At 45.5% G+C, this 144179-nt stretch overlaps 1 long non-coding RNA gene across 1 annotated transcript; it reads right to left on the minus strand.

The window, feature by feature from the left end:
• Positions 1–26594: 26594 nt before the first annotated feature.
• On the minus strand, positions 26595–109711 carry LOC147725315 (uncharacterized). The gene is made up of 3 exons (XR_015309814.1): positions 109571–109711; positions 35852–35910; positions 26595–26951 (listed from the first exon to the last, which is right to left on the minus strand). It is a non-coding gene; the product is annotated as an uncharacterized LOC147725315 (long non-coding RNA).
• Between the last annotated feature and the right edge of the window lie 34468 nt (positions 109712–144179).

Consider the following 144179-nt stretch of genomic DNA (forward strand, 5'->3'; position numbering starts at 1 on the left):
TACTAGACATTATCTTGGCTGATCGAGGAGGAGCATGCCATGTGATCAGCAGTTCCTGTTGTGTATACTTTCCTGACTCCGCCCCATCTGTTCATTTGGCTATTCAACAGCTACATCGCTTAGCATCCGAAGTACATGCAGACACAGGGACCTGGTGTTTGTCTGGTTGGTTCTGGGGCCTGTTATCCAATCGGGGATGGAAGATTTTGATGATATTGGCGGGCATAGCCGGCGTCATATTTACTTGCTGTTTATTTATGCATTGTGGGCCGGCTTGTCGTTCTTATTGTGCTACTAAACTTGCCTCTTCCATAACCACTCCTTCCCCAGTGGCCGTAAATGCACAATTAGTGCAACAAGAGATAAAAGATCTAATGCAGATCGATGAAGGGATATTTGAGGACTGACTTACTGTTAAGATTAGCTACATCATGCGAAAAGGGCGGTTCTGAGGGATAAAAAGCTGATTTCCCTTATGTTAGTGGTATGGGCCGTATATATATATATATATATATATATATATATATATATATATATATATATATATATATATATATATATATATATATATATATATATATATATATATATATATATATAGTAAAAGACCAATGGAATTGTATAAACATAACAACATGCTCGTTTCCAAGGTAGAAAAATGTTTAAACAATAATGTTTTTCTGTTTGAGAACCGGGTATACAAACAATTGAGGGGGGTGGCCATGGGGGCATGTTTCTCCCCCAGCAACGCGGGGCTCCACGTCGGCTGGTGGGAGGAACATGTCCTCAAGGTTACACACTCCACATTTTGGCTCAACAACATTGTCAAATACTGGAGATACATCGATGATGTATTCATCACCTGGACAGGTTCGAGTGAACTGGCACAATAATTTGTTGAGAAGATAAACACCAACAATTTAAACCTAACCTTCACTGCTGATATCAGTGCTAAGGAAGCAAGCTTTTTAGATGTGCAAGTGCAGATAAGAGACAATATTGTGACCACCAGTCTATTTAGGAAAAAGACCGCAGGCAATTCAATATTGCATGCGCAAAGCTTCCACCCACAGCACACTATTCGAGCAATCCCTTATGGTGAAATTCTGAGGATACATAGGCCTGTAGTTCCACTGAACTCCGTGATCATCATCAGCTAGAAGCAAAAGCTAGACTGATAGCGAGGGGTTACAATTCTCACACCCTCGATGTGGCAAGGCAGAAGGCCAACCGCCTTAATCGGCTTGAACTACTAGACCCCCTTAGAGTATCCAATTCACAAACTAGTGAGGGCTAGGAGAGCAAAAACATCAGACTAATTACTGGTTTTAGTCGCCAAGCTCGACAGATTGCCTCCATGGTTAAAACACAATGGCCTGTCATCCTTACCGACCCTGTACTTAGAGACATTCTGCCCAATACTCCAACCATCACCTATAGGCGAGCTTTTGGGATGCGCAATGAATTAGTCACCAACAGTCCAGAGTTGTCTAAGAGTGACAATTGGTTATCCCCAAGAATGGGCTTTTTCCGATGCAGCTCTTGCAGGGCCTGCAATTTCGGAATGAATACCAAGTCATACACAACCTTCTTCAGCATAAAACCGTTTTTTCTGAATGCACATTATACTTGTAGGACAGAACTGGCAGTATATGTGCTTACTTGCAGTTGCAATTTGAGATACGTTGGGAGCACCAAACTACCTGTGTACCAACGCATATTACAACATCTAAGGGCCATTGTGAACGCTGACCAAAGCTACCCCGTAGCGAGACATTTTCAGCAATTTCACAATAAGAACCTGGCACAATTGAAATCTTTTGTGATCGATGCTGTGACCACCTCTAAAAAAGGTGGAGATTATGAATCAAAACCTAGGCAGCTCGAATCACGATACATTGTGCAACTCAATAGCAAAACACCGGGGGGTCTAAACATGGGGGAAGATTTAAGCAATTTTTGGTGAGAATATTATGACCGTTTGTCTAGTGATATAATAAGGCTATTAACATCATTCCTACAAACTTGCATTGCTTACCTTCGTTTCAGTAATCTAAGAATTCCCATATGTGAAGGTTTCTCTCTGTTCAAGTCCATTATAAATCAACAGATACCCATCTGGAGATAAAACATTGCTGTATGTACCTCTTGTTTCTATTTAGAGCACATTTGTGATTATATTTTCTCTTTTTTATTTCCCCTTGCAATGATATTGGGTTCAATTCATTCATTTTTTTGTATGATTGACCTTGTACATTATTTTTCAGATGTCACGTTCTTCTCCTCACGCACTTATTGTTTGACTCAAGTTGATCAAATACAGACCACCATTTTAATAGCATTAGCATTTAGAGATACTTTATTTAGTATGTGCTCCGACAAACCATTAGGATGTCATTGAATTCGCACTACTTTTCATGTATTGAATATGGTGTGCACCACAGGGAAATTATTTTCCAAAAATGGGAATAAATTATCATAGATGGCCATTATGAACTTTATATGATTATATTATTATGTTGAGACAAGTTAATATTATAGGTGGACATTTATGCGTATTTGCACATCAAGATAAAGAAGCACCTTTGCACTTTATTATGCAGAATTTTGCACATATAAATATTTACATATTGCACTAGGCACTTTATTATATAATGTCACCTATTTCTTAGATCAAAAAATCAACTTTGATATATAATTTAATGTGTAGTATTGTTCCAATTTATTATGTACAATTCCCTATCTTTAATTCAACCCAAATATTGTAAGGGTAGATTTATTTATAATCCCTGACACACATTTCTGTGAAGAATTGATTTACATGTATTAGTACGGTCATTGTTTTTATCAATTGATATTTGTATCGTATTTTGCGCGATCAGATCCGACAAGCACAATTTTACAATTGTCCGAGCAAGTACAATTAGTATTCAGCTGTGCAATAATTATATGCAATGATATTTTGTGTATTGACAGCGTTTTACAAGTACCATTCCAAAATGGCGCCCATTTTCGTTTCAATATAGGCTTAGGCAATATGTGAGCCCCATTTCTATTTCCACATACATGTTTTCAAATTTGGGCGCGTTTACGTTAAATGTATGCTATATATATGAACTGTGGTCCACATTCCCGCCAACAGTGAGCAAGGACGCTTTGTCCGAAACGCGTCTGTTCGGCATCTTTTCACCCTGCACTTTACGATTTAATAAAAGCAGCAAACATCTAAAGACTGGCTTTGGCGTATTTCTGTGTCCACGCGCTGGATTCTGCGCTTGGAATGTTGGTGCGACCACCGGCTGGATTGTAATATATATATATATATATATATATATATATATATATATATATATATATTCACTGAAAAAACCATAGGTTATAGACCATATATAGTTAGGAATTAGCATTTACTAAACCTTTTTTTACTCACACAAAACCATTGAAATTTCATATATAGTTAGTTGCACTAACTATATATCGCGCACCCGCAATCCACTGCTGATCATGTCACATATTACATCATTCATGACATGATCAGTGACATCACTGATGACATCACTGATGACATCACTGATGACATCTCAAATGACATCACTGATGACATCACTGATGACAACATCCAGTGACTGTATGTTTCTGAAAAGTCAAAATATGTCTTACATATTGAAGAATGAGTGGATGTATAAGTGTCTGGATGAAGGATTTAGTAGGTGCATGACTGACTGTATGAGTGAGTGATTAAATGTGTCTCACTGAGTGCATGGGTTAGTGACTAAACTGTCTTAATTTGTGCATCATTATATCTGTTGTTCTGTAAACTGCTGCATGTGTTGATCAGTAGCTTTGATTAAGTATATGGGTTATTGATTGGTTGCCCAAGTATTTGTATGGGAGAGTGAGTGTGTGTGTGGGTGGCTGTGAGGTGTGTGACTATCTGCATAGATGTGTGAGCAGTTGATTCACTCGATGTATGGGTTCAAAAGTGCATGTGGAAACAGCTGTATGGGCGGTTGACTGTCTGCATTAGTGTATTGGTGAGTGAATGGATATCTCAGTGCTACATGTCAAAGTAAGTACATATGTAAAACACAGTACATGTGAGAGTTGACATATATAAATAACTGTGCATAAGAGCCAGTGAATGTGTGAGTGGCTGTATGGATCATTGTGAACTTGTATCAGGGATTGTATAACAGAGTAAATATGTGTTAGTATATGTTTGAATAAGTAAGGTGTGTATAACTGTATAGTTGAGGAAATGGAAGTGTGATTGATTCTTTGCATGACTGACTAGGTGTGTGAGTAACTCCATGGATGAGTGACAGTCTGTGAGCGTCTATTTACTCTGAGTGTATCTAAGATTATATTAGAGTCTGAAGAGGTTCACCGTATTATCACATGAATGATGTCATCAGTGATGTGATCAGTAATGGCAAATGAGATGTCATCAGTGATGTCATCAGTGATGTCATTTGAGGTGTCATCAGTGATGTCATCAGTGATGTCACTGATCATGTCATGAATGATGTAATATGTGACATGATCAGCAGTGGATTGCGGGTGCGCGATATATAGTTAGTGCAACTAACTATATATGAAATTTCAATGGTTTTGTGTGAGTAAAAAAAGGTTTAGTAAATGCTAATTCCTAACTATATATGGTCTATAACCTATGGTTTTTTCAGAGAATTTTCAAGGTTTTGTAAATGCTAATTCCTAACTATATATGGTCTATAACCTATGGTTTTTTCAGTGAATTTCATTGGTTTTTTAAAATCTAATATCTGTAGCTGTTTAATGTATTTTTCTTTAAATCCAAAAATATATTTTATATGTTTATTAATAATTTTTTTTAAATATTTTTTTTTGTTCGCTCCCGGTTCGCGAACCGGGAAGCTTTCCGTTAGCTCAATTTGATGCCGCGACCCGGTCCGCTAACCGGTAAACATTCCGTTTGCGCAACTGCCGCGTTAGAAATCAACATCGTGACGCGTCGCGGAAGCGCGACATATCACGTTGTCGCGTAATGCGTCTTATGACGCGCTGCGTTAGCGCTCCCGGAAGTGCTCCGGTACGCGATCTAAGACGCGAAGCGCAGCTCCCCGGAAGCGATCCAGGGCGCGGCGCGCAGCGTGTAACATAAGCGTAACATGTCATGTGATTTGTTAATACAACTTTTCATTGGTTCATTTCACTTTTGGTTTCCTAATGATGTAAGGCTAGGTCAGGTGACCTAAAAATAACACTTTTCATTGGTTTAGAACTATTTTTTTCCCAAATGATGAAAGCCCCCACCTTTTTTCTCACTCTGACTTTCAACTTTGTGAAAGGAAGACCTATTTTGCTCAGTGGAAAATGGCTTCACTAGTAGCTTCAGCTGGTGGACCCCCACCACCACCACCACCTCCTCATAGGAAGAGAGGACCACCTCCACAGTTCCTTGCCAACACAGAGGAGGAAGAGGATCAAGAAGAGGAAGAGGAAGAACAGGCACCACAGTTTTTACAAGAGGAGCCCCGGGTATCTCATCATAAAAATAGTTTCATTTGGCAGTTTTTTTCATTTCCTGAAGGACAGAAAAAAGTTAATGCTCAGTATGTGACGTGCCTAATATGCAAGGAGGACTTATCTAGAAGCACAATTAAGAAGTGTAGTTACGGCAACTATACTATGCACCGTCACATGCAGAGGTGGCATCCTCTAAATTACAGCCGGGCAGAGATGCGTGACCTGCAGGACAACCCACCAACTCCTGTGGCCAGGACATCAACACAGATATCTCTGTCGGGGCCAGAGGCACGGGAAACAGTGCCAAACATACAGGAAAACTTTGTCCACATGAAGATTGTCTGTCTATATTGCGGTACCTTACTTTCATGTGCCAATATGAGCATTAACTTAGTAAACAGAGCATTTGAAAATCACAAGTGCTCTAAACGCCCCAAAAAATAATTTTTTTTTTGCTCCTGTTGAGCCCTTTCCAATGCCTGTTTTTTGTTCTTTCCCCTCCAAAAAAACAAAAAAAACCATAAAATTGTTCAAAAAAAAAAAAAAAAAAAATGTTCAGAAAATTAAAAAAATATATAAAACAACAAAAACATTAAAAAAAAGTTCTTTTCAGAACTACCTCCCCTTTATAAAAGAATTGCTAGAATTTTTAGCACTCTGGCAAGCTCTATTCCTTTTGGTTCGCTTTCCGGTTCGCTCGCCGGTACGCGAACCGGGAGCTTCCCACGCAAAAAAAAAAAAAAAAATTTTTTTTACCCCGCGGGGCCCTTTTAAAACCTCCACATCAAACCTAGGGGGTCAGGGAGGATCTACTATGCCCCCTTATGGTCATTTGCCCCTTTGTTTTGGCCTCCTCTTGTCTCTCGATCCTACCGACAGACAAGATGGCGGCCGCTCCGGACTGTTTAGAATGTTGACAGATACCGGAGAGCCAATCAGCTTCGCTTCGCGAAATTCCGTTACGCGTCAAGTACGCGAACCGGAGCGCTGCCCGGAGCGCTGTTACAGATATATATCTTTTTTTGAACGTTAATTTCTCAAAATCCACTGGAGCACATATATTGAGACCTAGCAAAGGCACATAGGGCTAACAGTCCCTACAATTTTGCCAAGTTTCGCGCAAATCCATTCAGCCGTTCGGGCTAAAAGTGAGGCCAACCGCCCTATGGAAATTAACACGGGAAAAACGCGTTTTGGGACCCCCCTTTTTTCTCGGCCCCCGCTTAACGAACCCCCCCCCCAAATTTTCAGGGGCTGCTCAGAAACAAAATGTGCCATTATCCTGAAAATTTCAGCCAATTCCGTCCACAAACGCTAAAGTTATTAGACATAGAATTTTCAAAAATCCCATAGAGAAAAAATCCTAACTATATATACCTACTGGCGACCGCCAGTAGGTAATATATATATATATATATATATATATATTACCTACTGGCGATAGCCAGTAGGTATATATAGTTAGGATTATTTCTCTATGGAACTTTTGAAAATTCTATGTCTAATAACTTTGCCGTTTGTGGACGGAATCGGCTGGAATTTTCAGGAAAATGGCACATTTTGTTTCTGAGCAGCCCCTGAAAATTTGGGGGGGGGTTCGTCAAGGGGGGGCCGAGAAAAAAGGGGGGTTCCAAAACGCTTTTTTCCCATGTTAATTTCCATAGGGCGTTTGGCCTCCCTTTTAGCTCGAACGGCTGAATGGATTTGCACGAAACTTGGCAAAATTGTAGGGACTGTTAGCCCGATGTGCCTTTGCTGGGTCTCAATATATGTGCTCCAGTGGATTTTGAGAAATTAATGTTTTAAAAAATTTATATATCTGTGACAGCGTCCCAGATAGCGCTCCAGATCGCGTACTTTTCGCGTCACGGAGCTTTGCGAAGCGATGCTGATTGGCTCTCCGGTGTCTGTCAACATTCTAAACAGTCCGGAGCGGCCGCCATCTTGTCTCTCGGTAGGATCGAGAGACAAGAAGAGGTGAAAAACGAAGGGGGAATTTAATGAAAGGGGGCAAGGTAGACCCCTCTTGACCCCCTAGGAATGATGTTGGGGTTATTAAAGGGTCCCGTGGGGAAAATAAAAAAAAAATGATTTTTCACGGTAGAAGCGCTTCTCGGTTCGCGAACCGGGTCGCAAATTAACGGCTGAATGGATTTGCACGAAACTTGGCAAAATTGTAGGGACTGTTAGCCCGATGTGCCTTTGCTGGGTCTCAATATATGTGCTCCAGTGGATTTTGAGAAATTAACGTTTAAAAAACAGGTATATCTGTGACAGCGTCCCAGATAGCGCTCCAGATCGCGTACTTTTCGCGTAACGGAGCTTTGCGTAGCGAAGCTGATTGGCTCTCCGGTGTCTGTCAACATTCTAAACAGTCCGGTGCGGCCGCCATCTTGTCTGTCGGTAGGATCGAGAGACAAGAGGAGGAGAAAAACGAAGGGGGAATTTAATGAAAGGGGGCTAGGTAGACCCCTCTTGACCCCCTAGGAATGATGTTGGGGTTATTAAAGGGTCCCGTGGGGCAAATAATAAAAATTTGATTTTTCGCGGTAGAATCGCTTCTCGGTTCGCGAACCGGGTCGCAAACTGGTAGCGAAACGTGAATTCGCCATTTTGTGTTTCGATTTCATTAAATTACTAGGTATAAGGGGGTACGGGAGACGTATCCTGACCCCTTTTGTTTTCTGAGGGTGGCTGAGGAGGCTCATATACGTTGATACATGTCTTCCAGCGGCTGTGCGTGAGCGTTTTTTTTTTTTGTTGCGTGACGTCTGTTAACGTTCGATTCGATGGAAATCAGGAACTGTTGACCGCCATTTTGTCACTGCGAGTAAATATTTTGTTTTAAATAATTGTTATAAATTAATCCTTATTGATAAACATTGTCTGCGCCATCTTGTCTTTTTTGCAATGCCACACTTTTGTTGAGCACAGCAGCCATTTTAGATGCCTTGACCAGACCCACTCTCTGCACGCCGCCGATCCTCAGCATGGCTCCCCACCCTCGCAAGCATCTCCCCCACGCACTGGTCACCCCCGCTCTCTCTCTCATGCATGGGCCAGAAATCTCCTCCCATGTGCGCTGCTCTTCCCTGAGAATCACACCCTGTGCCCGCCCGACACCACCCTTTCACCCTATTCACTACCGCACCCTCTGACACTCATCTTCCTCTGTGTCCGATTGTTCAGGCCGGTCCCAGGCTATCACCTAGCCCTGCAGATGTAGTTTATGGCCCCAGCTGTAGAGAATCACCCCTCTTCAAAGGAGTTACAGTAGATCAAGGCCCCCACCCGATGAGATCCGTCACACCACACGCGTTCCTACTATCTGATAACCATCCTGTATTGTGCTTGGGGAGGGGATTCTCACTGTGAGGGTGTGTGGGACCGAGCCTGAAGCTGAAGATTCCAGGGATGCCTCTTTGTACATCAAAGTTTTTACAATTATGTGTCACATTATAAATATATAGCACTCCAACAAAGTAGGATTATAACACTTTAATACCTTTTAAATATATAGAACGCAACAAAAACAGTAAATACATTTAAAAAAAAAATTGAAAAAAGAAGCAACAATGGTCAGTAGCTGTGTTTTGTGCGAATAGTCCCAAGGCAGCACAACGTGCTGAGTTCTGGACGGCACCCAGGTGATGTTACCTCGGTGCCGCACTGGTTTTTGGTATCCTACAATGCAGCTCCGAAAAACGGTGTGGGGCGTCCCGAGGGGTGCGCGGGGAGGCCTCGTCAGTAGCGGTCTGTTGTGCGAATAGTCCCAAGGCAGCAGAACGCGCTGAGATGTGGATGGCACCCAGGTGATGTCCAGTAAGTTGTCGCACTGGTTTTGGCATCCTACAATGCTGCTCCGAAAAACGGCGTGGGGCGCCCCGGGGGGGGGGTGGGGGGAGGCGGCGTGAACGGGTCTCCCCAGGTGGAGGCTCGTCGGCTGTACTGGGGCGCCCCTTTACCATTTCAGTTGCCATTCCGCCCGCTTTTGCTACACTGTGCCTCTTCCGCCATTCAGCTGTTTATCGCCCGCTGTTGCGGCTACAGCGTCTCGCTCACCATGTAGTTGAGTTGCGCCCACTCTTGCGGTGCAGCGATAGGCGGCTGCCACAGGACTCTTAAAATGGCGGACGGCTCTTCGGATTTGGGCCTGGTCCACTAAAATGGCCCTGGGACACCTTGGAACTCGGACGTCCCCTGAGCCTTGAAGATTTTACAAAAGTCTTGGGGGCTCCCGACTCCTGCAGGCTTCCGGTGGGGAGCGGCTGCCATGATTGCTCGCGGAATGACCACGACGGAGCCACGAGATGGTGGTGCTCTCACGCTGACGCCAGCTTCAGTCTGAAACATCTAGAAACAAGGTGGGGCTTTCATCGTTTGGGAAAAAAAAATGTTTTAATCCAATGAAAGGTGTTATTTTTAGGTCATATGATCAAGCCTTCCATCATTAGGAAACCAAAAGTAAAATGAACCAATGAAAAGTTTTATAAAGAAGTCACATGACCTGTTATGCTTACGTTACGCGCTGCTATAAAAAGCGTAGAAAATCCGTTGGCACGTGAGGCGGCGTCAGTAGCGGACCGATGTGCGAATAGGCCGAAGGCAGCACAACGCGCCGAGATCCGAAAGGCACCGAGGTGGTGTCCAGCAAGTTGCACTGGTGTGGCCAACCTGCAATGCTGCGCCGAAAGTCGGCGTGGGGTGCCTGGGGGGGGAGGTGGCGCAAACTGGCCTCTCTCACCTCCCCAGGTGGAGGCACCTGATGTGCAGTGCGGCGCCCCTTATCTTTTCACTCGCCGTCCAGCAGAGTTGCGCCCGCACTTGCTGCTACAGTAGGCCGAAGGCAGCACAACGCGCCAAGATCCGGATGGCACCGAGGTGGTGTCCAGCAAGTTGCCGAACTGGTGTGGCCATCCTACAATGCTGCGCCGAAAGTCGGCGTGGGGCGCCCCGTTGGCCTGTGAGGTCGCGTCAGTCAGTGGGGGCTGCTTGAGAAAGCAATGTGATGCTGTGCGTCGCCCCCAAGATGGAGGCTCCTCGGCTGCAGTGGGGCGCCCCTTGGTGTTTCACTCGCTATCCAGCTGAGTTGCGTCCGTACTTGCGGCTACAGTAGGCCGAAGGAAGCACAACGCGCCGAGATCTGGATGGCACCGAGGTGGTGTCTAGCAAGTTGCCGCACTGGTGTGGCCATCCTACAATGCTGCGCCGAAAGTCCCATGGTCCGGCGGAACTTTTTTCCTTTCCCTTTCTGCATCTTGTCCCACAATTCGTTTGACCTTTAGACACGACCAGGTCCCTGAATGTGTGCAGGGGGACGCTATTGATTGAATCAAAATGGCGGCTTCACACAAAGCTGACTCAAGCGTTGCTGGTGATGCTATACAGACAAAAAATGGTTTTCAGTTTGTACATTCTTCAGGATTTTTCCATCCAAGTCTGCTTGAGAGTTTGTAGAACAATGGCTTTAGATCTTGCCCTCCCCTCTTTTGACTGTTGGTCTTGTTGCCTATCTCTTCTGTTGTCATTTAACTGAACCTTTTTTGACTGCCGAAAGGGGTTCTGGTCCGACCGCTGGTTGGTGGAGACATTTTGACTATATCCTGGACCTGCCCGGCCTCGCCCAAAATGGCGCCGGTATAAATGGGACTCGTAACTTCTTGTTGTGTACTGGTTGCACAACCTTGCTATCACGAGATACGTATGCAGTTTTGAAGCACATGGCGGGCGGGAATGAGAATTGATTGAATATTTCGACATCCCTATTGATATTAAGTTCTGATGTGTTATTGATTACTGTACTATTGAAAGTTCGAATTAACGTCACCCATGGTACTTGCCCGCAAATGTATATCTAGATAATTTTATTGTAAGTGGCCCTGTCGTATTTTAATTACAAAATGTACGTCCACCGATTCCGCAACTGTTAGACACCTTAGTTCTTGCAACCTAATGGCCCGCTCGTTGCGTTCCTCTCCAGTGTAAATGTCTCCTCATCATATACGATTCCAGTTTGCTCCGTGACCGGCCCACGTGGTTATAGGCCCGTATTTGTATACTGACATTTTCACAATAAAGGTTTTTAAAACAAAACATGGTAGTAGTATTTACATTGGTAAAGTTTTTAATTTTAGTCACTGTTTTCGAATCAGTAAAAGGCAAGTGAAATAAAGCAGTCCAATTACATGACGGATAAAAGGTATAATATGCAGGAACGCAGTAAAGATAAATGGTCAAGGGCTGTTGTGTTTTTTACTCCTGCAACATAAAGTGATCGATAAGAATCTGATATTCAGGCGTATCGGCGACTAAGACAGCAGGCCGAGCATCTTTTGCTCAACGGCTCCGTCATGGGACGAAGAAACGCCCTTTTTCTAGAAAAAGGAATATCTTTTACTTGCAGGACAGTTGTAAATTTTCCGGGAAAATACATTAGCCTGGAACATTATAATATATATGTTTAAGAAAAAATAATGTTAAAAAGCAATAAAAAGCGTAATTTTTAGGTCATATGACCAAGCCTTTCATCATTAGAATAACAAAAGTAAAATGAACCAATGAAAAGTTTTATTAACAAGTCACATGACCTGTTATGCTTACGTTACGTGCTGCGCGCCGCGCCCCGGATCCCTTCTGGGAAGCTGCGCTTCACGCACTGGAGTACTTCCGGGTGCGCTAACGCGGCGTGTCATATAACGCATTACGCGACAACGTAGGTCCAGAATATAGTCAAAATGTCTCCACCAACCAGCGGTCGGAACACAACCCCTTTCAGCAGTCTAAAAAGTTCTGTTAAATGACAACAGAAGGGACAGGCAACAAGAACCATCAGTCAAAGAGGGGAGGGCAAGTTCTTCCCTACCGGGACACGTTGGGGCGCTACCGGAACTGATCGAATTGGTAGTCTACAGTGTTTCTGGATGTTTCAGACTGAAGCTGGCGTTAGCATGAGAGCACCACCATCTCGTATCTCAGTCGTGGCCATTCCACGAGCAATCATGGCAGCCGCTCCCCACCAGAAGCCTGCGGGAGTCGGGGGCCCCCAAGACTTTTGTAGAATCTTCAAGGCTCAGTGGACGCTTTCGAGAATGGGGCCCAAGCCCTAGCAGACAAGCGTCCGAGTTCCAAGGTGTCCCATGGCCATTTTAGTGGACCACGCCCAAATCTGAAGAGGCGGCCGCCATTTTGAGAGTCCTGTGGCAGCCGCCTATAGTTGCATCGCAAGAGCGGGAGCAACTCAACTACATGGTGAGCGAGACGCTGTAGTCGCAAGAGCGGGCGGTAAACAACTGAATGGCGGAAGAGGCACAGTGTAGCAAAAGCGGGCGGAATCGCAACTGAAACGGTAAAGGGGCGCCCCACTACAGCGTGTCTTCAGGTCAAACGGATTGTGGGATAAGGTCCAGAATGGAAGAGTCATCAAAAGGCAAAAAGTTCCGCCGGACCCCGGGAGCCGGCCGCCTATGTCGGGGGCCATCTTAGGCCACGCCAGGGCAACACGACTTGGGGAGGGGGCAGAAGTCAAGCGCACCCTCCCAGTCCGCGCCACCACACCGTATGTAGAAAATCTGAAGCCATCGTTCTACAAACTCTCAACCAGCCTTGGATGAAAAATCTTGAAGAATGTACAAACTGAAAACCAGTTTTTGTTTGCATAGCATCAGCAGCAACGCTTGCTATCAGAGTGCATGAGTTTCATGCTCGATCGATTGAGCTAGCCGGATCAGGCAACAAAAAGTATAAAATAGTTATGTAAATAGTTATTTAATAAAATGTTTTACCCTGTTACTTTGCTGGTGTGTTGCATATATTTATAATATTTGCATAGAGTTTATCGTTATTTTGGGCGGGGTGGGTGGCGGAGCCGAGCTGTCTTGCAGCCATCATGGTGTGGAGCTCAGTTCATCTCACTAGTTTCGTATTTCTCATGAAGGGTTGTTCCTAATGTTTCTATTTTAGCGAGGTCAAAAAGAGATCCCATTAGTGACCTACTGATTTTGCTCGATTATTTTTTTTTTTTACACGATTTTTCACTATCTGCAAAGACTAAACAGAGTATTGGGGCTTTGTGCTTGTTAGTAAATAGAGAATGAACCAAAGAGAATAAATTCTAAAATAGTAAATGCTTGGATAACAATCAATCAAATGGAGAGACAAGCAGGCACGACAGATTACAACGGGGGCAAAGGCCTGCGTTAACTACCCTTCACTATCTGCAGAGAGAGAGTACTTCTAAGAGAAAAGAGGGGGGGGCAGCGTTTAAAGCACATCAGCGTGCATAAACACGAAAATGTTTTTACCTATCACGTACTTGACATTTGACAGCTTTTGATATTTGTTATTAAAAAAACATTGAAATTCAATGAAAAAACCATAGGTTTTAGCCCATATATAGTTAGGGATTAGCATTTACAAAACCTTATTTTACTCGCATAAAACCATTGAAATTCGCATATATAGTTAGTTGCGCTAACTATATATCGCGCACCCGCAATCCACTGCTGATGATGTCACATATTACATCATTCATGACATGGTCAGGTTATCAACACATGCAACAGTTTACAGAACAACAGACATAATGATGCACAAATTAAGACAGTTTAGTCACTAACCCATGCACTCAGTGAGACACATTTAATCACTCACTCATACAGTCAGTCATGCACCTACTAAATCCTTCATCCAGACACTTATACATCCACTCATTCTTCAATATGTAAGACATATTTTAACTTTACAGAAACATACAGTCACTGGATGTTGTCATCAGTGATGTCATCAGTGATGTCATTTGAGATGTCATCAGTGATGTCATCAGTGATGTCACTGACCATGTCATGAATGATGTAATATGTGACATCATCAGCAGTGGATTGTGGGTGCGCGATATATAGTTAGTGCAACTAACTATATATGGAATTTCAATGGTTTTGTGTGAGTAAAATAAGGTTTTGTAAATGCGAATTCCTAACTATATATGGTCTATAACCTATGGTTTTTTCAGTGAATTTTCAAGGATTTGTAAATGCTAATTCCTAACTATATATGGTCTATAACCTATGGTTTTTTCAGTGAATTTTCAAGGTTTTGTAAATGCTAATTCCTAACTATATATGGTCTATAACCTATGGTTTTTTTTCAGTGAATATATATATATACATACATATATAAACATATATCATCTGTATATCTATATAAATACAAACATAAATGCATGCATACATATACTTATATGCATACAGATGCATGTTATTTACATGAAAGTTGAAAAAACACTAATAAAAGCAAAGCTAAAAAGCCACCTCATTACAAACAGAATGGCTTTAACTTAAACGAGGGCGAGATCTATTGCATTTTCAATGCTTGTTTACTTTGGTTCCATCAAGAAGGCATTCAGATGTGTCACACATTTGCCATAAATTCTGAATGTTAGCACTCTAGTTGCACATTAGATCACTGTAGTAAAGCTACTGCTCACCAGGGACGTCTGCTGCTGGTATTCAAAGTGCATGTTTCAGTCTGCATGTCAGAATTTTTTTAATGAAATAGAAGAGGATTTGAGAAGTCACTCAAAATGATCCCTAATTTTTCTTTCTGAAGCACTAATCATACTTTCTATGGCAAAATTAACCCCCTCATGTTGTTCCTTTTTAAATTGAGTGTTTTCAGACTTACCACTTCATTCCAATCAAGATGGCTTCTGGTGTGCCATACTTTTGTCATAATAAGACTGTTTGCGCTCTAGTTGTTCTTTAGAACACTCTGGGACATTCTGTCATTGGGCTATACTTGGGGTACATCTGGGTGATATTTGGGCTACATTTAGGCTCTTTTGTCTCTGGTGGCCATCTTGGGAGACTGTATGTCTGAATTTTTTAATGAAATTGAAGAGGGTTTGAGAAGTCACTCAAAATGTGCCCTAATTTTTCTTTCTGCAGCACTAATCATAATTCATATGGCAAAATATACCCCCTCATTTTGTTCCTTTTTAAATTAAATGTTTTAAGAGTTACCACTTTATTCCAATCAAGATGGCTTCAGGTGTGCCATACCTTTGTAATAAGTAGGACTGTTAGCGCTCTAGTTGTTCTTTAGAACACTCTGGGACATTCTGTCATTGGGCTATACTTGGGCTACATCTGGGTGATATTTGGGCTACATTTGGGCTCTTTTGTCTCTGGTGGCCATTTACGGAGACTGCATGTCAGAATTTTATAATGAAATAGAAGAGGATTTGAAAAGTCACTCAAAATGTGCCCTAATTTTTCTTTCTGCAGCACTAATAATACCTTCTATTGCATAATATACCCCCTCATTTTGTTCCTTTTTAAATTAAATGTTTTAAGAGTTACCACTTTATTCCCATCACGATGGCTCCAGGTGTGCTATACCTTTGTAATACGTAGGACTGTTAGCGCTCTAGTTGTTCTTTAGAACACTTTAGGAGGCTGCAGTAGAGCACAAAGGAATCAACTGACAGTCTCTGTCCTTGTTGGATGTACATGTTTTACTGAGAATGTCAGACTTCATTTTCACATGACTGAGAAAGATAATGTGAATTTACAGAAAATATGCTTTCAGTTTAGCTTATAGATCCCCTTCCAAACCACTGTGGGAAAATCATGAGATATTAGTTTTCTTTCAAACAATATTCATGATATCACAGCAGAAGGCTTTTTCACATGGTAAAATCACCTTAGAACCCACCACAATTCCTAAAACGAGTATTGTACCATCAACAAATGATTTATAATGTAACTAAAGTCCTAAAACCCTCTATTAACTACAATGCTTTTTAATGAGGTGCTATCATGTATATTGGTCCCAAGATGGCTGCCAACACTTCTTGGATGTGCACTTTTAAATACGTTCCAATACCAACACTTGTGGGCGTGGCCGTTCGCACGCCATTCTGGTATTGAAACGCGTCAGGCGGAACAACACGGACAAGCTGCGCACTTTGTGTAAACCAACTGCAAGCCTTCATTAAAATTACGAGCAGAATTCTTTCCTGTTTGGGCCCCTTCCTTTTGTTGTGGCAAATGAGTTTTGGATTTATTACGGCCAGCCAAGGCCGTGGATGGAGCCCTGCTGCAAAGACAGACCCAAGGTAACGCAGGCAGCATTACTTCACGAAGGGACAGGAATTGCCTAATGAAATCAGCAACGAGACTTTTGTTTTGCACAGAATGTTGACAGCCCCCCACTTGGGTATTATGAACTTTATTTCGGCAATACTTGCACAACAACTCACTGTAGGAAGAGCGAGTACACTACCAATACCAGAATGCCGTGCGAACAGCCACGTCCACAAGTGTTGGTATTGGAACGTATTTAAAAGTGCACCGCAACAGGTTTGTGCACGTTTGCTGTTCCAGGCCTCTGATGAAGTATGAAAATATGAAACGCGTCAGGCGGAACAACACGGACAAGCTGCGCACTTTGTGTAAACCAACTGCAAGCCTTCATTAAAATTACGAGCAGAATTCTTTCCTGTTTGGGCCCCTTCCTTTTGTTGTGGCAAATGAGTTTTGGATTTATTACGGCCAGCCAAGGCCGTGGATGGAGCCCTGCTGCAAAGACAGACCCAAGGTAACGCAGGCAGCATTACTTCACGAAGGGACAGGAATTGCCTAATGAAAGCAGCAACAAGACTTTTGTTTTGCGCAGAATGTTGACAGCCCCCCCACTTGGGTATTATGAACTTTCTTTCGGCAATACTTGCACAACAACTCACTGTAGGAAGAGCGAGTACACTACCAATACCAGAATGCCGTGCGAACGGCCACGCCCACAAGTGTTGGTATTGGAACGTATTTAAAAGTGCACCGCAACAGGTTTGTGCACGTTTGCTGTTCCAGGCCTCTGATGAAGTATGAAAATATGAAACGCGTCAGGCGGAACAACACGGACAAGCTGCGCACTTTGTGTAAACCAACTGCAAGCCTTCATTAAAATTACGAGCAGAATTCTTTCCTGTTTGGGCCCCTTCCTTTTGTTGTGGCAAAGAAGTTTTGGATTTATTACGGCCAGCCAAGGCCGTGGATGGAGCCCTGCTGCAAACACCCACCCGAGGTAACGCAGGCAGCATTACTTCACGAAGGGACAGGAATTGTAATGAAAGCAGCAATGAGACTTTTGTTTTGGGCAGAATGTTGACAGCCCCCCCACTTGGGTATTATGAACTTTATTTCGGCAATACTTGCACAACAACTCACTCTAGGAAGAGCGAGTACACTACCAATACCAGAATGCCGTGCGAATGGCCACGCCCACAAGTGTTGGTATTGGAACGTATTTAAAAGTGCACCGCAACAGGTTTGTGCACGTTTGCTGTTCCAGGCCTCTGATGAAGTATGAAAATATGAAACGCGTCAGGCGGAAAAACACGGACAAGCTGCGCACTTTGTGTAAACCAACTGAATCCTTCATTAAAATTACGAGCAGAATTCTTTCCTGTTTGGGCCCCTTCCTTTTGTTGTGGCAAAGGAGTTTTGGATTTATTACGGCCAGCCAAGGCCGTGGATGGAGCCCTGCTGCAAAGACAGACCCGAGGTAACGCAGGCAGCATTACTTCACGAAGGGACAAGGACTGCCTAATGAAAGCAGCAATGAGACTTTTGTTTTGCGCAGAATGTTGACAGCCCCCACTTGGGTATTATGAACTTTATTTCGGCAATACTTGCACAACAACTCACTGTAGGAAGAGCGAGTACACTACCAATACCAGAATGCCGTGCGAACGGCCACGCCCACAAGTGTTGGTATTAGAACGTATTTAAAAGTGCACCGCAACAGGTTTGTGCACGTTTGCTGTTCCAGGCCTCTGATGAAGTATGAAAATATGAAACGCGTCAGGCGGAACAACACGGACAAGCTGCGCACTTTGTGTAAACCAACTGCAAGCCTTCATTAAAATTACGAGCAGAATTCTTTCCTGTTTGGGCCCCTTCCTTTTGTTGTGGCAAAGGAGTTTTGGATTTATTACGGCCAGCCAAGGCCTTGGATGGAGCCCTGCTGAAAAGACATACCCGAGGTAACGCAGGCAACATTACTTCACGAAGGGACAGGAATTGCCTAATGAGAACAGCAACGAGACTTTTGTTTTGCGCAGAATGTTGACAGCCCCCCCACTTGGGTATTATGAACTTTATTTCGGCAATACTTGCACAACAACTCACTGTAGGAAGAGCGAGTACACTACCAATACCAGAATGCCGTGCAAACGGCCAAGCCCACAAGTGTTGGTATTGGAACGTATTTAAAAGTGCACCGCAACAGGTTTGTGCACGTTTGCTGTTCCAGGCCTCTGATGAAGTATGAAAATATGAAACGCGTCAGGCGGAACAACACGGACAAGCTGCGCACTTTGTGTAAACCAACTGCCTGCCTTCATTAAAATTACGAGCAGAATTCTTTCCTGTTTGGGCCCCTTCCTTTTGTTGTGGCAAAGGAGTTTTGGATATATATATATATATATATATATATATATATCACTGCAGCGTGAACACTTGTGCTCGAAATGCGTCGCTGAAAATTGGCTTTGTGAACTGACATAAAAGTAAATTTGCTTGCTGAATTGGTGGTCCGTTTTTCCTTCCTGTGGATGGCGTGGAGGCTTTGACCGCGTACGCAGATCTGGAGAGAGGGAACTTGTGCTCTCATATATATATATATATATATATATATATATATATATATATATATATATATATATATATTCTGTTAGCATGATGTATCTATATGTTCCCAGTATAGAGGTATGCATAGTGCTTAACCTATAATTTATTTTGTTAGTTAGAAAGGGTATATGCTGTTTGTGTGTTTTGCTTGTATCGAATAGGCCGAACACTGTACAGATGCCATCTTTTCTTGTCTGCGTTAGACACAAACAGTGATCACGTGTTACCTTCCAATGGTTGTCAGGCCTTAGCTTATTTGATTTGCTGGAGACAGCTGAATACACGCTATTCTCTCCCTGTGCTCGAACTCAAGGTCGCATCTGGCAGTAGGTGCGATAAGCGCATTCCTGAAGCCACCGTGCCTGCACTCCTAGGCGCCAAGACGAAAGGGAGTCACCCCTCCTGACCTTCCCAGTAATAACTAAAGCAGAGCTTTGTACTAATCATGTGTGCAATATATGGTCCTTTACGAGGGCCAAGAGCCAAGTAGTGTTTTTCCATGTACAGTGATTTCATGTACCAGTCTAAAGTATATATGTGTTGTTTTGAGTGTCAGCCAGCAGTCTTCTCCATGCACCGTGAGGGGTGAGGATGGGAGAGGCTCCTCTATAGAGTATTTTGTATGATAAACAATTGAACTTTCTACACTGCCAACTGGCTGGTTATTTGGTAATTGGTATTGGGCTATTGGTAAGTATAGCCTTTATGTTATTTTATGGTACGTCACTTCAGTCTTCCAGCTTTCTCCTTGACAGAGGCTTCTTATTGATTCCAGGATGATCTAATTTTCTGTAGTCTGGGGTCCTGTACTTATACCCCTACAAGTCTTTGTTCCCTTTGTGCTGGAGGGCTCGGAGCCTGGTCTGAACCAGTTCTGGGTGTTCCTATAGCACTTTGTTTTCCTGGCCTCTCCTTCCTTTCAGAGGGGCAGGGTCGTCAGCCGCCCAGCAGGAGGTGGAAACAGTATTGTGGAAGGCAAACACAGCCCTATCCAAGCCCAGGTGCTATATCCTCCCACCACTCAAGATGCAGATACAATCATTCATTCCTAGGGCTGACTCATCCAGCCTCCTGGGGGCTCCCTAACCACTGTCACTCTCGAACCAGACAGTCAATTCACAAACAGGCCAAGGCACATAGAAATGTCAAGACAAGAAGAAAGACACTTTCTAAAAGTGCTGTTCGAAAACATTGGATTTAAAAACTACCTTTCCTCACAGATGTGTTATTAAATTCTGAGTACAGGGATACCAGACAATTATCTCCTACCTTGCTCCTATGGGAAGATATGCTGGTAGCCGCTGTAGCCAGCATTCCCCATAATAGCCTATGGGCAAGGTAGCCTTACAATAGTGAAAAACGAAAATGGCTGTCATTCACTACCAGAGCATGTTACCTGCACTAGTACATGCTCTACCTTTCGCATCCACTGCACCCTGCCCAAGGGGGTACCTTAGGCCTTCCATAGGTGTAACCAATGTACACAGAAAGGTAAGGGTTAGGCCTGGTCAGTGGGGACACTGACCAGGTGGACATGGCAGTTCACCGACTGCACACAGGCACTGCGGTGGCAGGCCTGAGACACCATGTTAGGGCTACTCATGTGGGTGGCACAATCAGTGCTGCAGGCTCACTTGTAGCATTTGTATCACCAGCCCTGGCACACTCAGTGTACTTTACTAGGGACTTCTTGGTGATACAAATATGTCAATCATGGAGAACCAATTACAATCACAATTTACACTGGGAGCACTTGCACTTTGACACTGATCAGGAGTGGCAAAGTGCCCAAAATATCTAAACCAGCAAAAACAAAAACCAGCACAGCATCAGAAAATACAGGAGGTAGAGGCAAAAAGACAGGGGAAACCTCGCCAAAGACGCCAGGTCTAACAATACTATTATGTCAATAACAGCATCTCAACAACAAAGGGAGTTTTAAGGCCTTCTGAATCAGTTTCGATCTGGCTGTGCTCAGGCCTCTCTGATTCAACTATTAAAATTCAAAGTCTTTTAAAAAAGGCCATATTTCTTCTGAAGTGGGAAATGCACAGAAACATCTGTCAATGATTCCAATTTCAGATGATGCAGTCCACCAGGGGGGAAATGTCAGTATAACATACATTTTGATTGCCTTTGCCTACTAAGATTGAGACTTACACTAGAATTATGATAATAGGCGGGTCTAGACATACATACGCGTATCATGTCATAATAATTAAAGGATAATTAAGCACTTATATAGCGCACGACTACCCATAGGCATCTCGGCGCTTGTACGAATACCGCTGAGGAACCCTTCCTGGCCTTTCCCTGTGAGGAGCCCACTCCTGGGCACCCCCAAGGTGAAGTCAGGCATCCTCAGCGTTGTAGGGGCCCTTGTAGAGATTAAGCAAGCTATTGCCCAGAGGTGCAGAGTGGGGCTCATGATCAGAATAGGCACCGAGGCGAGAATTATCAGGTCCGAGGAAATTGAGCCCGAGACCCGCCGAGGAAGGAATTGAACCCTGGTCCCGGCCAGACTCCTGCATCAGGGTCTGCCGCTCCAACCATTGAGCCATACTTCTCTACAACCATTGAGCCATACTTCTCTACTTTGAAGTGAGGGGTGCAGAGTGTTGATAACCTTACGTAACATGGCGAAAGGTTGGAAGCAGCCAAGGCACATAAACAAGTCATGAACAAGTAACAAGTCGCCACTTGGGATATTGGGGATTCAAAGGGCACAGCGGTATTTTTTCTTTTTGGTAGAGGTTTACAAGGAAAGGAGGGTGAGTGATGGGTTGGTGGGTGAAGGGTTTGTGCAAGGTGTTTATTAGGGAGAAAAGAACATCAGGCCATGTATGGGATGCAGCACGATGAGGCAAGGTTGGGTTGAAGCAACCATCTTTCTATCAATAAGAATTGTTTTGAACAAAGTTTATGGTGTTATGGTAATAGGTACAAAAGACTTACATAGGGGTTTTGCTTGATGACTCAAATGATTAGGATTGTTGCATGTAAAGCTAATGGGATACTTAATAAGCAGACATTTCGGTTGATTAAGAACTGGTTGTCCTCTCTGAGAGATGATGTGAATATTTTATAGGAGACTCACTGAAGAACCAATAATCCTAAATTAAGGATCCCCAGAAAATTTTTGTTATGCATTCTTTACATCTTTGCGTACAGCAAAAAGGGGGGTTGTGATTAAGCATGGGCTGACAATTCGTTCCGCTCGCGGAATTTGCGGATTTTCCGCGATTTTGCGATCCATGAATCTCGCGAAATCGCGGTAAAATCCGCGAATCAGCGGGGACGAATTTTCAGCCAAGCACTTACAGGGTTACAGCAGCAGGTGCAAAAGTTTAAGCTAATTTTTTGTAACCTTTTACAAAAGGGTTACAAAGAAATTAACTTCAACTTGGGCACCTGCTGCTGTAAGCTTGTAAGTGCTTCCTGGCGCCTCGTTGCCTACTTGCAACTATTCTCTGACCCTGCACTGACAGATATAAAAACAAGCATTTGCAATGCAATAGGTCTCGCATTAGGAAAGTTTGAGCTATTGGTCTTGTAAATTACATTTTTTTTAATTTATGTGTTGGTTTTGAAAATAGCTAAATTAATAGCTTTGTCATTTACATTGCCAATAGTTATAACTTTCGCAAATGTGACACCTATAGCATTTGTAATGCAACATGTTTTGTTTTCACGTGACTTGGATATATTGATATTACAAATTCCAATGGCTTTTCATTTTTTTTTAATAATTAATACTTAAATAAAAGTGATTTTAATTTACAATGGCAATAGCTTAAACATTTGTAAATAACTTTTGTGAAGATTATGTTCAGTGTATTTTATTGTGACGAAAATCCAAGAACAGAAGTGAAATATTAACATCTTTTTGTGACATTTGTAATAAAGCTTGAAACATTGAGAGAACATATGTGAACCAGTTGTTGTTAAATGGTTGCGCAGATTGATGCTGGGGTGGCGCCGAGTGGTGCTGTGGTGGTGCTGAGTGGTGCTGTGGTGATGCTGAGTGGTGCTGTGGTGGTGCTGAGTGATACTGGGATGGTGCAGAGTGTTGCTGGGGTGGTGGTGAGTGGTGCTGTGGTGGTGCTGAGTGATGCTGTGCTAGTGCTGAGTGATGCTGTGGTGGTGCTGAGTGATGCTGTGGTGGTGCTGAGTGGTGCTATGATGGTGCTGAGTGATAATGTGGTGGTGCTGAGTGATGCTGTGGTGGTGCTGAGTGGTGCTGTGGTGGCGCTGAGTAGTGCTGTGGTGGTGCTGATTGGTGCTGTGGTGGTGCTGAGTGATGCTGTGGTGGTGCTGAGTGGTGCTATGGTGGTGCTGAGTGATAATGTGGTGGTGCTGAGTGATGCTGTAGTGGTGCTGAGTGGTGCTGTGGTGGTGCTGAGTGATGCTGTGGTGGTGCTGAGTGATGCTGTGGTGGTGCTGAGTGATGCTGTGGTGGTGCTGAGTGGTGCTGTGGTGTTGCTGAGTGATAATGTGGCGGTGCTGAGTGATGCTGTGGTGGTGCTGAGTGATTCTGTGGTGGTGCTGAGTGATGCTGTTGTGGTGCTGAGTGATGCTGTGGTGGCACTGAGTGGTGCTGTGGTGGTGCTGAGTGGTGCTGTGGTGGTGCTGAGTGATGCTGTGGTGGTGCCGAGTGATGCTGTGGTGGTGCTGAGTGGTGCTGTGGTGGTGCTGAGTGATAATGTGGTGGTGCTGAGTGATAATGTGGTGGTGCTGAGTGATGCTGGGGTAGCGCTGAGTGATGATGTGGTGATGCAGAGGGCAGAAAGGCACAAAAAGGAGTCTGACAAAGGGCAGAAGGGCAGAAAAACAAGGGAAAAAAGAGTCTAACAGAGGGCAGAAGGGCACAAAAAACGAGTCTAACAGGGGACAGAAAGGCACAAAAACGAGTTTAACAGAGGACAGAAGGGCACAAAAAAAGAGTCTAACAGAGGGCAGAAGGGCAGAAAAACAAGGGAATAACAGAGGGCAGAAGGGCACAATAAACGAGTCTACCAGAGGGCAGAAGGGCAGAAAAACAAGGGAAAAATGAGTCTAACGGCGGGCAGAAGGGCACTAAAAACGAGTCTAACAGGGGGCAGAAGGGCAGACAAACAAGGGAAAAACGAGTCTAACAGAGGGCAGAAGGGCAGAAAAACAAGGGAAAAATGAGTCTAACAGAGGGCAGAAGGGCACAAAAAACGAGTCTAACAGGGGGCAGAATGAATCCCGCCCTGCGTGTTTGTCCACAAAAATGCCACCTTTTTGTGCAATAACTCTACTCAACTGGAGTACTTTCTACTGTCTAATCAGTAACTGCTCCCTCGTTGGCTAAATGTATAGGGGCAGATTTACAATAACTGGCGCATCCCTAGGGATGCGCCAGTTATTGTGCGCCGCCGCCTTGCCACCCATGGTGCGCCGCATTTACAATGCGATTCAGAAAAGGGGGTGGTGATGACCACCCCCTTTTCTGAATCGTTTTTGGCCACTATAGGTGTGGCAGGGTATACTCACACATGAGTTCCTTGCTCACTGCACCATCAGGATTCAAGCAAGCCGGGCCGATGACGGCTGAAATGCCAGAAACCGGTCCCCGGAAGCTTGTTTCCTTCCCAGTATAAGAATTGGCTTGGTAGTTTGGTTTGCCTTGTTCCCATCATGCACTGGGACAAGAACAGACTAATTTGCATGCAGCCAGGTTCTGAGCTGGGATGGTGCAGTGAGCTAAAAAACGGTAATGGATCAAGCCCTGATCTTTGGACTGGGTAAGAGTGGTCTGCTTAATTCAGACACTCTGTTCATCACCACCCCCTTTTCTGAATCGTTTTTGGCCACTATAGGTGTGGCAGGGTATACTCAGACATGAGTCCCTTGCTCACTGCACCATCAGGATTCAAGCAAGCCGGGGCGACGACGGCTGAAATGCTTAGCGCGAATATCTCCAAAAGTTGGTAATAGGAGATAGCGATGTTAGCGACTGTTTCCAGTCGCTAACATCTTGGCACGCCCACTTTGCATGTCATTAGTGATAAATATCACTGACATGCAAAGTGGGGCCCACTTTGACAAGCTGTCGCTAACTGGTGTTAGCGACAGCTAGGAAATAGGGAGATAATTTTATCTCCGCTTTCTTGGCTTTTAAAGCCAAAAAAGCGGAGATAAACCCCCTTGATAATATGCCCCACAATTTCCTATAGGAGCTGGTCATGCAAGGCTTCTACTATAACTTGCAGTCGGTTATACCAAAAGCACTAAGAAAGAAGCAAATGCTGAATTGAAAGGGAACTCACAATCACGTTTCTGTATCTCTATTGTTTTTTTTCACTGGTACAATCTCATTTAAGTGGCATTTCTTTAACGATTGTGAGAGTTGGGTGAGATTTTGTTTGCTCTTTCTACAGTGAATATATTTAATTCAGAAATTCTCCAAGTCAGTGCATCAGCTGCAGACATCACGACTTGGAAACATGAAAAACCAAACACTGCTGTTTGTGAGGACTTGGAAGTGGTCACATGTCTTAAGGCACTTACCCAACAGATCAGATCTTGCCCTCGTGGTGTTCACTAAAAATATGTCAGCCACGCACTAGAGGCCCCATAAACCCTTTCAGCAATGAAACTGCAATTTTCTTTTAACCGTACTCCCTTGCAGAGAACAACCGCTAGACGAGACAATTGTAGGTGGCTAGCAATCGGGGATGAAGTCATAGATCTACCTTTCCTTTTTTGGGGTGAGAGAGATGGCCAATGGCCACCCGAAGACTTTTTCAGTAAGGCCCATCCCCTGTAGTTTTTGCCCTTATCACAACTACCTATAATGTATGTCAATTTAAAATCCAGTAGTAAAACATTTTACAAATGATAGGGTTATTCTACATCTATTTTGTATATATATTTCCACGGTTGTCTCCTTTTCTAAATTACATCGCTTACTGGACAAAAAAAAGTGAGAGCCTACAATGACAAATGTCAGTACTTTTTAACAGAAACTCTGACAAATGGAAAACTGCTTCCATCTATAATTGCAATCCTTATTTATCAGACAATGCATAGCAAATGAATCATGTTAGTTTATGCCATTCCCACCCTGCTTACATTCTAATAACTAATTAAATGAAGTTTATTTGAGCACTAATAGTTCTGGGTAGAATATGGTACAACGGTAATTATTTGTAAATTAGACGCAAAGCAACATTGAAGCCTTTCGAATAACAATGAATGTATGCGGGAACACAAGTTGCAGGGCAATCATTTTTCGTCAAATTGCATCAAGAAAGGTTAGTGCCTTACAACCTGAAGAAACATCATGCACTTAGTAAGACTGTTTACAAGGGAAATAGCATACCACTGAGAATACCATGGTGCACTGATCATCTTTTCCTAATTGTGAGAAAGAGATTCAAAATGAAGCTTATTCTGGCTATTTTGAATACACTTTGCCATGAGAACGGCATGAGGTTAAAGCAATCTCAAAAGGTTTCTAGAAACAGCATACCTGATTTAATGTTTAATTGCATCCACATAAGCACCGGCCTCTTACTCTCTGATCATAAGCTCCAGCATAGTGACCTTTAAGCGGTGGGACACACAACTCACATTTCCATATTACCCACACATCAAAGAACTACACCAGAGGTCAGTGATTTGCAAATGTACTTTCTTATAGGAAATGTCACGCCTCGTGATAAATTATCTCCTTGAACCATGCCTGAATGGTGGCATTCTGTTCTGTTCAATCAAGCGACATTTAGAAATCTGAAAAAGAAAACACATTTTAAAGGTTCTTTAGTTTATAGGTCAGTTATTGCTCCAATTATCAGACAAACACGTGCAAAATAATGTGTAAGGGCATGTAGGAAACAACAAATATTTTCCGAACACAGCGTATGCACATAAGCTGCTTGTCGACAAGACTGTTGGCTAGTCTAACCATTGATTAAACCGACCGTACAAGGCATAATTACCATACAATAAATGGTAAACAAAAAGGTATGTATAGGGTTAGGTCCTACCAAGTGTTTGGATTTAGTTTACAGAAGCAGTTAAAAGGCATAAGCAATGGGACTGGGTAAAACTTTAATCTACCCTGGCAAACTCTGAATCTTTGCCCTTCAAAAATGTCAGTAAAGGTTTCTGACTTCACGGGTCTTATTTCGAGGCAATGTTTACAGCTATTGGCTAACAACAGGTGATGATTTCCTGCAGGCATCTTTCTCGCTCTTCCTGGGCAAGGCGTACTACTGCAGATTGCCTTTCGGGGTACAGGTGAACACTGTGTGGATAACATTGATTGCTGGGAGGGAGCAATTGGACTACAAACGCCGATGGCTTCCTTCAGTCAAATGTGGTAGAGGATAAATAGAAGGTGCCTGGCAGCATTTCGCGGGTAAAGTTCTGCTACTTATAGAGCTGTACTTCCGGCAATACCGAATGGTAGCACATGGCTACTGAGTGGCAGGAAGCCGTACACTGTTGCTTTTAGCTAGGCTGAGGCATCCTTTTCCGGCACAGCCACAGCCGGTGAAGCTTTTTAAAAAGACAACGTGAAGTGTTCTTCACAATTTCAATACCCCTGCTGATGTCTGTCCAAGCAACCATAATACACAAATGTTAAAAAAAATTGCTTTTTGTCCTGTCACCCCATCTACCCAAACACAGATAATCCATGCCTGCCTTCTTATACCTTCCTATGTCTGTACGCATTCTCTCCCATTACACTTCATCTCCTTACAAGCAAATCCATACCTGATGTCGAGCCAGCCTCCCCACCATCCACTCCCCTCCCCACATCCGCTCCCCTCGCACTTGCTATTCACTACAAATGACTTGGTTACTTACCGGTAATCTTCATTACTTCGAGTCATAGTCTTCCTTGTCACAGTCACCCAGGAGCACCCCGTCTTCCAGGCACAGCTTTCACCCTTAGAAAAGTCCCCATCCAATATGGAGGTCTGACAGGAAGTAACTGTCACCTGACCTATAAGGGTAGGGCAAACACAGGAAATTTCCTGAAATACACAAGCAGAGAAAAAACCCAAAGAAGCAACATTTTGTTCGTCCGCCAACAACAGAGGACGACCGGGAGGGAACATGACTGTGATGAGGAAGACTGTGCCTCAGAGTAATGAAGATTACCGGTAAGTAACCGAGTAATTACCTTCCTCCTACGTCTTCCTCGTCACAGTCACCCAGGAGCATATACCCAAGCACCAGACAAGCAAAAAGAAACAGATGCCAAGCAATATTTATTGCAGACAAATAAACACAATCAGTGAACAGCCGCAAGGACAGCGGAACCCAAATCCCCAGTATGTGGGGATTTTGGTCCTGGATTTTGGTGGGGATTTTGGTATGTGGATTTTGGTCCTCCCCACATACTTTGTATGTGGGGAGGACCAAGCCCCCGCAGCACAAAGATCCTTCAAGGAAGCCCCCTTAAAAGAAGCCCAGGAGGAAAACATACCCCGGGTAGAACAACCCTGAATGACCGGGGAAAGCGAGACCCCGAATGTAGGTAGGCCAAGGAGACATTGGACTGATCCCAACGTGAAAGAGTAGCCATGTTAGCCCGATGACCCTGGTGTGCAACCCCAAAGGTGACAAACAAAAATCCACCTTGAGAAGGGAGGCTGTACGCTCAAGGTAGATCACAAGAGCTCTACTCAAATCTAGGGAATGGAGATGGATCTCCTGGTCCATAGAGGGGACTGGAACAAAGGCCGGAAGGAAAATATCCTGGGGCAAATGAAAAGCAGAGGATACCTTGGGAAGAAATGCCGGGTCAGGATGAAGGACTACTTTGTCAGGGAAGAAACGCAAGAAGGGAGGACCACCAGAAAACAAACCTTCAGGGTGAGAAACTCCAGAGACACAGAAGGCAGAAGCTCAAGGACCAAAGGAAGATCCCAGGGGGGGACAGAAGAAGCAACGACAGGCTGTGGAAGAAAGAAACTGCGCAGAAGGCGAGAAGCAAAGGACTCTAAGGAGACGATACATCCCGGAGGAACTCAAGGACAGAACCACCCTCACAGGAAGCAAGGAGAAACCCCCATGAAGAAAACCAAGCAGAGAAATTCCGCCAGTGACGCTCGTAGACCTTAAGGCTACTTCCCTTAAGAGAATTATGAATAGACAGGGCCACAGCAGAGGAACAACCCAAAGACACTAGCCTTCGCCTTTCAATTTTCAAACCACCAATGCCATCTGGCTGAGAGCCTGGAAAGACAGGTGAGGAAAGCGGAGTGGAGAAGGAGACAGCGGGTACTTCCACGTAGGAACAACCATCAAGTGAAGAAGGAGGGGATGCGAGGACTGGCGAGACCGAAAGGGGACCACCACCAGCATCACCACCCGTTCCGAACTGAACTTCGCAAAAGCCCTGCTGAGAAGGGGAAAGGGAGGAAAAGCGTAGAGAAGACCCGGGGGCCCTAGGGAAATTCAGGGCTTGCACACCCATGCCTCCCCGCAAGGAAGAAGGGAGCAAAGCCTAGACATAAGAGCATCCTGAGGGTACACAAAGAGATCCAACCAGGGCCTCCCAAACCCCCCCAACAGCTCTTAAAAGACCAGAGGAGACAGGGACAGAGAAACCGAAGAAGGAAGAAGGTGACTCAAATGATCTGCACGCCCATTCTCCCTCCCGGGCAGAAAGATAGCCGCCAGACCCAGCAGATTGGCCTCCGCCCATGACGCAATCTGAACTGCCAGGAGAGCCAACAGAGGAGAGCAAGTGCCCCTCAAATGATTCAAGTAGGCACGGGCCACCAGATTGTCCATCCGGACCTGAACCAGCATGTCCCTCAGGTGAGGGGAAAAACACAGGAGAGCCTTGAACACAGCAGCCAGCTCATTCCAATTGGAGGACATCCAGCTCTCCATGGGGACCAAGGACCCTGAGCAGAAAGAGCCCTGAGGGTGGCACCCCAACCCCAAGGGCTGGCATTGGTAGCCAGGGTACAGGGAAGGGGAGGGTCCAGGGGCACCCCCGCGCCTGGTTGTCTGGAACCAGCCACCACTGCAGTAGGAGAGAAATGGCAGGAGTCTCTGGAACTGAGACATCGTCGTCCTGGGACACCATATCCCAGTGAGCCAGAAGGTGATACACCTGATTGTTGAGATGTCTGTGAGCCCAAGAAACCAGAAAGAGAGAAGTAGACATGTCCCCCTGAACCCGCAACCAGTCCCGTGTGAAGGCCGATGAGGCCAGACGAGACCGGAGTCGTAGCTGGCGAGCCAGCGGCAGGAACACCATCCCCACCCAGGTATTGAAGAGAGCGTCAATGAACTGGTGTTCCTGAGACGGGATGAGGTGGGACTTGCTGTGATTTACAAGGAACTCATGGGGCTCCAGGAAAAGCTGCAACAAAGCCACATCCTCCAGGGCCTTAAGGAAAGACGAGGAAGAAATTAACCAGTCGTCAGGGTAGGGAAACAAAAACACCCCTTGAGAATGCAACAGACCCACCAGGGGAGCCAGGACCTTGGTAAGCACCTGAGAGGCAGAGGCAACCCCAAAGGGGAAGACACAAAACTGGAAGTGCTGACCTAGGTCAAAGAACCGCAAATACCGTTGGAAGAGAGGATGCACAGGAATATGGAAATAAGTAACTGAAAATTCCATGGATGACATAAAGACCCCAGAGGAAACCAGAGGCAGGATCCGCTGCAAACTCACTATCTTGAACCTTCAGTAAGGCACATAGGTTTTCATGGTTTTGCGATTCAGGATTGAGCGGAAATCACCTGACGGCTTCCCCACCAGGAACATCAGCGAGTAGCAACCCTGACCCAAATCAACCCCGGGAACAGGAACAATGGCACCCTTCTGGTGAAGATCCAGGATCCCCCTCTGCAACCCCACCAGCCTCAGAGGCTTCGGAGGAGTGGTAGCTGGAACAAAAAATCTGGGGGATGAGAAGAGACCACCAGACAAAGAACCCAGGAATCGGTGATGTTGTGAGCCCAAGTGGAGGAAAACTGGCCAAGCCGGCAGCCCAACCTGAGATAGTCAGGACTTTGGACAGGCATCGGTAAGGGCAGCACTTGCCGCCTGTTACTTGGTTTTGCAGAGAAGGGGGTGCCACGGCCACGACCCCTCCCCCAAAAGGGCTGGTAGGAGCCCTGACCAGTCAACAGGGGGTCCCCAAAGGCATGCCTATAACCAAACCCTGACCCATCTAAGTCAGCCGCAGAGGCGTTAGGAGATTACAATCCTCTATGGACTTCTTCAGGAGATCTTCAAGCCAAGATCCAATCAACTTAGCACCATCAAAGGGCAAGCAAGAAAGAAGGGATTTCTCAGAGGCCTCTGCCTTCTAGGACCTCATCCAGATGTTACTTCGAGTGGAGATAATGGAACCAGAAATTGCAGTAGCAGCAGCAGACAGAGAGTCAAAAGTAATGTCCAACAAAAAGCGAACCTGCAGTTCCATAATGGAAAAATGAGAATTAATGTCCTACCCCTGCTAGAGGGCCTCAGACAACACCTGGAAATCATGTAGAAGAGACTGGACCACATACGAGGCATAAGCCCCCGCTCTGATGGAAAAGTTAGCAGCAGAGTAAGCTCATTTAACAGTACTGTCCACTCGTTTATCCACAAGAGAGGGGTCCTCAAAAATAATGGAACCACTGGAGGCCAGACCCACCATGAGAGAATCCACTTTCACCTGAGGGGGAAACTCAGTCTGAAAGCCCTGAAGAGGGTACTTCTTAGCAAGGAATCGCGGGAACCCAGCGTTCTCAACATCAGCCCTTTCCCTGGACAGGAGGTCCTGAATGGCCTTATGAATGGGAAGGGCCTCAGGCTCCTTCCGATGGTACTGGGAGAAGGAATCCTCCACCTCCTCCAGAGCAACAACAGCTGGAAAGGCCAAATTGTCCTTAAAGTGCGTCAAGACCTCCCTCAATTCGGCACCCGTAACAAAGCCCCCACATTGCTCCTCATCAGAACCGTCAGGGTCAGGCTTAGAAAAACCTCCATCCAGAGCCCCAAAGGCAGAATCCACCGCCTTATTAATCATAGCCGGCAGGACGTCAAGATCCATTCCCCCAGGCTGCAGGGAGGAAGCAGGATCAGAGTCAGACCCAAAAGACTGGCGAAGAAACTTCTCTGAGTATTTACCCTCCATGCTGGAAAGCACAACTACAGCGAGGAGGAGGAAAGCTTAAAAAGGGGGTGAGATACACAGCTGCCAAGCAACCGGCCCCAACCTCTAACGCAGCACGCTGACGAAGGCCCTGAGAGACCAGGAACCGCCACACGTAGCCTTGGCACAGTCACTCATCCGGAATCATGATGGAGACCAAGGGGTAAGCCGGGCACCCTGCTTGGGAGGCAGGGATACCCAACCATCTGGCCGCCAAGTGCAGGATGCGGAAATGCCTCACCCATATAGGTCAGGTGACAGGTACTTCCTGTCAGACCACCAAATTGGGTGGGGACTTTTTTATTTATGGGTGAATGCTGTGCCTGGAACACGGGGTGCTTCTGGGTGACTGTGACGAGGAAGACAGAGGAGGAGGGTAATAGGCCCTACCTAGTATTTTGCCTCTCTCTCCATTCTAATACAAACAAAATCCCTGTCTGGTGTCATACCATATTCCAACACAACTCTGCAGATTCACTCCTCACCTCCGACGCAAAGCAACTCTCACCGCTGTAACACTGACCGTGAAGAGTCAGTGCCACCTTGATAGTGGGCCTAGGACAGTCAGTCATCATGTTTTCCGTGTCAGCGCAGGCCGGCGGACTTAGAATATAGCTCTTTGAGTTGGAGTTAGAGGAAGCACACCACTGCCCATGTTTTCCACATCCTTCAGATCTGTGAAGACGGAGGATAAGGGCACGGGAACTCCAGCCACAGTTCTGCTGCTTCACTCAGGTCTCTCTCTGCTGACCTGGTGAGATGGGGTCAGAGGTGACGAGAACACTTCCTTTTATAACGTAGCAGCAATGGGACTGTTTATACATCATAGTAGTGACTACATTGATGTAGATTCTGGTATTTTCATGCTGTTGGTTGCCTATGACAATCATGCATAGCATAATGGATTATACATGGAAATATAACGTGTTTCAGAACGTGGATTTCTGCATTCCAGACTACTGTTTATCATCACATTTAAAACGTTCTCTAGAAAATCTTTCAGTCCATTCGAATGCATCTGTAACTTGTTGATTCTACGCTGAATAATGGGCCCTATTCACTTAAGGGATATTTGAGTATATGCAGTAAAGTCGTTTTATGAGGCTCCATCCCCGTATTTAGGGGTTTAGTCTTGTGAGTCTACACCTAGGTGTAAATATACAGATGAAAATGATGGACAGCACCAAGTGGCTATTTACACCTAGGAGATGGAATGTGTAGATCAACACATGGAAAGAGTTTTCCATTGATAGCTAGCTGCTTAACTCTCTTCTAGCTTGGCGCAAAAGGAGTCAAACTTAATTTAAAGGCAAAAGTATTGATGCAACGCCTCAAACAGTAATTAAGTGAAAACACAACACATGAAAAGTCCACCACCAGTTTAGAAAAATAGAATAAAATGTAACAAAATATTGTACACTAAAACAAGAAAAATCCAAGCTGTAGAACCAGAGTATACAATGTTAAAGATTTAAGTGATAATAGTGCCTCCGGTTGTACTGGACTGAGACAAAGTCACAAGGTCAGGCTGACCGCAATGGAGCACAGGTGGATTTAAGGACCAGGTTAGGCTCACTAAACAAAGTTCCTTAAAGCCTAGTTGAGGAACTTTGCGAGGACCCGCATAAAGGATGAGTCAGGCAGAGTCATTTCTGAGAAACTGCGGTCTGCAATGTGAGGTCCTACATTGGAGATGTATCACGCAGTGGTGGTTCCAATGAAGCCATCAACAGGGCTTGCAATGCGAGGAGCTGCATAGTTATTGAGGATGCTGCCAACCAAGGCTTACAATACAAAGTCCTGCATCAGGGATGCATCATGCAGTGGTGGTTACGATGAGGAGCTGCATGGAGCTGCAGCACAGTGCATGTGTTCTGCCCAAGAGACCACTGCTAGTTTGGCAGAGTTCCTTCAGGTCTACTTCCAAGTGTCCAGGATGGTACCACTTGGGGGGGAAAGACTCACAGTACAGAGAGTGCAGGTGTTGGGAACAAAGTATTTGGAGCCTCTCCTATCCCTGAGGCTCTGGTCAGGAGGTCAGCCAGCTAGCCCTTAGAGTCAATCTTGTGGTCCTGGGTTCAAGATGCAGGTCCAGTCCTTTGCACTCAGGCAGCAGGGAAGTAGGTATCACTGCATCAGAGTAGCAGCGTAGCAGAGTAGCAGTCATTCATGCAGGTGAGCAACACAGCAGTCCTTCTGAGTCTTCCACAGGTTCAGGGATGTACTGAAGAGCTAGGTCTGAGGGTCAAATATTTATACTTGGTGACAGCTTTCAAGTAGGAGAAGATTCTGGAGGCTTCCATCTCCAGAGGTATTTGGAATTTTTGGCTTCCCTGCCCTGGCCCCAGTATATCTGGGGGCATAAAAACTAGTGTGAAACCCTTTGTTAGTGTGATGAGACAGAACTTTTGCGATGTGTAAGTGTGGTAAGTGGCAGTTCTTCACTCCTATCAAGTCAGTGATGGCCCATTCTGCCAACACCTATTTCCCCTTTGTCTCACTGCCTGGGAGCAATAAACGAAAGCCAACTGCCAGTTACACCTAGTCATTTGACCCAGGATACAAGCTGCAGGCATCAAATGGTAACTTTCTTAAAGTGGTGTTTTCAGAAGTGTGACAAAAAAGTAATTTTACCATTAAAGTGGGTTTTAAATTACAATTCTACATATGGGTGACTTATATGTATTACAAAGGAAGATTTAGGCCTGGCAAAAGGTTTATTTTGCCAGGTCAAATTGGCAAGTAAATGGCATGCCTGAGATAAGTTTAAAAGGCCACTTAAGTGGGTGGCACAACCGGCGCTTCAGGCCCACTAGTATCATTTAGATTTCGGGCCTTAGGCACATGCAGTACCACTTTATTCGAAACTCACCACTTCACAAGTAAGTTAAATGAGCCAATTTAGTTTAGGCCAATTTTACCATGCTTAAAGGAGAGAGCACACAGTACTAGTTAGCAGTGGTAAAGCATGAAGAGCTCTAAAGTCAACAAAAATGAATTCAGGAAAAACAGGAAAAGTACGTCATACGTTTTGGGTTCGACTCTGACAAAAGGGCCAAGTTCAATACTTTAGTAAATCTCTCCATTGTACTCATGTATATGGAATACAACATTTTCTTAATAGTCTTCTTTCAAAAAATACAGTCGTTATTCTCTCAAACCATTCCACTGACATTTACAACATTATTAAAATAAGACATAGAATAATGAAGAACTTTGAGGAAAAGGCTATATGCAGCCAATCTTGGTTCGGAACTAGCTAGTTCCCTTTGGAATCCCAGAATCCCTTGTCAGCCACATGGTCCAATCATACACAAATGGTTCTGTTCAAGTCTCCAAAATAAAACCTGTATGTTGAGGTGAGGGAAATATTTTATAGCTGTCTGCAAAAGATCTTAACTGCAACAAATTCACACAAACAAACACTGTCATGACGATGGCTACACATTTCCCAGGTTCACACCACAAGATTCTCAGCCAATGTCACTCAAATTTGCAATAACTTACCAGGAGAAGTACAGCTGTCATCATACTTGATATTACTTATCTGCTTGCTGAAAGATGACCTGTTGGAACAAACACTTTTTTAATATTGGTTTGGGACTATTCAGGATCCACTGGCTAGTGAGTCCTACAAAAGTGAGATGCATTCTGAACTTGTTGATGAATGTAGGAGGATTGGGCCTGCTTTCTGTGGCCTTTGTGGAGACTTGAATGACCAGGACGGCTTCTGTTTGTGTCCATGACTGAGAAGTGGACTACAAGGGTCAGTTGGCTGACCTCCTGTGTGGTTACAGGGACACAGCAAACTACAAGTGGCCTTTTCTCTGGGATGTCCAGATGATTAGTAGCAAGTGGACTTGGATTGATCCAAGGTGGTGCTCTCTACAGGAGTTAGTCAATTTCCCTTAATGCTGTCTCTTGGGGCATGGGAGCCTTAGCAGAGACCATTTGGCACTTAGAATTTTTTTTCCAATTTCCAATACCACTGGAGCTTCAGCAGGACCTCACAGCAAAGGTGTCCGAGGGTTTTAAGCTCCATAAAATTGCCCACGAGTAGAACTCTTGATCTTGCAAAGGTGTGCAAAGTATCTACCTGACAAGAGAGCTAATAGGAATTTGATTTCTTCCACACAGATTTTCCATCAAAACCAATGGCTTCAAGGCAATTTCGCCCAATGGCTTTCACATTTCAAGAGAACTATGTTGGATACACATTTCCAATTTTTCCCACTTGGAGGATTTCAATTTCGATTTCAGAGACAAAGTCACAAGGTAAAGTGTTTGTCAGGGGTGATCTGCATGGTGTTTCAGATATCCACTCCAAAGCGGTCCAAATTGAAAATGTTGATGTATGGTTGACTGACACCAACAACTATGCATAGACCACCCATCCAAGTTCCCTTGCTTAACAAGCACCTAGGATCACCTTTAACAGTTAAAATCATAGGGCTCCATGGACAATCTTGAATTACTCAATGCTTTACAATTCCATCTCTGTATAGTGAATGAGAGATCAATTATATGTACACTATTGCTTCATCCACTGATTGATTGTCGATGCACTATGAATAGAACCTATTCACTCACTGTAAAGGTTAATGTGATGACCTCTCAGTGAAGATGTTAAGTGGATTCAAAAAAGAGTTATAGAATACCTTTCAGAAATGAACAAAAACCCTTATTGTGTGGCAGCCTCCTCTCATCTGGCAAGAAGCCACAATTTTGGCTATCCTTAAGCCAGTTAATAGTCCCTAATTGTGAGGACGGATATCATATTTCCATATTTTATGTGGACATTACCTTTTTGTCAAATACTGTCATTCAGACTAAACAAGATGCTACTAACCACTAACCACTGCAAAAAGCAGACATTTAGCCCTAGCTCTTGTCTTTACAAGTTAATCCATGCCGTCACAGAGCAATTTTCATAGATATTTCATTCGATTCCCACATGCTGTGGTTACAAACGATAGTACAATATGGTTTACCAGTGGCAAAGGTAATCATTGATGGTCTCCATTTTGCAAAACTCAGAATAACGGAAAGTACAAAGCAGGTGTGCCTTGTACTTTGGTGTGTTTTTATATTTATACACAGAGATGTTAGCACAAACAACATTATTATCTTCATTTCAGACCCAGTTTCTTCACCTTCCGTTTAAAAGGATGTGGTGTGGAAATGTGAAAACTTTTCAAGATTCTCTTACAAATGAAGACAAAAAAGAAGCAATATCCTTGAGTATCCTACAGCTCTCGCCTCTGTTAAAAGCTCAGACCAGATAGAAACCTAGGCTTATGTTTTGTGTTAGATTCAGAGACAAAAGTGGAGTTGAAATATGTTATTGTTTTGAAAGATACCAGGGATTACTAACTGAAAGTGCCTGAGCTTATCTACCATTGTGAGAACAAATGTCATTGAGAGTGCAATATTACCAAAAGTAAATGTTGTTTGCCTGAATCCCCTTATGTGTGGGTAAGGGCATAATTCCAACTTTTTTTTGACATGAGCAGGGGTATGCAAGTTGCATAACCTCCTATCTATAGCAAGCCCAAAGTTGAAATATTAGAGTGGGTACTTACAACATCTGCTCAAACCCTGCTTAATAGTTGTCAGTTCAGTTATTCAGTTGTCAGTCTGAATGTGTAAGAAATAACTGAAAGAATTTAGCACTGACATTAATGGTTAACTTCAAACATGGTATCACAGTATGCACACTCTTGCAGCTTAACTTCGGGCAAGCACACTTGATGGCATAAGGTTTACTGATTATATCTGCCATCTACCAGAGAATTGCCAACATTAAAAAGGGCAATGTATAGTAAAGGTAAAGATGGTTGATCATATGATTTGTTCATAAGTTTCAAAGTTCCTTTCAACTGTGTGAAGTTATGAGGGTTTTGGAACTTTGCAAACCTTTGCCTTTAAGACTAAAGTACATCTAAATCAAAGTGAGCACATAATTGTCATTTTCAGAGACTCAAAGCAGTTACTGACAGAGAATAGATTATAATGTTATGGTATTTAATATTAATTATTAGACAACATATTGTATGCACTGAAAAATACTCTGAATCCAGTATAGGATGATTGGTGTATTTGATCAGTACAGTAGCACATTTCGTGATAAGGGAGATATACGAAGGAGGATGTGATGACAACACGTATGTTAATACTTTCTCAATTGATGTCTTTAGATGCTTTGATCCAATTTCCACTTTATGGATCTAACAAGTTCTCAGTCTTTAAATACTCGTAGAGAGACTGGCGCCAATGTTTTTCCTATCATTATAAAATGATAGTTATAAAATCACTAAAATGGTGTGCAACCAAGTCAGCAGCAAGGCAGAAGAGTATTGATTTTCTTTGGTGTATGGCGTGAGCCACCAGATAGTATCATAGATAATCTTCTACAACCCAATAGTGAGGACTGCTATGAGTGTATTTATAGATCACAGCCACTGGCCGTTGAAAATAGTATCCCAACCCTCCCCCACAGTTAGTGGTAACTTCATCATCAGTTGTGCAGCCCAATATTGTTTCTGTCAGAATGGGCTCAACCACTCAAATCGAAGCACTTTTATTTTGCGTTAAGGATCTAAACTTGCTCTGTTAATCAAAAAAAAAGTTTAAAAAGTCAATATTTTATTGCTTTTGGTTTTTATTGAAAAAAATACTGATGGGTGAAAGGAAAGTAATATCCCATGCAACGAAGTCTTAGTCAGCCTTTTTAGTTGACAAATGGAAAGGGGCGACCATTCGGTCCCCCCGAACGTATGGTGGAGTACCACGATCCCCCCGGGAAGCCATCTTGGGCGGGAGGCGTGCCTCGGCTGGTATGCCCGAAGCGGCGTAGCCGGGGCGTGACTTTTCCCGCCCTGGAGTGGGCTGGCCTAGACACTGACGCGGCCGGCCACGCCCGGGAGGCAGGCCGGGGCGGGTTTACGCCCGCCCTGAAGACGGATAAAAGGAGCAACAAGCCAGGAAAGCATCCTCTTGTTCCTGTGCTCTGAAGCTGCACCCCCTCGCTGCGCGTGAGCTCGAGACGGAACGAAGAGCCAATTTTGAGCGTTGTAATCTTTTTGTTTGTTTGCAGATACTCGGTTTGGAGAATGCCCAAGAAGGCGGGAAAGCGAATGACTACCGAACAGATGCTGCGTGTTCTTATGAAAGAGGTGACCGACCTAAAGAGGCGAATGGCGGATAAAGATGAGGAAGGGGGACCGAAACGCCCTTTGGCAGGAGCAGCTCCGGGAGGAAAAGGCAAGAGACCCAGAAGGGGAGCAGCGGGGGGAGACATCCCGGTTCCCTCTGCCCCACTCGAGAAACCAACTCCGTTGCCGGAAGAGGGGAATCCGATTCCCGTAGTGGTCACCCCCGTGTCCGGGGAGGATATGCCGCCCGAGCTGGCAGCACAAGTAGCAGCATGGTTGGGTAAAGGTAGCAAGGGCGCCACGGCTGACGACGCGCAGGTATTGATGAAGCAACTGCGTGAAACAAGGGAAGCGGCTGCGGCAGTAGTGAAGCCACCTGGGGCAGGTCCAGTCGCAGATACAGCTTCCGGTTCAGGTAAGCGACCATTGCCGATTGCAAGGGATGAGTCTGCACCCTCTCGAAGGGAAAAGTTGGGTCAGCATGTCCCTCTGGCTATTAAAGAGAAGATATGGGCAGATGAGTATATAAACATCTTCTCGTTGCTCACCGATCATTATGAGATGGAGCATGTTAAGAGCCAGAAGGAGCTCATGCATCCGAGTGTTTGGCGCGCAAAGATGGCCGCCTTTAAGGTAAACGAAAACATTGGCACTTGGGGCAGAGCATGGGGGATTTTTACATCCATCATGGGTGAACGTAGGCCCGAATTGCTGTCCGAATTGCCGATTTATCAGACACGGATCATGGGGTACTCTGTTTCACACGAAGGCAATCAATGGTTTTGTTACGATAATATTTTCAGAAAAGCGAAGGAACATGATAAAAACTTAACTTGGGATTGTTATGATTCTGTGTCTTGGTCCAAAATGGAAGATAATGGTATGTTGAAGTTGCCGTTGGTGGGGGGTAGCGTGGGTGAATCCTCCCGCCAATATGCTGGGACGCCCTTTCGATCAGGTACGAGTTACGACAACCACTCGAGGCCGAGCGGCAACACAGGTAAAAGGGGGATTTGTTGGAACTTTAACAGGGGTAAATGTACGAGGCCCCAAGGGTCTTGCAAATTTAGGCACGAATGTGGTGGGTGTGGGCAAGCATCTCATCCGGAGTCCATGTGCAGAGCCAAAACGGGTGATAACGGGGGCAGAGGAGGCGCCAAACAGGTCTGAGATAGTCCGAGGGGCGCCTTTACCTACTCCGATTGATACCATGGCAATGATTCCTTGGCTCAGCGAATACCCGGATCACGCTTCCGCTGGGGTGTTGCGGAACGGGTTTTCATATGGTTTCCGCATTCCTGTGGGGGAGTTTCAGGGTATAGCGAAATGTAAAAACCAAATTTCGGTATTGGAACATACGTCCGTGGTACAAGAAAAGATCGGGAAAGAGGTTACTCGAGGTCGAGTTGCCGGTCCATTTAATGTGCCACCAGTTGCTAACTTTGTTTGTTCACCTTTAGGGGTGGTCCCCAAGAAGGACCCGGGTGAGTTTAGGTTGATACATAATCTATCAGCCCCACGTGGTCGTTCCGTAAATGATGCGATAGACCCGGAAGTATGTTCGGTGCGGTACGCATCCTTCGATGAGGCCGTAGCCATATTGAATCGCCTGGGGCCGGGCGCGCTGATGGCAAAATCTGATATCGAGTCAGCGTTCCGGTTGCTCCCGGTACATCCAGATGACCAGCGTCTTCTTGGTTTCATGTTTCAGGGTCACTATTACATGGATCGGTGTATGCCGATGGGGTGCTCTATATCTTGTGCCTATTTTGAAAAGTTCAGTTGTTTTCTGCAATGGGTCTTCACAAAGAAGACGGGGTTTCGACATGTTATGCATTATCTCGATGACTTTTTGTTTATGGGGGCAGCCGGGGATCCGGCATGTGGACAGGCCTTGACTGAATTTCGTGTCTTGATGAAACAGTTTGGCGTGCCATTGGCACCAGGTAAGACAGTGGGTCCCTCGACTTGCCTCGAGTTTCTGGGGATCGAGCTCGACTCTGAGGAAGGTTGTTTTCGTTTACCAGCTGATAAAGTGTTAAAGTTCAGGGCATGCCTGCAAACGTGTATAAGTGAGTCTAAGGTTAAGCTACATCAATTACAACAATTGGTGGGACAGTTGAATTTTGCCCTAAGAGTAATACCGATGGCCCGCCCCTTCTCCCGTTCGATCGCTCAAGCCATGGTCGGCCTGAAGGAGGGTCATCATCGCACGAGGCTCTCGGCTGAGGTTCGCCAGGACATGCGCATTTGGTTGGCATTTCTGGCGGAGTTCAATGGTCGAATTGTCTGGAATAAACCAGCGGTGTCCTCCGAAGAGCTGGGGCTGTGGACAGATTCGGCTGGGAGCATTGGTTTTGGTGCCATATTCGGCACACAATGGTCGGCCCAAAAATGGCCGTTAGGGTGGCATGAGTGTGGGCTGACCAGTAACATTGCCTTTCTTGAACTTTTTCCCATTTTGGTGGCCCTGAAAACTTGGCCTGAGGGATTCAGAGATCACTCTGTGGTGTTTTGGTCCGATAACATGACCGTGGTTGAGTGTATCAATAGCCAGGCAGCACGATGCAAATGGATGCTGAGATTGCTCAAAGAAATTGTGTTATTGTGTTTACAATTAAACGTGTTATTTAGGGCGAGACATGTGCCGGGGGTGATGAATCAGGCGGCTGATGCACTTTCTCGTTTTCGTATGCAGGCCTTCTGGGGTTTTCTGCCCACAGCGGACCCGGTGGCGGCACCCTTTCCCGAAGCTCTCTGGTCTCTCGGTGCCCCGAACTACAGAACCTCGTGGGAGAGAGTTTAGCACCCCGGACAAGGAAGGCATATGAAGGGGCGTTCCGAGCCTATTGGGCCTTTTTGGGGACTGCTAGGGGAGAGCTTTGGGGACAGGAAGAGCTAGTAGTAACATATCTGCTGTCTTTACATCAGGCAGGCAAATCAGTGGCTACGGCCCAGAGGCATCGAGCCGCCATTTCCTTCATGGCAAGGGCTCATGGGATCCAGGACCCGACTGCGTCTTTTGTTGTGCAGAAAGCGCTACGTGGGTGGCAACGCCTTGAGGGTCGCAGAGTAGATGAAAGGCGCCCGATAGGTCTGGAGAGGTTGGCCCTGTTATTATCCATACTCCCTGCAACGTGTTCATCCCGATATGAAACAGTGTTATTCCGAGCCGCTTTTACGCTGGCATTCCATGGGGCTATGCGGGTAAGCGAACTAGTGGCAAGGAACAAGCAGGATGTGATGGGGGGACTGTGCCGAGAGCACGTTCAGGTCAGAGGGGGGACAATGACTGTCTCGTTCGTCAGGTCCAAGTCCGATCAGGGTGCGATGGGTGACTGCATAATTATACAAGGGATTCCCGGGTCCTCCATGTGCCCGGTGAGTTGTGTGTAGGAGTATTTAGCACAAAGGGTGGCATCATGGGGGGGGACTTTGTTGAGACACGCTGACGCCACCCCACTGACGAGGTTTCAGTTTCAGCGGGTGCTTGCGATGTCGATTGCCGCTGCGGGCTTGAACCCGGGCGAGTTTGGGACCCATTCCTTTCGGATAGGGGCTGCTACAGAGGCTACAGCCAGGGGTCTGAATGTCGAACAAGTTAAACGTGTGGGGCGCTGGTCCTCCAACTGTTATAAAAGGTATGTGCGGTTGCACATGTTGTGAAGCTGTAATGATGTACTCACGCTTCTTGTGTTTGTTTGGTTTCAGTTGCGCAAGCCTACGAGGCGGGGCGGACTATGCAGTCGACCCAACACCGGGCCAGCGGTCAGACATCACCGGCTGTGAAAGAGGAGGTGTGGGTCGTGGGCCACTCATACGTGAGGCGTGCTGCGGACGTATTCAAAGCAGGTGATATGATTCACGTGGCTGGGGAATACGGGTACAGGGTGTCCTTCTACGGAAGGGGCGGACTCTGTATTGACCAGTTTCGATCATTTTTTGAGGGTTTGCTAGGGCGGACGAGGTCACCGCCGTCTATTGTTATAGTACATCTTGGGGGCAATGATTTGGTCACCACTGGTAGACGACTTCTTCTTGAGGCGATGCTTTCCACTGTAAGTTGGCTAGCGAGGAGAGTTCCAGGGTGCACGATTGCATGGTCTCATATGATCCCACGAAAAGTTTGGCGGGGGGCTATTTCTGTTTCTGCTCTGAATCATTCAGTGAGGAAAATCAATAACAAAGTGAGTAGATTGTTCCGTTCCAATACATTGCATTCGATTTCGCATGGTTGTATTACTAGTGACAGTATGTATTTGGGGGATGGTGTTCACTTGTCCCGGGTGGGGAACGAGTTACTCATAGGAGACTTGATGGCTTGGCTGAAGACTTTAAGACATGACCTTTAGGTAGGAGTTTTGTGGGGGGTCCGGATAGCCGGTCAACTATCCGGCCTGTGGCGGTAAGGTCATGATCGGTGAGCACTAATTGGAAGATCCCTATGAGTGGGCGTCACCCATTACGGATGGGAGCGCTCGAGGGAGGTGGCCATTGGCCCCTCAACGGGGAGGCGGTCCCTTCTAAGGATGGGCCGCCGCAAGGAAAGGAAAGGCGGTCAAGGCCCCTTCCTGGGTAGGAGGGGCTACAGCCCTCTCCTGGGGAATTTCCCGGGGCCAGGACATCTGCGACGGCAGATGTGGTAAGTTGTGTGGGGTTTGGGGAGGGGTCTACGCTACCTTCTAGATACCTCACACGAGTCCTCGGACGACCTTTAAGTGGCGTCGAGTTTAGTGGGGCCCCCGTCAAGTCAAGGGAAATTGGTAGTTGCACTTGAGGTACACCTCTGTGCGGTCGCCCCTCACAAGTGAGGGGGATATTTCTGGTTTAGGGATCTTGACACCGGTTACGACCTTGCCGTTGGCCCTTAAACGTTAGGATGTACAATTTCAAATTGCAAGTTAATATTTTGTAGGATGTTAGTTCGGCTACGAGAACCTTTGTATTAGAGAGTATGTTAAGGTTAGCCAAACATCGCAATGTGGTAATGAAATTGTACATAATATGAAACTGTTATTTTAATGTTTTAATTTTGTTTCATATTTTAATAAATACGGCCGGGAGGGTCACTCCCTCCCGTCTTCCAAAAGTTCAGAACTGATTCCGGTTTCCCATCCTTGGGGATTGTGTTGAGAGGGGGTGGCGGGTATCTCAGCCATATGGAAAGGGGCGACCATTCGGTCCCCCCGAACGTATGGTGGAGTACCACGATCCCCCCGGGAAGCCATCTTGGGCGGGAGGCGTGCCTCGGCTGGTATGCCCGAAGCGGCGTAGCCGGGGCGTGACTTTTCCCGCCCTGGAGTGGGCTGGCCTAGACACTGACGCGGCCGGCCACGCCCGGGAGGCAGGCCGGGGCGGGTTTACGCCCGCCCTGAAGACGGATAAAAGGAGCAACAAGCCAGGAAAGCATCCTCTTGTTCCTGTGCTCTGAAGCTGCACCCCCTCGCTGCACGTGAGCTCGAGACGGAGCGAAGAGCCAATTTTGACCCACCCACCAGCCCCTGAGGACAGCAAGTGGTTTTTGAATAAAGTTTTGATGTGGTAACTCTAATTTTTGTTTGTAGATTGGGATTATTGTCATGATAATTTTGAAGATGCAATAAAGAATGGTCGTTTTGTGGTATGTTTTGTGAATAAAGTAATCCTGCTTTAGTGTTGATCAGTAAGCATGCTTTAATAAAGTGATCGTTGTTACTGTTCTTCTTTTTCTTTTTTAGGTAATTTAGTCATTTAGTTTAGAATTGTCGTATTTATTTTGGTCGGGCAGTAAGGTCATGATCGGTGAGCACTAATTGGAAGATCCCTATGAGTGGGCGTCACCCATTACGGATGGGAGCGCTCGAGGGAGGTGGCCATTGGCCCCTCAACGGGGAGGCGGTCCCTTCTAAGGATGGGCCGCCGCAAGGAAAGGAAAGGCGGTCAAGGCCCCTTCCTGGGTAGGAGGGGCTACAGCCCTCTCCTGGGGAATTTCCCGGGGCCAGGACATCTGCGACGGCAGATGTGGTAAGTTGTGTGGGGTTTGGGGAGGGGTCTACGCTACCTTCTAGATACCTCACACGAGTCCTCGGACGACCTTTAAGTGGCGTCGAGTTTAGTGGGGCCCCCGTCAAGTCAAGGGAAATTGGTAGTTGCACTTGAGGTACACCTCTGTGCGGTCGCCCCTCACAAGTGAGGGGGATATTTCTGGTTTAGGGATCTTGACACCGGTTACGACCTTGCCGTTGGCCCTTAAACGTTAGGATGTACAATTTCAAATTGCAAGTTAATATTTTGTAGGATGTTAGTTCGGCTACGAGAACCTTTGTATTAGAGAGTATGTTAAGGTTAGCCAAACATCGCAATGTGGTAATGAAATTGTACATAATATGAAACTGTTATTTTAATGTTTTAATTTTGTTTCATATTTTAATAAATACGGCCGGGAGGGTCACTCCCTCCCGTCTTCCAAAAGTTCAGAACTGATTCCGGTTTCCCATCCTTGGGGATTGTGTTGAGAGGGGGTGGCGGGTATCTCAGCCATATAGGTCAGGAGGCTTTGATGACGACTGTTTCCTATGTGTCTCGTGTTTCAATGTTCTTTACTTGTGGTCTGCACATAAAGAGACAAACAAACCCAAACAAAACATTTGGAAAGATGCTTTTTCAGTATCTCATATCAGTGTTTGCCCTATATTGAAGAGCAACAGTCTTCTTATGTAAGAAATAGAACATTTCCCTATAGTCAAACAGCCGTCAAATGACTAATGTCTCGGTCATTTGTATCTCCCTTCCTCTCTATGGTATCTGAATCACCTACAGGAATCGAGAGTGAACTAAACTTGAATTTGTCCAAAAAGCAAATTCGGTTTAGTGTAAGCCAAATCCACCATTTTGCCTTATCTGCACCTCCCACTTCCGAGGTAAGGCATATCCATTGTATCGTCCCATGCATTGTACACCCTGCTCCATACCATTGTCATGGTTACTCCAATAAGGAATGGCATCAGTTGCTGTTATGCATATGAAGAGTTGGAATCGTGGTGCCTAGAATTTTTGAAAAATAATTCTTAGTATTTGATCCATCAAGATATCGCGCTGTGATAATGTAATTGATTAAGGAAGATTTTAGTGACCGAGTTGATTTTGTTGATAGCAGAATAAGTTCCTATTAATTGATATATAGGCACAATGATCATATGACATCCAAATCTGAGTCCCGGTAATCATGATTATAAGTAATACAAGTTCTTAATAGCTCGAAAACAGCTAACTTATTTTGCCCCCTCAATGCCTTCGGAATTAGTGGGGCCTTTTCAAGGCTGCAAAAATGGTATTGTCATCAATAATACGATATTTAATATTAGTAAAAAACCAACTGCGAACAAATGTGAAATTGTGCCACATCAGTTGGTATCAAGGAACACACTACAAATCTAGGAAGATTGTGTTTAACAGAGTAATGTGTCTAAATATGCGAAAAGCTTGAGTAAGATACTGTGAATTAATTTAAGGGTAGGAGAGGAAAGAGTTTTTGTTTAATGTGCCAAAAATAAGTGCTCTAGCCCGATGTTTTTCTCAGAAGCCCATGACTAGCGCTTCCGAACGTTGGAGGTACCAAATACCAAGGCTCTCTAGTTTTGTATCCACATCTTCTCTTTCATATATCACCATGTACCCTCTACCTTTTATTTTTATTGTCAGTCATGCAGGCTCTTTTTAATAGCTGCTTCCTCCCTTTACATTTCTCTGACTGTCTTTCTCTCCCTTCTTCTTTCTCCTATACTGCCTTTCTCTCTTGTGTTCTGGGTCAAAAAAATATCATTAGAAATTACCCCATGTCCCCAAAATGAGTGCTGTTGGCACTACCTCTAATTACTGATTGACGTTAGGCACTTCTTGTGGTGAAAAACGGTCCTACCACAACAGATGTTACAACATCCAATTCAAATAAAAACTCAGAACCATTCAGGAGGTTGAGCATGCTGGGAGCTGGCTCATTATAGTGAAAATACAAGATAAATCCCATCGTAAGTGGAATTCCAAGATCCTCCTTAGAGTAGGTCTCAAAAGCAGGTTCTACAAGTGTAAAACTAGACCCACTATATAATAATGAAAACATTGATGACATTCTGAATAGCTGATTTGCACCCACAGATACCTTTGATGTACTATAACTTTCTGATTTTCGCAACAATGCTCAGTCTCATTGCCAGACATATTACAGTAGACACAAAATAGACACCTTAACAAAATACAAGCTCTTACTCTGGCCTTCCAGAGAGCATTGAAGATGTGTAATTTTAAGTAACTCCTCATGACCCAGTTTACTATTATTCACTAGGAGGAAATTTGATTAGCAATGTGTTACTTACTGGCATTCACTATGTGTACGTTATTGGATGATTATTTGGAGTAGGTGACTGCCCTTCTTAAGGAGAAATTACAGTTCATGTCAGAGTGAAGGAACCCTTAAAGACATTAAACTAACCTGAGCTCAAATACCAGGTAGCTATGGCACAGAGCAAACAAGATTAACTTAGGGCAGTGTGTAAAGTACTTATACAGTAGCAAAACAGTCATAAACTCAAAATGCAAGCCGGTAGGATACCCAAAGTGAAGTAGAAAAATAAAGCAGAAATATAATAAAACAAAAATGACACCAACATGACAAATGGGCAATATGGGGAATCGGAGATATGATTTTTTAAGTAGAATTTGCGACAAAAAAATGTAAAGACTTATTGATAGCCAATACTTACAGTAGGGATCAGCATGGTACTTGCAGGAAAATGTCTCTTGCAGCTTATTATCTTCCTCTAGTTACACGGAGGACAGCCAACTCCACTTCCTTGTGCTGGGTACAAGAGGGGAGCAGGCTCAACCATTCATGGCTCCTCTCAGGTCACAGACAGCAGGTCCAGTCTTCTTCTCATCTTCCACAGGTTCAAAAAGTGTTCTGAAGTGGGTGCCAACAGGTGCCATACTTATGGCTGTCACTTGCTCAGCAGCGGCCGGTGCAGGTAAGCGCGGTGGGGTGGGACGGGGCATGGAGGTTGTCAACAGATGATGGAATGGGATTTATTTAATTTGACCTATTCTGTCATTTGTCTAACGATTTATTTTACATAGTTCAGCTAGGATTGCCATTGTTAAAATACCATTTTGGAACTTTTTACTGTAGGTGTAGGGTAACATTAATATCCTCCAAGTCTCACTTTTAAATACCATGGACCCTACCTTCCATTAGCAAGTGTTGATTTTTTAAAGGGGACTTTTCACCTTTCGAGAAGAGTTATTTTAACAAGTCATACTGCAATTTATATACTGCACCAGTTAGGCTACAATGTTAGGCCTGAAGCTATGTTTTCTTTTGTAACACTGGTGTATGGCATAATATATGTTGCAGTCCACAGGTTTCAGTTAACTGTTCATGCCATGGGTTTATTTCAGCACCATATACTTTGGCCTTACACCGAAGTTAGATATGCCAATCAAGGGATTAGCCAATTTATCGATGTTTTTGGGGTCAAGCACATAAATTGGGCACCCAACAATAGTGCCTCAGTGTGAAGAGTTTAAAAACTACCAACAAAATAGGATCCACCAATAGATGAAAAATTATTGGTGACCATGCAGAAATGGCTGATTTTCTACAGTATGTATACACGTATGCAAAAATAAAAACACGTTTAGTAATACAAAATATGGTGACAACATTTTAAATATTGAGACAATAGGTAAAATGGGGCAAATGTTCAAAGAATACATGGAATTCCAAGACAGCAACTAAATTTGCTTCTATGTATTGCAGGAAGGCATTAAAGAAGAACAGCACCCAATCTACAATGAAATGGCACAGCTTTGTCTGCATCCCTGAGCTGGTAAACGTAGGACTGCCTTGCCCCAATGCACACACTCCTGCACTCTGGAGCAAGGGTGTATGCATGATGTCAAACATAGGATTTATAGTTGAATGGGACTCCTCAGGTAGAAAACACTATACAGCATACATGCAAAATTAGAAAAGTTTGAGAAAATATTGTTTCTCTATCTTTAAACCTTCTTTAAGGAGGCATACTGTTAGACCTGTCAGCCTTAAGGGTGGTCTTCCCTAAACATTTTGCCTCCTAGCCTCCAATTTTGTTGGTTTGTTTGGAGGACTATGAACACTTTATCACTGCTAACCAGTGCTAGAGTGCATGTGCTCTCTCCCCTAAGCATGGTTTGATTGACTTATCCACAATTGGCAAATTTAATTTACCTACAAATCCTTAGTAAAGTGCACTACATGTGTGCAGGGCCTGTAAATAAATGCTACTAGTGGGCCTCCAGCACTGATTGAGCCACTCACACAAGTAGGTATCAGGCCTACAACTGGAGAGACTGTGTGCAGCTGTACCTGGCATGTCTACTTGGCATTTAAAATCCCTTACTGAGTCGTAAATTCCCCTTTTTTTACACATATGTCCCCCCTAGGGTAGGCCTTAGGTAGCCCATAGAGCAGGGTGCTATGTAATAAAAAAGTAGGACATGCATTTTTAGGTTTAACATGTCCTGGTGGAGAAAACACCCAAATTAGTGTTTTGCTACTTTCATAGGTTAACATTGGGAATTCCTTATTACACTTTATAAACTGTAATTCCCGATTGAGAAGGAGTAGATCTGTCATGTTTCATATAACTGGAATGGTAATGCTAACTCCTCTTTACAGGTAAAGTTGAATTTATCATTGCCCTTTTAAAAATTGCTTTTTTCTGTTCTTAGCAGTGTGTGCTCACAGCCTGTTTTGAATACAAATCTGGGGTGGGTGACAGCTGCATTTTGTGCATTTCCTCTAGACAGCCACATGGAGCTTGGGTGTGACTGAGTGGCCATCTACATCTGAATGGTTCCTCCTGGGTAGGATGGGAAGGAGGAGCTGACACTTACACCTGAATAGGCTGTGTACTGTCCCCACACAAAGTGCTGCATATCCCACTGGCGTGAGTCTTTAGCCAGGACTTGTGAGAGTGGATCTCTTTGCACTTCAAAGCCCCTCTTTGAAGTCTCTCCCACTTCTAGGGCACCATTTGGTATAAGAATTGGACTTCTGACCCTACCCCTTCAGTACACTACTTGACCTGTGAAGAACTCTGCCAGTAGAAAGGACTGTAGTGCTGATAAAAGAACTGCTACTCTGCATGAATGCTGCTCTGAAATAACTGTTTTTCTGCTGTGTCTTCGTCCTGCCTGATACCCTCTGCCCTCACTGAAGAAGGAGTCATCTCACTTGAACCCACAATGGATCCAAGGGCTTGCTGGATTGCCTCTTTTCTTAGCCTCAGGCACATCAAAGGCTGGTAATCATCCTGCAAAAGAACCTATAATGTCCCTTCTGCAAGTCTTGCTCTGCAGAGTGTTGCCAATCACTCCCTGTGCCATTGGAAGTGGGTATAAAGTGCTGCTGCAACCAGATCCTACTCACTCACGCTTTTGCGCTGATCAGAACCAATGCATTTCCCTCAAAACCGATACGTTGCCCTTATTGTGAGGACCGAAGACACTGCATCGTCGACTGTGCAGTGCATAAACTAAAGTTTCCAGTCTTTGCGCAGCTCTGTGCCTTCAATCTTGTGCTTTGATAATGAATCATCAAGTTTTGCTTTCCCCATCCCAGGTCTGTTGACAATGCATCTGAGGTACTGTTCAGCGGACCAAGGCTTGCCCCTGTATCTCACCCACCATCCATCGCAGTCAGTCTGAACATTTGAATTTACCCCGGTCTAGCGTGACCAGATAGTCCTGGTTGACACTTTAAGCTTTTGAGCACTACAATTTCATTTAATCTTTCAAAATCCATACCTCAGGTGATGCTTATTGCATTTTTGTTGTTTTGGTCGGTTTGTGTTCATAAAATATAAGCTATTTTACCAAACGTGTCCGTTGTATTTTGTGGTGTTTTCACTGTGGTACTGTTTAGAGTGTTGCACAAATACTTTACACATTGTCTCTTAAGTTATGCTTGCCTACTCTGTGCCAAGCTGCCAGAGGGCGAGCACCATTATCGTGCGTATCTGACTTACACTGACTAGGATTGTGGTTCCTGCTTGTACAGGGTGCATACTTCACCCACACCAAAAACCCAATTTCTAACACATCCCTTGTTGATGCAAACCCCTCTTTACCTATGCTAGTAGATATGTATTTGCATCAAGATGTTGTTTCATGGAACTTCCATTTATCACCAGCTGTACGCCTCTTGGGAAAAGTTGCGCAAAGTAGAGCAAACTGCATTACTTTGTGCTACTTTGACCACACTTAATTTTTAGGGATCTGTTGTTCTACTTCAGGACAATTTCCCTACATATGCCATGCTGTTAAGTGCCTTCAGTGTTTGTCTATCCACTCAACACAGAAAAATAGTACAACAATACTCTCTTTGGAAGTGGGTTGCAAGCCAATTATGGTGGGTTGACGAACTCCACGCAACAAACAAGGATACCTCTAAAATCTGTATTTATCATGTCACAGTGTCTGTGCTTTAAAGGCAGATGTCAAATGTCACACTATGTCTACTTGTGCTTAGTTTTTTAACAAAGAGACTGGTGTTTACTTACAACTCTCACTTTGCAGTCAGACACAGAAAAATAAAGTGAATTATGTGACAATCCTGCTCGGGTAAATTAAAGTTGGATGATGTCATTTTTTTCTAGCACAGAACAAAATGTACATTTCTGTGAATGACATGTACACATTCAGCAGTTAGGAAATCAAAATAAAGCACTTTTTTGTAATTGTGAATTGTGATGGAAACAAAGATTTGACCTATTGTGTCATTTGTCTACAGATTTGTTTTACATAGTTCAGCTAGGATTGCCACTGTTAAAATACCATTTTGGAACTTTTTACTGTAGGTGTAGGGTAACATTAATATCCTCCAAGTCTCACTTTTAAATACCATGGACCCTACCTTCCATTAGCAAGTGTTGATTTTTTAAAGGGGACATTTCACCTTTCAAGAAGAGTTATTTTAATAAGTCATAATGCAATGTATATACTGCTCCAGTTAGGCTACAATGTTAGGCCTGAAGCTATGTTTTCTTTTGAAACACTGGTGTATGCCATAATATATGTTGCAGTCCACAGGTTTCAGTTAACTGTTCATGCCATGGGTTTATTTCAGCACCATATACTTTGGCCTTACATCAAAGTTAGATATGCCAATCAAGGGATTAGCCAATTTATCGATGTTTTTGGGGTCAAGCACATACATTGGGCACCCAACAATAGTGCCTCAGTGTGAAGAGTTTATAAACTAGCAACAAAATAGGATCCACCAATAGATGAAAAATTATTGGTGACCATGCAGAAATGGCTGATTTTATACAGTATGTATACACGTATGCAAAAATAAATACACGTTTAGTAATACAAAATATGGTGACAACATTTTAAACATCAAGACAATAGGTAAAATGGGGCAAATGTTCAAAGAATACACGGAATTCCAGGACAGCAACTAAAGTTGCTTCTATGTATTGCAGGAAAGCATTAAAGAAGAACAACACCCAATCTACAATGAAATGGCACAGCTTTGTCTGCATCCTTAAGCTGGTAAACTTAGGACTGCCTTGCCCCAATGCACACACTCCTGAACTCTGAAGGAAGGGTGTATGCATGATGTCAAACATAGGTTTTGTAGTTGAATGGGACTCCTCAGGTAGAAAACACTATACAGCATACATGCAAAATTAGAAAAGTTTGAGAAAATATTGTTTCTCTAGCTTTAAACCTGCTTCAAGGAGGCATACTGCTAGATCTGTCAGCCTTAGGGTGGTCTTCCCCCAAACATGTTCCCTCCTTGCCTCCAATTTTGCTGGTTTGTTTGGAGGACTATGAACACTTTATCACTGCTAACCAGTGCTAGAGTGCATCGCTCTCTCCCCTAAGCATGGTTTGATTGACTTATCCACAATTGGCAAATTTAATTTACCTACAAATCCATAGTAAAGTGCACTACATGTGTGCAGGGCCTGTAAATAGATGCTACTAGTTGGCCTCCAGCACTGATTGTGCCACTCACACAAGTAGGTATCAGGCCAACAACTGGAGAGACTGTGTGCAGCTGTACCTGGCATGTCTACTTGGCATTTAAAATCCCTTACTGAGTCGTAAATTCCCCTTTTTTAAACATATGTCCCCCCTAGGGTAGGCCCTAGGTAGCCCATAGAGCAGGGTGCTATGTAATAAAAAAGTAGGACATGCATTTTTAGGTTTAACATGTCCTGGTAGAGAAAAACACCCACATTAGTGTTTTGCTATTTTCATAGTTTAACATTGGGAATTCCTTATTACACTTTATAAACTGTAATTCCCGATTGAGAAGGAGTAGATCTGGCATGTTTCATATCACTGGAATGGTAATGATAACTCCTCTTTACAGGTAAAGTTGAATTTATCATTACCCTTTTAAAAATTGCTTTTTTTCTGTTATTAGCAGTGTGTGCCCACAGCTTGTTTTGAATACAAATCTGAGGTGGGTGACAGCTGCATTTTGTGCATTTCCTCTAGACAACCACTGTGGTTCTGTAGTTCCAAATTAGGTTCGAAAGTTCCGAACCCGATTTATGAAGATGGTCGGAAATGGACGATTTTGGTCTTAGCAGACCGCAAATGGCGAGTGTTTTCGTATGAATCGATATAGGAGAACACTCTATATTCAAGGGTTTAGTTTGAACCTTCGGGTTCCATTTTGTATACGTTAGCCATTTTGTATGGTTGCCCTAACATAGGCCCGATGACTGCGGCCGAGAAATCCTTGAGACACGTACGCCTTAGCTGACTTCTGGTTGACCTGGCCGAACTGACTCCTTGCCTGGGGCGAATCCCGCTGAGCCAGTTCCTTGTTCAGCAGCTGGTCTGATAAAGATCAAAGGGCAGGACGTGCCCAAGTTTATGGTACACCGTTCCCACTTCTCTATCTCCTTTCCATCTGTTTCTGCCTTTCCTTTACGACTTGATCATCGATCTGGGTTGAAGGGTTTACGATGGGTTCATCCAGCCTGATCAAACAGGAAACCGACCATGTGCGTGATCGCTTCTGGTGGGCTGAACAACGGAAAATGGGATTGTCTTTGACTGTCGTCATTTGCTACTTTTGAAATGCTACATTGCCATTGGTCAGTTTGTAAGTACCAAATGTAAATTGTAATGCTGCCTGAGGCATGATTTTCGGCATAAAAGACCAAGCTCCGTTTATCTAAAGTGTGCAGTCTCTGACGAACTACCCGTGTGTACTTCGTAGATCTCTGTCCCTGGTTGCAACCAATAAACTTTGGTCTTTGACGTCATCAAGAAGTATCCTGTGTCTCTGTTTGCCAAGACAGGGTCTTTGGGTGTTGCCCTGACACCGCTGGGTTACTGGATTAGTACCGGTTCTGAAAAACCCAGTACCTCAATTGGCGCCCAACGTGGGGCGACTTCAGCGGTACCGGTCCAAGCCAGAGGTTCGTGAGAAGCTTCGTGAGAACATTCTGGAGGAAGGCCAGCCACTTCATCGACCCCTGTATGTCGTTGTGGTCCGAAAGTCTTTGCTGCGAGGTTTCCTGCTTTCCGACGGCTACGAAGGACTACTGCCCTGGCTGTCGCCCTGTTTTGAAGCCTTAGACGTTTGTAGAGCGAGACGATTGACGGGTCTTCTGGTGACGCCATCGACAACTCAGTTAAGTATAAATGGAGCGTCTCCTAGTTCTTAGTTTGTTTATATCCTTTAGTGGATTGCTTTGATTTGGTACCTGCAGGCCCCAAAGCCAAGGGATTCGTGTATTCACGAGACTATCGATTTCAGATTACCCTTGTTGTTTGAAGCTAGACTAGTGAGCAAGATGCCTGGTTTTAGCAGTCTTAGGAAATTGTTTAGTTGTGGTACTTTGAGGGACTCCCGGTTAGAGGATTCGTGTCCGGTTCCTCCGATTGGAACTCCTACCTACGACCTATATGTGAAGCATGGCGTGGGTCCTATTAGCTATAATGAGATTTGGGTTAAATACACGAAGAATGACGGTGTCCTACAGTGGCCCCGTTATGGTAGTTTTGAGACAGAAGTCTTGGATAACCTCAAAGTGAAGTTGTTCAAGAAGAAAGCCCGGCCGGCGATGTTTGACTCTTTCCGCATATGGCGCAAAGAAGCCAAACAGAAAGAAATAAAGTTAGCGAAGAAGAATAAGAAGGGTATGTCTATGGTGCAAGCTGCCATTGCATACAGAGATAATGAAGAAGAGCAGGAAAGCGAACAGATGCTTAGAGTGAGGAAGTTAGCGGTAGACAGATGCTACCCAGTACTGCCATCTAAAGAGCAGAAAGACAAGAAGGATCTTGCGAAAGATCCTTTAATGTCGCATTTGTTAAATTCACCGCCACCTTATGTGCAGAATGCTACGGCACCACCGCCACCAGTTGTGGCTGTGCAACTGCTGGTTGCTTTGCCTCCTGTAATTCCTCCACAGCCAGCTCCTTCATTGGCTACTGTCCCTTTGGCGCAGCCTCCTCAGGGGCCGCCAACTTTGTCTCTTCCTGCTACTACTGTCTCTATGCCTGTTCCGACTATGGATTCTCCTATTACTGTTTTGTCTCCTCTTGTCCTTCCGACTACTCCTTCTCCTAGACAGCGGATGACCGCTGCTTTTTCCGGTTTCTTGACTCCTTGGTTGGGACAATTGGGTATGTCTCCTGTGAGTGAGCGTAGACAGTTGCGTAGCCAATTGCCGATACAGATGAGCGAGTGGTTTTGGATCATATGGCACGTAGATGGGTGACGTATAAGTCCCAGTACGATCTAGAGGGCATTATGGATGTTTTCCGGCAATGGGAAGCACCGAAGCAACGTTATGTTTTTGAGCTCATGTGTGCGTTCCTCCATGAACAATGGACGGACGAAGTGGGTAAAGTGCCTGAAGAATTGTTCCGATTGCGTTCCGAGTTTGCTAAAGGAACGATTGTGCGTCTACACGACATCGAGAGAGCGGTGTAGACGTTTTTGTCACTTTGAAGCAATGTCCCTACTGAACGGCTGTTTGAGCCAGATTCGTCGGTTAGGAGACAAGCGTAACAGTATCCGATGCGAGAGGTTCCTCCGGTTTGGAGGCCTCAAGATGGAGCTGTTGCTGCGCACTTTCAGCGAGTGTGGGTACATGTTCCATGGAAGCGTGCAGAAATCTTAGCGCTTAAGCAGACTTTACCTGATCCGTGGAAGAATCCGGCGGGATATTATAAAGAGCTTACGCAAACTGTGAGTTTGTGCGTCATGAATTTGGCGGACATAGACATGCTATTCGGGAATGTTGTTCCACAGCCGATCTGGAATGTCATTCGACATATGGATCATGATAATGAATTGGGTGATACGTGGTTGAATCTTGTTGCATCGAATGATAGACAAGTTGGAGGTGCTAAGCCTGAAAATGTTACTACTGAACTTCCTGGTAGAATTATTACTTTTATGAAGACTTTGATGCCTGAAGTACGTGTGAATTGGGACAAGTTGTCTGCGTGTAAGCAGAAAAAAGATGAGTCTGTTTCGGACTTCTTCTCGCGTTTTGAAGAAACTTTTGTTGATCATAGTGGTCAGGATATGGCTACCGAGGGTGGCCAGAGATTATTCATTGATAAATTTGTGCACAATCTTCTTCCTGAGTTGTGTACCAAGTTGAAGGATTCCGAGAGTGCTTGGCCTGTTTCTACATCGGCGCAGATTCTAGCTACGGCTCAGTACTATGAGAATAGGCGTAAGGACGAGTTAGAGAAAGCGGATAAGAAGACTAAGGAATTGAAGACCAAATTTCTTCTACAACAAGCTTATCCACCCCGTGTTAATAATCAGCGTGATTATCAACAGTCACCATAATATTCGAGGAACTCGCTAAGAGACGAGACTCCTCAACAGCGTATTCAGTATGGGCCTAATCAGTGTGCGTATTGTAGAGAAGAGGGTCATTATAAGAATAGTTGTCCGGTTCTGTTGCAACGTGCAAATAATGCTCCTGGTGTTAGAGGTAGAGGTGCTCAGCAAGCGCCTAGAGGTAGAAGTCGCGGACAGACTGGGCGCCCTTTGCCTCTGCAGAATTCAATGAACAGTTTTGACCAACAGCAGAATTTGTCTGGTAGGTCTACACAGTAATACGTGGATGATTACTATGTTGAAGGCGACGAAGAGCAAGGTAATGATTGTTAGGACAGCCATAGACAAAGAGAGGGAGTTGTTTCAGTTCCGGTAGATCAGAGTGGACCCTACGTTGAAGTGATTGCATCAGGTGTGTCAGAGCCTTTTCTGCTAGACACTGGTGCTACAAAGAGTTCTATTATGCGTTCTAAACTCCCTGGCGCACCTTTGTCTGGCTTTAATAATGTTCTATAGGTTTTTCTGGCGCCCCCGTTATGAATCCGATTTCCGTTCCATTGCCTCTTTCTGTTGGTCCTCGTAGGTTTGAAGCACCCCTTCTTTTGACTACAGGTTGTAATGAGAACTTGCTAGGTCTGGACTTGTTGAAGAGATTGTATGCGACTTTGTACTGTTCTCCGTCAGGAGTACATCTTACTTTGGGTAAGAATGTGATCTCTCCAATATATATCTCGAAAGATTGTCTTCCATTGGAATTGTCTTCGCTACCTGACTCATTGTGGGCTACAGGTCCAAACGATGTGGGCCTGTTAGACATTCCCCCATATGTTGTGACACTGAAGGCGAATGCTAAGTTACAGCGCATTCCACAATATCGTATTTCAAGTGATGGTGAACGAGCGCTTTTAGCGATCATTTATGATCTGATTGACAAGGGCGTTATTGAAGAGACACGGGGTAATGTGTGTAATAGTCCTGTTTTGCCTGTCTTAAAGATAACTGATTCTTCACAGCCTCCTGTATATAGGTTTGTTATCGATCTCCGTGAAGTGAACAAGATTGTTGTTCCGCAATTTCCTGTTGTACCTGACATTACTGCATTATTGACGTTGATTCCGGCTTCTGCTACCTGGTTTTCGGTGATCGACTTGAAGAATGCTTTCTTCAGCATGCCGATTGCCGTGGAGAGTAGAGATATCTTTGGATTCTCTTTAGGAGGACGAAGTTTCCGCTTTAAGCGAGCTCCTCAAGGCTATTGCGAGAGTCCATCGATTTATAGTCAAGCTCTGAAGACGCAACTTGACTTGTTAGTTCTTCCTGATGGTGCAGCCCTTATTCAGTATGCCGACGATTTGTTGGTCGCTGCTGATACCAAAGATATCTGTAGGGATGCCACTGTGTCCTTGTTGTCTCATTTATCTGATTGCCATCATAAAGTTTCTCTTGCGAAACTGCAATTTTGTCGACAAGAAGTTACCTACCTAGGTCACCTCTTATCGAAGGAGGGAAGGAAACTGACCCCAGAAAGAATTCAAGCTATTGCGAAAATGAGTGTCCCTACGACACAGAGAGAAGTACGTGCATTTTTGGGTATTACGTCGTACTGTAGACAGTGGATCCCTAATTTTTCTCTGCTAGCGAAGCCTTTGATAGCTCTTACGGTTAAGGATACTCCAAATCCTATTACTTGGACTGACGAATGTCAAAAGAGTTTCTCTGAATTACGAAATGCGTTGTGTTCGGCTCCTGTGTTGGGTACTCCCGACTACAGTAAGCCTTTCACATTGTATGTCCATGAGAGAGAGGGATGTGCATTATCGGTTTTGACTCAGCAGTTTGGCGAGAAGCAACGCCCATGTGCGTACTTTTCGTCAGCTTTAGATCCTGTAGCCTGAGCATTGCCGAGTTGCTTGAGAGCTACAGTGGCAGCGGCTGTTTCGATTCGACAATCTGCGGGTTTGGTTATGGACAATACGTTAGTAGTCATGGTTCCACATGCAGTGGATACCTTGCTAAATCGTACGAAGACACAGCACTTAACTAGTGCTCGATTGTCAGGGTATGAACTTACGTTGTTAGCGAGCCATGTGCACATCTAGAGGTGCAATACCTTGAATCCGGCTACGTTGTTGCCGATTTCGCTTGAGACAGATGAGGATAGTGAAGAGCAACACGATTGTTTTCTAAAAACAGAAGAAGAGACGAAAGGGGTAATAGACTTGAGGGATACTCCTCTTCCTGACTGTGATGATGCTTTGTGGGTTGATGGTTCGTGTTTTAAATTGCCGAATGGTGATACGACTGCAGCATGTGCTGTGAGGACTTTGCATACGGTTGTCGAAGCTGCACGTATCCCACATAACTCCGCACAAGCGGCAGAATTGATTGCACTTATGAGAGCGTGTGTGTTAGCGAAAGGGAAACGAGTGAATGTGTATACGGATAGTCAGTATGCGTTTGGTGTGGCTCATAGTTTTGGACGATTGTGGCGTGAACGTGGGTTTTTGACATCGCATGGGACGAAGATCCTACATGGACAACTGGTGAATGAACTCTTGAATCTCTTACGTTACCTTTGCAAATAGCGATCGTGAAATGTAGTGCCCTCAAAAAGGTTACGGATGACGTTGGTCGTGGTAATGCGTTTGCGGATGAAGTTGCGAAAGAAACTGCTAGAAACCTGATGAGTCGAATGTATGTTGCGGGTCCGGCAAGATGGGTTCCAGAGAAGAGTATGTGTGAAGACACCATTGAGAGCGTGAAAACTATTCAGAGTGAGGCTACAGAGAAAGAGTTGGATGAATGGAGAGAGAGTAAGGGTAGATTGGATTCGAATGGTTGTTGGACTGATTTGTCTGAACATCAGAGATGGTTGCTGCCTACCGCGTATGTGCTTCCAGTTGTTACAATGGCTCATGGAATAACACACATTAGTGTGAAAGGAATTTGCAAGTTGTTGGCTCCGGTTTGGAAGAATGTAGGAATCCCCAGATGCGCAGAGAATTTAGTTAAGAACTGTATGGTGTGTTTGATGCATAATCCTAGTAAGGGAACCCCAACACCAGCTTGTCATTTTGCTCCTCCTACGTATCCGTTCGAGGCTTTGCAGCTAGATTTTATCCATATGGAGAGATGCAACAACTTGAAATATGTGTTAGTGGTTGTTTGCTCCTTTTCTAGATGGGACAATACTGCTTTGTCCACAGCGAAAGTTCTGATAAAATAATTTTTCCCGAGGTTTGGAATGCCGAGAATTATTTGGAGTGATAACGGAAGTGAATTTGTGGGTCAAGATATGAAGAGAGTGTGTGAGGGCCTCGGGATTAGGCAGAAATTCCACGCTGCAAATCAACCCCAATCAGCTGGTTTAGTTGAGTGCTATAACGGCACCCTTAAGTTGAAGTTGGCCAAAATTCAAGAAAGCACTGGTTTGCAATGGCCAGACGCCCTGCCATTAGCACTTTTGTCCACCCGAATGACTGTGCTCTCACAAATGGGTTTGAGTCCGTACGAAGTTGTGTTTGGTCGCCCGGCGAATATTTGGGGCGTACCAAGACCGACGAGGTTTAGTGACCTCGAGTATCCTGTTTTGCTTGATTATTTGCGTGAATTGACAACTAAAATGAGTGTTTTACGCCAACAGGTATATGACAGTCTTCCACAAGCTACAGAGGATCCTGGTCACTCCCTCGAACCTGGTTCCTGGGTCTTTGTCCGGAATTTTCAGCGGGTGAAGAACGAGCAACACCACTGGACTGGGCCCTACCAGGTGATTTTGTCTACAAGATCTGCGGTCCGAGTGCGAGGAAAAAGAAACTGGATCCACGGCTCTCACCGCAAAAAGGCACCTTTGCCTTTGCCTTACGACAAGTGGGTCCAGGAAGGTCTTGCGGACTCTGAGACAGAAGTAGTGCCGCGATTCTTGCCGTTCAGTGATGCTCGGTTGATTGAAACTAGCTCAGAGGAAGAGAGCGATAAGATTTTACAAGCATCAGTACCTCCTGCAGAGCGATTGGACACTACAGAGCCTCACCTTTTGTTTACTGATCAAGAACAATCTGGAAGAGATCGCTACAATCTGAGATCAAGAATTATGGACAAATAAAATATTAATAAAGTCGATTTTTTTTTATTGTTTGCAGGTTAACTCTCCACCAAGGATCTACTCATTTTTGTTTTTCTTGAACTGCCATCCGGTTCTTGCTGCTAGGGTCGCGGTTGCTGCCAGTCTTGGGAGTGCAAGCCTGAGACACTAGGTCGAGGGTTCTGTTGGCCCGAGGCAGCCTTCCTGGGTTCAGCAGAGGCACTCTCAAGCAGAATCAACCAACCACCGTGGGCAGCACATTTAGTTTAGGATGGATTTCTTTGAGTTGGAGAGACCTGTACAGACATTGACTTTTGGGAAAAGAATATGCAAAATAATGTCGAAGAAATGCTTTTTGATACCATGTTTGTTTTTGCTATTGAGTTTCATAATATTCATAGCTGGTTATGTAGCATTTGTTTTCAAAATGACGTCTAATTCCACTGTGCAACCTACACCTTCACCTACTATTTCTTCTCATTCTTTTCATCCTTTGCCTGAATATGAGGTAGTCAGACGTTTGGAATTTTCTAATAATTCCTTCATACAACTTTTGCACCAGCATCAGTTAGTGATTAATACAACAAACTGCTGGATTTGTGGTTTGATGCCTCATACAACCGATAAAGGTATTCCTTATCTAGTTTTGCCCTTCAGTTTGAATGGTTCGATTCAAGCTTACAGAACCATGTTTATCTATGCCCATAGTGTCCACCCCCTACGTTCACCGAAAGATAATCCGAAGAATATTGCTTTTGCTAAAGGCATAGTCGACATGATTAAAGGGACTAATGCAGTTGAGAGTATTCCGAAAGATGAGAGGCAACCATATAGTGGTTGGAACGTCACTGGATTTGGAGTTAGTCTGAGTATTAACCAGTGAGCGAAAAGTCCTCTACCGATCTGGATAGTGCCCCATAAAGGCTACTATTGTTTGCAGGGCAACGGTAAGAATCCGAAGGCTCAGTTTGGGAAGAGTGTTTGCGCTGAGACTTACGTGTTTCCGTCTCAGTCTTCCCCAGCGTTCTTAGCTGCTAAGGGTACCTACTTTGTTTGCTATGACAAAGCGTATACATGGTTGCCCCCCGACTTCTCGGGCACATGTTTTGTTTCTTGTCTGTTACCTCCCACTTTTACAGCTGCGGCAGATTACCATAAGACGAGAGTTGCTAGAGGTGTCTTTAGCCAAGAAGACACTGCAGGTCAAGAATTGGGAGATTTCGTTAAGGGTTTTCTGCCTTTTGGGGACCTATGGCTAACAGTAGGAATATTCGTCAGCTTACGAGAGTGGTTGAGTCCACCATAGTTGAGACTGCCGGTGCCCTTGGTAACTTGACTGCTGAGCTCCAGTCGGATAGACTTATGACACTTCAGAATAGAGTTGCCCTAGACGTTATTCTAGCAGATCGAGGTGGAGTTTGTAGATTGATTCAATCAAGCTGCTGTGTTTTTATTCCAGACAACGCTCCATCGGTCTTCCAGGCCATTTCCAAATTGCACAAAATCTCCGATTCTGTCCATCTGGACAAAGGAGATTGGTCTTTGATGGGATGATTATGGGGATTGATATCCACTTGGGGTTGGAAGATTTTGATGGTTATTGGGATGGTCTTAGCAATCCTGTTTATGTTCTGTCTCTGTGTACAGTGTGCTCCAGCTATTTGTGGCCTTTGTGCTACTTTGTGTGTACGGAAACCTGTCCAGAGAGAGATGCTTAGTAATAGGATGATGCTACAGCAGCATATCGATGACCTGATGAATATAGATCCGGATTCGGATTAAAATGGGTTTGGGTTCGTTGCCTATGATAGGGCAAAAGGAGGGTCTGTGGTTCCGTGGTTCCGAATTAGGTTCGAAAGTTCCGAACATGATTTATGAAGATCGTCGGAAATGGACGATTTTGGTCTTAGCAGACCGCAAATGGCGAGTGTAACGTGTCTGAGTGTTTTCGTATGAATCGATATAGGAGAACACTCTATATTCAAGGGTTTAGTTTGAACCTTCGGGTTCCATTTTGTATACAGCAGCCATTTTGTATGGTTGCCCTAACATAGGCCCGATGACTGCGGCCGAGAAATCCTTGAGACACGTACGCCTTAGCTGACTTCTGGTTGACCTGGCCGAACTGACTCCTTGCCTGGGGCGAATCCTGATGAGCCAGTTCCTTGTTTAGCAGCTGGTCTGATAAAGATCAAAGGGCAGGACGTGCCCGAGTTTATGGTACACCGTTCCCACTTCTCTATCTCCTTTCCATCTGTTTCTGCCTTTCCTTTACGACTTGATCATCGATCTGGGTTGAAGGGTTTACGATGGGTTCGTCCGGCCTGATCAAACAGGAAACCGACCAAGTGCGTGATCGCTTCTGGTGGGCTGGACAACGGAAAATGGGATTGTCTTTGACTGTCGTCATTTGCTACTTTTGAAATACTACATTGCCATTGGTCAGTTTGTATGTACCAAATGTAAATTGTAATGCTGAGGCATGATTTTCGGCATAAAAGACCGAACTCCGTTTATCTAAAGTGTGCAGTCTCTGACGAACTACCGGTGTGTACTTCGTAGATCTCTGTCCCTGGTTGCAACCAATAAACTTTGGTCTTTGACGTCATCAAGAAGCATCCCGTGTCTCTGTTTGCCAAGACAGGGGAATCCGGGGTCTTTGGGTGTTGCCCTGACACCGCTGGGTTACCGGATTAGTACCGGTTCTGAAAAACCCAGTACCTCACCACATGGAGCTTGGGTGTGACTGAGTGGCCATCTACATCTGAATGAGTCCTCCTGGGTAGGATGGGAAGGAGGAGCTGACACCTGAATAGGCTGTGTACTGTCCCCACACAAAGTGCTGCATATCCCACTGGCGTGAGTCTTTAGCCAGGGCTTGTGAGAGTGGATCTCTTTGCACTTCAAAGCCCCTCTTTGAAGTCTCTCCCACTTCTAGGGCACCATTGGGTATACAAATTGGACTTCTGACCCTACCCCTTCAGTACACTACTTGACCTGTGAAGAACTCTGCCAGTAGGAAGGACTGTAGTGCTGATAAAAGGACTGCTACTCTGTTGGAATGCTGCTCTGAAATAACTGTTTTTCTGCTGTGTCTTCGTGCTGCCTGAAACCCTCTGCCCTGACTGAAGAAGGACTCATCTCACTTGAACCCAGAATGGATCCAAGGGCTTGCTGGATTGCCCCTTTTCTTAGCCTCAGGGACATCAAAGACTGGCAATCATCCTGCAAAAGAACCTAGAATGTCCCTTCTGCAAGTCTTGCTCTGCAGAGTGTTGCCAATCACGCCCTGCGCCATTGGAAGCGGGTATAAAGTTCTGCTGCAACCAGATCCCACTCACTCATGCTTTTGCGCTGATCAGAACCAATGCATTTCCCTCAACACCGATACATTGCCCTTATTGTGAGGACCGAAGACACCGCATCGTCGACTGTACAGTGCATCATCTAAAGTTTCCAGTCTTTGCGCAGCTCTGTGCCTTCAATCTTTTGCTTTGATAATGAATCATCAAATTTTGCTTTCCCCATCTCAGGTCTGTTGACAATGCATCTAAGGTACTTTTCAGTGGACCAAGGCTTGCCCCTGTATCTCACCCACCATCCATCGCAGTCAGTCTGAACATTTGAATTTACCCTGGTCTAGCACGACCAGATAGTTCGAGCACTACAATTTCATATAATCTTTTAAAATCCATACCTCAGGTGATGCTTATCGCATTTGTGTTGTTTTGGTCGATTTGTGTTCATAAAATATAAGCTATTTTACTAAACGGGTCTGGGGTATTTTGTGGTGTTTTCACTGTGGTACTGTTTAGAGTGTTGCACAAATACTTTACACATTGTCTCTTAAGTTAAGCTTGCCTACTCTGTGCCAAGCTACCAGAGGGCGAGCACCATTATCGTGTGTATCTGACTTACACTGACTAGGATTGTGGTTCCTGCTTGTACAGGGTGCATACTTCACCCACACCAAAAACCCAATTTCTAACACATCCCTTGTTGATGCAAACCCCTCTTTACCTATGCTAGTAGATATGTATTTGCATCAAGATGTTGTTTCATGGAACTTCCATTTATCACCAGCTGTACGCCTCTTGGGAAAAGTTGCGCAAAGTAGAGCAAACTGCATTACTTTGTGCTACTTTGACCACACTTAATTTTTCGGGATCTGTTGTTCTACTTCAGGACAATTTCCCTACATATGCCATGCTGTTAAGTGCCTTCAGTGTTTGTCTATCCACTCAACACAGAAAAATAGTACAACAATACTCTCTTTGGAAGTGGGTTGCAAGCCAATTATGGTGGGTTGACAAACTCCACGTAATAAGCAAAGATGCCTCTAAAATCTGTATTTATCATGTCACAGTGTCTGTGCTTTAAAGGCAGAGGTCAAATGTCAAACTATGTCTTCTGGTGCTTAGTTTTTTAACAAAGAGACTGGTGTTTACTAACAACTCTCACTTTGCAGTCAGAGACAGAAAAATAAAGTGAAATATGTGACAATCCTGCTCGGGTAAATGAAAGTTGGATGATGTCATTTTTTTCTAGCACAGAACAAAATGTACATTTCTGTGAATGACGTGTACACATTCAGCAGTTAGGAAATCAAAATAAAGCACTTTTTTGTAATTCTGAATTGTGATGGAAACACAGATTTTAGTATGATAAGAACAAATAAAGCCACTTTACTCTCTGATACACAAATAATAAATATTTGAGGAAACAATTTCCAGAGATTTTCATTTGTGTGCAATATAGTTTATCTAAAAAACGGTATCTCTTGGCAAATCTAGTAACCATTTCAATAGAAAATGTGCTGTGTGCATATAACAACGCACTACTATTCAATGCTTTATTACACTCAAACATTGCCAGCCTCATGTCCTTTATATCCAGGTGGGTAACGACAATTGTTTGTACTAAAAAGTGGGTTTGGTAAGCAATGATCTATGGTATAAGTCAAGAGTTGCCCATAATTTTCACTTACGTTACATAAGATTTGCCCCTTTCACTGACACTAAGGGCACTTTGATGATGAAGTTTCAGCCTTGCTCTATCCTTGATGGCTAGTACACTTTCAAAGTCTTCAATGCCGCTCAAAGATTGGGTATCCCCGACAGCAGAGACTAGCACATCATATTCTTGTAATGCTCTCCACAGAAAGTTCACACAATATCTGCTCATGGCGTAGTGGCTTCTTATTGGCCACAGGTATCCTAGCAACAGTCGGTCAATCTTGAGTAGCCAAATTATGTTGTTTCTCAATATTGGTTTCACGAGACCTAGCACCTGTTAAGTCCACACAGATACCACTCAAGTGCAATATATGTGCTAAAGAAATGAAAGCAGACCAGGGTTTTTGCCAACAGCATTACTTGGACAGCACTAGTTTGAGCTCTGCCACATCATAGGTGGTAACTCTGATGCAGTGTATATTACCTCAAAAGAACAAGACAAGGTTTCTTTAATTCCCTTTTTCCAAACATATACTTCTTTCTTTTTAACTGTCAACATGCCTCAAAGATTCCAAATGGCTGCTGATTCTGTTTCAGAAGGAATTATTTTCTTCTCGAATCAAGAGAATCTTGACTGAGTGAGAGCATTGTAGAAACCTTACAGATATATTCCACACATTAAAATATTTAGCTCCATTTGCCTTTAACACTCACCACAGGTGCATTGACAGCAGTAGGGGGCTTTATATGGGACCCTTGGTTGCCATATCTCATGATTAATGTTAACTGCATCATCATAGTTACATAAAGATGAGCTGGTAAGGTATTTTATCTTGACCATGGAAAAACGTGTTGTAAGCATCCTAATATTTACATTGCCCTGCCAAAATATATTTACCATGTTCGATGAGTAGCATATTTGACCTATCCATCTGTGATAATGTTGATTGAGACACTGGTGATTTGTCTAAAAAAAGTGCTTGTTCATTTGTCACAAAAAAATGGTAATCCTTGGGGATATTCCTTGTGAGGTACACGCATAGGACAATCTGTCACACACCATCTGATGGTGAAATGGAGACGTTTGTGAATGTGCTGTGACTGAGAGTCAGTCTAATCAAATGTAGATATCTCCATCTTAGAAACAAGAGCCATCTGTTAGGACCGTTTGTCCAATCTTTGGGAGAGCATCCTTGTATTACATTGGGTTTTAAGTTGAGAAGGGTTGAAGTTTGTTGTAAATAGAAGAAGACTCCAGGAGCAGGTAAGTGAAGATAAGAGCTTTATTGCAGCACACAGGAATAGGTAGGTCAGCCCCTCGTCCAACCAGAGCTCCAACTGCCAACAGGGCGAAGGAGAACTCCAGAACCCAGAACACAGAGAGAGATCTAGAGTGCTGGCCCAAGGAAGAAGCAAAGCACTGTACAACATATCTCCCCCCTTTGCAAGGAAAGATAACACAGGAAAGGAAAAGAAACATTAATGTACATAGTCATTCAAGTACATGGGTGGGCGACGGGAGCGAGAGCTCCTCAATCTGACATCAACGGAAGAAGAGGAAGGAGCGGCAGGAGCACAAGGGACAGGAGCAGGAACAAAAGGGACAGGAGCAAAATCAACCGAAGAACCACTACGATATGTACATAAAGATGTGGAGGCATCGCCACCACCCACCTCCCCCCGTCCAGTTGGCAAGGGGATGGGAGAAGAAGGACAGCCAGAAGACAGCAAATAGCCATTACAACCGTCAACTCCAGTAGCAAACAGGTCATCAGAAGAAGAATCTTTACACTTTTGGTAGAGCGCCACCCTCCGATAATTCCAACGTTCGCCATTGGCTAGGACAATGAAATGCGGAAAAACCTTTTTGACTCTGTAGGGACCCCTAAACTTGCTAAGACCTTTAGCAAGCCTCCCAGGCTTAACTTTAACAAGGTCACCCACAGAGATGGGCAAGGGGGTACTGTTATGAATTAAAGGCACTTCGCCACAAGAACTCTTCAACCAAGCAGGGGTTAATTTAGTAATTGGTGTGCGTCCACGCATTAGTTCAAAAGGAGACTTTTCACCACTCTTATGCGGTGTGGAGCGGTAAGCCCAGACCAGTTCCTGGACACGTTCATCTGAAAAGCAACCAGTCTCTACAAACATTTGAATCACACCTTTAACAAGGCGATTCACTCTTTCACAAAGGCCATTGCCCTGTGGGTTGTAAAGGCTAGTCTTCTGATGCCTGATGCCACATTCATTTACAAAAGAAGTCATTTTCGAGGATGTGAGTTGAGTCCCATTATCAGAAATGAGGACAGATGGATAACCTTCGTTAATGAAAATACCCTTCAAAAACTTAATGGTGGTGTCAGTGTTAATCCCTTTTACAAATTGTATGCAAAGCCATTTCGAAAAACAATCGATTAAGACAATTGCAAAACGGTGATCAGTAGGTAATTCACTCATGGGGCCTATGAAGTCTATGCAGACACTGTGCCAGGGAGCATTCTCAAAAACAATCTTATGTGTAGATTGAGAGCCCAAAACTTTCAGACGCTTCTCGCCTTCTTTGCAGAAGCTACACTTCAACACACAATCAACTGCATCATTATCAATAGAGGGCCACCAAAAGTTCTGTTTGACACGACGTTGAGTGAGGCTCTGACCCAAATGTCCCTCATGGGCTAAGTCAAGGATCCTCCTTCTTAAGAGGCTAGGAGGGACAAAGCGATCACCTCGCATCAACACATCTTTCCCCTCTAAGGAAAGTTCATCCAAGATTTTCAGGAAGGGTCTGACCAAAGGACTAACGGTACTTTCTCTTCTTGTTCCTTTAGAAACAAGATTGATAACAGCCTTTAAAGTCAGATCTTCCTCCATGCCTTTGGACCACTCATCACGAGAGAATGAGCCACCTCCCACCAACAAAACATCCTCCATCACAGCAACAGCAAGGTCATCAGACGTGATCTCAGAATCACCACAAGTGGAAGGAATGGGAAGCCTAGACAGACAATCCGCCTGGATATTCTTCCACCCGTGAACAAATTCGATCTCACACTGATAGTCTTGTAAGCGAGAGGCTAATTTCGCCAATCTTGGAGAACCCTTTCCGGCACCACCGGGCGCTAGGACATTTAAAAGGGGTTTGTGGTCTGTGCGCAAAACGAACTTGTAACCCCACAAGTAGGTCCGAAAGTAACTTGTGCCCCAGACCACAGCAAGGGCTTCACGCTCTATAACAGAGTAGTGAGATTCTGAGGTAGATAGAGGCCTAGACGCGAAAGCTATGGTTTTCTCAACACTCCCATGTTTTTGTAAGAGGACCGCGCCAAGGCCAATGGCACTGGCGTCAACCATAAGAATGGAGGACCGAGCAGTGTCAAAAGGGGTGAGGACATTAGCAGATTTAAGTTCCCCTTTAATTAACCTAAAGCAGGATTCATGCTCAGTAGTCCAACAAAATTTTACACCTTTTTTTAGCAAGGATCTCAGGGAAGCAGTCTTAGACGAAAAATCCCTTACAAATTTCGAGTAAAACTCGATCAAGCCCATAAAGGACCGAAGTTGATCCTTATCAACGGGGGAAGGTGCTAGCTCAATGGCCTCAAGTAAGTTTTTCTTTGGTCTAATGCCTTCTTCAGACAAACAAAAACCTAAATACTCTATTTCCTTCAACAAAAAGGCACACTTCTCTTTCCTTAACGTCAAACCAGCCTCATCTACTCTAAGTAACACATCTTGCAAAATTTTATTGTGTTCTCGTAGAGAATCACCATATATCAAGATATCGTCTTGAAAATACAGCACCTTATCAAGACCCTTGAAAACCTCAGAGACAAGTCTCTGGAAAACGCTAGCGGCTGAGACTAGCCCAAAGGGTAGCCTAGTGAATTGGAATGTTCCCTCGCTGGTGATAAAAGCAGTTAAGTGCTTTGAGCTGTCATCTAGGCAAATTTGATGGTACGCATGTTTAAGGTCCAACTTACTGAAGAACCTAGCTCCTTTAAGAGTCGATACCAATTCACCAATGTTGGGTAGGGGAAACACGTCAGCTACAACACACTTATTTAGGGAACGAAGATCTACACAGAATCTAATCTTGTTATCCGGTTTCTGCGAGATCACTACAGGCGAAACCCAAGGAGATGCTTCGATGGGTTCAATAATTCCCCCTTGGAGCATTTCCTCAAGACTAGCTTTAACTTCATTGCGTAAAGCAAAGGGCACCCTCCTCACTTTGTGTTGAATGGGTGAACTGCCCTCCTTGAGAATTATGCAATGTGAGTAGCCAATCAGTTCACCCAACTGGTCCCTAAAAACATTTTTATATTTGGCCAATATGTCCTCCAAGGATGAGGTCTCAACAATTGAAATTGGATTATCAGATCTAGGATCTGTTGTAAATATTTAATTTACCATCTTAATTTCTATGCAGGTAAGTACTTAATCAATAATAACTCAATCGGAAAGAAAGAAAACAGAGTCCGTGGTGTTAGAGTTCTTAGGGGTTTTATTCCTTGAAAAGGAATCGTTCCGGAACTGGATATCAGGTTCCTGGCACCACACAGGGTCCAGGAAGGGATAGAGCAATATTTTATTGACAATACATAGCTTATATACTTAATTCATGTCATAGAAAGCAATATAGTAGGCGTAACAGCTGAGAGAAACAAGATAACAGCATTCACGTGTTGCTAGTACGTAATCAGAAGGCGTGGACTAGGCGTGAACTAGAGGTGTGCGCTAGAAACGTCACAGGTAGGTGTCACAAAGGGGTGGCACAAAGCAGAATGTTGCCATGTCAGCAGAAAACTGGAGCTTGGATGCGCGCGCAGCTGCATGACGTGTGATTGACGTGGAAACTGGAGGGTGCAGGGGACTTGACATTTACACTAGCGGAAAGAGACAGAAGTCTGGCATGTCAGATCAACTCGTACTTCTATCATATCTGGTATCTGATGTTTGGGAACCATACTATCTAGAGGGAAAGGTCTCTAGGGCAGAAGCTATTCTATACTGACTGAGAGTGCGTGTATAAGCGCCTAAGTGTCTGCATGAGAAGCGTGGGGGCATGGGCCTTCTCTGGGAGCATGGTAACAGAGGCTATGAATTACTTGCATGGAGACAGTAGGCCGGCCCTCGTGCTCTGCAGCTGGGAGAATGTTTACTTAAACTAGTAGGCAGGAATGTATTTTCGAGGAGCGGAACAGATAATTCGAAGGTTGTAGTCAGTCTTGGCAGGCAGCAGGCTGAGCTAAACACCATGGGCCGCACAGGGAGTAGGACAGAGGTCATGAATACAGAGGCTGCCTGGGCTGATGTTTTTCTGAGTCAGAAAGCAACGAAAAAAGGCTCGATGACAGAAATTCAGGGCCTACTTTGCCAGAGCTGAAAAACGTGTAAAGTACACTACAAAAAGACGTTGGCATGGCATACTTAGGAACGGACTATTCAACCCATTCAGAGTGGGTCTGAAAGAGGACATGTTAACGGTGGACGCAAATGTATTTGCGTCTTCATAGCTGGCACAGGAGGGAAGTTACATGCACTTTAAGCTGGTACATGGAGTCGGTGGGGTACACGCTAGGGAACATTACTTGACCATAAAATTTATATTTCCTCATTCCCTCCTTGTTCCCTACGGACCCTTCATGATATATCGATCCTCATGAATCGATCAGTCTGTTCTTGTAACATTATTCGTTCATCTTTCTTTCTTTCATGTTTTGAGAGAAAACTGGAATGTTCAATGCATGATGTGGCACACAGTCCACAAATCGCTGGCCCACACTGTAGGCACAGACAACAACTGAATACCATGACGAGGGCTATGCCTAGGAAGGATAGGATCTTCCATCCCCAAGCGGTTAACGTTGTCCAGAACCAACCGGACCAAGTCCAGGTGCCTGGATTCTGATGTATCAGATTTGCAATTTTATGAAGACGTGTAATGGCTTGATATACTGTTGGCGCGTTTTCTGGGATGAAAATACAGCAACTTGACCCGATGACCTTACAAGCTCCGCCTCTGTCTGCCAAGATGACGTCAATAACAAGACGATTCTGAAGGACAACAACCCGCATGGCGGACTGCTCTTCTGTTAAGTTACCCAGGGCGGAGGCAGTTTCATTCACTACTGCTTCAAGTGTTCTAGTTAATCTGTGGATTAGCTTACTATTTTGGACGGGGCCTAAGAAGAAAAAGAATCCTTTATTGAAATCTGTATACTGTTCCCATGCCGTTTCTGTATAGTCGACAAGCGAGAGACCTCTTCGGAGTCTATTCTTTACTAGATTCGTATTTCTGTGATAATCAGGAGGAGCTAGAAAAACAGGTGGCAGAAGGAATGCAATGTAACAGGTACCATCCCAATCTGGAGGTAAGCGTATGTATGCGGTATGACCACAAACAAAGTAGGAATGACGGGTAGCTCTAAAAGAAGACTTGCCTTGATCACTGAATTCAACCACAGTAGTACATTTACTATGACCTAAGTGTACTGAACCTTTCTTACTGACACATAATTCACCAGTGACTGGTAGTACTGACATAGCGGGTAGAACTGGTGCAGCTTCGGACTCAACAGTAAGAATCATAAGGTTAATTGTATAATTACCTAATCCATATACTTCATTTTCCAGATCAGTTCCTATTCTAATGGGGAGTCCCTTCTTGTCAGGATAACAGGATTTAAGCAGAACTAAGTTCAAGTTTCCCCAAACCCAGCTCCCTTTGTAAACAGCAATATCAGGATCTACGGAATTTATTATTCTAAACCAGGCTCCACAGGAACCATTGTGGGTGAACGGATACGGAAAGAGGGGCAGAACTCCCTTGTATTTCTGGTAGGGAGGGAGTCGGCCACATATCCAGCAGTTTGTAGCATTATTAGTCTGATGGGAGTGATGTAACATACTAATGAATGTGTTGTTGCGCAGCGCGAGTCTGTAAGAAAGTTCATGTGGAGGTAATTTGCTAAAAGAATGTTCAGCAGAAACATTGTAAGTAGATTGTTCACGCTTGAAAATAGGGTAGTAGAGAGAAAGCAGTATACTTGCAATAATGATCAGAATACTTAGAAAAAACATAATTAATAATGTCACTATACAGTGACTGCGCAATGATTTACAATATGTATGCTTCTTGAATTGTCTCTCTCTCTCTCTATCTCGATCTAGGGGGTACATGTCAGAAACTATTTAACCGATTCACCTAGGGGAGGACTTAAACAATTAAACTGTCTGACTTGCTAGATCGGAGCTTTAACTTATATTCTTCTTGGGGAGTTTTTTCTCGTTCTGAAACTTTAAAGTCACTAGATTCGATACAGTCTTTGGGAGGGGTGGACGAGTCTGGGTCTGGTTTCAGTTCGTTGTATTTTTTAATATGGCTCGTGTGGATCCACCCCTTTCTTCCCTCTACTTTCACTGCGGTCCTCGTAGTAAGAAGGACGGTCTTCGGCGCTTTCCAGCGGGGCTCCAGCGGACTTTTCCTGTCAAAGTTCCTTATTAAGATTAGGTCGCCAGGACGGACATCATGCGGCTTTACATCAGTGTTGTCAGGGAAAGCTGCGGCAACCTGTGAACGACATGATTGGAGTGCAGACATCAAGGAGGCAAGGTAATCTGTCAACATGTTACAATCAACATCAGTAATTTTCTTAGGAATGGGCGTCCCCCACATATTCGGTGGTCTGCCAAAAACCACTTCGTACGGGGATAGTCCTGATCTCGAATGGGCAACCATTCTCATATAGAACAGTGCTACTGGCAGGGCGACTATCCAGTCGACCCCTTTCTCTTGACATATTTTTGCAAGGCGGATCTTTAATGTCTGATTATGCCTCTCTACAAGGCCTGCGGCTTCGGGATGTCGGACACAATGGAATTTCCACTGATATCCTAGCAGAAGTGAAACCTGCTTCATTAATTCGGATGAGAATGGCTGTCCGTTATCTGAGTACACGACACGAGGCAAGCCGTACCGTGGGAAGAATTCACGAACCAGCTGCCTGGCAGTGGTCGGAGCAGTATAATCTGGGACTGGATATGCTTCGGTCCAACGGGAAAGTGCACAAACAACTACGAGGACATATTTGAATCCTCGACAACGGTCCATCTGGATATAATCCATCTGGAGGACTTCAAAAGGGTGATCAGGAGGATGAAATCCACCTTGCTCTACAGGGACACTTTTACCTGGATTGAACTGACAACAGATCATGCAAGTATGCACTTTCTGTTTTGCTGCTGCTCGTAAGTGTTTATTGTGCCAGAGATTGTGTAAACTGTCTAACATCGCTTTCTCTCCTAGATGTGCTGGACTATGTGCTGTATTTATTATGACTTGAACCATAGAGTCGGGGAGAAACCATGTAGATTTTCCCTTCGTCATCCAACCTTGATCTGTCTGGATCCCTCCTAGTTCAGTCCATTTCTTTATTTCATCTGAGGTAGCATGTGTCTGAATATCAATTACATCTAGTGCGGGATCCCTGACTGTCATACAATGTATCGGTACTATTGTCTTTGTCACATCAGCTGTCTGAGTGTGAGTCAATGCTGTATGTTTTGCTGTCTGGTCTGCCAGGTCGTTACCCTGGGAAACAGAATCTGTAACTTTAGTATGTGCTTTACACTTCATGACGGATATGCCTGAAGGCAGATGTATTGCTTCTAACAGTGCTTGAATGAGGGGACCGTGTTGGATCTTGGCACCATGAGAGGTCAAGAAACCTCGTTCTTGCCATAACATTCCGAAGTCGTGTACAACTCCGAACGCATAACGGGAGTCAGTGTATATGTTAACATTTCTGTTCTTGGCTAGTATACAGGCTCGGGTCAGAGCAATAAGCTCTGCCGCTTGAGCGGACAGTGTGTTAATACGATATGTTTCTTTAACTTCAGTTTCAGTGGTCACGGCATACGCGGCCACTAATTCTCCTGTACTTGTTCTCATACATGAACCATCCACATAAAATGTCAGGTCTGGATTTGTCAATGGAACATCTGTTAAGTCTCGTCGAGGCTTTGTTACTGCATTAATGATCTCTATACAATCATGCGGAGCTGGATCTGTCGTAATGGAAGGTAACAATGTTGCGGGGTTCAGAATGCTGCAGCGTCTAATTTCTATGTGTGGTTGGAATAGCGTTAATTCATAGCCTGTCAGTCGTGCTATAGTCAGGTGCTGAGTCTGGGTTCTGTTTAAAAGAACCTCTACTGAATGTGGAACTTGTACTGTTAATTGATGTCCTAAAACAATTGAGTCGCTCTGTCTGATTGCTAAAGCGGTCGCTGCTACGGACTTCAAGCACGCAGGGAGTGCCTGGGCTACTGAATCCAATGTACTTGAAAAATAAGCGCAAGGCTTATGTGAACCTGCTTGATCTTGGGTGAGGACAGACAACGCTGTACCATCACGTTCTGTAACAAAAAGTGTAAAAGGTTTGCTGTAACATGGTGTCGCTAAAACTGGTGCTTTGCATAAAACTTTCTTTAATTCTTCAAAAGCTTGTGTGTGTTCCTGAGTCCAAGGGAGGACAGTCGAAGTTGCTGCCTCCTGTGTTGTTAACTGAATGAGTGGTTTAGCTAGAAAGGCATATTGAGGAATCCATTGTCTGCAGTACGAGGTGAGGCCTATAAAGGCCCGCACTTCCTTTTGTGTCTGGGGTCGTGGCATATTTACAATTAACTGAATGCGATCGGGAGTGAGCTGTCTCCCCACTTTGGACAGCAAGTGACCCAAGTACACAACTTGCTGAACACAGAATTGTAGCTTCGAAGGAGACACCTTGTGTCCCTTATCGGCCAGAAAATGTAAAACTGTCAGTGATGCTTGTTCACATTCGGGCTCACTTCGTGCGGTGATCAGCAGATCATCGACGTATTGCAGTAAAGCGGTGTTAACTGGCATTTGAATACAATCTAGTTGTCTTTTCAGTGCTTGGCTATAGATGCTGGGGCTTTCTGTGAATCCTTGAGGTGCGCGGGAAAATTTGAAACTTCGTCCATTTAAACTGAATCCGAAGAGATATTGGCTCTCTGGATCAATCGGTACACTAAAGAAGGCGTTCTTGAGGTCAATTACAGTAAAGAACGTTGCTTCAGAATCAATAGCCGTCAATAGGGAAGAGATATCGGGAACCACAGGGTACTGTGGAATGATGCATTTATTCAGTTCTCTCAGATCAATCACCAGCCGATATACTGGCGGTGCATTGGGATCAGTACGTTTAAGAATCGGAATGATAGGGGAATTGCAGATATTGGAGTCGGTCTCTACGACCACTCCTTGGGCAATGAGCTCTTCAATGATTTTCAGTAAAGCCACTACAGCATCGGGTGGTAACTTGTATTGTCTGATTCGGGGTAACACAGCACCTGATTTCAGTGTAACACGGTATGGTGTGATATGCATACAACCTACATCAATTGGGCCCTTTGCCCACAAGTGATCTGGTACATTTTTCAATCTGACATCAAATTGTCGTAGTACATAATGGCCCTTGAAATCCCGCAGAAAGAGTCTAACTCCCTCCGGGGAACAGCATATTATGGCTCCTAGAGCCTTCAGCGTTTTGATACCTAACAGATTTTCTGGACATGATTTCGTAAGTAACAAGTCTGTAATACGTGATAATGGACCCACAGCCAGGGGAACTGGTTTTGATACTTCATTTACAATAGGCTGTCCTGAAAAACCAAGGGAAACATTCTGCGAGCCTGAGAGGGGTGCCCCTGGGACTTCGTTATGGCTGATTGTTGTGCGGCTTGCCCCTGTGTCTATTAAAAACTTTCTGTCTTTTCCCAATACTTGACTGTGTACATAAGGACCCTCTTGATCTACAGGAATCTCAATAAGAGGCAAGCCGAATTCCCTCTCTAGGCTGTTTCATGTGTATCGTGGGTAATCGGGGTAAGCAGATTGGGCATACTGGTACATCTGTTGGGAAACTTGCTGAGTCGCGGCAATGGGCTGTGGCTGTGGTACCGCTACCGTCTGTGCTGTATGAGATGAAGCATGCGTGTGCTGTGGATTCTGTGAGGTCTGTTGTTGGGCCTGGTCTTGTCTTGGTGGATGCGGTCTTTCTTTAGTTTTACCTGTTGCTATATTGTGTTTCAGAACTGGGCATTCATGTACGTAGTGACCTGGCTGCTTGCAATAGTTGCATGTCCCTTTAACGGGAGCTGTGGCGTGACCTGTCTGGGTCGTACCCTTTCTCTGGCTGTCTGCTGGAACTGATTGGGCCACTAACATTTTCATTTTCGTGTCTTTCATACGTTTCTGTTCATGGTCCTGTTCTTCTCTAATTCTGTTCTGATGATACTGTAACATTTGCAACATCTGTGATGGCGTATTTGCTTGCCATGTACTCTCGACCTTGTATACACGGTTTTTAACTGCTAACAGGGAATTCTCGACTAACTTTGATACAAAAAGATGCGGGTACGACTCGCTACTTGGTTTAAGACCACTGTTTATAATGAAACATTTCTCGAATCTTGAATAGAAGTCACTAGTATCTTCATCTGGTTTCTGTTTACATGCTGAGATTGCATCCCAGTCTTCCTTTCTAGTTGTCAGTAATCTTGGCAGAACCTGTACTATCAAACCTGGTAATGCTTTAGTTTTATCCCCAAGGCCTACCCCTGGGACACATTTGTTCTCTTCGTCTTCTATTTCTGCCCATACAATCTTTTTGTCTCCTACCTCCCATTCTTTTTCCTTGAGTTTCTCGTAGATGCCCGTGGGCAGCAGTACTTTTAACATTTTCATGATATCTTCATATGTGTAATCCCCCATCAGTAACATGTCTTTAAGTTCTCTGTGAAAACCCGCAGGGTCTTTATCATGGCACGGTACTAGTTTCTTCATTTCTAACAGTTCTAACTTGGTCAGAGGCGTGTGTACATACACACGTTTCAAGGTATGATCCTCACCCATAACTGGGTGTACTTCTCGTAAGGGGTTCTGACTTTCAAGACCATGCAGACGCTCCATATGATACATTTTTCTTTCTGGGGGCGGAGCGGGAACATATTCGGAGCTTACGGAAGTGTTATATCTGTGTCGCTGTTCTAGAATTATTTGTATTAACTTGGTACTTAGACCTCTCCATCTATCCGTGAGTAGTGCTTCTAGTGTATCGTGTAAGGGACCTGGATCAGAATGTTGGTTTCTGTATAACGTGAGAAGGTGCTGCATCATATATACACCTGCTAATTTCTGCTCGTCTGGGGAAAGGTTCAAGAATGTCTGTGCTACGGTGTCATCATTGTATATGTCTGGATTGTCAGCCCATAATATCGCTGACCGGGCTAGTTCTTGCTCATCCATGGAATTGAGTACGTGGTACCCTATTCGGTCTCGAAGTCTTTTATCGGTCTCCTGGAACCGATGTTCAGGAGAATTCGGGTTTGTTAAGCCAGAGAGAAAAACTCTCTTGCTTTCTGGACGAATGCCTTTCCTAAGGTAAGTTCCCTTACCTACATACGCTATCGTATCTGAAGTCCTTTCTGATTCTTCGAGTTCTCCTTCCTCCTCGGAGGAGGCCTTTTCTTTCTCTTTTTCGTGTATTTCTATCACTGCTTTTCTTATTTTCTTGTACATACTGGCTATGCAAGTTCCCTTATCATGTTTTCCATCAGATATATTTTGACCCCACTTGTTGAGTGCATTTAATTCATCCTGTTCTGTTTCAGGCCTGTCTCGTTCTCTTATTAGGCAGTTTATAAAAAAACGTAGTATATGTGCTTGAATGTCAACTTTCTGATGCGCCATGGCATCCTTAATACTTTCAGGGTCTTTCCCAGTCTGAACAAAGTGATATATTCTATCTAGGTGCTCTTTCATTCCTGCAAATAGCAGCAGGTAGTCAGTGGCGGATCGTAACCGTAGTGATGCCATCATCATTCTATCGTCTTTACCGGGTACTGGATCATATCTGCAAACTGCAAGTCGTTCTTTGAGTATGTCGAGACGGGGTGATTTGAACGTGAGAGGACTCTGTATATCCCTAAGGTGTAATCTGTGTGTTAATGGCGGCGTCCGAAGACCCCCCATCGCACTTCCTGAGGCGGAAGCTTGAACATTATCTCTCTGTGGAGTCTGTATCTGTACTTGAATTTGTCTGTGAGTAGGGTCAGGTAGAAGCGGTTTCGGTCGATCAACTTTAGGTACGGGAAGTGGTGGAGGTGGAGGAATAGTCGGTCGAACGGGGAAACCTGGTTGCAGTTGTGGCGTGTTGCCACCTCCGTCACCGTCAGTAGGCGGGACACGGACAGGCAGGTTGGTGTAAGCGGGTGCTACATTCTCTAGATAGGAATTCAGGAATATATCTTTAGTGGTCTTGTGATTTACTTTAGTTGGAACCAATGGTGGCGGCAGATTTTTCGGTATTTCTGATGTGGTCTCAGGCGAACCCTCGGCCACGAGATACATACCGTTTACGAGATTGTTTCGTGCGCGGTCTACTTGCTCTGTTTTTACTCGGATCCCTTCAGTAACTAATTCGTTTTCTTGGGCTTTATCTGATTCTTTAAGTCTGTCTTCTCTACGGAGTGCTCTTTCAGCACGCTTATGTGATTCCTTACGCCAAAACTCTATGGCGTCTTTCTGAGATTGTCTGGCTTTCTTTTTCCATAGTGCTTCCTCTACCTTCATGATGCACTCGGCATCCCATGTTCCGGTAACAGGCCATCTGTGTCTCTCGTCTAGATGTTTAGTATAATCGGCCCATAAATCTAGATACAATATGGCGTCTAGGCCATGCTTGTTGTACATAAAATCTCCTGGAGTGTCCCTAGGGGGGATAGGAATTTCTTCCTCTAGTATCCCTTTCCTAGTTCCTATCTGCTTTAGCTTGTTGAAGAACGGCATCTTGTTTACTTAATACTGAATGCTCAATCCTAACTACTTAATACTGAATTCCGCTAGTTATACAAGAACACAATAATGCACATAAAAAAACAGTCACACTCATATCACGACATTAATCACATGAAAAGACATTTGAGACATATATGACTACCCCTTATACCAGATGTACTGCTAAACAGCACAGATACACTGTCAGAGACAATGCAAAAACTTTAATAACTGATGTACTGCTAAACAGTACAGATACACTGTCTAAAAACAGTGCAGACTGGACTTGTGTACCCAAACCCGTCTTGATACGTCCCAGCAATGGTACTCACCGGGAAGCACGGAAACTGAAGGCCTCGGAAAACTCGACTGGACTCGACCGGACTCGACTCGACTCGACACGTGGATACTTCGGAAAACTGGTGGGCCTCTTAACACCTCAGACCTTGCTTCTTTCGGCTAGGCTCTGGTCGGGATCCTCCGCACTCCTCACCGCCTCGTCTGGGCGCTGATTGCAGTCTTCGTCACCTCCGTGGGCCAGAGGGAGATACAGGAAATCCTGCCGGTACGCGTAGTTTCCATCTAACTGATGGCAGGGGACAGAGCTTGCAACGCACCAACCGGCGCGTGGGGTGGGGGAGGGGTCCCTATTCGGGCGCCAAAATGTTGTAAATATTTAATTTACCATCTTAATTTCTATGCAGGTAAGTACTTAATCAATAATAACTCAATCGGAAAGAAAGAAAACAGAGTCCGTGGTGTTAGAGTTCTTAGGGGTTTTATTCCTTGAAAAGGAATCGTTCCGGAACTGGATATCAGGTTCCTGGCACCACACAGGGTCCAGGAAGGGATAGAGCAATATTTTATTGACAATACATAGCTTATATACTTAATTCATGTCATAGAAAGCAATATAGTAGGCGTAACAGCTGAGAGAAACAAGATAACAGCATTCACGTGTTGCTAGTACGTAATCAGAAGGCGTGGACTAGGCGTGAACTAGAGGTGTGCGCTAGAAACGTCACAGGTAGGTGTCACAAAGGGGTGGCACAAAGCAGAATGTTGCCATGTCAGCAGAAAACTGGAGCTTGGATGCGCGCGCAGCTGCATGACGTGTGATTGACGTGGAAACTGGAGGGTGCAGGGGACTTGACATTTACACTAGCGGAAAGAGACAGAAGTCTGGCATGTCAGATCAACTCGTACTTCTATCATATCTGGTATCTGATGTTTGGGAACCATACTATCTAGAGGGAAAGGTCTCTAGGGCAGAAGCTATTCTATACTGACTGAGAGTGCGTGTATAAGCGCCTAAGTGTCTGCATGAGAAGCGTGGGGGCATGGGCCTTCTCTGGGAGCATGGTAACAGAGGCTATGAATTACTTGCATGGAGACAGTAGGCCGGCCCTCGTGCTCTGCAGCTGGGAGAATGTTTACTTAAACTAGTAGGCAGGAATGTATTTTCGAGGAGCGGAACAGATAATTCGAAGGTTGTAGTCAGTCTTGGCAGGCAGCAGGCTGAGCTAAACACCATGGGCCGCAAAGGGAGTAGGACAGAGGTCATGAATACAGAGGCTGCCTGGGCTGATGTTTTTCTGAGTCAGAAAGCAACGAAAAAAGGCTCGATGGCAGAAATTCAGGGCCTACTTTGCCAGAGCTGAAAAACGTGTAAAGTACACTACAAAAAGACGTTGGCATGGCATACTTAGGAACGGACTATTCAACCCATTCAGAGTGGGTCTGAAAGAGGACATGTTAACGGTGGACGCAAATGTATTTGCGTCTTCATAGCTGGCACAGGAGGGAAGTTACATGCACTTTAAGCTGGTACATGGAGTCGGTGGGGTACACGCTAGGGAACATTACTTGACCATAAAATTTATATTTCCTCAGATCAACCACAATGTGCAGATCAAATTGATGGTGACGACCTAAAATTGCTGGTCCATCTGTTGATATATATATTTTACCATAAGCTGATCTGCCTTTGAAGTTAATTTCAGCTTCAAAGAAACCTAGCATGTCAATCTTCTCACCTTGGTAGCCAGACAGGAAAATGTCACACGTCTTCAGTGCTCTTTCGCCCCACACACTCTTCATTAATGAAGTGGGAATTATGTTCCATTTGGAACCTGTGTCAACCATGAGTGTGATAATTTTCCCATCAATAACAAAGTCATCCTTAAAAGGATTACCCCTCTGGTTGTCACACGAGCATACAGTGTCAGTCAGAACTAAAATTTTGTTGACATCACGTCTCAAATCATCACATTCATTAATGACTGTAACCCTTGAATTATTCTTATTTCTACACATTTTCGCGAAGTGTCCCGCCTTACCACATCGTAGACACTCTTTGTTATTTGCAAAACAAAATTTCCCATCCGAAGAATGAGAAAAACTACCACAACTAGAACACATCTTTTGATTATTCTTGCTAAAGGATGATTGTTGCACATTCTTTTTCTGAAGGACATAACCTTTTTTTCTAACAATTGCAATGGCAGTAGCTTCATCGTCACTGTTTTCGCTAAGAGTACTCTTATTAGAGATTTCTGCCACTTTAGTCTCTAGGCCACTTTTTTGTAGTTCCCTCATGCATTTTTCACTTTCCTCCACGACTTTAGCTAGTTCTATGGCATCCTTCAATGTTGGGTTCTTCGCCGCCCACAAACGTTCTTGGACTTTTCTATTGTTGGCTTGAACAACTAGCTGGTCTCTAATTAATTCGTCCGCCATCTGGCCAAAGTTACATTTAATCGATAACTCACGCAGTCTTGCCACAAACTCATCAATGCTTTCTTCAGCTAATTGTTTATTTTTATAAAATTTATATCTTTGAAGGATAAGATTTTCTTCTTTGCCAAAACGAGTTTCTAACCTTGTTACTGCCTCTTTAAATTCATCTAAGTCAGCTTGTGACCCTGCAGGTAGTACTTGTGGTAGATATCTGAAAAGGCGCTGTCCTTCTTTACCCAAAGTGGTCATTAATAGAGCTTTTTTTCGCTTGGGTGAATAGTCCTCTCCATCTAGAGCTTCAATATAATTATTGAACATGACTATCCAATCTTCCCAGGCTATTGGTGGATTGCCAGGCTCTGACAAGAATTGAGGAGGAAGGGCAACGTTAATTGAATGAGCCATAGATAGGGAATTATCCTTTATGGACCAAAATAGGGTAAAGAATATAATAAAGTACACTAAGCAGTAAATGAATGAAAAGTTTAAAATATGCGCTTACTCCAATAAGTAGTGAAGATCCGATGGCAGGTAACGATGCTTTGTGCTTCGCATCGAGCGTAGCCTTGGAGACTGTCAACAATAGAGAGAAATACTTTTAAAATGACTGATAATGGTGTGCGTGTAATTGACTACACGTACTGCACAGCGAGAGTCTACGCGCATGGAAGATGCGCTTCCGAGACGCTGCACAGGCTGTTGCGCACTTCTGTGACGTTGGTGACGCTGGTGACGCGGGTGATGCCGCTGCTCGCGATGAAGATGACGCTGCTGCCTGAGATACGCTGCATACGTTGTTGCGCACTTCTGTGACGTAGGTTACGCTGGTGATGCTGCCGCCTACGTTGATAACGACGCTGCCACCTGAATTGTTTATGAGGCTATGCGCTCGCGTAGCTAAGCAACTCACCAGGGTTCTTTGACGTTGAAGTGGATGACGTCAATCACCGTTTCAGAAACTCCAGGAAAGTCTGTTTTTTGCCAAAATAGTCACTGCCAACGCTGAAGATCACCGCTGACACAGAAGACGATGTCTGCGTCCTCGCTGTGTACCACACGGGGTTCTTGAGGGGATGAGACTCTACCACCTTGTGTAACTTTCTTGGGCTGCACCAACGGAGAACAGTGGTCGGACACTTCACCAGTCCAAGTCGCCAATGTTGTAAATAGAAGAAGACTCCAGGAGCAGGTAAGTGAAGATAAGAGCTTTATTGCAGCACACAGGAATAGGTAGGTCAGCCCCTCGTCCAACCAGAGCTCCAACTGCCAACAGGGCGAAGGAGAACTCCAGAACCCAGAACACAGAGAGAGATCTAGAGTGCTGGCCCAAGGAAGAAGCAAAGCACTGTACAACAAAGTTCCATGCAAATAATAAGCACAGTACTTGTCAGGGTGAATACAAACAGTCACTAAATAAACCTTACTTAGCCCTTTGGTAGCTTGACACAAATGCAGCCAGGCTTAACTTAGAGGAAATGTGTCAAATATTTATGCAGCACTCAAACAGTAATAAAGTAAAATCGTAGCTCAAGAAAAATACCCATCCAATTTAAATATAGTAACATGTAATAAATACAATGTTATCAAAATGACAAAATGACAAACATCCAAATCTGTAGAACCAGAGTTATGAATCTTTTAAGTTCTAGGTGAAAAATGGGCCAAAAAGCACAAAGCGCTGATGATAGATATCTGGTTGTGTTGTGGGGGGCTACAAGTAATCCGTTGTTGGTGCGAGGAGCAGTCGCCGCTTTAGCTTCCCATTCGCTGATTGTCCAAAGAGCAGGTTATTGTCGGAGATTTACATTGGCGGGCATCATGGAGGGATGTTTCTTGGTGTGAAGAATCCACTCACAGTTGTGGGAATCCTAAAATGTCTGGAATTTCACCTGGAGTTCTATATTGAGGCAGGAAGAGTAAATTCTGGTGCCAACAAGCGTCCAAAACCTAGTGGACACCTCCTGGGTGAAGGTTCAGGACTCACTCAAGGAGAAGCCAGCAGAAGAGCACAGACGTGTCAGCTGGGCAGTTGCAGGAATACGACTGGAAGCTTGTTGTGCCCATATAGCTTAAAAAGGAGGTCAGCAAACTGACCCTTGTCGAGACTTCTGATGATCCTGGGTTCAATTCAAGCAGGTCCAGTCTCCCTTTTTCACACAGCCGGGCAGTCCTTCTTCTGGTTCATTCACTGGGCCAGGAGTGCTTGAATGAAATGTTCTAAAAGAACTAATTTGCACTTAGTACCAGCTTTAGTGTGGGAGGAATCCCTAGCTTATTCATACTGGTTCTGGTCAGTTCGGTATCTGGGTTTGGCTCCAAACTGTCTAGGAGGACAAACGGAAAGACATGCCTGGTGTCCGGTTCCTTTGTGTGTGCTGCAAGAAGGGTCTTTTGAATTGTAATCAGGGTAGGGCACATCACTTCCCAGCCAAGCTGTCAGAAAGACCCACTGTCTCTACACCTATGCCTTTTTTGTCCCCATTAGTGCTGTTGTAACACTGAACTTAAAGGCTTTAGGTACATGTAGCAGCATATAATAGGGGCATTGTAAGTAAATTAAATACTCTGATCAGTTGTAAACCAATTGTGTATGTTTAAAAGAGCGAGCACACGCATCTTTTTATTTATTTATTTGAAGAGTTTTATATAGTGCTGGCTAGACTCGGAGGTATCAGAGCTTTTTACATTAGGAATAACAAGTTACAAATTTACATTTGTTACGGGACCCTAAAATACCTATAGGAAAAGACAGTGTTACACAGTTACATGAGTTCTTAAGTAAAACATAACAAATACAAAACTTCTGAAGGGGCGTAGAAGGGGAGAAGTAAAAAAAGGGATTTGAAAGACGATCCGATCAGGCAGACCCATGAGTGGGAAAGTATTTCAGAAAAAACAAAAGTCAGAAGAGAAAGTCCGATAAACCGGCAGGGGACTAGCATTCACCACATCCAGTGTCGCAGTGACTGAACAAGTTGAGAGGGGTAAAGGGGGTGTCGAAAAGAGGAAAGAGACCGCCCAGCGACACAGGGAGCAGTGCAGTTGTCTACGTCGTCAAGATGGAGGATCCTGGTTACGGGTACCGATAAGAAGCACAAAATGGTCAGAGGCAGAAAAACCAATTCTAACAACCACAAAGGGGGTTATCTCCATGGAGAAGGATTAGGAAGGAGGGATTGTCACAGGATTAAGGAGGGACGAAGGTTTGGAGGACACCGATCTCAAACAGGTCGTCAATGTGAGCTCGCTGGGGGCTGCAGGGGCCGCCGTGTCAGCTAGGGCGCCTAGGCATAAACCTAAGGAGAGGGCGGCAGCAGCTGGAATCCAGGGGGCACACTTCCCCATCCTCGAGGAGGGAAAACAGGCTCAGGGGCATCGGTTTTCAGAACCTCTGAACTTTTGCAGCTGCAAGACTCAACCGTCCCAGTCGCCGATCTGGTAAATGAAGGAGGAGGTCAGGCAGCTGCAGGCAAATGAGGAAATGCATGAAACGCCCAGAGGGACGAAACTCAGCCTATCACCTCCACAGCCACTGAGGAAACTCCACCGGAACACCAGGTGTGCAGAGTTTGTTCCATCCTCAGCAGATCCTAGATGATTCATCCGAAGGAGGGGGAGACACAGCATAGATGCTAAGAAAAATTGTGCCCAATGTCTGGCTTGGTAGGTAACAGCCAAGGGGATGATCGACGGCCAGTCTACCCTATAGCTGCAACCCCAGCTCCACTGGACATCAACTATGTTGGATTCGGGCTCCGTGGTAGGAGGAATATTATTGTACTTCAGAGGTTACGAGTAGAATCAGGGAATTTGAGAGTCTTAGGACCGTTGTCCATTAGAACCCAAGGTGAGTGAAAAGATCTGAGGAGGGGGTATATTCAAGAGGATTATCGCCAAAAGGCAATCCCTGGCCAGGGAGCTTCCGGCCGGAGCTCCTCACCCATCGGCAATCTTGCACCCCACCTTACCACTGATAAGCATGAGCAAAATGCACAGAGTCCCAAAAGCCAACAAAAACCGAGTCAACACACACACAAGAAGGCAAAATTCAGGGATTACCCTACAGAAAGGGCCCAGTCAAAAAATTCTCCTTTGGACAGCTAAAAGCTTGTGCTTGATAGTTAGGTCTATAAGGAAGTTGCAATATGAGGTGCATCAGGGCAGTTTGAACAACAGCATTCCGCAGCAGTGAATGTTTGGGTGCAGGCTCAATCATATCAGAGCTAAGTCTCATTGCAAAAAACATTACTGCTCCTCTAGCAAAAACATATTGCGTACTGTGCTCCCAGCAGCTAGGAATTAATAAAAAATAAAAAAATCAGGCCAACGGAACATAACACGTTAAATGAATTGCATTTGTGTGCTTTGTTACTTCCTGAGTGATGTGTTTGAATAGCTGTTTTATGGTCAGTACCTAGTCTGATGACACGAACAAATACATTTTGCAGCTCTCTCTATCTTGTTGATGTTGACATTCCTTCTTCTGCTCCCTCTTCCCTCCATTTTTCCTATTTAAATGCTGTTTTTGCAGGTTTTGTTAAATATTATCAGCCTGATTCATCAAGGTACCGTTTTGCGAGTCTCTAATAGAGAATCATAAGGAATCGCTATTAGAGATTCGCAAAACGGTATTCATGTAGGAATCGCAAAATAAAATGCGATTCCTACAAATTCCTTATTTGCGATTAGCAAATTGCTAATCGCAAATAAGGAAAAACTCCCCATTCATTCCTATGGGCCAAAAGGCCCATAGGAATGAATGGGGAGTATTCCTTATTTGCGATTAGCAATTTGCTAATCGCAAATAAGATAGCGATTTGAAGGGTGCCAGGGGTGTCCAAAGGACACCCTGTAGCACCCCTTAAATGCACATTCAAACAGGTGTTGCGCACACACATGTCCAAAGGACATGTGTGTGTGTAACATGCAAAAGAAAAAAATGCACTAAAGTGCTTTTTACTCTTTTTTCTTGGTGGTAAATTGCGACCAAATACTGCGATTTCGCATTTTCTAATTGGTTGATGAATTGGATTTAAGGAATCTCTATTAGAGATTCCTTAAATCCAATTCCTCGCAAATATGCGATTTCGGTAATAGCGATTTTTGCATTTGGGATGATGAATCCCAAATGCAAAAATCGCACTCGCAAAGGGCCAGATTCCCAGAATCTGGCCCTTTGCGAGCGCAAATCAGCTTGATGAATTATTAACAATTATATAAACAAAGCAAATCACTTTCTTCACTCATATTCTGTTGAGACGGGGCTCCAGAGAGTGAAGGTGACTGTTAGAGAGTGCTTGTGCAGTATTAGTGCCATTGTTTATAATTGTTAGTGATACTTATGTGTTGTTACTATCTGTAAAAGGTGAGGCATGAATCAATGTGCAGGTCAGGAAATGTGATAAATTCATGAACTAGTATTGCTAAAAAATAATAGATGAAGCCATGAAAAAAGCGTTAAAGGCAACAGAGATGCAATTTGAAGAGCACCTGCTGTTATTGGTCCTCTTTATAGATTTTTCACCCTGTGGATACAGAACCTGTCAGAAACTACCTAATTATTTTTCAAGTCCTACATTCTGTTTTCAGCAGAATGAAGATGAAATACAAGTCCCGGCAAGAACTGCAAATTAACACCTGTTAAGTTTCACTGCTTTTTCCTCTGCTGATTTTGTTCTTAAGTTAGTGTCCAGTGAAACTATTTTCAAGCGAAGCAATTTATTTTCAAGTTTTCACCCCTAAAAGAACATAGGGGCATATTATCAAGGGGGTTTATCTCTGCTTTTTTGGCTTTAAAAGCCAAGAAAGCGGAGATAAAATTATCTCCCTATTACCTAGCTGTAGCTAACACCAGTTAGCGACAGCTAGTAGGAGATAGCGACCATCTTGGGCCCCACTTTGCATGTCAGTGATATTTATCACTAATGACATGCAAAGTGGGCGTGCCAAGATGTTAGCGACTGGAAACAGTCGCTAACATCGCTATCTCCTATTACCAACTTTTGGAGATATTCACGCTAAGTGCAAATATCTCCAAAAGCTAACACCTGCCCTAAGCAGTTCTTAGCCATGTTATCCAATGGGAGGTGGATAACATGGCTAAGAGCATTAGCTCGGTAATGCATGAATATCGCTGACTTTTCAGCGATATTCATGCATTGCGGCCAATTTTTATCGCATTTGCGATAAACCTTGGTAATACCAAGGTTTCTTTGCTATAAAAATCGCCGCAGCTCAGCGGTAAATCTTTGTCTCTAACCAAGCAATAGCGATAATTATCGCTATTGCTTGGTAATATGCCCCATAGTTCTTGAAGATCCATTTTTTGTTGGTCAAATATGAGGGCTTGTCTATGAAAAATATTGTTTATTTCTATTTTCCATTCTGCGATATGAAAATTGGCACAAGTCTAGCGTTAAATATGTGTTTTTTCATAAAACAGTCATTGACTCAGTACAAAATGAACATAAACGTTATTCTGAAAGTGTGATTTACAAGTATCGGCCAATTTCTTTTTCAACATTTAATACAAAAAAGAAGTGTACATATCTATTTTTATGAGTTTTTTTTCTGTGTAGTATATATTGCAGACTACATAGGATTATAGGCTTCGTGCGGAAGTTTATCTGCTTAATCACCCAACAGCCGTTTTTCATGATACCCCCGACAATGTTTCATTAGCATGTTTTCACTTCACGCTAGTTCACAAATACATTTTTTTGCACTCACAGGGGCACTAAAACAATCACGTGAAAGTAAAACGTGCACATTGATTATGTATTTTGTTTTGTAAACAAATGTACAGATGCTATGTCCTTGGTATCTTATAGATAAGCTCCCCGAAGAAGGGTGTCTCAGCCAGAAATGCATCGGAGCCTTTGGAGTGTATTGATCATGATGATAATTACTTGAAAAGGAATGAAAGAAATTCCAAAAATAATGCGACAAGCATAAAATTAAAAATAAATCACAACTTCCAAAGAAACAATTCGTGGAGTCCTTCTTATTGTAAGGAATCAAAGGTCTGCCCTAAAGGGATGCAACTAATGTTGGAAGCACAATACTGACCATTATTGTACATAGCACATGGATGCATTGGGTGCTAATTGTTTGATATAGAAGACATCACTATATACTAACATTTTAATTTTAACCCTACCCATAGGGTTGACCCTATGCAACATGTCTTCTGTTATAATGTCAAAATTGAAGCAGTATTAACCTCCATCTTTGCATCATAAGAAACTGGTGCGCTTTACAACTGCTGTGATTTGTTTAACAGAGGAAGGCTATCCATTAAATCACACACTGAGGATGTGTAATGCCTAATTTGTTCATGGACCAGTGCAACAAAGAAAGGGTTAATTCTGGTACTTTTGTTTTGTATAACGTGGCTTTTACTACTGGTCCCATCTGTGAGTTACATCTTAGGTCATCATCCCAAATGATTCTCAGGATTAATGCTTAAGAATTATTGGGGACATTTTAGGTGAAGATGGTGGGGACATAGGAAGTCTTTTGGCTTAAGGCTGTGTAAAGGATTTAAGATGAGGATTATAACTTTTAGATCTGTTAGTTTTGAGGATTGTAACTGATCTAATATGGCTGGGAGTTGGTCAGGTTAAACTAACAACATTAAGTTGATTGGTGTGTTATCTGCAAAGGAGAGGAATGGGAGGTGATGAGTGCACAGGTGTCAAGAAGCGGATCAGGGAAAGGTATTAGTCATTCAGGTATCAATATGCGCAGGGGTGTTAGGCTAAAGAACTACCCACACTGAGGTTAATGTAAACTAGGAAGGACCCTTGCCGGTTATAATGCTGTGACGCGATATCGTTGTTTTGTACAGGTTGCACACTAGAACCATTAACTAATAAGTTCCTAAAAGAATAAGCGGTCCATGGACCCGTGTGCATTTTAAATAAATCATGGATTATTTCAACCCTGTATTCTTGGGTTGGAGATCCTGCAACACATGCCCACTTCTTATTTGAGGTTCATTGCATTTTTGGAGGTTTACACCTTTGCACCATATAACTTATATGGATTTTTTGGTTGGACATTGATGAGCCCTGACAAACTTCCATCTGGCAACTGGGAATGAAACGTGTTGGCTGTGTGCCAGTTTTATGATTAACTTAATAAAAGACATATTTTGGGCACAAATGGCCTGATTGATTGACTTCGCAATGAGTGGATCTTCCATTTTTTCTGAAGTAGGAAGGATGTTGATATGCACAGAGTGCAGGTGCAGCTTGCAGGGAGCACTCTATGTGATGATGTGTTGTCCATACATTTACAGAAATCCTGAACTCTCACATTATTTGCAGGTGTTAGCAGCCATCTTGGATGATGGGTACACCTTTCCTCATGTTTTACTGTGGCCTTGCTAGGCAATTGGTGTGTGGTGTTGCTGCACTTGCGATTTTGCTTCATGGATTTGAGCTTCATAATTTAGGATTGAAATCTTCTTCATTGACAGCTCATGAAATTATTCACAGCAGAACAGTATTCAGTGAGGCATGTTGTATTGGTATAATACGAATGTTGAACTTATTGTTGGACAAATTTGAACTGTTTGATAAAGACTATAAGTTGCAAACTCTGAGACTATGTATAGACAGAAGAATTCTATTGAGTAGAAACTTGTAATTGTAATTTCTAAAGTGCGCAAATACCTGCGGATGACTTGGCACAAGGAATCAGAGGAGTCATCTAGGACAAATAACCAGGGACACAATGCATTAAGAAGATAAGGATAAAGGAAACAGCCATGATTTAAGATGTTTCCAAAAACCTAAAATATTTGATTGATTTTTTTGAGACACAGTTGCATTTTGCTCCACAACTGTTATGCACAAAGCTATGTTCACCCAAGGAAGCTTTGTATATCCTGGGGACAAGTACTTAACAGTATGCAGCAGATCTGACATTTCCAGTAGGTTGATACTAACCTATTTTTCTCTCATACAATCAGGTCTGGACCCATGCAATGACCTAAGAGCTATGTAAAGTAACTTAAAAGCCACCCATTTTTCACAGGGAGCCAATGAATGTCTTTTAAAGTTCTTGACATTGACATACATTTATGGAGCCTCATCAGAATGCAAGCAGCTGCATTCTGCAGTGTCTGCAGGCTTTCTAAAACCTGATAGTCGCATGCCCATATACAGGTCATTACAGTAGTCAATTCTGTCAAGGAGGAGGTCAATGACTACAGTTTTTCAGAGATAAAAGGAATAAAACCCAACACCTTCCTCAATAATCTAAGTAAAAGGAAGAGAGAAGTCACCACTTTGTTGATTTACTCCTTAGAGAAAAGATCTGCATCAAAGTTCAGCAGGAGCTTTCTTACTCTGGTCACTGTCTCTGGGGTAGAGCAGAGAGTTTGTTGCCACCATGAGTGACCACAAAACGTAGACTCTTTTCCAAAAATAAGAACCTCCATTTTATTGAAGTTCAATTTTAAACAATTTGTAGTCATCCAATTGACAACAGAGTTCATACACTTATTAAATCTGTCAGCCACCTCTTCCACACTGCCAGGGACTGTTACCCTAATCTGGGTATCATCAGCATATGCTATTGTGGCAAAACCATGAGGATGAATTAGCTTAGCCAATGGTGCTACATAAATGTTGAAGAGTGTGGGGCTAAGTAATGACCCTTGGGTACAGCACAGAGGAGATAAAATGGTTTACAATGAAAAGCTTCAAGGGCCACCGTCTGTTCTCTGTTACTAAAAAAGGCGGTGATGGGATCATGTGCTGATCCCCGATCCCAGTTTCTGTCAGACATTTCAACAGAGTGGTATGATAAACCTTGTTGAAAGTGGTGGGGAGATCTAAAAGAACCACCACCACTGTCCCTCGTTGTCTTTAATAGCTGTAATCTCTCCTGAAACCACAAGTATAGCTGTCTCAGTGCCGCAACTAGATCTAAACCTGTATTGTGCTTGGCCCAGAACTTCCTTTGCTTCCTAGCAACTAGATAAGCTCACATTAGGATATTTTTCAAGGAGCTTAGCTGGAAAAGGAAGCCACGAAATTGGACACTTCACTGGAGTCCAACAAGGTTTTTTTTTTTTAAAAAAAGGCAGAATAAAAACCTTTTTCATCTCAGAAGGAAAGATCCCAGCTGTTATTTCACATTCAAAAAGGTGGTCAAAACTGGCACAAGATTAACCGTGAAGTTCCTTTGAAGAATTTTATGCCTATTGAATGTTGTCTGAATAATATTTGGTCTTTACATCCACAATACATTTTTTGCATTTGCTAAGACTTTCCTATATTGGTTTCTGTCTATCTCAATATAATCCAACCTCCATACTTTCTCTAATCTGCTGCATTTTTGTCTCATTACTAAAAGTGCTGGAGAAAACCAGGGGGAAGATGTCCATTTCCTATAAGAGTTAACTATTTTTGTTGGTGCTTGTTTCAGAGTTTCCACACACAGACACTCATAGTATCTTGCTGCTGCTATATTAGGTTTATTCCCCAGATCAGGTTTCTTCAACTCAAGGTTCTCCGCCTGATGGAGTGAGGTGGCAAACACAACATTTTGTGTACCCTTCTTGAAGTCAATGTCCCATAACAATAATGTTTACTAATTGCATGTTTTGTGAAAATAATCAACCATAGGGTAAGATGCACTCATTATTTTATTTTTACACACGGGAATACTCATTTTGCTTGCATGTTGCAATAAACCTAGCTAATATGTAATGTTATTGTATTGTGAAATAATGTGCTGTTTAGTTATAAACAAAATGCTATTTAAGTGTGCTTTTTGTACACGTACTTTGATAAAGGGAAGGTCAATTATGTAAGTATAAAATGCATTTGTGTGGCTTATTTGCTAGGTAACAACTAATGGGAAACATTAGTATGGTGGGAGGTAAACAGAAGGGGTTTCAATTCAATACCTAACATGAATTTGTGCTTGTTTCTATGATAGTTCCAAAAAGTGGCCTCTGAGGCCTAAACAAAATGGACGTGTGGGTAAACTGTGAGCAAGAGCTGAAAAGCAAGTCAGAGTGAACTGCTTGTGTCCGAGAAAGTTCAAGGCTGATGTGACCGGAACCTAGGATGGGTGCCAAGCATGGACGATGCAATGATAAAGAGCCTGGGAAAGATGATTGATGTTGCTAATCGAGGATGCGCCTAGGCCGCAAACTGAACATAACAAAGACCCTTTTTTTTTTCAGCTGACACGTTGAGAAAAGTATGTTGTAATGGTGAGATGATGCTCACCCACCCCGAAACTGTCCAATGAGAATGTTTTTTTTTTTTCATAACAGTTTTTATTGCAATAGGTATAGCATACACTGGTGGGTAGTACCTACAACCCTGAGGCCGGCAGCGTGTGACAGTCATAAGGAAAATGATATATTACATGGCCCGAGTGCCGACATCCCAGAGGCTCGGCGGCGAATACATCTCGTGATGTAGTGCTATTACCAGGCAAACCATCATAATAAAATAAAACCAACTGTTTGGAATTTTCTTGTTTTTTAAACCAATAATAATCATATAACATGAACATAAGATTAAAGAAATTGGGGCGTCAAAGAATAGCCACAATAAGAGCATCATATAGGAATCAATAGCATAATTCAAACGTATCACATATTAGCGCAGGAGCCGCCCTACAGGTCCATTACGTGACATAGCTAATTCAGCAGTTGGAGAGTCACAAAGTTCACTCCTGTAAGCATTCTAATGGCCCCATTTCTTGTCCCACATCCCAGGGCAACCGCGCACTTTGTATACTGTCTTTTCTGCAATCATGCAGCGGTCCATTTCGGCCCCCCAACCCACCACCAGCGGCCTTTCTTGAGAGCCCCACTTCATAGCAATGGAGCATTTAGCCAGTAGAAATACCAGTGCTGCCCATTGCAGTTCTTGATTATTAAGGTCGTTGGCCCCCCATATATCCAGAACACAGGGCTTAGGCGAGGGTGAGAGTGGCTTACCCAAGGAGTCACCCATTTTCCTGAGAACCACACCCCAAAACTGCTGTACCCTCGGGCAATCCCACAGTATGTGAAAGAAGGTGCCAAGTAAATTACAGCCTCACAGGCATAACGGGTCAGGGCGTCGTCCAATTTTCGCCAGCGTAGGAGCGGACATGTTCGTCCTATGCAATACCTTCAGTTGAATCAGTCGGAACCTGTGGCAGATAGCCGACTGCCTAGGGGACATGAGGGCCGAGTGCCAATCCTCCTCGTCTAAAGGACCCAGGTCTGCTTCCCATTTGGTGCACAACGACTGAAAAGAGTTGGGGAGATTATTACATAGTTTGAGATAAGTGTAGGAGATAGCTTTCTCAGACAGCGGCTCAGATAATAGTCTGTCTTCTAAGGGAGAGATATGAGGAATGGAAGAGAGGTCTGGGATGGCGGTCCGGATGGCATGCGAAATCTGTAAATATCGAAAAAATTCCGTGGATGCAAGGGAGTATTTAGTCTGGAGGGCACTAAAGGACAGGATGGCCCCCTTCTGGACAAGGTCTCCTAACTCAGAGATCCCCATCATGTCCCACTTGTCAAATCCCTGGGAGAAGTAGAGGGCGCCCAGGCGCTGCGATGACCATAAGGGGGTAACTTTAGAGAGCGTGTCTGCCCATCCCAGACTCTTGTTGGGTCTGTGCCATAGTGTAACCGTGTGAGCCACGGGGCTAACGTATCTATGTTTAGTGGGCTTACTGTAAAGGGCCCCCAAGTATCCCTCCCGCCCGGTCTGGCATCTATCAAGGAGGAAGGCCGGATTGGGGGGTGAGCCATGTATCCAATGGTTAACAGCCACCAATTGCAACGCCCAATAGTAGAGGCGGAGGTTGGGTAGAGCAATGCCCCCGTCATACTAGCCCTGGAAGAGTTTACACAGGGCAATCCAAACAGCCCCACCATCCCATAATAGGAGACGGAGTTCACTTTCCACTGTACAAAAATAGGAGTCAGGGACAATTCTGCAGGGCATAGAGGAAGCGCGGAAGAGCCAGCATTTTAAAAAGTGCCGCCCTCCCCGGAAGGGAGAGCAAGAGGGAGCGCTAGTGGGCAACGTTGCTGCGGAGTCTGCGCAAGGGGCCTAATAAATTACGATCATGAAAGACTGTCGGGTCAGGCGTAATATAAATACCGAGGTATTGGAAGCCGTCCGTGGCCACCGCGATGGAAAACCCGCGGGGGAGTCGCGGAGGGGGGCCATGCAATATATATAGGGTTGATTTGGACCAATTGATAGAATAGCCCGAATATTTCCCAAAGTTACTGAGGACATGGAACAAACTGTTAATGGAAGATCGGGGGGAGGATACGTAAATCAGGATGTCATCGGCGTAGTGGGAGATTTTGTCCGTTACATCGTCATTCTACTGGAAACCTCTGATAGAGACATCTGGAAACCGGACTGATCATCATGTATGAGGGAACGAAGCACGAGGAGGAGACAGTTAGCCAGCAGCTTAGCTAGGACCTTCGCCTCCACACTGATCAGGGAGATCGGCCGATAAGAGCTGCAGTCAGTGGGCGGTTTAGTCGGCTTGAGTATGACTGCAATGGAAGCCAATCGCTGGGCAAACGGGAGTACACCGTCGTCGCGGCTTTGTATAAACATGTGTCGCAGATGAGGGATCATTTCTCTGGCCATATCCTTGAGGAATTCGACAGGGACCCCATTAGGGGCCTATGGCTTTGCCGGAGTTAAGGGCGAAGAGTGCCGTAGTGAGTTCCTCCACTGTGATCTCAGCGTCAAGGGTCGCCTGATCCTCGTCAGATACGACAGGAAGACGCATCTCCGCCAAGAGTTGCCGAGATTCTTCAGGCGTATAACAGGGACCAGCAGTGTATACGCGCTCTAGATGATCGGGAAAGGCTTCCGCTATATCCTGTGGGTCTACAACAGTAACTCCGTCTGGCCTAAGGATGGAGGACACCCTTGTCGAACCCTGGTCGCGTCTCTCCAACCACGCGAGCATTTTACCCGCGGCATCTCCGAACTCATAAACACGATGACGTGTGTGGAGCAAGTGGGCCAGCACTTTTTCCTGAGCCAGCGCTTTATAAGCCAATTGTTGGACACGGAGGCGGTAAGCAGTGTCATCGGTGGGGGCAGTGTTATGTGCAGTTTCAAGGTGGATGAGGTCAGATTCCCCTTGGAGGATCTGTTCATTATTTTTCCGTAGATAGCCTGTTTTTAGTGTTAAAGCCTCGCCCTTCATAACGGCCAGGTCTGCCTCCCACAGTGTCACTGCCGAGTCAACTGAACCGGCATTTTCAGTGAAATAAAACTCTGTGCATTCAAGAAGGCCGTATTTAATATCAGGGATCTGCATAAGCCAGGGGCTGATAACAATAGGGCCTCGGGTGTGTGGGCGATGGTAGGTCAGGTCCACACTGAGCGGTGAGTGATCAGATTTGCCTCATGGAAGACGCTGAGGCCGGACAAAGAAACCGAGATCAGTGACAGGACAAACTAAATAATCAATGCGGGACATGCTTTTGTGTGCATTTGAATAGTGTGTAAAGTACGATGTAGTCGGGTAGCAGTGGCGCCATATGTCTACCAGCCCCACTTCGTGCGCGAAGTCGGAAAGATCCGAGCGAGATCGATGAGAGCTGCACTTAGGACTGCAATCTAGGTCGTGGCACATTGTACTGTTAAAATCCCCGCCAATCAGAAGTGTACCGACAGGGAGGCGCAACATACCTGTGCCCAGCTCTCTAAGGGATTCTTGGATTAGCATTGGTGGAATATACACGGAGAGTAAGTTTAACGGGCCGCCCTCCCATGTAGCCTCAACAAGCGCAAAACGGCCCAGAGGGTCAGCCCATGTCTTGGAATAGGTAAGTGCAAGGCTTTTCTTAATTAGGATCCCAGTAACACGGGAGCCAGAGGTGAAACCCACGTGGACTAGTAATGTATATCCACTCCGTTGAAGAGCCCGACAGGTGTTACCCACTAGGTGCGTTTCCTGCAACAGGACGATATCGGGGGAGTGGCGTCGCAGATACTGTAGGACCACACTTCTCTTAATTTTGTGCCCTAGCCCATTCACATTCCAGGACAGAATCGTGAGGGTTCTAGAATGGGGATGCGTCATAGTGATGGACCAAATGGATCAGCTGGGCAGAGAGGTGAAAATAAGGCTGGAGGATTTGCCTGGGTGGCAAAACAAGGTAGGGCACTGAGAGAAAAAGGCAGCAAAACATTAGGGGACTAAATAATCTCTGGGTGAACGGCTAATCAGCGTGAAAGCTACAGGAGGCAGAGCGTCAAGACCAATGTGACCAAAGAGGACTCCGCAGAAAAACAAAAAAAACAATGCAAACTATAATACAATGATAACGAAACAAATCCAATCTCCCCCACCACCCTTTCCCACCCCCATCCCAGATGCCCTGCCCTCGGACTTCAAACTATACACACCCCAACTAAGCAGAGTGCCGGTCGCCCTCCCAACCATGTCGGGGGTATCCGGTGAGCCGATGCCACCACCCGCCTGACACAAACAATGAAATGATCAATTTACATGAGTATCAAAAATAAACAGTTCCCAGTGTGATATTCACATCGTAAAAAGGTGTACCTGTTAAGCAGTCAGCATGTCTCAGCACTGGGCCGGAAGAGGCACCCTCTGAACTCAGAAGTGGTCAGGGTGCGGAGGGCCAGTAGTCAGAGCAGGTCCAGCAAAAAAGTCACAGAAAACATAAATCAGGTTCGTGGAGCAGCGAAGAAGCCCCAAGCAAATCAAACATCTCGTAACGAGGAGGCATCATTCCCCAGTAGCATGGACACCGGTATAGAGTTCTTGACTGCCTGGCATCTGATCGTCATGGCTGTTTTCCTCATGGTCATCACGAGCGTCGCGGTGTTTCGGAGATTTACCAACTCGGCGCCAACCCTCCAACCAGTCCCAGACCTCATCTGGTGAGAAGAAGAACCACGCTTTACCGTCCATTTCCACGTGCAATTTTCCTGGGAAGAAAATGGAGTACTTGATGTGTTTATCTCGCAGGGCTTTCTTAACCTCCAGAAAGCTACGTCTCCTGTCCTGAACCTTCATGGTGAAGTCTGGGAAGAGCGTAATACGAGCATTTTCTAGTAGGAGAGGCGTGCCCGTCCGGGCAGCTTGAATAATGGCGTCACGGTCTCGGAAATTGAAGACCCTTGCGATGATAGGTCAGGGAGGGGCCCCCGGTTTAGGCTTCCCCCCCGGAACTCTATGCACCCGTTCGATGGAGAAGTAGGCTGAGAGTTGCTTTGGCCGGAGATGTTGCGTGATAAGGTTTTCCACAAACAAGTCTGCGGCCGGTGCCTCCATTCGCTCCGGAACACCCAAAATGCGGATATTGTTGCGTCGCGCCCTCCCTTCATAGTCGTCCAGGAGGTCGCTCATCTGTCGTTGTTGTTGCTGGAGTTGGGCCACTTGTTGCTGGAGAGTAGAGGTGTCTTCTATAAGGGCCGCAGTCTTAACTTCAAATAAACACTACTGGGTATGGGCTCCCAAGCAGCAAGGCCAAGCCATAGCCTTATGTATCAACAAACAAAGAACGCCAATGCTGCCATTAGTTATTTCTCAACATATCTGAAAAATGAGCCAGAGAAAATCAAAGAAATTCCAAATGAAGTAAAAAATGTATAAAAGTGAAGATTCTGGAAAGGGGCGACCACTCGGTCCCCCCGAACGTATGGTGAAGTACCCCGATCCTCCCGGGAGGCCATCTTGGGTGGGAGGCGAGTCTCGGCTGGTATGCCCGAAGCGGCGTAGCCGGGGCGCGCTTTTTCCCGCCCTGGAGTGGGTTGTCCTAGACACTGAAGCCGCCAGCCACGCCCCCGGAGGCGGGCGGAGGCGGGTTTACGCCCGCCCGAAGACGGATAAAAGGAGCAACAAGCCAAGGAAGCATCCTCTTTTTCCTGTGCTCTGAAGCTGCACCTCCCCGCTGCACGTGAGCTCGAGACGGAACGAAGAGCCAATTTTGAGTGTTGTAATTTTGTTCTTGTTCTTTCAGATATCTTCGTTGGAGAATGCCGGGCAAGAAGGTCGGAAAGCGGGTCGGTACCGATCAGATGCTCCGCATGCTCGTAAAGGACATGGCCGAGATGAAAAAGCAGATGGCGGCAATGAACGGGGTTGGAGGCCCGAAGCGAATCGTCGGACCAGCATTACCGGGAGTAGTCCCCAGCGGGAGAGGCAAGAGGTCCAAGAGGGGGGCACCTGGGGGGGAGGCCCCGGTTCCCGATACACCGATCGAGGAGCCAATCCCGGTTCCGAAGGAGGGGCAACCGATCCCCGTTGTTGTCACCCCGGTGAACGGGGAGGATATGCCTCCCGAGTTGGCTGCACAACTGGCAGCGTGGTTGGGAAAGGATAGTGAGGGCACCACGGCGGACGACGCCAGGGCAGTAATGAGGCAATTGCAAGAATCTAGAGAGGCTGCGAAGGCACCATCTTCTGTTCCCCCACAGGTTCCGGTGGGTGAGACCGCAGCGGGCACGAGTTCGGCGGCAAGTACAGCTCCTAGTTCAGGTAAGCGGCTACTGCCGATTGCGGGGGAGGGGTCTGTACCTTCACGAAGGGAGAACGTAGCCCAGCATGTTCCACTCGAAGTTAAGGAAAATTTTTGGGCTGATAAGTATGTAAACATGTTTTCTTTGCTTACCGACCACTACGAGATCGAGCATGTGAAGGGTCAAAAAGAGCTTCTGCATCCGAGTGTTTGGCGCGCCAAAATGGCCGCCTTTAAGGTTGATGAGAACATAGGTACCTGGGGCAGAGCGTTTGGCATATTCACCTCAATTATGGAGGAACGAAGGCCTGAGTTGTTGCCCGAGTTGCCCATATATCAGACACGTATCATGGAGTATTCTCAATCATACGAGGGCAATCAGTGGTTTTGCTATGACAATGTTTTTAGGAAGGCCAAAGAGCACGACCCAGCTCTGACCTGGGATTGTTATGACTCAATTTCTTGGCAAAAAATGGAGAATTCAGGCATGTTAAAAGTACCATTGTCGGGGGGTAACGGGGGTGAGTCTTCCCGCCAATCCTCTGGGACACCCTTTCGGACGGGTGCAGGTAACGAGCATCACTCGAAGTCGAGTGGCAACGCAGGTAAAAAGGGGATTTGTTGGAATTTTAACAGGGGAAAATGTACAAGGCCCCAGGGGTCGTGCAAGTTTAGACACGAATGTGGGGGGTGTGGACAGTCCTCCCATCCCGAGACCATGTGCAGAGCCAAAACGGGTAATAACGGTGGTAGGGGAAGCGCCAAACAGGTCTGAAATAGTCCGAGGGGTGCCTTTACCTACCCCGGTTGATACCATGGCAATGATTCCTTGGCTCAATGAATACCCGGATCATGTCTCCGCTGGGGTGTTGCGAGACGGGTTTTCGTATGGTTTCCGCATTCCAGTGGGGGATTTTCAGGGTAGAACAAGTTGTAAGAACCAACTGTCGGTCCTGCAGCATACGGCGGTGGTACAGGTAAAGGTTGGGAAAGAGGTGACTCGAGGGCGGGTTGCCGGTCCATTCGATTTACCACCGGTTGCTAACTTTGTTTGTTCCCCCTTAGGGGTGGTCCCCAAGAAGGACCCGGGTGAGTTTAGGCTAATACATAATTTGTCAGCCCCACGAGGTCTTTCCGTGAATGATGCGATAGACCCGGAAGTGTGTTCGGTGCGGTACGCATCTTTCGATGAGGCCGTCGCCATGTTGAATCGCCTGGGGCCCGGGGCGCTGATGGCAAAATCAGACATCGAGTCAGCGTTCCGGTTGCTCCCGGTACACCCAGACGATCAGCGTCTCCTTGGTTTCATGTTTCAGGGTCGCTATTACATGGATAAATGTATGCCAATGGGATGCTCCATATCTTGTGCTTATTTTGAAAAGTTCAGTTGTTTTCTGCAATGGGTATTCACGAGAAAGACGGGTTTTCAGCATGTTATGCATTATCTCGATGATTTTCTGTTCCTGGGGGCAGCCGGGGATCCAGAATGTGGACAGGCTTTAAGAGAATTTTGTGGCTTGATGAGTCATTTTGGTGTGCCATTGGCACCAGGTAAGACTGTGGGGCCATCGACTTCGCTCGAGTTTCTTGGAATAGAGCTCGATTCAGAAGAAGGTTGCTTTCGGCTATCCAAGGAAAAGGTGGGGAAATTCAGGGCCTCCCTTGAAACATGTATTCGGGAGACTAAGGTGAACTTGCATCAATTGCAGCAAACTGTGGGTCAGTTGAATTTTGCCCTTAGAGTAATGCCAATGGCCCGCCCCTTTTCCCGCTCGATTGCACAAGCCATGGTCGGTCTTAAAGAGGGACACCATCGCACGAGGCTCTCGGCAGAGATTCGCCAGGACATGCGCATTTGGTTGGCATTCCAGGCGGATTTCAATGGTCGCATTGTCTGGAACAAGCCGGCGGTGTCCTCCGAGGAGCTGGGGCTGTGGACAGATTCGGCGGGGAGTATAGGTTTTGGCGCCATATTCGGTACGCAATGGTCGGCTCAAAAATGGCCGTCATGGTGGCACGAGTGCGGGCTGACGAGTAACATTGCTTTTCTCGAACTCTTCCCTATTTTGGTGGCCCTGAAAACATGGCCTGGGGGGTTTCGGGATCACTCTGTGGTGTTCTGGTCTGATAACATGACCGTGGTTGAGTGTATTAATAGTCAGGCAGCACGTTGCAAATGGATTCTGAGACTGCTCAAAGAAATTGTGATATTGTGTATGCAGTTGAATGTGCTCTTTAGGGCAAGACATGTCCCGGGGGTACTGAACCAAGCGGCTGATGCGCTTTCTCGTTTCCGTATGCAGGCCTTCTGGGGTTTTCTGCCCACAGCGGACCCGGTGGCGGCACCCTTTCCCGAAGCGCTCTGGTCTCTCGGTGCCCCGAACTACAAAACCTCGTGGGAGAGAGTTTAGCACCCAGAACAAGGAAGGCATATGAAGGGGCGTTCCGTTCCTATTGGTCCTTTTTGGGTTCTGCTGGGGGGGAGCTTTGGGGCCAGGAAGAGCTTGTCGTAAAATTTTTGCTGTCTTTACATCAGGCAGGCAAATCAGTAGCTACGGCCCAGAGGCATCGGGCCGCCATTTCCTTTATGGCAAGGGCTCATGGGATCCAGGACCCGACAGCGTCTTTCGTGGTGCAGAAAGCGCTACGTGGGTGGCAACGCCTTGAGGGTCGCAGAGTAGATGAGAGGCACCCGATAGGTCTGGATAGGTTGGCCCTGTTATTATCCGTACTCCCAGCGATATGTTCATCCCAGTATGAAACAGTGTTATTCCGGGCCGCTTTTGCGTTAGCATTCCATGGGGCGATGCGGGTAAGCGAACTGGTGGCGAAGAACAAGCGGGATACGGTGGGGGGACTGTGCCGAGAGCACATTCAGGTTAAGGGGGAGACGATGACTGTCTCGTTTGTCAGGTCCAAGGCCGATCAGGGTGCGATTGGGGATTGCGTAGTCATACATCGGATTCCCGGATCTCCCATGTGCCCTGTGGTTTGCGTAGAGGAATATTTAGCGCAGAGGGCGGCATCATGGGGGGGGACCTCGTTGAGGCACGCTGATGCCACCCCACTGACGAGGTTTCAGTTCCAGCGGGTGCTTACAATGGCAATTTCGGCCGCGGGCTTGAACTCCGGCGAGTTTGGGACCCATTCCTTTCGGATAGGGGCTGCTACTGAGGCTACAGCCAGGGGTCTGAGTGTAGAAAAAGTGAAACGTTTGGGGCGTTGGTCCTCGAATTGTTACAAAAGGTATGTGCGGTTGCACATGTTGTGAAGCTGCTATCATGTACTCACGCTTCTTGTTTTTGTTTGGTTTACAGTTTCGCAAGCTTACGAGGCGGGGCGGACTGTGCAGTCGACCCGACACCTGGGAACCAGCGGTCAAACATCACCAGCTGCGAAAAAAGTGGTGTGGGTCGTGGGCCACTCATACGTGAGGCGCGCCGCGGACGTATTCAAAGCAGGTGACATGATTCACATGGCTGGGGAATACGGGTACAGGGTGACCTTCTACGGAAGGGGCGGGCTCTGTATTGACCAGTTTCAATCCTTTTTCGAGGGTTTGTTAGGGCGGACCAGGTCACCGCCATCTATAATCATAGTCCATCTTGGGGGCAACGATTTGGTGACCACTGGTAGACGACTTCTTCTCGAGGCGATACTTTCCACAGTAAGTTGGTTGGCGAGAAGGGTTCCAGGGTGCACAATTGCATGGTCCCATATGATTCCACGTAAGGTGTGGCGGGGGGCGAATTCGGTTTCTGCTATAAATCATTCGGTGAAGAAAGTAAATAACAAATTGGGTAGATTGTTTCGTTCAAGTGCACTGCATTCTATTCCTCATGGTTGTATCAAGGGGGACTGTATGTATTTGGGGGATGGGGTCCATTTGTCCCGGGTAGGGAATGAGTTACTCATAGGAGACCTCATAGCCTGGCTAAAGAGTTTAAAACATGACCTTTAGGCAGGAGTTTTTTGTGGGGGGTTCGGATAGCCGGTCAACTATCCGGCCTGTGGCGGTAAGGTCATGATCGGTGAGCAGTAATTGGAAGATCCCTATGGGGGGGGGCGTCACCCATTACGGATGGGAGCGCCCGGGGGAGGTGGCCATTGGCCCCTCAACGGGGAGGCGGCCCTTCTAAGGATGGGCCGTCGAAAGGAAAGGGAAGGCGGTCAAGGCCCCTTCCTGGATAGGAGGGGCTACGGGCCCCTCCTGGGAATTTCCCGGGGCCAGGACACCTGCGACGGCAGATGTGGTAAGTTGTGTGGGGTGGGGAGGGGGGTTTACGCTACCTTCTAGACACCTCACACGAGTCCTCGGACGACCATTAAATGGCGTCGAGTTCATTGGGGCCCCCGTCAAGTCAAGGGAAATTGGTAGATGCACATGAGGTACAGCCTCTGTGCGGTCGCCCCTCGCAAGTGGGGGGGGGTAATTCTGGTTTAGGGATCTGACACCGGTTACGACCTTGCCGTTGGCCCTTAACGTTAGGATGTACAATTTCAAGTTAAAATGTTTTGTAGGATGTTAGTTTCGGCTAGGAGAACCTTTGTATTAGAAATATGTTAAGGTTAGCCAAACATCGTAATGTGGAAATGAAATTGTACGTAATATGAAACTGTTATTTTAATGTTTTGATTTTGTTTCATATTTTAATAAATACGGCCGGGAGGGTCACTCCCTCCCGTCTTCCAAAAGTTCAGAACTGTTTCCGGTTTCCCATCCTTGGGGATTGTGTCGAGAGGGGGTGACGGGTATCTCAGCCATATGGAAAGGGGCGACCACTCGGTCCCCCCGAACGTATGGTGAAGTACCCCGATCCTCCCGGGAGGCCATCTTAGGCGGAAGGCGAGTCTCGGCTGGTATGCCCGAAGCGGCGTAGCCGGGGCGCGCTTTTTCCCGCCCTGGAGTGGGTTGTCCTAGACACTGAAGCCGCCAGCCACGCCCACGGAGGTGGGCGGAGGCGGGTTTACGCCCGCCCGAAGACGGATAAAAGGAGCAACAAGCCAAGGAAGCATCCTCTTGTTCCTGTGCTCTGAAGCTGCACCTCCCCGCTGCACGTGAGCTCGAGACGGAACGAAGAGCCAATTTTGACCCACCCACCAGCCCCTGAAGACAGCAAGTGGTTTTGAAATAAAGTTTTGATGTGATAACTCTATTTCTTACAGGTTGTTATGATTAAAATGTTATTTGAGTATGCAATAAAGTGAATGATTCTTTACAGTATGTTTTTCGAATAAAGTATTTTGCACAAGTGTTGATCAGTAATCATACGTGAAGCAGTTATGGTTGTTTTAATTTAGTGATTTTAGTTAATTGTCGTATTTATTTTGGTCGGGCGGTAAGGTCATGATCGGTGAGCAGTAATTGGAAGATCCCTATGGGGGGGGCGTCACCCATTACGGATGGGAGCGCCCGGGGGAGGTGGCCATTGGCCCCTCAACGGGGAGGTGGCCCTTCTAAGGATGGGCCGCCGAAAGGAAAGGGAAGGCGGTCAAGGCCCCTTCCTGGATAGGAGGGGCTACGGGCCCCTCCTGGGAATTTCCCGGGGCCAGGACACCTGCGACGGCAGATGTGGTAAGTTGTGTGGGGTGGGGAGGGGGGTTTACGCTACCTTCTAGACACCTCACACGAGTCCTCGGACGACCATTAAATGGCGTCGAGTTCATTGGGGCCCCCGTCAAGTCAAGGGAAATTGGTAGATGCACATGAGGTACAGCCTCTGTGCGGTCGCCCCTCGCAAGTGGGGGGGGTAATTCTGGTTTAGGGATCTGACACCGGTTACGACCTTGCCGTTGGCCCTTAACGTTAGGATGTACAATTTCAAGTTAAAATGTTTTGTAGGATGTTAGTTTCGGCTAGGAGAACCTTTGTATTAGAAATATGTTAAGGTTAGCCAAACATCGTAATGTGGAAATGAAATTGTACGTAATATGAAACTGTTATTTTAATGTTTTGATTTTGTTTCATATTTTAATAAATACGGCCGGGAGGGTCACTCCCTCCCGTCTTCCAAAAGTTCAGAACTGTTTCCGGTTTCCCATCCTTGGGGATTGTGTCGAGAGGGGGTGACTGGTATCTCAGCCATAATTCAAGAGACATAGACATAGATCCCCTCACTTTATGTTTGAATCGATTGTGAGATGTTGATATGTTGAGAAATAACTAATGGCAGCATTGGCAGTCTTAACTTCAACATCTTTGACTTTGGAGTCAATTTTACGCAGATCAGCCCTTAACAGTGTCACCTCTATGTTGACCGCGCCAATCCAAGTCTCTAGGGAGAATCTGACTCCAGCAATTGCCTGCATGACGTCTTTAAGGGTCAGGGTTTTCGCTCCCGGCGAGGGTGACGCAAGGTTCAGAGTTTCAGGGGAGGCAGCAGTTTTACCATCGCCCTTCGTGCCCCAGGAGTTCTTGTTGAGCTGCCTCTAGTTGGAAGGCCTGGTCCCCTTATTCGACGCCATTTGGAGCAGCGATGGTAAGGTGGTAGAGTGTGGGGGGCCACAGAGGAAGATAAGTGGCAGCAGTAAAGGCAGTCCCTAGTACTTGATCAGGGAGCTCGCGCCTGTCGGAAAAGGTGAGACGTTGTAGGGGCCCACAACACCTGAGGAACAGCAACCACGAGGAGGAGTGAGCGTCTGTTAGTATCCCTGTGGGCCACAAAGGAGCAGAGAGGCAGCAAAGTCAGCGGGTGGGCAGAAACAGGGGGCAGGAGGCACCACTGGGCGGAGGGTGGTATATCAGGGGTCTAGGACCACTTCAGCAGGCAAAGGCAGGTACAGCGTAACAGATGGCAGCAAGAGGCCCTGCGACTCCCCAGGAGGACAGGCCTGTGGACAGGGCCTGAGGTAAGGCGGGCTCCCCAGCAAGTCGCACCGCTTCCTACGTATGGGTTCAAGACATCACGCATGCAGCGTGATAGCGCGGGTGGAGCGGTCAATACAGCGGATAACGCCAGGGCCACGGTGATGATGCGGTGCGGTATAGTGTTTCTCACCTCTTGGTGAACTGCGCAGTAGGCGGAAAGTCTGGGTAAGCAGGGGCAGGAGGCTAGGCTGGCAAAAGTGGGGGTAGAACCTCTTGAAGTCGTGGCTCGTACTGAGGCGAGAAGCTGCGGCACCGCAGTTGAATTCCGGAGCAATCAGGCCAAGAGAGTAGGCAGCCTCCTGGCCCTTAGATGACCGGCGGTAGTACCCTCCAGGTGGCGAAATTGGCGTAGAAAATAGCAGATCGCGCCTCAGGTGGCCGGCGGAGGTCCTCGCTTAGTCTCGGTCCGAAGCGCCAGAGTCTGCTCAGTGCCCACAGGCCCAGATCCTTCCCAGTGGCCGGGACAGTCAGGAGAGGAGTCGGAGCTCCGATACGGGTGCCATCTTGCCCACGACGAGAGACACACACAACAGGGCTTCCATGGCGGTCCAGCAGCAGGAGCCAGCCAGCTTCGTCCTCACAGCAGGCACTAGGATACACCACGGGGTCCCTCGAGTTTGAGGGGTGTCCCCGGATAGAAAGGCGGATTACTGCAGCGGATATGCAGGCGAGGGTCGAGAGCCGCTCTATTCAGCGACCATCCCCGCTGGCTAGTAGCCACGCCCCCGTCCAATGAGAACTTAAATGAGAACTGACAAGTTACTTTTAGATAGATTAAGTTAGGAGAATTAAAGTATAAAAACCCCTGGATTTGACTAGAAGTGGTCGCTTTTTCAATTTCTATCGGAGATGCTGCCCGTTTGCTGACCGATTCCTGGATGTAAGACTCTATCTATTTTACCTTGTTTGCTTTGCAGGACTAAAGGATAAGATGAGGGTGTTAGGCAGGGATGTTAGGAGAGAATGAAGTTGGAACTATCTGTTCTTTGCTAAACTTTACTGAAATCTAAACTGAAGCAATTTTTCTTGAGCTCTGAATAAAATGATCATTATTGAAGATTTTACTAAATAAAGATTTGCCTAATGCATACATGTCAGACATAATAAAGTTTTGCTTTTAATAAAATTGGGAAATGGAATCTTAAAAGCTGGTCTTGTGATTTTCCTACGCCTAATTTTCTTTCTAGCAGATCCATTGCCATTAAGGTGGTGTGTCTGAATAATCAAATGTTTAATACACTATGATAAATTGTTTTTAAAAATTGCAGGTGTGAATAATAAATAGTTAAATAGGTTTAGACGCTCCACCAAATGATCCAGCATTTCTCCATTGTGATTCACTAAAAGCTTTGAAGCCAAGTGTAAGTGAGCAGAGTAAATTCGCAGTGTTATGGGCCCCACTGGTGCATGTTTTGTGTATTTAAAGGTTTCAGGGAAATGGTGAGTGATGATTAGAAATCATTTCTGGAGCCGCGCTGTAGCACGCCAAGATTTTTTAATCTATTTTCTTTCATAATTGAATAGTTTTATACTACTGTTTTAGAATCTGAAGATGGTGTCATTATGATTCAACAAATATTCATAAAAAGTAGCTCTTGAACAAAGGGGTCTGTTGTAATGTAACTGGGCAATTATGGATATTCTTAAATGTAACTTTGCCTGCTTGAAAACCAATACAATAAAGTTATTAAAAAAGTAGCTTTTGGTCCACGGGGTCTATAGATCAAAAGTCTATGATCGGTGTACTTGTTTATAATCTTACATCTGAAAGAGACAGCTTCACAATTATAAATAGGAAAAGTTTCACATGTTAAGTTCAGTGAATCGCAAAAGACAATTGCATAGCCATCATTCCCCACGTTTACCTTGCCTGTCGTGTCTGCTAATGACATAGCCTAGAGGCAATGCTAGAACCAAATCTGGTTTAGATGTTTCTTACAGCCATGTTTCAGTTAAAAATGCTATATGTGGGAGATGAGACTAAAAAATAATAAAATTCCGACTTATGTTTATGAAGAAAACGAGCATTAATTAAAAAGCAGCTCGTAGAATTGACTTCAAACTCTGTCTGTTCAGCCATCCTAATCTGCTTAGACCTAATAACCAGGCCAGACAAACATGGAGTGAACTAACAAACTATACAGCGCGAATCATCAAGATATCCTTCACACTGTGATAAAATACAGTCAGAACGCTTACCTGGCAAATTCCTCCCTACCAGCTCTGGTGCCTTCCAAACGCTGCCGGGCACAGACGGGCGCCTTTGGGACATCATCGATGCGCCCACTGTGCAGTCGCGCTCCCATGACTCTTCAAGTAGTTTTTTAGCCTAAGAGACGAAACTGCTAACTGCAAAAAATGGTATTTACGAGTACGAGTACACGTGAGTACGGAGCGCAATGGACCATCATAGTACCTAGTGCAATGAAAATCCAAAGTTTTAAAAACAAAGCAGTTAAAATTCCAGGTACCAATTCCGCTTTTACTGCAAAGTGCAAATGACCGTAATGTGCAATGATACTTGATGTTGTCATGTAGATATTTGTTCAATTTTCTTATAAGTTATGTATGTTGCAGTAGTGGAATTATTACATGGTACTAGTGATTTCTAAATTACTTTACCACCTTATCAAGCTTTAATCAGTGAATAGCCTATTGTTTCATAAGGCATATATGAATATATCAGGTGACGTTTTTTTGCCACAAGGGAGGGAGTTGAGCCAGCATTCTTTTTTAATTCTTTGTATATAGTTTTATAAAAATGAGTGCAAATTACAAGAAAGACAATCAATTACACATAGAGTTCTTAACTTAAATGATTTCACTGTTAATGATAGTTACAGGAGGTCCATCACAGATTACTAATAGCTTCCTATTTACCTTTAGACTCCGCAGCAGTGTGCGTCCAACAAAGTGCTAAAGCAAAGGGTGATATCAAATGCCTCACTTTTATCTCTGATCCCTTTCTCTGTTACAGCTTCTACTAATTTTCTCAAATTTCATATTGTGTGGTGCCAGTAGAGATTGTTGGGAAAAATAGAAGACTATCTTGCTCTCACTGTATCCAGAACACATGCTCAGTTATATCTGACAACAAGATGTATACACGTGTTTTTCATTGTCATGTGCAATAGGAGAATGGTGGAATCCTGCTTGTCACCAGGCTACATTGGGAATAGAGACCACAATGTCTTACTTTTGTTCTTCATTTGAACAGTAAGGAGATGAGTTCACTGGGTGTGTTCTCTGCTTAATTGTAATAGTTTGCACTCTGTGTAATAGGATGTTGCATTCTACTGTTGACATGCAGAATTTGTGACGGTGTTCCAAGGAGTATTGGCTGCCAACATGATGTTGGAAATGTACATTTTAATGTTGATGCTCATTGTTTCTTGAGGGGAAGAGAGTGTTTTTGTTTTTGCTTGGTTATGTCTACAGCTCCCCTCCTCCCAGTTTGGCCTTTATGATTGAGAGTGTAGCTTTGTGTAACTAAAGGCTGGATGTACAAGGAATGTTTATGTTTGAAAATACATTGATTCAGAATTTACCACCACAAAAAAGTTTTTTCTAATGCACCAATCCCATTTTAGAAGTCTGTACACCTAATGTTAAAATGGGATTGCGACCCCCTAATGATTCTGTATTTGAAAGGGTTGTGTTGTGAAATTCCTCATTCATAATGATATTGATATTATTATTGATGCTAGATAAGATTACAAACCACTCCAAATTATTGTTAAACTGAATTATTGGTTACATTTCAAACTGGTTGCAACAACACTAATCACAAAATTCTGCTGTTGATTATGTGCCTCGTATGTAGTGCCACAGGCACTCCTATGTATTGAAACCACGTGATGACCTTTGACAACCATTATTTTAATTGACTTTTGGTGTTTTACGTTACCCTCACCTGAATATACAACTTCATTTTTCCTGCAGGTGCCTTTTTCCTTGAAGATTTATTTTGTGCTTCTAGTAGCTGCGGAGGGGGGATCTTTCATAGAGTAGAACAGCCTTGCTAGGAACAGAATATTTCGGATTTGCATTTGAAAGCATGAGCGAGAGAGAGGTGTGGAATGTACTTCTTGGTCTCTGAGTGCAGTGTTATAAGCAGTGATGCTCAAATGTACATTGTGTTGTACATTTGGAAGTATTATAAGTTCTTACTATTGGCTTGACACGCCCTCATGCCATCTTGAGTTCTGTCAGCTAGCTTGAGCTTTTGCGCACACAGGCAGGCCCCCAGATTACTCAAGTTGTTTAGGTTATTCATGTTCAAGATTGTTTGTAGCTGTACCTGTGGAGATTGTTGACTGTACAGCTAGAGACATTCTTAGCTTCATTAAGATAAAGGGTGTAATGCATGAGAGTGCAGAAGGAACATTAGAACTCTTTTGCCTTTGGAATGCTTGTATGGAAAGTGGTCAACTCCAGCATGTTTCCTTGGTGCAGAGGAGGGCCTCTTGTAACCTTCTGTTTTTTTTTGATATTATAAAGCTGGGGTTTGTTGACTTAGAAACTGGGATTTGATTGGCTTGAATAATGGATATTTCTACTCTGCAGCAGCTCCCGGTTTGCTGAGACTATTTACCCTGGCTGTGAGTCCCCTAGTCTGGAATGGGCCAGTTTGCAGCCGGTGATGTGCTTTATTCTTTAAGTATTCAGTTTGTGATGTGTGAGTGAGTCTGTGTGCACATCCAAGTCTCCATATAATCATCTGAGGTGTTTTCATTAAGACTGGGCGGTTAACTCTGCTCCACTCGTGGAATTTGTGGCGATTTCCACACTCCGTGTTACGCAGAGCTTGCGGAGTTCGGAAATGTGGAGCAGAGTTTTTTCTCCCTCTCGCTCAGTGCGAGCGAGGAAAATCCACCTCCCGGCGAGATTTTTCCTCGTTAGCAATCCTCAACATCAAGTTGGCAAGCACGAGCATGGAAAGTCAACCTCCGTTGAGATTTCTGAATGAAGGCGGTCAGATTTTTCATTCCGAGTGGTCTCTTATGCTCACCACCGCTCGCGTTTAGAATCTGTCTGTTTGCTCTGAAAAAGCTGCCACTTGAGTAAAAATCTACTTGAGCAGGAAAAAGGAAGCAGCACCTGCTTGCGCTGAGTATGGTGCCAGGAATGCCAGCTGGTTCTCTTCGGACCTCCAGACCTCCAAACAAACCAGCCAAAGACTAGAGAAGAAATAGCACCACGAACAGACACCAGAGAACCACGCAGCCCACAAAAATGCCATGCGACAATACCATCACCTCATCAAATCCGCCAAAAGGACTTAATTCAAGGACCGCCTCGACAACAATGCACACAACAGCAAAAAGCTCTTCAAAATTGTGAAGGAACTCTCCAACCCCAGCTCCAACACCATCGACATCTCACCATCGTAAGACCTATGCAGCTCCCTGGCCACCTTCTTCCATCGCAAGATCACTGACATCCATGATAGCTATGACAACCAGACCACCACAACAGCCAACAACACTTCAGACCCCACAACCACCACCCACAATGATCCCCTGCTCTAACATCAATGACGACGACGGGAAACAACCTTTACAAATCAACTTTTACAACGCACTACCATTACAACAAAACTTTTACAACGTAACATCCATTACAATGCATGCATTTACAACGCAACCATTACAACGCATGACAATACAACGCACACCACTACAACGCATGCCATTACACCGCAGTCATTACAACGCATACCATTACAAAGTATAGCATTACAACACATAGTACCCTTACAATATCCAACACTTACCCTACTGTTGCACCCCTTGGAGTTAGAATAGTAATTTTTACCCCTACACTATCCAACACTTACCCTACTGTTGCACCCCCTGGAGTTAGAATAGTAATTTTAACCCCTACACTATCCAACACTTACCCTACTGTTGCACCCCCTGGAGTTAAAATAATAGTTTTTACCCCTACACTATCCAATACTTACCTTAAATGCAATGTAATGTTATGCTTTGTAATGGTATGCGTTGTAAATGTAGTATGTGTTGTAGTGGAATGTGTTGTAAAGGTAGTTTCAATTAATTAGTTGTAATGGTATGCGTTGTAATGGTATGTGTTGTAATGGATGTTGCGGTGTAAAAATGCATTGTAAAGGTAGGCGTTGTAAAAGTATGCGTTGTAACGTCATACATCCACGACGACACCATCAAAATCATGAACACCATCCACTCCGGCTCTGCGTCAGACCTGTGCCCGCACCACATATTCAACAAAGCCAGCGCCACCATCGCACCCCATGTCCTCAAGGCCATCAAATTCTCCTTCGAGACCACGACATTCCCGGAGAGCTGGAAGCACGCTGAGATCAACCCCTTGCTCAAAAATCCCAAGGCGGATCCGAGGGTCCTCAAGAACTTCCAGCCGATCTCCCTGCTCCCTTCCCGGCAAAGGTCATTGAGAAAACTGTCAACAAACAGCTGACCCGCTACCTCGAGGAGAACAACATCCTGGACCCATCCCAGTCCAGGTTCCGCAGCAACCACAGAACCGAAACTGCCCTCATCACCGCCACCAATGACATCAGGGCCCGGCTGGACATCGGCAAAACCGCGGCCCTCATCCTCCTGGACCTATCAGCCGCCTTTCACATGGTCTGCCACAGTACCCTATGCACATGCCTCAACGCAGGGATCCAAGACAAGGCTCTGGAATAGACCACCTCCTTCCTCTCCGGCAGAACCCAGAGCGTCCGCCTCCCCTCTTTCTGTTCCGAAGCCTCCAAGATCATCTGCAGCATACTCCAAGGATCACTCCTCTGCCCGACATTGGTCAACGTCTACATGGCCCCGCTCGCCCACGTCGCCAGACTGCACGACCTCAAAATCATCTCATACGCCGACGGCACACAGCTGAACTCACCAAGGACCCCCTCACCGGCAAAACCAACCTCCACAAAGGAATGAAAGCCGTCGCCGAATGAATGAAGAACAGCCGACTGAAACTGAACTCAGACAAGACAGAGGTCCTCATCCTTGGCTCCATCCCCTCAGCCTGGGACGACTCCAGGTGTCCGACAGCCCTGGGAGAAGCACCAATGCCCACCGATCATGCACGCAGCCTGGGGTTCATCCTTGACTCAACGCTCTCCATGACCAAGTAAGTCAACGCCGTCTCATCCTCCTGCTTCAACACCCTCTGCAGGCTCCGCAAGATCTACAGGTGGATCCCCATTGGCACAAGAAGAAAGGTCAACAAGGCCCTCGTCAGCAGCAGGATGGACTACGGTAAATCCCTCCACGCGGGAACCCCGGCCAAACTGCTGAAAGAACTGCAACGCATACAGAACGCCTCTGCCTGCCTGATCATTGACATCCCTCGACACAGCCACATCACACCCCACCTGAGAGACCTTCACTGGCTGCCCATGAACAAAGAAGATCACTTTCAAGATCCTCACCTAAGCACTCAAGGCACTCCACAACACCGACCAGCATACCTGAACAGACGACTCACCTTCTACACCTGAACCCCCAGCTCCGCTCCTCTAACCACGCCCTCACTACCATCCCTGTATCAAAAGAGTGACCTCCTCTGGCAGGTCGTTCTCCTACCTCACCGCCAGGACCTGAAACACCCTCTCCATCCTCCTACGGCAGACCGAAGACCTACTAACCTTGAGGGGGCTACTTAAGACATTGCTGTTTGAGCAGTAGCAGCAACCCCACCCCCCTAGCGCATTGAGACCCTCATGGGTAAATAGTGCGGTCTACAAGTTCCCTGATTGATTGATTGAATGATTTGTGATGATTGCACAGTGCAGACAAGCACCTGGCCCTGAAAATCACAGCAAACAGCATTCATCCAACGCACTCTGCAGCTTGAGGAGCTCCACGTAGCGCAGCAGAGTTTCTTTGCACTTTGAAGAGTTCTGCGTAGCAGAACTCCGCAAACTCCACCCAGGCCTGGTTTTCATTTTGATGGGTGAGTGTCTGTTTGCACATCCTCGTCTTCAGTGGTTTTAATCATCTGAGGTATTTTTATTGTGATGTGTGCGTGTCTATGTGTATATTCAAGTCTCCAGTGGCTATAATCATCATTGTGATGTGTGTGTCTGTGTGCACATTCAACCGTACTAATTAGCTAGAGCTATAAAGAGCCTGGGTACACAATGTATGCTGTGACAATCAAGATAACATGCCATGGTGGAAAAAGAACCTGTGGCAGGGTGTATCAATCAAGCAATAAAAGAGGGCCCTCCATTCAAGTATGTGAATCAAAAGTACAGGGAGTCCAAGTTTGGGAATACAAAAGTGAAGGTAACTATTCAAGTATGGATCAAATGTCATGACTCCCTACATACTGGAATATGGCAATGAGAGGGGATTAATAGAGTGTCATGTCACCATGCCTCCTAGAACGTCATGAGAATCTATTGCAAGAACCAATGAAAAAGTAAAAAAGATGATAAAAGTCAAACTCCTGCATGGGTCCGGTTGGGGGGGAATTCCATTACCCACCAATAAATGGGCAAGGAAAGTCACCACTGGGGAGTCCTTGGGAGAGAAAACACATTCAGCCTTCGGGAGGCAGTGAGTGAAGGGACAAGAAAGATTGTTATGAAGTATGTTTATTAACCCGGGTTCCCAGGGTTATAGTGTTGCCCCTGTGTTGCTTTGGTGTTGTGGAGCATGCCGGGGTTGATGAACCATATGTCTTGGAATGTGCCAATTGCGGTTGCATTGCCAAGGCCATGTACATGTGACTGTGGTTCAGCTCCACCCTAGGTAGTGGGCACACTGATGTCAACCAGTTATCAAGCACCATGTGTCATGTCTGTTGTGGTACTGTTGGAGTTGGCCAAAATCCTCCTTCACACAGGGGTCTTGTACGTGAATATATTTGTCAACAGTTGCATGTCTTATGTTTATTAGAGTTGAGTGTCTGTTTTCCTCATTCACTGCCAAAACGGCCTCAGCAGGTTTAAACCACATGAAACCCTTCAACATCAGAGTCTGGCATCTGTGTCATCAATGCATCTTCGTTGGGACTGCACCAACCTCAGAGTCAGGATGAATAAGCTACTGAGCTATGCTGTGGCCCGTCACATCTTGTTGCCAATGTGATTTGTTGACACATGCCCTACAGTGTAGAGCTATGGTGCACAGGGAACACGTCATGCTAGCTGGTGGAATTACATTTTCTGGTACTGAGCAGTCCCATTTTTTCACTATGGTCATCATCAGCATGCACCTGTCATGATCAGGCACATCACTTTAGTTCGTACCCTTCAACAATCATGTTGAAAAATGTTAACTATTATCTGTTAATCTTGATTTTCATCAATTAACTGGAAACTGTTGTTTATATTAAAAAAAAAGGGCAGATGCTGGTACTGCAACATAATTATTTATTTATTATGTGTTTTTTTTAATCTGTGTTTATGAAAAGAATCCATGACTCACATCCAATCTTTCTCATTACACTGGGTGTAGACCCTTGCCTTCTCTACTCTCTAAACTCTGTCTATGATATCTGTTTTCTGCTAATCCCTTTCAGCGTTTTCTCAATTGTTTATGGAACTTCCTTACTTAAGGGAAGTTAATCCTAAAGTTTACCATGGTGCCATTGGAAGCCTGAATCTGTTGAAATCACTTGATTTTCCCTTTGCTATTACATTCAATACAGAGATAGCATTGTGGATGTTACTCCAGCAAACTCAGCAATTCCTAAGTGTGCAGTCGAAGTTTACAAGGTATAGAATCTGCTTGATGGTTCCATAGTGCTTCAAAGTGGAACCGAGATATCAGCATGATGGTGCAGCCATTATGCCGTCAGAATTCAGCATCCCATGTACATTTTGGCAATTACTGCTGGTGAAAGAGTTATTTTGTGATGAAGCGGATCGGGAATTTGCTTGGGCATTACCTCTACCCAGGTAAATAGAATGGTCTATGCCCTCAGTATATGACTGAAACACACTGATGACAAGACCAGAGATATGAATCAGAATCCAAATCAAATTTTTTTTTGCATGTTATCGTATGACAAAATAATGGGCCCATCTCCTCTGAGTTGCTACACAGTGTCCATTGTGTGGGTTACAAAGTCACATGAGCAAACCCAGATTGGAAAGCCATCCCAACTACATGCCCCCACACATTGCAGTAGTGTTACAAGGTTGGAAGCTGTGTACATGTGTGCAGGATCTGTGTGAAGACGTGTACTAAACCCTTGACCACAAGAAAGCACAATGTGCATGCACGACACCACAACTAGGCATGATGTTATGGGGTAATGTGTGAAAGGTATATAGCAGGATTATCACAAATACATGACCAAACCATACCTTTGCACAATCTGTGGGCTGAGTATTAGTCACAGGAAGTAGTGGTTTCAATACGTCAAAATACTTTCAGTCTATGCATCATGAAATAGAAAACCCATCAACAAGGTATAGGTGGGCTGTACCTCACATCACATGTGCAGGAATGGCAGGGCCAGTGAGCTGTGTAACTGTGGTGTAACATATGTCATGACACGACAGGTCTGCTCTGTCACAAAGTGGTTACATGAACGATGCAGAGATACTTTCATCTGAAAGGTAACTAAATTGGAAAGTAGCCTCTAAACCTATGAGGAACAGATGTACAAGCATCAATTTTGACCTGACAGGGAATGAGTAGGATGTCAGAATGTCACCATATAATATAGACCAACAATCCATCTCTATTTCATTACAGATGATGTACCAACTACTCCTGATCTGGGCCGGACTGGCCATAGTGGGCACCAGCATTTCACTGGTGGGCTGGAAGGGTGGAGACTGGTTTTGGACCAATGGGGGGTGTTTTTTTTTTACAAATGGGGAGCCTTTTGACATCAGGGCTGCAATATAAGCCCCATGTAACAACAGTGCAGCAGCAGTGTTTCTGTATTTCCAACTAGCACCCCCCACTCCTCCCTGCCAGTCCGACATAATTGCCTGGGCCGGTTTGCGTTCCCAGTCCTGCATGGCTCCTGACCCACTGAGTGTCCTGGATGAGGATCCTGATGAGGATGAAAGCTTGCCAACCCTCAACCAAGACACCATTCAGCAAAACCTGTACTCCATTCAGAGACACCCTCTCTGTTGGCAAAAGGGGCTGAGAGTGTCACTGGGTCTCCAGAGGTTCCACCTATCACCCAACAAACACTACCAGCCAGCCCACCCTCAGCCCTGGACTCCGAGGACCAACAAGTTGAATTTCAACATTGTGTGGTAAGATTACAGCGGGATTTGGTAGATGAGGTGTGGGCAGGGATGGAGACCCTGCCGGGCTTTCTAGAGGGACACCTCAGAGGCCATAAAATGCCCCTACCCTCTGCTTCATGGCTTGGAACAGTCCATAGTTGACATTTCTGGTGTCATGAGGAAAAGGCACAAACAACTGCCCTGCTGAAGTAGCACCAGCAAACTTGCCAACCTACTGGGGGAGATCTACAAAATCCTTGAGTCATTGAAGTGGAAGCAGGACTCCTACACTGCGACAATGGGTGCCTTACACTACGAGGTTGTCACTGTGCTCGCAAAATAGCAGGCCAATCTTAGTGCTGTGCTGCCTTACTTGTTGGCTTTGAGGAAATACAGGTGGAGACTGGGGATCCACATCTTCAGCCAACAATACCACCAACACCCGACTCAAAGGAGGCACCACACATCTAAGAGGATGTAGTTGTGGATGTTCCCTCTTTCTAATGAAAAACTGGCAGGCTGTAATTCTCTGTGCCACATGGCCAGTTTCCCAAATTACCTGTGCCAATGGCCATGCCAGTATTCTTCTCAACTGTTACTGTCCTCCCTTTTCTATCACCTGTTGATATCAACCGTTTTTTGACTGTCTTTGTAGCCTATCTTCACTCATCGCAATTTGGTTCTCCTCCTCACTGGGAAACTCCTCTCCTCCACATGTCCTATGACATGTATCCCCCAGGGGTTTTGTCTGGTCACAAACTATGTTGTGGTTGTTGCCTCAGGGTCTGCGACTTGGTCCTTGGTGCACATGCCAATAAATTCACCGACCAGAACCAGCATTGTGTGTATCTGTTCATGATTTGATTAAGTAGACCATGGTGGTAGCACTGATCCTAGAAACTACCTGCTTTCTAAAGTAAACTGTGTATCATAAACTCAGAGGTAAAACTGCACAGGCCATGCAAAATAGATTTTATGATAACTATGTGCATCTAATATAGCAAGTAGTTATCCAAGGTCACATGCATGAAGTGCTACAATAAGCAATCAGTCAATGGTTTGACTGAATGGCATTTCTGCTGAGGGGGGAGATACCTCCATGCATAATGACCAGCAGACAATAGCTATGTGACAACAACATTGTGTTAGTGGAGTGTGTAAGTGACTGCCCTCAGTGTGGCACACAACACATCCAAGTTAAGTCACAATGGTTTGACTCAATTGTTCATGCAAAACATGTAGCATCACATACATACACTCTGAAACATTAGTTTAATACCAGGTTTTGAGCTGTGCATCCATTCACAGCAAGAGTGCCACCTATAGTGCACAATAACATTTGAAGATCCCTTAAGTGACTTCATTACAAACTTGACAGGATTAACTCCTTTGTTGCCTCACCTAGTTACACATCTATACAAACACTGCCAGGAAATCCTAAAGCATTTGCTTTCCCCAGCCAAAGAATACATGACAACCACAACTCAGTCAATGAGCCAGCAGCTGTGAAAGTGCTCAAATAAATTGTATTTAAAACATCATTAAAAACCAATATCCAAACTAGCTAAATTACACTAATTATTCCTACCTAAACTATAACTACACTAACCTATGCTCAAACGACTACACTAGCATAACTTAATACGGACCTAATCTACCTATCCTTACCCTATACTACGCTACACATATGCCACAACAGACATGTTAAACATCAATCCCGCACCTCCTTAATACACATTTGCACATGGGACAAACTTAAACTACACCTATGCACAAACTATTTTAACTTTAAATCCTAAACAAATATATATTTTTTGTATTTTTGTTATTTTTCAGTTTTTTATACACATACTAAACATTAACCCCCACCCACTGAACAACCTACTCAACCATATCCCCACCTAACCATCATATGAATCTTAAAATATATAAAAACACTAAAACCAAACTATCCTATCACTAAACTAAAACCTATCCTAACCAATGGTACAACCATCTAAATTATAAAAATAGAAAAAATAACTTGGGAGGTACAGAAAATTGGAGGGAGGTAATACATTTTGGAGCAATTTTCTCCACTGATTGCTGCAGTGTTTGTACCATCTGCAACAGGGTTGCTGTTGGAAGTGGAGGTCCCTGTCGCTTACCACCGCCACCAAATGCTGGAGGTGTGCGTCTCCGACCCCTGGCTTCAACATTAGGCTAAGTAAGGACACCGTCTGAGATATCCCTACTCACCCCCTTAGTAGCTTGGCACGAGCAGCCAGGCTTCTCTTCAAGGCACAAGTGTTTAGTATGTGCAACCACACTCACAGTAACCCCATGATGTAAACTCAAATAGACTCCACACAAGTAATGATAAAATGAGTATAATCTTTATATAAGCAATTATACGATAGGACCATACGATACAAAATCAACATATAAGAACGGGTAGTATTCTTCCCGGTGGGATGATAGGTTCTAATCCCAACCACTGCTTCTAAGCAACAATTAAGCACACTTCTAACCGTTTCCCACTAGGTTAGGCAAGTCGTATTGCTAGAATCACACTACGCAAATTGCAAGTAGCACAGTGCGAACATGCGTAGCGTACCATAGCGGTCATTTGTTGCTTGCTAGCGGTCTTCAACTTCAAGTTGGCGACCACAAGCGAGCAAAATGACACCCCGCAAGACTTTTTCCTAGTTCGAGATCAGCAACATAAAGTTGGAAATCGTGAGCATGGAAAATAAACCTTCTGGTGAGATTCTCAGTGCAGGGAGGCCAGGTTTCTCATTGCAAGTGGTCGTGTATGCTCACGATTGCTCGAGATGAGAAACTACCAGTCTGCTTTGAGAAAGCTGCCACTTGAGTAAAAATCTACTCGAGCAGCAGAAAACGACAGTTCGCACTGTGAAAGATGCCGTTTTCAATTACTGCACAGTGCGGACAAGCATTCAGCACTGTGCAATCATCGCAAACAGACCACTACGCAGTTCGCTTAGCACCACGCGTAGCTCGCGTAGTGCAAAGTGCACTTCACGTAGCTACGCATAGCTCTACATCTTAAACAATATTCTCTTGTACTGTGCATCAGAGAAACAATGCCATACATAGCATCACAGTCATGTACTTTGCAAATAAAGGAATAATGCTATTTGTATAACTACCACCATGCCCTGTACCAGGAAGAAAAAAAGCAATTCTTCACACTGCAATCCTGTACGCAATGAAGAAATAATACAGTGTGCCACGTTATACTCAGATAATGTGCAGTGAAGAAATAGTGCAATGTGCTACGTTACAATCAGGTAATACGCAAGGTAGAAATAAAGCAGGGGGTAACACATCAAGCACAAAGTCATCAGGCACAAATGAGGTCAGGTGACATATGACAGTTCGATAGTTCGTTAGCAGCAATAATGCAAAGTGTAATACAACAGTTTTACATGCTCCATTAACAGTCCCCCCGTTATGGATCAAATGATGACACAAAAAGTACTGCTTCCCACTCTGGCCCCAGTACTGCCCGTCTTGGGTCAACACGGGCCGGGTTCTGAGCTGAAGCACCCACTCATGCAGCTGCCTGAAGCAGGAGGCCAAGAGAGTGTCCCTTCGGGCCCACACCCCTCTGCAGGTGTTCAGCCACATTACCTGGGGGGGGGCGCGATCCCACTCTCCTCCCCAACGTCAGCGACTTGGGCCTTGATCCAGAACTCCATCACAGGCTGCCGGCGGCTCAGTTCTTCAGTGGCTGCCTGTTCGGGCCGCTGCTGATTGACTCTGAGGGCCCCAATGACTTGGCCCTCACTCCGGTGGTCTCAGTCCACAACAAGACCCACCTTCAGCATTGTGGAGACTTTACTTCACTTCGGTACACACCCTAAACAGGAACTCCTGACCAGTACCTCAGGTTGAACTTCGACATGCATACCGCGCATCCGAGACTCGCCTCTTCTCTGGTGCTCACGACGATCTGGCACTCTTTACCAATGCTCCGTTTGCACCTCAACTCGCACCCTGTGAGTTTGAGCCTCTCCTCTTCTCCTGGTGCACACGATGTCACCAACGCCCTGGCTGCACCACGACACACACTGTTGCACGTCAGAGACTCACTTCTTCTTTTGGTGCCAATGAGGCACCACGACACACATCCAGCGAGTCTTTGACTCATTCCACCGTTGGTGCACATGATGGACAGGCTCTCCTCACCAATGCCCTACCTGCATCACAACATGCACACTTCGTGTCCGAGTCTTGCATCTTCCTTTGGTACACATGAGGCCCAGGGGCTCCTCACCAACACCCGGGCTGCACCACGACACGCACCCTTGCATGTCTGATCCTCACCTCGCTCCCCGTGCACACGATGACCAGACGCTCATCACCACCGCTTTGGCCTGCACCACGACACGCACTTTGCGCATCTGAGACTTAGCTTGCTCCTGCGTGCCCCGGATCACAAGGCACAATTTCTGAGGGTCTCAAGTGGCAAAAAGCACATGCACACTGCATTTCCTCTGGAAACTTTTATGATCCTGTATTTCCAAACAGGGAGCCAGCTCACCTCGCGCCCTTCACAGAAAACACAGTCTTCTTCAAGCAGGGGGACCCAGTACCTCCAAGCACAGTCCCAACAGCCTCTTTCTTAGTTAGAACACCAAAGTGCGGACCAGCCCCAGATCACGAAGCAAAGATTGGTCTATCCACAGCAGTCTCTTTAGTTGTTCCTTCTTTAGCAGAGACCATACATACTAAACTTCACCTCTCCATTATAAACTGACAGGAAACTAGGCTAACAAACACAACACCCAGCCTCCCCCATTCTGTCTAATGGGCAGAATGTGCAAAAAGTATATAGCCCTGTGGTTTGTTTTTGTCAAAGGGGTCAGATATACTGACAGTGAGAAGACGTGTGGGGGATTGAGGTCTAAGGAGATTCACTAATTTAAAATAGAAGTATAGTGCCGAAAGACACTTATCCTACTGTATATCAAGATATTATTTAATAAACCAATTCAACAAAATTATAAAAACAATAAGCGCAATTTATTGTAGTACCTCCCTTCAGGGTTACATTCTGAAGCATTTAAAAAAACCTTTTTAAAATAGTTATACATAAAAAAGTTGTTAAAAGAAAGAGTCGACGTGGCGTTTCAGTATTCACACCTTCATCAGGACATTTGACAATTGTGATCTTGAGTCAAGGCTTTTTATCAATTAAAAGGTTTCTACATCGACTGAGCACTTGTATCAGTCTGTGTCTTCTGGTGGTACAATCCCTGCTTTAAAACATCTGTATTTATAAATCGGCACGGAGGAGCCACCGTAATTTACTTTGTTGCCATTTTTCAATGAAATAAACGGATCCCTTCTTCAATTTCGGAATCGCTAGATCGAGTTGAGTGCTCGTCTACTTGATAAGTAAGATTAAAAAGTTGGCTTATACAATGCAGGAGAGCTTGGTTCAATTTCTTGCTTTCATTTAGCCTCAGTAAGTGGATTAGGCCTCCCTGCTCCTCCGTGTTCGGGTCATCCAGGAAAAAAATCAATGGGCAGAATGGCCTTTCAGCAGTGAAAAACGAACATAACACACAGCTCAGTTTATGTTCTGTCTTTTAGCTACACTGCACCCTGCCCAGGGGTTACCTGGTACCTACCACAGGGGTGACCTTTGTGTATGGAAAAGGGAACGTCAGACCTGACAAGTGGTTGCACTTGTCAGGACTACATGCTAACCTAGCATTCTGTGCGCAGGCCATACACTGAAAGCCTGAGTTCCCTTCTCTGTGTGCCCTTGCATTACTAGCCCTTGAACACACAGTGGACATCACTAGGGATGTTTACTAGTAAGGCAAGTATACCAATCATGGCCAACAAATCACCATCACATTTTACAAAAAGAACTCCTGAACTTTTTCACTGATCATTAGTGGCAAAGTACCCAGAGCATCTAAATTGGCAACTCTAGTTCAGGAAAACCGTCTAGGAGGAAAGCAAAATGTTTAGGGAACTTTAACCAAAAAGGCCAAGTCCTTCAGTTTCAATCTGAAGTTCCAGCCCTGCCAGCCTTAATTTCATGACTGCATTGTCCTTCAGGACTTGCTTCTCAAAGTCTGTAGTCTGAGCAGTGGTATGGGTCACTGCCTCTGGTATCACTGCTGGGGGTGCTGTGGAGGGTCCTGCTACTGCACTGAGATGGGATGAATGGGAGAGGGCCTCTTTAGGCCTGGTGCTTGCCCTGTCCTGTGGTTTCTAAGCCTGAGGTAGTGACTTCAAGGCCCCTGCTTCCCTTGCCTTTTCATACTAGCACCCCATTCTCTAGAAGACCATGGCCACATGCTTAATGTGGCGGTACCTCTCCTTTTTGAGGCAGTACTGGTGTTTCTGCTCTGGGGTCATGCTGTCTGTTGGGGAGAAAGGACATATATATCAGACCATGCTGAAATTGCCAAGGTTTTCATCAATTACTTGCATTAAATACAATTAGCTGCACAAGTGGCATGACCAACCAAATTGTTAGACATATATGGAATAAATCATGACCAAACATCACAAGAAGCATGTACTTCTCCTGAAGTTACAATACAAAAGTACTTAGGTTGTGGCCTGGTAGGTACTTGAAATTGCCGTGATTGGCCTAATAAACATTGACCTATGTGCATATTAAGACACAAATCCTGCACAATTATGTTGTGTACACATGGAGTGGTACCCCTGGGTTATCTAGGTTCTCCCTGGACATAGTAATGTAGCATGCAAGAGGTTAAAATCAATGGCCTATCACCTATGTGAAATTAGTAATGTGGAGCATGTACACATATTAACCCTCAGCCAAGCATCACTGTTATGGCAAATATACTAGGCCATCCACAATGCAGGAAAGATTGACACTGTGCAAGTAGGTGAGACATGGCTAGCTCTTTTTAAATCAACCTACCTGTTGGGTACTTCTTCAAGGATAACACGTGGACATACCTGGAACACTTTAACCTAGACCATGCAATGGAAACCTACCAATGTCCTGTAGCCCTTCACATATCCAAGAGTGTGTCCATACAGTGGGTGCATGCATGATCTAGATATTGTATGTATGAGTATATTGTTCTTTGCCTTGCAGGTAATTGTCAAAAATGGTTCAATGGGGACATTTCATGGGGAGACAATATAGGTAACGGCAGCTGTAGGTGGCCTGTGAAATGTCCTGTATGCTGACAACACAGTGCATGCATTCCTGTAGGGCTTAACACATTGGTCTTATTTCTCACAAAACACTGCAAAGGTATGGAGCAGGAGTCAGGCATGTGACAGCATTGGCATGCATGGGCTGGTGACATGTCCCACATCCACTCATAACTATTAAAACTGCACTGGTGTAGGATTCATCACAGCATGTGTGAAACTGCCAAATAAAAAGTATCATAACTTCCATGTGGATGCCTGCAGTAGCAATGCGCAGCAGACAGGCAAAGAGGGTCATCTCTCCAGTTCCATGTTCACATTGAGTTTCATCACAACTTCCATTGTACTGTTGTAATTGGCCCGTCCGTGTTAGCGATTAGCTGAATCTACACGTTGTCCTCCTTAACTTGGCTGTATACGATAAACGCCATTTTGAATACTGTGGCGGCCATCTTAGATCATGAGCGGCCTCGTGGCCGACGTGCCCTTTAGTCCTTTGTCCGTTCCACTGACCACTCACATCTGCCCAGCAACAGGCTATTTTTAGTACTGGTCAAGCCACACATGCGCAGTTCTCACTGACCCGTATACCTTCAGGAATGTGCCACTAACTGACCAGTGGGTTTGAAACCCTCCAATGAGCTGGCAGTATTCCAAAACATGACCATGTATGTCTCTAAAAACTGTCTTAACTTGTGCCGCCTATCTTTTATTGCCCCAAAATTGTATATAAACGGGGTCACACCGGTGTTCGGTGTGATACCTCTTGCAATACCGAAGGGTGCTGTTTGAGTGTACCACCACCCCATGGGGTTTTAATAAACCTGTTCTTTGCCTTTTACAGCTTCCGTGCCAACAGTTCTTTTGTGTATGTGGGTAATCTCTGGAGCGTGTAGGCCTTGGGAACCCTGAAATACTTCAATTGGCGACCCAGATGGGACTCATCGGCGACTCGGATGCCCGAAGGAGAGGTCGTGACGAAGGCTTGGAAACTCGCCATGGACGCGCACTGCCACGAGTGACCCGAGTCTTGGCTGCCAAGGTGTTTTTTCCTTTCCTTCCGATCTGACCTTCCAGGTGGCGCCGGTCTCCGACTGAGTTTTCGAGTGTCCGCTTCACTGAGAAAGTGCCGTTTGGCTGATTTGGCTTACAAGACCTTGGCAGTTGGAATCTGGACTTTTGAGAATTGGTAAGCTTTGTGTTCGGTAAGGTAGTCTTCAGACGCTTACTGAAGTCTTGAGATTTGTGATCAGTGAGGTAGTCTTCGGACGCTCGCTGAATTTTGTGAACTTTGATCTGAGTTAGCTAACATTTTGAATTTGTGACCTTTGAACTTATATGTGTAGTGCACTTCACATAGGCAGGCATGTAGAGATGTTTCTCTAACCTTGTTTTTCCTTTGAACGGCACAATTGTGTGAAGAACTGTAAGTGCCCTTTGGTTTGGTGTCACGCTTTCGTGATACTTTTTGAACATGCCTGTTTTCAGCAAACTCCGGGGAATGTGTTGCTTAGGAGATGATGCATCAATTAGGTTAGCGGAATCACAGCCAGCTCCCCCAGAGGGAACGCCAAATAGGGACATGTATATCAAGCACGGCCTTCCACCTATTATGTACAGTAAATTATGGCATAAGTACACTAAGGCCGATCCCGAATTGCAATGGCCCCTACACGGGTCATACGATTTGAGTAAAATCCAATTTGTCGAGCAATGTATGTTTCAACGTAGGTCTAGACAAAATATGTTTGATTGTGTACGAATGTGGGAGAAAGCGGTGCGTGAACGAATGAAGCGTGAGGTTGCCTTGGCGGACAAAGAGCAGCGTAAGGCTGCTCGGGATAAGGCTTTACAGCTTGAGGAGAAGGAGGCTCAGGAGAAGAAAGAGAGGGAGGAACGGGAACGTAAATTGCAAATGACTGGTCAGTTTCCTATTCGCCGACCGCTTTATCCTGTCCTTAATAATGAAATTGATGATTTTTCTTTGTTAGATCGGTCACCGCCTCCGTACGTTTCACCGACGGCTCCGGCTGCGGATTCCGAGGATGATGGGCAGATTCAAGTGAGCCAGAAAGGGGTATCGGCTCTCAGGTTTACTGCGGAGAGGTCCGCTCATTTGCGCAGTTGGGCTCGTAAAGTGAATAAGCATTGTGTTACTCAGGAACAGTTGGTAGCGGAGAAACAGGGGTGGTCGGATCTTGAATTAATGTATTTCTTGTCCACTTTAGCGGATGAAGTTGTAAATGCATATCGTGAAGTTTCTGAAACGTTAGAACCTAAAGCTTTGTCGGTATATCGTGAGAATTTAGCTAAAGGTGATTTTGATCTTACAGATGTGGACGACCTGTTCAAGCAGTTGATCGCGCTGCGGGATGAGACAATTTCTTTACGACAGGAACTGAAACGGAGGAAAAAGGAGTCCGAGCCGGGAAACGACGGGGCGGTTAAGGAGTGTTCTCTTCGTGGTTCAGATAAGAGCTCTGCGTTGCATGTTATGCCTATGCGTGAAGCCGCGCCTTTGTATGTTCCACCAAAAGGGGAAGGTACGGATGATGATAAATCGTCAAAGGATGCGAAGGGATATTTTGTGTATAATTGGGTGTATACACCATGGAATAGAGCAGATGTCATGGCACTTAAAAACTCTTTACCTGATCTCCGAAAGAACCCAGCGGCATTCTATGAGGGGGTAGAGGGGGCTATATCGTCTTGTGTGATGACTCTTGTAGATATAGATTTGTTTTTTGGGTTGATATTACCACCTGACATGTGGCGGCAGATTCGTAAAAATAATGATGAGACAATATTGGGAGGGACATGGAAAGAAATAAATGCTGCAGATTTAGACAGGGCACCAGCATGCAAGCCTTGTCAGCTAATTCTAGAACTCCCGGCAGCTATTTTGCGTAAATTGAAAACGCTTGTTCCCGCCAAAAAGATTGATTGGACCATGTTAACGTCGTGCAAGCAGAAACATGATGAAACGGTTTCAGATTTCTTTACACGCTTTGAGGAGGCATTTCATGATTACAGTGGTCAATCTTTAACTGACGATACGGGTCGGCATTTGTTTGTAGATAAGTACGTGGCTAATCTCCTACCAGAGATTGCAAAGCGATTGAAGTCGAGTGAGAGTTCCTGGGCCACGGCGACCCCTGCGTCCTTGTTAACTATGGCTCAGTATTATGAGCGGCAGGAAGTGGAGGCTAAAGAGAATGTAGAGAAAAAGACGAAGGAATTGAAAACGAAGGTGATGTTGGCACAGGTTCGGGGAACACAGAGTAGAGGGAATGATAGAGGTAGACGAGGTGGAGGAAATGCGTCGTATGGTCGTACGGACATTGCGGAGGATCAGTGTGCTTATTGTAAGGAGTTTGGGCATTGGGCCGATGATTGTCCGGTACTTCGTGAACAGCGTAGTCAGCGTGGTCGAGGCAGTGGAAGGTCCAGAGGAGGTTATACTGGAGCGAGAGGTGGCGGAGGTGATCGTAGACAGGTTGAGGAGAGGGGCCGTGGCCAGGACGAACGAAATACGTTTGATAGACGGAATCAATATCAGATTTTGGAAGGAGAGAATGTGGAACATCAGGATTATGTGCATGCATAGGATTGCGTAGGATGGGGTAAGGAATCAGTCGAAGTGCCAGTAGATCAGCAAGGTCCATATGTAACAGCGGGTATTTTGGGTTCTACTGATCAGTTTCTAGTCGACACAGGAGCTACTCGTAGCGCTCTGTCGAAACACTTGGTTCCGAGGGCTCCCCTGTCTGGCGAAATGATTACGTGTGTAGGGTTTGATGGCACACCCTCCCCTAGCCCTTTGTCCAAGCCCCTTGCACTATGCATTGACAAGTACTTTAGTTTTGGCCAATTTTTGTTATCGCCCCATACCCCAGATAATATCTTGGGCATTGATTTGCTTAAATATTTTCGAGCAACAATACGCTGCGCTCCAGAAGGAGTGCGGGTTATTCTGAATGACAACTACCCTGATCCTGATGATTGTCCTGAACGTGACAGATTTTGTGTCATTTTAGACATTCCCGCTTTGGCCTCTCTGCCGCACACGTTGTGGGCGACATCAGATACGGATGTGGGAGAGATGCGTATTCCACCAATACATATCACTGTTAAGGAGGGGGCCCCTCTACCACGAGTGCCACAGTATAAGATCTCGAAGGAAGGCGAAATTGCACTAACACATATTGTTCAGGATTTGATTTCTGCAGGGGTAGTGGAGGAGGTCCCTTATAATGTCTGTAACAGCCCTATTCTACCAATTCTTAAGAGAGACTCAGATGGCAAAATCTATCGATTTATTATTGATTTGCGTGAAATAAATAAAATTGTCATTCCCCAATACCCAGTGGTGTCTGATATCACAACTTTGCTTACTTTGGTTCCACCGACAGCCACCACTTTTAGCGTTATCGATCTAAAGAATGCGTTCTTTTCTATCCCTGTTCACCCAGATAGCAGATATCTGTTTGGTTTTACGCTCAATAATAAATCGTATAGATTTTGTCGTGTTCCCCAAGGCTATACTGAGAGCCCTAGCATCTACAGCCAGGCTTTAAAACGACAACTAGATTCCTTCGAATTGCAGTCTGGCGTTGCGCTCATCCAGTATGTGGATGACCTTTTGCTTGCTGCTGACTCCTATACACAATGTGAACAAAGCACGCTTGCGTTGCTGTCCTTTTTGGCACAAAACAATAACAAGGTCTCCAAGAAAAAGCTTCAATACTGTAGACCCCAGGTGACCTACCTCGGTCATCTGTTGTCTAAGGAGGGGAGGGCATTAACATCTGATCGAATTCAGGCGATTTTAGATACACCAGTCCCCCGCACGCAGAGAGATGTGCGTGCCTTTATAGGGTTGACATCTTTTTGTAGACAATGGATCATGGGTTTCTCACATATCATAAAACCTCTGCTAGCATTATTGTCCAAAACTACACCGATGCCTCTTGAGTGGACAGACGAATGTCAGAAAGCCTTTGAACAGTTGAGACAGGCCCTTTGTTCTGCACCCGTGTTAGGAACACCAGACTACACGAAACTTTTCACATTGTACGTGCACGAGAATGATGGGTGCGCGTTGTCAGTGTTAGTGCAGTTACACGGGGATAAGCAGAGACCATGTGCATACTTCTCTGCCATTTTGGATCCTGTAGCACGAGGGCTGCCTGGGTGTTTTCGAGCAGTAGCGGCAACAGCAGTAGCCATACGACAGAGTGAGGGCATAGTGTTATCACACAAATTGCTGGTGTTGGTTCCTCACGCAGTAGACGCCCTGTTAAACCAAACAAAGACCCAATACCTCACGAGTGCACGACTTACAGGATATGAGCTGACACTTTTAGCGCCACACATAACATTGAAGAGATGCGCTACTTTGAACCCCGCGACTTTATTGCCCTATCCGGCCGAGGAGGGTCAGGAAGAAAAACATCATGATTGTGTTTTCCTGACTGAGGAACAGACAAAGGGTCGTGTTGACTTACAGGATGTGCCACTTCCAGATGTGGATGGGGAACTGTGGGTTGATGGATCGTGTTTGAGGCTGCCAGATGGCACGACTTCCGCAGCATATGCGATCACGACACTTAAGACGGTGGTAGAAACAGCTAGAATACCACAAAAATCGGCTCAGGCAGCAGAGCTGATAGCTTTAACAAGAGCCTGCGAATTGAGTGCTGGCCTATGTGTGAACATATACACAGACAGCCGGTACGCCTTTGGAGTGGCCCATGACTTCGGGCTTCTTTGGAGGGAACGCGGGTTTCTGACGTCACATGGGGAGCACATTATGCACGGAGAGTTAGTGCGTGATCTCCTAAATGCGCTGCTTGGCCCTAAAAAAGTAGCAATAGTGAAGTGCAGTGCCCATAAGAAAATTACGGATAAGGTGGGCCAAGGAAATGCCTTTGCAGACAGCATAGCAAGGCAAACGGCTATGTCCCGAACTAGCTCCCCCATGTATGTGGTACAATCACAGGCTGAACGATGGAGTGATGCTAGAGCAGAGATACGGGATATACAAAATTCAGCTACAGAATCTGAGCTTGCGGCTTGGGCAGCAGATGGGGTGCTAGATGATGAGGGATGTTGGAGAAGTAAAGACATGGAGAAGTGGAAATTGCCTGCGGCTTACTTACAGGCGATGGTCCAGATGACACATGGACTGGCGCATGTCGGAGCTCTTGCAATCACTCAGCTTTTAACACGAGTTTGGGAACATCCCGAGATTGCGAACACTGCAAAGAGAGTAGTGCAGACCTGCCTGGTATGTTTGCAACACAATCCTGGAAAGGGGGCCTATACTCCGAAAGGAGGGTTCGTTCCACCTTCTGCACCGTTTGAAGTCCTTCAAATGGATTACATTCAACTCGAGCGTTGCAATAACCTGAAGTACGTCTTAGTGGTGGTGTGTGCCTTTAGCAAATGGGTTGAGGCCTACCCCACGAAAGACAATACGGCTTTGACAACAGCTAAGGTGTTGCTTAAGGAATTCTTTCCTCGCTTTGGAGTTTGCAAATTTTTGTGGAGCGATAATGGGCCCCATTTTGTCGGAAAGATTGTGGAATATGTACTGAAGGGGTTAGGGATTCAGCAAAAGTTCCACGCTGTATTCCACCCTCAGTCGGCAGGTTTGGTCGAGCGGTACAATGCCACGTTGAAGCTTAAACTGGCCAAAATTGTGGCGTCTACATCATTGAAGTGGCCAGATGCGTTGCCGCTAGCACTACTGTCTCTTAGATCAGTGCCCCATTCACGAACTGGCCTTACACCATATGAGGTGGTGTTTGGCCGCCCCATGAATATCTGGGGAGTGCCCAAGCCGCGATTGATACATGATGTGCCTTGTGTTATGATGAATGATTATTTGGCACGATTAACAAATGATTTGCTCTCCATTCATCAACAGGTTCGAGAAGCGCTCCCTGACAACTCTACTGGAGAAGGCCACGATCTTCGTCCTGGGGATCATGTGATGATCCGTTCGTTTGAAAGAGCGAGCAGTTTGGAGCCCAGGTGGAAGGGCCCCGAGCAGGTCCTTCTGGCAACCCGCACCGCCGTACGAGTGACCAACAGGAAGCGGTGGGTGCATTCGACTCACTGTCGTCGAGTCTCTCCGGATCTGGTGACTCCTGCTGTGCTTACTGATTATAAAGAGATCTTGGAGAAAGAAAAGAGCCCAGCTGTGACGTCGGCCGAAGTAGAGGGAGCCTTCCCGGACCAATCTGCTGCTGGAAGAGAGCGCTACAATCTACGACCGCGATAAAGAAGATTTTTGTTCCTTTTTTAGACTGGTTGGTAACCGCTCCAGGTTTGTGAAACGGAAACCGGGAATTCCAAGGGGGGGGGATCAGTTCTGCCAGAGTAGCGACACCCGTCTTGGCCCGGAGAAGAAAACAACGGCTACCTCGGAGTTCAGCACCGCATTTTTCTTTTTTTAGGTATACACGTATGTGTATCAGAGACTATTTGTGAGAAACTGTGAGCACTGAACTTTCTTGAACTATGGCATCAATGGTATCGCGTGATAAGAAAATACTGGGTGCCTTTCTTTTTGTTTTCACGATTGTGGTGATAGCTGTTATTGCCTGGGTAGTCGAACTTGTGGTGCCTGTACGTGAACATTTGCTGCCGACTACCCCGGCACCGTCTGAACATTTTCACTTTACTCTGCCTTTTCATGAAGAACGCCACCGTCAAACGTATTTAAATAACAGCTTCATTCAGATTCTTCACCACACACATAATATGACCAATACCTCTAATTGCTGGGTGTGTGGAATGTTGCCTGGGCACCAGAAGAGAGGGGGCACCCCACTTATTCCACTCCCGTTTTCGCATAATGGGTCTTGCAACGCCTGGTACACCCTCCTCTTTACCTTGAGATGGCCAACAAAAGGGGGGGTGCTTTTTCGCCTAAATAAAGAATGTCCCCATGACAAGGATGGGTTTCCACGGGCTGAGGGTACACGGTTTGAATGGGAGGAGTATAGGCCCGACAATGTATCTGCCCCACGAATATACAGCAATCAGCGAAACGTGAATGTATCCAGTGCTCATGTTATAAATGTCATTGCCACGAAAGCCGATCTATGTATCCGGAATAAGGGCACGATTGCTGTGGGGAAAAGTGAATGTAACGTTACTCTCACGTTTGATAGCCCGAATGGCATTTCATTTGTTGCATCCCGAAACACCTACTTCATCTGTGGAGCGAAGGGGTACCATCAGCTTCCAGTGGGGTGGTTGGGCACATGTTATGTATCGTTTGTGCTACCTCCTGTATTCATTGCCCCTCCGATGTATCACAACGACTATACTCTGTACCATGACTTTGTTTTAAACAGAGTTAAGCGAACTGTTGCACTAGAGGACATTGATCAAACGGACACTGCGTTGCAACAATATGTGGATTTTAATCTGGGACTATTCTCCTTTGTGGGGGCCGCACTGAACAGTCGGAAGATCAGACGCCTGACACGTGTTGTCGAGGCTGTTGCGAATGACACTGCTATTGCCCTGGGGAATATTACCGAAGAACTGCAGATTTCCAGAATTGTCACCCTCCAAAACCGGATGGTACTGGATGTTGTTTTGGCTGATCGTGGGGGGGCATGTAGGATCATCGGAAGCAGCTGCTGTGTTTACGTGCCTGATAATTCTCCATCTGTGTATGATGCGATTTCAAAGCTGCATAAAATAGCTGCCGAAATACACCCGGACAATGGAACTTGGACACTTTCTGGATGGTTCTGGTCCATGATTGCAACTTGGGGCTGGAAACTGTTGACAATTCTCTGTATACTTGTGGGAGCAATGTTTTTTATCTGCCTGTGTATCCAATGTGGTCCTGCATTATGTTCAATGTGCCTATCGGCCTGTTTGCCATCGAGACGAGCTCTTGCCTACGATAAAATGATGCTACATAAGGAGGTGACACAAATTATGCTAATTGACATCGAGGACGAACATCCAGACTATGTTCATTATGAGGTAGATTCAGCTAAACGCTAAAAGGGTCGTCTGTTGTAATTGGCCCGTCCGTGTTAGCGATTAGCTGAATCTACACGTTGTCCTCCTTAACTTGGCTGTATACGATAAACGCCATTTTGAATACTGTGGCGGCCATCTTAGATCATGAGCGGCCTCGTGGCCGACGTGCCCTTTAGTCCTTTGTCCGTTCCACTGACCACTCACATCTGCCCAGCAACAGGCTATTTTTAGTACTGGTCAAGCCACACATGCGCAGTTCTCACTGACCCGTATACCTTCAGGAATGTGCCACTAACTGACCAGTGGGTTTGAAACCCTCCAATGAGCTGGCAGTATTCCAAAACATGACCATGTATGTCTCTAAAAACTGTCTTAACTTGTGCCGCCTATCTTTTATTGCCCCAAAATTGTATATAAACGGGGTCACACCGGTGTTCGGTGTGATACCTCTTGCAATACCGAAGGGTGCTGTTTGAGTGTACCACCACCCCATGGGGTTTTAATAAACCTGTTCTTTGCCTTTTACAGCTTCCGTGCCAACAGTTCTTTTGTGTATGTGGGTAATCTCTGGAGCGTGTAGGCCTTGGGAACCCTGAAATACTTCAGTACCACCATGTCAATTTTGCATTATCATCTCTGGTACCCCATCTCACATGTCACCGATATGCAGTACTCTGTGAGATGTGCTGATAACCATGAGACGGGATGACAGTTGCCACATATGATCAATGTGGGCAAAGGGATGAGATCAAGTAAGTCATTGACATGGGCAATAGACTTATGCACTCACTGTAATAAATGGGGAAAGGTAACTTGCCTACTAATATACTATCATGAATGATATATGTTATATGATCCATTTTAACTATGCCACCTCCCAAATACATTTGTTGCATCTATACTAGGATGTAATCATGTTTTGGTATGGCAAGCCTGCTCACATTGTAATCCAAGTCCATTGGAGTCCAAACTTGTCCTATCCTGTATACCTGTTCCACAGGTAAATGTATGGAGCACAAAACACTTTGCTGTTTGAGTAGCATGACTGTCTGAGATGCATTCAATGATTTAGACTGTACCACTGTTGGAAGGGTGGAGGACGGTATTCTGCAGGCATGTGCATGGTATAATATGAACTCACAATAGGAGGACATATACATTGATAAAATGTTCACTGGGCACGTCGACATTCGATGGCTGCTTACAATTGCGTTATGCTCAAAGTTAGACTTGGGCAAACATACAGTGTCAGGGAAATCATTGCTTATTCAATGCAGCACTTGTGTCACATATTTCGGTTAACATGTTGGCACTTTCTGTCCGTAGTATGGTTGAGAGACTTTAGAGCTAATGACCATCAGTTGGTGTTGGGGCTGGTGGTGGTACATGTGTCATAAGCATCCACACCATAGCTGCCACAGCAGTAGCACAACATATTAAGAGGCATCCATCATATGGGCCTGCATAAATTGGTTATGATCCCATATAGCTATTTGACCTTGTTAAGTGCACATGCTGCTTTGTCCTACTTATGTTGTGAATCCACATGTAAGGTACAGCTTGTTTCCACCAAGTGATGAACCTGTATACATCTCAGGGCAACCCATTTAAGCAAGCACACATAATCCTTACAGAGCACAGAAACAATCAGGAGACACTCACTGGTAGCATTGGGATCTTGGAAGGTCATCACATCACCATGGGTGTATGAGTCTGGTCCACCTACAAGACAAAAACATGGTAAATTGCTCTGTGAATGCTGAACATGTACACTGTGTACCTATCAAGCACAGTTCTTTCACATCACACATGCACAGTATTGTCTGTATGTTTTATTTGTAGCATGAGGTGCAGTTGGAATGCCCACATTATGGACATATGTATGCCATGTTGCAGAATGTTCAGATTATAGCAAGCACATCACATATGAGGTGCACAGAGTGCAGACAAGGTCCACAATCACACTAGCTTGCAACATGGTGTAAGGATGCAAGGCTTTGATGGCTATTTGAACAGGCCATGAGTGACCGCACTCTGCATAGTATGATAAACCTGGGGCCTTCTCAAGCCAGTATGTGTTCAACAGACAGTATCCCTGCTTGTGTTTCTTCTTCACTTAGCTCCTTACATGTAACTAGTGCACTGTAATTTATCAATGAACATTCAAGGCTCATACAGGCTCATAAATGGATGCTCACCATCTTTTTGTTTCATAGACGTATGTTTAACCATTGGGGGTACTAAATGCCTTGTACAACCTGTGACCTGATGAAATGTGAGTGTTTTCCCCTGCAACATACATGGCTGGTGGCCCCCATAGTTCTAAGTCAGTACTGATCTACGCAGCCGAGTGACAATACTCCCTGCTCACTGCCGGATGGGACCCACATCACCTATGGTCCTCCGCTGTACTTCATGGCATATTTTTGCTAATATGATGCTCCTGTGAACAGTCACTTGTGGCATATTCAGTGTATGTAATGAAGTAAGCCCACATCATGCCATAGTCACCTTTATATTCATCTGGGCCTTCCGAAATGAAAATCATTCAAAGTATTGTGCAAAAGCAACACAGCTAAAAGCTCATGATATAAAGGGACTTACTGGTAGCCCCACCAACTTCTATCCCCAGTTGGTCCAGGGGATTGTGCTCTTGGATGACAAATTCTGCGCACCGGTGCTTGAGTTGGTGAATGCTCCACTGGGCATTGGAGATGCAGAACAAAGCTGATAGCTCTCACAGGCTAGATATCCCTGGCTGACGCATCTTCACCTGCCAATAATATTGAACAAGTACCTGACTATCAGCCCAACAGGCCTCCAAACTCCTCCTATGTCAGGTTCTTGGCCCTGCCACTGCCCAACATATCCCTAACACCAAAAGCCACCCTAAACCCACTAACAGAAACACTACCCCTTCTGCTTACCTCATAGCTATAATCCCCTATTTTGACAAAAATACACCACACAAACAGCACAAATTACAATGACAAAACAAAACTTACACTTTGGGGACACAACATGGACAGCACAGACACCAACAAGACCAAGAAACAGCACCAAACACTCTAGCAAACAACAAACACCTCCACCTCTGCCTCACCAAAGACACTACCACTGCCAATCTTAACTTCCAGAAAGGAATGCAAGACATCGCAGTCTGGATCAATCAATCAATCGGTGACACTTATAAAGCGCGCTACATACCCGTGGGGTCTCAAGGCGCTGGGGGGGGGGGAGCCGCTACTGCTCGAACAGCCAGGTCTTCAGCTTCTTCCTGAAGGAGAGGTGGTCTTGGGTCAGGCGCAGGTCGGTCGGGAGGGAGTTCCAGGTCTTGGCGGCCAGGTGGGAGAAGGACCTTCCTCCTGTAGTCGCTCTTCGGATGCGGGGGACGGCGGCGAGGGCGTGGTTGGCTGATCGGAGGTGGCGGTTGGGAGCGTAGAAGTTGACTCGGCTGTTGAGGTAGCTCGGGCCTTGGTCGTGTAGGGCTTTGTGTGCATGGGTGAGGAGGCGGAAGGTGATTCTTTTGTTGACGGGGAGCCAGTGAAGGTCTCGCAGATGTCCGGAGATGTGGCTGGTTCGTGGGATGTCGAGGATGAGTCTGGCTGAGGCGTTCTGGATCCGCTGGAGTCTCTTCTGGAGCTTGGCGGTGGTCCCGGCGTAGAGGGCGTTGCCGTAGTCCAGTCGGCTGGTGACGAGGGCCTGGGTGACGGTCTTCCTGGTCTCGGTGGGGATCCACCAGAAGATCTTCCGTAGCATGCGTAGGATGTTGAAGCATGCCGAGGAGACGTTGTTGACTTGCCTGGTCATGGAGAGGGAGGAGTCCAGGATGAAGCCCAGGTTGCGTGCATGGTCTGTCGGTTTGGGTGCGGTGCCCAGGGCGGGAGGCCACCAGGAGTCGTCCCAGGCGGAGGGAGAGGAGCCCAGGATGAGGACCTCCGTCTTGTCCGAGTTCAGTTTCAGGCGGCTGGTCGTCATCCACTCGGCTACCTCTTTCATCCCTTCGTGCAGGTTGGCTCTGGCGGCGGCGGGGTCGTTGGTCAGGGAGAGGATCAGCTGGGTGTCGTCGGCGTAGGAGATTATGCTGAGGTTGTGTTTGCTTACGATGGCCGCGAGGGGGCTCATGTAGACGTTGAAGAGGGTGGGGCTCAGAGATGATCCTTGGGGGACGCCGCAGATGACTTCGGTGGCCTCTGACTTGTACGGTGGTAGGCGGACTCTCTGTGTTCTCCCGTCGAGGAAGGAGGTGATCCACTCCAGCGCCTTGTCCTGGATTCCGACGTTGCTGAGGCGCCGTACTAGGGTGCGGTGGCAGACCGTGTCGAATGCCGCAGAGAGGTCTAGGAGGATGAGGGCCGCTGTTTCTCCATTGTCCATCAGGGCTCGGATGTCGTCGGTGGCGGCGATGAGGGCGGTCTCGGTGCTGTGGTTGGCTCGGAAGCCGGACTGTGAGGGGTCGAGGGATCCGTTCGTCTCGAGGAAAGCGGCCATCTGCTTGTTGACGGTCTTCTCGATGACTTTGGCTGGAAACGGGAGGAGCGAGATGGGGCGGTAATTCTTGAGGTCGGTGGGGTCCGCTGTTGGTTTCTTGAGTAGGGCGCTGAGTTCGGCGTGTTTCCAGCTCTCGGGGAAGATGGTGGTGTCGAGGGATGTGTTGATGATGTCTCGCAGGTGGGGTGCGATGACAGCGTCGGCTTTGTTGAAGACGTGGTGAGGGCAGGGGTCGGTCGGTGATCCGGAGTGGATGGAGTTCATCGTGCGGATGGTGTCTTCGGTGCTGATCGGGGTCCAGGCGTGGAGGGTGGTGGTGGGGGGTGGTTGTTCGGTCATGGTGTGCGTTGGTTGGTTGTTGAAGCTGTTGTGTATGTCCGCGATCTTGTTGTGGAAGTATGAAGCCAGGGAGTTGCAGAGGTCTTGCGATGGGGTGATGTCGTTGTTTCCTGCGCTGGGGTTGGAAAGCTCTTTGACGATGTTGAAGAGTTCCTTGCAGTTGTGTGCGTTGTTGTCCAACCGGTCCTTGAATGCTGTTTTCTTGGCGGCGCGGATCAGCTGGTGGTGTTTCCGGGTGGCAAGTTTGAAGGAGGTCCTGTTGTCCGGTGTCGGTTCCCTTCTCCAGACTTTCTCGAGGGCTCGGCAGTTCTTCTTGGAGCTCTTGAGTTCGTCGGTGAACCATGGGGCTTTCTTGCTGCCGGGTCTGCTGGGCGGGGTCCTCAGTGGGGCGAGTTCGTCCGCGCAGTTGCTGATCCACTTCGTGAGGTTGTCGGCGGCCTGGCTGGGGTTCGCTGAGCTGGCAGGAGGGTGCTGGCTCAGGGAGGTGGCGAGCTGGTCTGCTGTGATCTTGTTCCAGCTTCTGCGGGCGGTCTGTTGCTGGTGGTGGTGGGTCGTTGTTTTCTTGAAGGTGAAGTGGACGCAGCTGTGGTCCGTCCATTGAAGCTCTGTGGTGTGGCTGAAGTTGATGTCCTTGCTGGATGAGAAGACAGCGTCGAGTGTGTGTCCGGCGAGGTGGGTGGGGGTGGACACCAGTTGCTTGAGTCCCAGGTTGGTGAGGTTGTCGAGCAGGGTGCTGGTGTTGCGGTCGTTGTTGTTCTCCAGATGGAAGTTGAGGTCTCCCAGGAGGATGTAGTCAGCGGAGGGGAGGGCATGTGGGCTGACGAAGTCGGCGATGTCCTCGCTGAATTGTGTGCGTGGTCCAGGGGGTCGGTAGATCAGGGTGCCTCTGAGGGTGGTGTTCGGGTTGGTGTGGATCTGGAAATGCAGGTGTTCGGCGGTGGTCAGGGAGTTGTCGGTGCTGGTCGTGAGACGGATGGTGCTCCTGTGGATGATGGCGATGCCTCCTCCCATCTGGTTGGCGTTTCGGTCCCTCCGGACGATCTTGTAGCCCTCTGGGATGGCGATGGCGATGTCGGGAGCTGAAGAGGCGTTCATCCAGGTCTCCGTGAGGAAGGCAACGTCTGGAGCTGTGGTGTCGAGGAGGTTCCAGAGTTCGATGGCATGTCTGTGGATGGAGCGGGTGTTGAGCAGGATGCACTTGAGGTGGGTACTGCTGGTGTTCGGCTTGGTGGGTGCTGGTGCGAGGCAGGTCCGGATGCAGGTGAACTTGCAGGCGTGGCAGCTGAAGGGTCCGTGGGTACGTTGTGGAGAGGCTTGATGGCATTCTGGGAGTCGGCCGGTGTTGAGAGCGGTGAGGGTGGCGGCGGAGTACGTCAGGCGGGTCGGTCGGGGTCTTCGTGGGCCAGGGGTCCTGGCGCTGGTCGCGATCCGGTCGCGGACGGGCGTAGACGGGCTTACCTTTGGCGCGCCTTCGGCGCACAATCGGCGCGCCCGCTGCGCGTCCGCACGGTCGCCATTTAAGGCGAAGTGCGCGGGTGGGCGGAGCAGCTGGGAGGCGGGAGCGGGGAGGGAACAGAAGAGAAAAAGGGGCGGGGCCAATGTCGGTGGCGGGAAGCGAGAGCGGAGGGCGGCGAGGTAGGCGGCCAATCAGGAAGGAAACAGGACACGGCACAGGGGATACAAAGAAATTAACAGGCACAAATTTAGGGCAAAACAAATAAAAACGGCAAAATACGCGAGCAGACGGCAGAAACAGACAAGCACAAATTACGGGCAAAACAAGGAAAAACAGCAAAATACGCGAGCAGACGGCAGAAACAGACAAGCACAAGTTTAGGGCAAAACAAGGAAAAACAGCAAAATACGCGAGCAGACGGCAGAAACAGACAAGCACAAATTACGGGCAAAACAAATAAAAACAGCAAAATACGCGAGCAGACGGCAGAAACAGACAAGCACAAATTACGGGCAAAACAAATAAAAACAGCAAAATACGCGAGCAGACGGCAGAAACAGACAAGCACAAATTTAGGGCAAAACAAGGAAAAACAGCAAAATACGCGAGCAGACGGCAGAAACAGACAAGCACAAATTTAGGGCAAAACAAGGAAAAACAGCAAAATACGCGAGCAGACGGCAGAAACAGACAAGCACAAATTTAGGGCAAAACAACTGGGAAACCAGAGGGGAGCGACCACGGCGTCAGCGAGGCCGGCGGCGAGGCAGAAGGCAGGCAGAGGGGAACACACGCAGCAGCTGGTGGCCGTGCGGCGCAGGGGTGTCCCACAAGTGGATGACCTACAGCTGCCTGAATCTCAACGCAGAGAAGACAGATGTGCCCATCCTCGGTACCACCCCAGCACCTGGTGGCGGACCACCCTCGGAAGCCCACCTACCCCCTCAGACCACGCCAAGAACTTCAGCATCGTACTGGACTCATCACTCACCATGAACCGACAGGTCGACGTCGTCACCTCCAGCTGCTTCAACACCCTCCATATCCTCCACAAGACCTTCAAGTGGATCCCCCCTGAGTCAAGAGAGACTGTCACCCACACACTCATCACCAGAAGACTGGACTATGGAAATGCATTCTACGCCGTCATCAACAAGTACCTACTCTGCAGACTCCAGACAATACAGAACACCACCCCCAGACTCGTCCACGGCAAGCCCGACACAAACACATCAATCAACACCTACACAGTCTCTATTGGCTCCCCCCGAAGAAAAGAGTTAATTTAAAAATCCTTACTCACCCCTATAAATGCCTACACAACAACAGACCCAAATACCTCAACAACAGAATCGACTTCCATGTACCCTAAAAAACCTCCGATCTTCCAACCTCGCACTGGCCGAAACCCTGTGCATCCACAGAGTCAGAGCAGGTGGAAGATCCTTCTCTCATATTGCAGCCAAGACCTGGAACCAGCTACCGGCAGACATCAGACGCGCCCCCTCCCTGAACACCTTCAGGAAGACCCTCAAGACATGGCTCTTCGGCTAAACAGATCTGCGGACCCCCCCCTTGCACATTGAGACCGTCACAGGTGAGTAGCACGCTTACGATTCCCTGATTGATTGAACCAGTCCATCTTCATTACTCTATTCACTGGGATTTGTCCTTCAGCAACTAAAATATGGTAATCACCCCAGCTCATTTCTAAAACCACACTGTGGGAGAAAAAAGAAGAGAGAGGGTATGTGGAAAATATATAGGTCATAATCGGAGTGTAACTATTTCCTCTGACAAGTTAAACAGGTCCCCCCTTCAGAATATTAATCATATCGGCTGCAGTGATATATGATCCTCTTTTCTAAACACTGTGACCAGGATCCACTACACAACAATCTGATTAATCTATACCAAAACTCTCAGGGTTAAACTTTAAATTGGCATTAAAGCCCCCAGTTCAGATCATATACCGAAATTAGAGGGTTTTAAGATACATAAAAACGTTAACAATTTATCAAAATTGGTGCATACAGTATTGATATAAACCTTACTACAACAACTGACCAAATAGAAATAAAAAGAGAGCTGGACGTGCCATTAATGAGCAAAAACAGTACTTAAGCATCCAGCTCTATCACACCAACATTAACAGCCAATCTAATCCAGATTGAAAGGCCATCCTTGGCTCTTCCACGTTGGCAGGGAATGGCAAGATTAGAATTGCAAGTGTATACATCAAGGGAAAGAGATGTTGTGCCCCAAGTCTCTTGGAGGAAATTAAAATGTAATTGTCAATGATGGCCATCCAGGCCGGGTTGTTGATCTTTGATTTGATCCCAGCAATATTCCAGCTCAACAAGGAGATGGAAGTTCATCATCTCCCAGATGCTGTCACCATTGTGCCTCTTCATAATTGCTATTTTAATATTGATGGTAGATAACTCCTTGTCGGAGGAAAGAAGGCAGTCAATATGAGAACAGTTTGCCAGGATATCGTAACAATTGGACACTGATATAAGACTCTTTACAGTCTGGAATTGCTTGGGAGGCTGAAAAAGACAGTAGCCTGTCATGGAGGTCAGGGGGTTAGAGAAGTACCAGAAGCCCCTTGCAAGCATCTTGAGTTAGGGTCGGGATTACAATTTAGGTGGTATTCTGACTGGACTATTTTATTTGGTTCATAAAAGTAACCTAAAGGGGCTAAGGCTATATTGCCCTCTTTGGAAACCTGGCTAACATACTATTGCAACACACTTTGTGCCAAGTGAGGAAATCTGACATTTACAATCGCACAATCTCCCTGTATATAGAGTCCCCTATCCATCCAACCCTACATGTCAATAATACATTCCTGTCTCTATTGCTCACAAATCAATTCAATACTTTATTCCTAGCTCATTGACAGACTGGTGGAGTGAAGGAACTCATGTAAGAATCACCACTTAAGGGCATGCAGCATGTGGAAGAATATTAGTGTCGCAATTAGGCCACCACTTCCTCACTCAGCTGTCAGCAGCTATGCTTAACTAAAGAGTTATGCCTGCACAGTCCTTCAAGACCTGTATACCGTCAGCTGGGGGCAGATGACAAAACTGTTTTAGAGACTGAAGAGCCGTTGTTGAAGATGGGGA

This window comes from Lissotriton vulgaris, chromosome 3_2 (genome assembly GCF_964263255.1).
Source record: "Lissotriton vulgaris chromosome 3_2, aLisVul1.2, whole genome shotgun sequence".
NCBI lineage: Eukaryota > Metazoa > Chordata > Amphibia > Caudata > Salamandridae > Lissotriton > Lissotriton vulgaris.